The sequence below is a fragment of the Manis pentadactyla genome, chromosome 10 (genome assembly GCF_030020395.1).
Source record: "Manis pentadactyla isolate mManPen7 chromosome 10, mManPen7.hap1, whole genome shotgun sequence".
Taxonomy (NCBI): domain Eukaryota; kingdom Metazoa; phylum Chordata; class Mammalia; order Pholidota; family Manidae; genus Manis; species Manis pentadactyla.
This window is the reverse complement of record NC_080028.1, coordinates 67,145,498-67,258,625: the sequence shown is the minus strand read 5'-3', so window position 1 is coordinate 67,258,625 and position 113,128 is coordinate 67,145,498. Positions and strand designations below refer to the sequence as shown.

General features: G+C 35.2%; 2 protein-coding genes across 3 annotated transcripts; one reads left to right on the top strand and one right to left on the bottom strand.

The window, feature by feature from the left end:
• Window positions 1-18,044: 18,044 nt before the first annotated feature.
• Window positions 18,045-45,893, bottom strand: GLIPR1L1 (GLIPR1 like 1). The gene is made up of 5 exons (XM_057487952.1): window positions 45,717-45,893; window positions 26,520-26,765; window positions 22,912-23,012; window positions 18,592-18,680; window positions 18,045-18,115 (listed from the first exon to the last, which is right to left on the bottom strand). The coding sequence occupies exons 1-5, from the start codon at window positions 45,891-45,893 to the stop codon at window positions 18,045-18,047; spliced, it is 684 nt and encodes a 227-aa protein (XP_057343935.1).
• Window positions 45,894-70,790: 24,897 nt separating this feature from the next.
• CAPS2 (calcyphosine 2) lies at window positions 70,791-111,368 on the top strand. 2 transcript variants are annotated; one of them, XM_036930833.2, is made up of 18 exons: window positions 70,791-70,913; window positions 73,541-73,650; window positions 76,358-76,407; window positions 77,885-77,930; window positions 78,020-78,145; window positions 79,393-79,569; window positions 83,540-83,662; window positions 86,457-86,524; window positions 89,253-89,372; window positions 93,773-93,847; window positions 94,705-94,800; window positions 94,888-94,981; window positions 97,750-97,868; window positions 98,939-99,015; window positions 100,618-100,772; window positions 103,741-103,860; window positions 105,808-105,904; window positions 110,188-111,368. In XM_036930833.2, exons 2-18 carry the CDS (start codon window positions 73,570-73,572, stop codon window positions 110,361-110,363), a joined length of 1,800 nt encoding a protein of 599 aa, XP_036786728.2. In that variant the 5' UTR covers window positions 70,791-70,913; window positions 73,541-73,569; the 3' UTR covers window positions 110,364-111,368. The 2 variants fall into 2 exon arrangements, with proteins under 2 accessions (XP_036786728.2, XP_036786729.2); XM_036930834.2 differs by lacking the exon at window positions 70,791-70,913 and adding an exon at window positions 70,922-71,172.
• The last annotated feature ends 1,760 nt before the right edge of the window (window positions 111,369-113,128 follow it).

Sequence of the window (113,128 nt, the reverse complement as noted above, 5' to 3'; positions counted from 1 at the left end):
CTTGATGACTATAGTTGATCACACTGTATTATATAATTGAAAAAAAAAAACCTCAGTCTCTGTTTTCAACTATAACTTTATTTAAGGTTAAGCAAAGGAATTTTTAACTATCATAACTTATTTGCACACCATAATGGGAAGCAATGAAGTAAAATGATTAAGAATTTGAAGAGACTTCCTAGGTTTAAATTCAGGTTCCACAATTTACTGGCTGTAAGTAAACTACTTAACTTCTTCGTGGTATAGATATTCTTCCATTGTGAAACAGAAACAGTAATAATGAATATCTCATAGGGTTATTGTGAACATTCAGTGAAATAATGTATAAAAAAAAGACTTAGAAGAGTTATTGGCTCTAAATATGTAGTGTGTAAACAATGTGCGATATAAGGCAGTAGAAGGATGGTTCATGGAACATGTTTTGCAAATGGGAAACAATCTAAAAGGACATTAATAGTGAAATGATAACATTTATATATACTATCCATGCTATGGAATACTATATGGCATTTGTAAAAATTAGGTAGATCTAGTTGTGCTAATACATAACAATCTAAGTGAAAACTGCAAGTTACCATTAATAGTGTGTATGTTATGACTACATCACTGCAAAAAATATCACAAAATAACCATCTAAAACACCCAAATGTATGTCTTATATTTGAACGTGTGTATATGTGTATGTATACAGAGATAGAGAAATGTATACATAAGTAATTTTCTTAAATGATGATTACCTCTGGTTAGGGAAATAGTGTGTTGAATATTCTAAAGCATGATTTGTTTTCTGTAATATATATTCTATATTGTATTTATGTATAATCTGGGAACATCCATAGGACTTTGTATGTGCCTCTTTTATAACATTTACCAACTACCACTGTGTGTTGAAATAATATATGTATATATAATTTTATTATGATATATAAAAAATATAAATATAATATACTTTCTATATAAAAAGATATATATATATATATATATATATATATATATATATATATAATATCTATATAATATCCCTCATTGTTCTAACAATTTAAGCAAATACAGGATAAAATTTATGCCTGGTCTCATATATTACCCTTCACAATGCAGTAGTTTGCAGTAGTTTGCATATGATCAGTGCTCAATTAATAGTTCTTAGAGGAATATTTTAAATTATTGTATTACTATGTATAAAAGGCATGAGATTAAAAATATATATTCTGAAAAACTACATGGAAAAGTATAATCATTTGCATCATCCAGCAATCTGAATTTTTAAATTACATCATGAATACTCATTTGTCTCAAGAAATAGTCTTTCATTTAAGATTTTCAGCTCGGTGGAGCCAAGATGGCGGCGTAAGTAGAGCAGTGGAAATCTCCTCCCAAAACCACATATATCTATGAAAATATAACAAAGACAACTCTTCCTAGAAAAAAGACCAGAGGACACAGGACAACATCCAGACCACATCCACACCTGCGAGAACCCAGTGCCTCGTAAAGGGGGTAAGATACAAGCCCCTACCCGGCGGGACCCGAGCGCCCCTCCCCCCAGCTCCCGGCGGGAGAACAATAGGCAGAGCGGGAGGGAGACGGAGCCCAGGACTGCGGAACACCCAGCCCCCGCCATCCGGGCCAGAGCGCAGACACAGTACGTGCCCAGGGGGCCCTGGACACTAGGGAAACAGGGCAGCAAGAACGGTGAGAGGGTACCGGATGCCTGGCGCTGGAGGACATAAGAAAAGCGAGCGGCCATTTTTTTTGCTGTTTGGTTTGGCGAGCGCTTTTTGGAAGTCTTAAAGGGACAGGGAACCCAATATTAGGGAAATAGGGCAGCAAGACCAGCGAGTGGGTATCAGAGGCTGGCACCGGAGAAAAAAAGAAAAGTGAGCAGACAATTTTTATTTTTTTTTTGCTGTTCTGTTTTGGCGGGCACATTTGGAAGTCTTAAAGGCATAGGGACGCCAATACTAGGGAAACAGAGCAGCAAGACCAGTGAGCAGATGCCAGAGGCTGGTGCCAGAGAATAAAGAAAAACAAGAGGCCATTTTTAATTTTATTTATTATTTTCTTTAATTTTTTAAATTTTTTTTTTTTTTTTTGTGGTTGTTGTTTTCTTTTGGCAGGTGCTTTTTGGAAGTCTTAAAGGGGCAGGGCGGGACACTTAATCCAGAGGTAGGGAATCTGGGGATCTCTGGGCACCCTAATCCCTGGGCTGCAGGGAGCAGGGAGGCCCCTTACGGAGATAAATAGCCTCCCTGCCGCTCCCCCTCCAACGCGACTCCACCACTTTGGAGCAGCAGCCTGAGCCAGGCCACGCCCACAGCAAAAACGGAGATAAACTCCATAGCAGCCGGGCAGGAAGCAGAAGCCCTGTCTGCATGCAGCTACCCAGCACAAGCCACTAGAGGTCGCTGTTATCCCTGGAGAGGAAGGCCACAAACCAACAAGAAGGGAAGTTCTTCCAGCCATCACTCCTTTCAGCTCTGCAAACTATTCCTATCACCATGAAAAGGCAAAACTACAGGCAGACAAAGATCACAGAGACAACACCAGAGAAGGAGACAGACCTAACCAGTCTTCCTGACAAAGAATTCAAAATAAAAATCATAAACATGCTGACAGAGATGCAGAGAAATACACAAGAGATATGGGATGAAGTCCGGAGGGAGATCACAGATGCCAGAAAGGAGATTACAGAAATGAAACAAACTCTGGAAGGGTTTATAAGAAGAATGGATAGGATGCAAGAGGCCATTGATGGAATTGAAACCAGAGAACAGGAACACATAGAAGCTGACATAGAGAGAGATAAAAGGATCTACAGGAATGAAACAATATTAAGAGAACTGTGTGACCAATCCCAAAAGAACAATGTCCGTATTATAGGAGTTCCAGAAGAAGAAGAGAGAGGAAAAGGGATGGAAAGTATCATGGAAGAAATAATTGCTGAAAACTTTCCCAAAATGGGTGAGGAAATAATGGAACAGACCACGGAAATACACAGAACCCCCAACAGAAAGGATCCAAGGAGGACAACACCAAGACACATAATAATTAAAATGGCAAAGATACAAGAAAAGGACAAAGTATTAAAGGCAGCCAGAGAGAAAAAAAGGTTACCTACAAAGGAAAACCCATCGGGCTATCATCAGATTTCTCAACAGAAACCCTACAGGCCAGAAAAGAATGGCATGATATACTTAATGCAATGAAACAGAAGGGCCTCAAACCAAGACTACTGTATCCAGCACGAATATCATTTAAATATGAAGGAGGGATTAAACAATTCCCAGACAAGCAAAAGTTGATGGAGTTTGCCTCCCACAAACCACCTCTACAGGGCATCCTACAGGGACTGCTCTAGATGGGAGCACTCCTAAAAAGAGCACAGAACAAAACACCCAACATATGAAGAAGGGAGGAGAAGTAATAAGAAGGGAGAGAAATAAAGAATCATCAGACCATGTTTATAATAGCTCAATAAGCGAGTTCAGTTAGACAGTAAGATAGTAATGAAGTTAACCTTGAATGTTTTGTAACCACAAACTTAAAGCCTGCAATGGCAATAAGTACATACCTTTCAATAATCACCCTAAATGTAAATGGACTGAATGCACCAATCAAAAGACACAGAGTCATAGAATGGAGAAAAAAGCAAGACCCATTCATATGCTGCTTAAAAGAGACTCACCTCAAACACAAAGACATGCACAGACTTAAAGTCAAGGGATGGAAAAAGATATTTCATGCAAATAATAGGGAGAAAAATGCAGGTGTTGCAATACTACTATCAGACAAAATAGACTTCAAAATAAAGAAAGTAACAAAAGATAAAGAAGGACACTATATAATGATAAAGGGCTCAGTCCACCAAGAGGATATAACCATTCTAAATATATATGCACCCAATACAGGAGCACCAACATATCTGAAACAAATTATTAACAGAACTAAAGGAGGAAATAGAATGCAATGCATTCATTCTGGGAGACTTCAACACACCACTCACTCTAAAGGACAGATCCACCAGACAGAAAATAAGTAAGGACACAGAGGCACTGAACAACACACTAGAACAGATGGACCTAATAGACATCTACAGAACTCTACATCCAAAAGCAACAGGACACACATTCTTCTCAAGTGCACGTGGAACATTCTCCAGAATAGACCACATACTAGGCCACAAAAAGAGCCTCAGTAAATTCCAAAAGACTGAAATCCTACCAACCAACTTTTCAGACCACAAAGGCATAAAACTAGAAATAAACTGTACAAAGAAAGCAAAGAGGCTCACAAACACATGGAGGCTTAACAACACGCTCCTAAATAATCAATGGATCAATGACCAAATCAAAATGGAGATCCAGCAATATATGGAAACAAAAGACAACAACAACACTAAGCCCCAACTTCTGTGGGACACAGCAAAAGTAGTCTTAAGAGGAAAGTATATAGCAATCCAAGCATATTTAAAAAAGGAAGAACAATCCCAAATGAATGGTCTAATGTCACAATTATCAAAATTGGAAAAAGAAGAACAAATGAGGCCTAAGGTCAGCAGAAGGAGGGACATAATAAAGATCAGAGAAGAAATAAATAAAATTGAGAAGAATAAAACAATAGCAAAAATCAATGAAACCAAGAGCTGGTTCTTCGAGAAAATAAACAAAATAGATAAGCCTCAAGCCAGACTTATTAAGAGGAAAAGAGACGAAAAAGGAAAAATCACGACGGACGCCACAGAAATACAAAGAATTATTAGCGAATACTATGAAAACCTATATGCTAACAAGCTGGGAAAGCTAGGAGAAATGGACAACTTTCTAGAAAAATATAACCTTCCAAGACTGACACAGAAAGAAACAGAAAATCTAAACAGACAAATTACCAGCAACGAAATTGAAGCGGTAATCAAAAAACTACCAAAGAACAAAACCCCTTGGCCAGATGGATTTACCTCACAATTTTATCACACATTTGGAGAAGACATAATAAACATTCTCCTTAAAGTTTTCCAAAAAATAGAAGAGGAGGCAATACTCCCAAACTCATTCTATGAAGCCAACATCACCCTAATACCAAAACCAGGCAAAGACCCCACCAAAAAAGAAAACTACAGACCAATATCCCTGATAAACGTAGCTGCAAAAATACTCAACAAAATATTAGCAAACCGAATTCAAAAATACACAAAAGCATCGTACACCATGACCAAGTGGGATTCATCCCAGGGATGCAAGGATGGTACAACATTCGAAAATCCATCAACATCATCCACCACATCAACAAAAAGAAAGACAAAAACCAAATGATCATCTCCATAGATGCTGAAAAAGCATTTGACAAAATTCAACATCCATTCATGATAAGAACTCTCAGCAAATTGGGAATAGAGGGCAAGTACCTCAACATAATAAAGGCCATATATCATAAACCCAAAGCCAACTTTATACTGAACAGCGAGAAGCTGAAACTTTTCCTCTGAGATCGGGAACTAGACAGGGATGCCCACTGTCCCCACTGGTATTTAACATAGTACTGGAGGTCCTAGCCATGGCAATCAGACAAAACAAAGAAATACAAGGAATCCAGATTGGTAAAGAAGAAGTTAAACTGTCACTATTTGCAGATGACATGATATTGTACCTAAAAAACCCTAAAGACTCAGCCCCAAAAGTACTAGAACTGATATCAGAATACAGCAAAGTTGCAGGATTACAAAATTAACACACAGAAATCGGTACCTTTCCTATATACTAACAATGAGCCAATAGAAAGAGAAATCAGGAAAATAATTCCATTCACAATTGCATCAAAAAGAATAAAATACCTAGGATAAACCTAGCCAAAGAAGTGAAAGAACTATACTCTGAAAACTACAAGTCACTCTTAAGAGAAATTAAAGGGGACACTAACAAATGGAAACTCATCCCATGCTCGTGGCTAGGAAGAATTAATATCGTCAAAATGTCATTCCTGCCCAAAGTAATGTACAGATTTGATGCAATCCCTATCAAATAACCAGCAACATTCTTCAATGAACTGGAAAAAATAATTCAAAAATTCATATGGAAACACCAAAGACCCTGAATAGCCAAAGAAATCCTGAGAAAGAAGAATAAAGTAGGGGGGATCTCACACCCCAACTTCAAGCTCTACTATAAAGCCATAGTAATCAAGACAATTTGGTACTGGCACTAGAACAGAGCCACAAACCAATGGAACAGACTAGAGAATCCAGACATTAACCCAGACATATATGGTCAATTAATATTTGATAAAGGAGCCATGGACATACAATGGTGAAATGACAGTCTCTTCAACAGATGTTGCTGGCAAAACTGGACAGCTACATGTAGGAGAATGAAACTGGACCATTGTCTAACCCCATACACAAAAGTAAATTCAAAATGGATCAAAGACCTGAATGTAAGTCATGAAACCATTAAACTCTTGGAAAAAAACACAGGCAAAAACCTCTCAGACATAAACCTGAGTGACCTCTTCTTGAACATATTTCCCTGGGCAAGGAAAACAACAACAAAAATGAACAAGTGGGGCTATATCAAGCTGAAAAGCTTCTGTACAGCAAAAGACACCATCAATAGAACAGAAAGAAACCCTACAGTATGGGAGAATATATTTGAAAATGATAGATCCGATAAAGGCTTGACATCCAAAATATATAAAGAGCTCACACGCCTCAACAAACAAGAAACAAATAATCCAATTAAAAATGTTCAGAGGAACTGAACAGTTCTTCAAAAAAGAAATACAGATGGCCAACAGACACATGAAAAGATGCTCTACATTGCTAATTATCAGATAAATGCAAATTAAAACTACAATGAGGTATCACCTGACAGCAATACGGATGGCTACCATCCAAAAGACAAACAACAACAAATGTTCGCAAGGTTGTGGAGAAAGGGGAACCCTCCTACACTGCTGGTGGGAATGTAAATTAGTTCAACCATTGTGGAAAGCAGTATGGAGGTTCCTCATAATGCTCAAAACAGACTTACCATTTGACCCAGGAATTCCACTCCTAGGAATTTACCCTAAGAATGCAGCAATCAAGTTTGAGAAAGACCAATGCACCCCAATGTTTATTGCAGCACTATTTACAATAGCCAAGAATTGGAAACAACCTAAATGTCCATCGGTAGATGAATGGATAAAGAAGAGGTGGTACATATACACAATGGAATACTACTCAGCCATAAAAAGAGGGCAAATCCTACCATTTGCAGCAACATGGATGAAGCTGGAGGGTATTATGCTCAGTGAAAGAAGCCAAGTGGAGAAAGAGAAATACCAAATGATCTCACTTATCTGTGGAGTGTAGGAACAAAGGAAAAACTTAAGGAATGAAACAGCAGCAGAATCACAGAACCCAAGAATGGACTAACAGGTACCAAAGGGAAAGGGACTGGGGAGGATGGGTGGGTAGGGAGGGATAAGGGGGGTGGGAGGAAGAAGGGGGGTATTAATATCAGCATGCATGGGGGTTGGGAGAAAGGCGAGGGCTGTACAACACAGAGAAGACAAGTAGTGATTCTACATTTTCCTATGCTGATGGACAGTGACTGTAAAGGGATATATAGGGGGGACCTGGTATAGGAGAGAGCCTAGTAAACATAATATTCTTCATGAAAGTGTAGATTAATGATAACATAAAAAAAAAGAAAGAACAGGGGGATTACTTCCTGATAGGATAAAACTAACTGTAAATCAATGATTAATGCATGCTTTAAATAGCTTTAATTTTGATCATTTAAAGGGTGTCAGATGCTCAGCTATGGAGGTACATTTTTCTGATAATATTCCTTTCTCTTAAAAAAAAAAAAAGCAGTTCCTGTGTGGTGACCTCCAATGAGTTCTACACAGTGGTATAAAAGGCATATCAAAGTGTGGGCAAAGGGTCTTTTTGTGTTTATACAGAGGATCAAAGCCTAATTGGGCTACCCAGAAAATGAACTAAGATAGGATATGAAGAACTTCCAACATCAGCACTCTCTGGAAGAGTCAAACCAGAAGATGATGATCAAAAAACCTCAACAAAGATCCAGGTCCTGCTACAGTTGTAGCTGCATTCATCCTACCGGTTCCTGGACTTGCCATGGGAATGAAGAAGGAGATATCTAATCTCTCCTGTGCATACAGTAAAACAACAAATTTGACACGATCTATGCTGTCGGAACTCAACCAAGAATTAAGAGAAGTGCAAGTTGTAGTGCTCCAAAATCTTACAACTACAGACTATCTACTGTTAAAAGAACATATGGGATGTGAACAGTTCCCAGGAATGGGTTGTTTTAACTTGTCTGATTTCTCTCAGACTGTTTAAGTTCAGTTGGACAATATCCATCATATCATAGATAAATTTTTACAAATGCCTGGATGCCTAACTGGTTTTCTTGGTTTCACTGGAGATGGCTGGTAATTATAGGTCTGCTTTGGTTATGTAACTGTATTCCTATTATGTTAATGTGTGTGCACAATTTAATTAGTAGTTTAAAACCTATACATGCTGAAGTTACTCTACAAGAAGATATGTCAAAGAAATAATCAATCTTCCCATGTTTTCTTCCGTCTGCTACTTCTATAGCTTTTCTTCTTCCTTCCTAATTACAATGCTTAAATAGAATTCGTGCCTCATATCGAATTTACCGAGTATCATAATTCTTCCAAGTGGTAAAGATACCTCAAGAAAAATTCTGGGGCATAGAAGCCACAGGGCATAAATCTGCAAAGAAGTAAAAAGCTAACCTTTTCAAACAATATTGCTTCTCTCTCACTTACTAACTTTACATTTCCCTGTATGGCCCCAGAAGATGACTGGTTAGCCAGAGACGGGTAAGATTCCTCAAGGGAGGAACAACCTAAGACAGGCACAGTCGCAGGGGGGCCAGCTGGTGAGAAATTGGGGATCAACAGAGGTGAGGCTTAGAACCTCACTCCCCCTGTTTTGAGAGAAATCTTCTGCATCCGTGGATGTATTGTTGCCCTTGTCTAGCTTGGATTAACTCTTAGTCTACAGGCACACACGTGATCATCTACATTTGCTCTCTTACATCACTAAACTATGTTTTCTACTTTTATCTTGCATCTAACTACCATTTCAGCATTTTATTAAAAATAATAATTATAGGAAGAATAAGAATAATAAGGGAGAAATGTGGGATTCACATATAAATCAAGTATAAAAATCAAACGAATATTCATTTTTGACCTGATGGTTTATAGTTCATAATGCGTGATCAAAACCGAAAGTTTCTGTGATGACTGCCCTTGTACTGTTCACCATGTAAGAACTTATTCACTATGTAAGAATTTGTTCACCATGTAAGAACTTGTTTGTTATGCTTCAGAAGATTGGAGACTGATGAGAATTAGGCTTGGGGTGGATTAATGATTGTGCATTGAGCATTGAGTCCCATATACAGAATTTTAATGTTGTTAACAACCATTTGATCAATAAATATGAGAGATGCCCTCTCAAAAAAAAATCAGGTGATTTCAAGTAAAAAAAAAAGAAGAAAAAAATAATAAATATAAAGGAGGGATTAAATAATTCCCAGACAAGCAAAAGTTCAGGGAATTTGCCTCACACAAACCACCTCTACGGGATATTTTAAAGGGACTGCTCTGGATGCAAGCACTAAATAGATGTCCTAAGGCTAATTAGATGTCACCATAGAAAATAAAGTCAAAGCAAAAAAGTAGACCAACCAAATACTAAGTAAAGGCAAAAAAATAAAATAAATTACTCAGAAAATAGTCAAAGGAAACACAAAAGAGAACAGAATAAAACACCTAACATATAAAGAATGGAGGAGGAGGAATAAGAAGGGAGAGAAATAGAGAATCTTCCAACTGTGTTTATAATAGCTTAATAAGTGAGTTAAGTTAGACAGTAAGATACTAAAGAAGCTACCCTTGAACTTTTGGTAAGCACGAATCTAAAGCCTGCAATGGCAATAAGTACATATCTTTCAATAATCACCCTAAATGCAAATGGACTGAATGCACCAATCAAAAGACACAGAGTCATAGAATCGATAAAAAAGCAAGACCCATCCGTATGCTGCTTACAAGAGACTCACCTCAAACCCAAAGTCATGCACAGATTAAAACTTAAGGGATGGAAAAAGATATTTCATGCAAACATTAGGGAGAAAATAGCAGGTATTGCAGTACTTGTATCAGAAAAAATAGACCTCAAAACAAAGAAAGTAACAAGAGATAAAGAAGGACACTACATAATGATAAAGGGCTCAGTCCAACAAGAGGATATAACCATTATAAATATATATGCACCCAACACAGGAGCACCAGCATATGTGAAACAAATACTAACAGAATTTAAGGAGGAAATAGAATGCAATGCATTCATTTTAGGAGACTTCCACACACCACTCACTCAAAAGGTCAGATCCACCAGACAGAAAATAAGTAAGCACACAGAGGCACTGAACAACACACTAGAACAGATGGACTTAACAGACATCTACAGAACTCCACACCCAAAAGTAGCAGGATACACATTCTTCTCAAGTGCACATGGAACATTTTCCAGAATAGACCACATACTAGGCCACAAAAAGAGCCTCAGTAAATTCAAAAATACTGAAATTCTACCAACCAACTTCTCAGACCACAAAGGTATAAAACTAGAAATAAATTGTACAAAGAAAACAAAAAAGACTCACAAACACATGGAGGCTTAACAACATGCTCCTAAATAATCAATGGATTAATTACCACATTAAAATAGAGATCAAGCAATATATGGAGACAAATGATAACAACAGCACAAAGCCCCACCTTCTGTGGGACTCAGAGAAGGCAGTTCTAAGAGGAAAGTATATAGCAATCCAGGCCTACTTAAGGAAGGAAGAACAATCCCAAATGAATAAAGTCACAATTACTGAAATTGGAAAAAGAAGAACAAATGAAGCCCAAAGTCAGCGGAAGGAGGGACATAATAAAGATCAGAGAAGAAAGAAATAAAATTGAGAAGAATAAAACAATAGAAAAAAATCAATGAAACCAAAAGCCGCTATGTTGAGAAAATAAACAATATAGAGAAGCCGCTAGCCAGACTTATTAAGAGAAAAAGGGAATCTAAACATATCAACAGAAACCAGAAACGTGAAAGGAGAAATCACGATGGAACCTGCATAAATATAAAGAATCATTAGAGAATAATATGAGAATCTATATGCTAACAAGCTGGAAAACGAAGAAGAAATGGACAACTTCCTAGAAAAATACAACCTTCCAAGACTGACCAAGGAAGAAACAGGAAATCCAAACAGACCAATTACCAGCAATGAAATTGAATCAGTAATCAAAAATCTACCCAAGAGCAAAACCCCTGGGCTAGATGGATTTACCATGGAATCTTATCAGACATACAGAGAAGACATAATACCCATTCTCCTCAAAGTTTTCCAAAAAATAGAAGAGGAAATAATATCCCCAAACTCATTCTATGAAGCCAACATCAACCTAATACCAAAACCAGGCAAAGACACCACCAAAAAGAAAATTACAGACCAATATCCTTGATGAACATAGATGCAAAAATACTCAACAAAATATTAGAAAACCAAATTCAAAACTACATCAAGAGGATCATACACCATGACCAAGTGGGATTCATCTCAGGGATGCAAGGATGGTACAACTTTCAAAAATCCATCAACATCATCCACCACATCAACAAAAAGAAGAAGGAAAACCACACGATCATCTCCATTGACACTGAAAAAGCATTCGACAAAATTCAATATCTATTCATGATAAAAACTCTCAACAAAATAGATGTAGAGGGCAATTACTTCAACATAATAAAGGCCATATATGACAAACCTACAGCTTACATCATACTTAACCGTGAGAATCTGAAAGCTTTTCCTCTAAGATTGGGAACAAGACAGGGATGCCCACTCTCCCCACTGTTATTCAACATAGTACTGGAAGTCCTAGCCACGGCAATCAGACAAAACAAAGAAATACAAGGCATCCAGATTGGTAAAGAAGAAGTCAAACTGTCACTATTTGCAGATGACATGGTATTGTACATAAAGAACCCTAAAGACTCCACTCCAAACTACTAGAATTAATATCTGAATTCAGCAAAGTTGCAGGATACAAAATTAATATACAGAAATCTGTGGCTTTCCTATAAACTAATGATGAACCAGCAGAAAGAGAAATCAGGAAAAGAATTCCATTCACAATTGCATCAAAAAGAATAAAATACCTAGGAATAAACCTAACCAAGGAAGTGAAAGACCTATGCCCTGAAAACTACAAGACACTCTGAAGAGAAATTAAACAGGACACTAACAAATGGAAACTCATCCCATGCTCTTGGCTAGGAAGAATTAATATCATCAAAATGGCCATCCTGCCCAAAGCAATCTACAGATTCAATGCAATCCCTATCAATATACCAAGAGCATTCTTCAACAAACTGGAACAAATAATGTTAAAATTTATATGGAACCAGATCTACCAAAGACCCTGAATAGCCAAAGAAATCCTGAGAAGGAAGAATGAAGTGGGGGGTTCTTGCCTCCCAACTTCAATCTCTACTACAAAGCTACATTAATTAAGACATTTTGGTACTGGCACAAGAACAGACCCACAGACCAGTGGAACATAATAGAGAGTCCAGATATTAACCCAAACATATATGGTCAATTAATATATGATAAAGGAGCCATGGACATACAACGGGGAAATGGCAGCCTCTTCAACAGCTGGTGTTGGCAAAATTGGACAGCTACATGTAAGAAAGAAACTGGATCATTGTCTAACCCAATACACACACACACACACAAAAGTAAATTGGAAATGGATCAAAGACCTGAATGTAAGTCATGAAACCATAAAACTCTTAGAAAAAAACATAGGCAAAATTCTCTTGGACATAAACATAAGTGACTTCTTCATGAACATATCTCCCTGGGCAAGGGAAACAAAAGCAAAATGAACAAGTGGGACTATATCAAGCAGAAAAGCTTCTGTACAGCAAAGGACACCACCAAGAGAACAAAAATGCATCCTACAGTATGGGAGAATATATTCATAAATGACAGATCCGATAAAGGGTTGACATCCAAAATACATAAAGAGCTCACACACCGCAAAAAACAAAAGAAGAAATTTAGATGGCCAACGGACACATGAAAAGATGCTCCACATTGCTAGTCATCAGAGTAATGAAAATTAAAACCACAATGAGATATCACCTCACACCAGTAAGGATTTCCACCATGCAAAAGACAAACAACAACAAATGTTGTGGTTGTGGAGAAAGGGGAACCCTCCTACACTTCTGGTGGAAATGTAAACTGGTTCAACAATTGTGGAAAGCAGTATGACGGTTCCTCAAAAAGCTCAAAATAGAAATACCATTTGACCCAGGAATACCACTTCTAGGAATTTACCCTAAGATTGCGCCAGTCCAGTTTGAAAAAGACATATGCACCCCTGTGTTTATCACAGCACTATTTACAATAGCCAAGAAATGGAAGCAACCTAAGTGTCCAACAGTAGATGAATGGATAAAGAAGATGTGGTACATATTCACAATGGAATATTATTCAACCATAAGAAGAAAACAAATCCTACCATTTGCAACAACATGGATGGAGCTAGAGGGTATTATGCTCAGTGAAATACTCCAGGCAGAGAAAGACAAGTACCAAATGATTTCACTCATATGTGGAGTATAAGAACAAAGAAAAAACTTAAAAGGAACGAAACAGCAGCGGAATCACAGAACCCAAGAATGGACTAACAGTTACCAAAGGAAAAGGGACTGGGGAGGATATGTGGGAAGCAATGGATAAGGGGGGTGAGAAAGAAAGGGGGCATTATGCTTAGCACGTATAATGAGGGGGGATCACTGGGAGGTCTGTGCAACCCAGAGAAGACAAGTAGTGATTCTACAACATCTTACTATGATGATGGACAGTGACTGTAATGGGGTTTCTCGGGGGGACTTGGTGATGGGGGGAGTTTAGTAAACATAATGTTCCTCATGTAATTGTAGATTAATGATACCAAAAATAAATACAAGAGAATTTCCTTAACACTTGGATAAAACAAATTTGCTCATTTTTCTGCCAAAACCTGAATTTCACACATATTTAAAGAAATTAAATCAGTAATTTGAAATCTATGCAAACAGATCTACACACAGCCCACAGAACAAGAGTTTTCAGAAAACACTAAAAAAAATCAGAATCTTACACAAACTATAAGCAAAATATTAAAAGTATTAATGTTTCCCACTTTTAAATTTTTTAAGAGGCTACTATAATCTTGAAGTAAAAGACATATGAGAAGAAATGAATTCTAATATTAAATTGAAAAATTGTAAGTAAAATGTTAACAAAAATCTAGCCTTTTGTAGAAGTAACCTCATGACCAAGTAGGATTTATCATAAGAATGAAAGAGCAGTTTAAAATTGTGTTACTGGGCCATCACTTAACTTCTGGAACTCTATGAAAGTATAAATAACTTCACTGGTTAGGTTGTATACAGTAAATATGGGCTGCTTTTTGCATGTCCATCATACCTTAATGGAGTGGTTTAAAAAATAACAAGGGTAACAAACAAAATGGAAATAGAAATTAAAATATGATGAAAGATTTTAAAAATTAATAATCACCATGTACCTACCTCTTTATACTAAACTGAAAATATTAATGAAATTGGCAATTTTTTAGAAAATTGTATTTACTCTAAGAGTAATTTAAAGCACTGATTACTGACAATTAAAAAAAATTAAAGTTACAAAGTATCACTTCCAACACATTTATAAAAATAAAAAAAAAAAATCCTTTGATGTAGTTTGCAACATAGGATATTAAAGATAAAAACAGTTGGAATAACTTCAAGGGATGCAGAAGAAAATCTGGTAAAATCAAACATTCAGCCAAGATAAAAGCTTATAAACAAGGCAAAGAGAAAAGTTCCACAACCTGGCAATGAGGAATAGTTAAAAACAATCTAGAGCAAATATGCCCAAAATATTGTCTTTAATAAAGCACATTCCTGGATTATTTAATGGTGAAATCTTGTCTTTGAATTCAGGAATGAGAGAATGGAGTCTACTACTACAGCTTTATTGCACTGGAGGATTCATTGACTATAAAGATTAGAAGAAATAACAAAACTTGCTTATTTTTAACAGATAAAATGATCCTTATTATAGAAAATCCAAGAGAACCAACAAACTATTAGAAATAGTAAGAGAATTTAATAAAATTCTTTAGTACACTAATATGAAGAATAATTTATTTTCTGTAAATCAGCAAAAGTCAGGAAATAAATTCTGAAATACCATTTATAATAGCATAAGAGATACATGTTACTGAGGAATCTAATTTGATTAAAGTGCCAGACCTTAACAGAAAATTTCAAAACTTAAGAGAAAGATGTTTAAAAAGAGCCAAATGAGCCATCTTTATTAACAGAAACAGTCACTTCTGTGAAGATGTTAATTCTTCCCATATTTATAAATTCAATGTAGTTCCAAACGAAATTTCCAGGTTTCAGAATTTCAAAATTTCAAGGTCCCTGTGGAATTGATAAGCTTACCCTAATGTTAGTTTTCAAGAGCTAAGGGCCAAGAATAGCCAAATAGTATGTAAATAATTTGATAAAAGAATAAGCTGGGGGAACATCTCCTACCAGGTACCAAAGTTTTTTGAAGCCTTTGCAGTTTGTGGGGTACTTTTCTGGAGACTCGTCATCCCTAACCACTTAAATCTTTGTGATGGAGTATTTTATGACAGACAAAAAGCTCTCATCAAGCACAACTAGAAAATCCAAGTAAAATACAACAAAACAATGTTGAAGAGCATCACAGATTTGTGCTTTAGCACAAAGACGAGGGTTGAGATCCATTGAGAGGGTAGGCTGATGTTATGAAAGCTGCTTTTTTCATGGGGCCATTTGTTGGTTCTGGGCACAGGTCTGTGGCTGAAAATCTGGGCTTTACCCAAGCAGTGGCCAAATTGGCGGAAATGAGAAACGGCAGAGCTTTTAATGGCCTTGAAGAGCTAAAGAGACAAAACTGGAGAATTGAGTAGTTCAAGATCCATGTGAAAAGTAGAGGTGGAGGAAGTGAGCCTCAGAGATACCCATTTTATATTCAAGTTACTTAAGTTTGAAGCTGTGAAGTTCAGTAGGTTGAAAACCTTGTCTGAAAGCCTCTGGAAAGCAAAGTAGGTTTTTCTGTAATTTCAGAGTGCTACAGCAGTAAAGACTGGAGTTTAGCATCCACCTGGAAAAGGCAACAGTGAACATACCAGTCTTAGCCCTAGAAGTCTATACTCTTGGAACAGGGGCAAACAGAAATAGACCAAGCTTTATATAAATTTTAATCCAGCCTTGACTAAATCGTGTTTGATTAAGGTGGACAACCCTGGTTCTGTTTGCTCTGTAGTAGTGTAGAGGAAGGGGTAGAACTCCACATTTTTGTCTTACATACTAGATGTTTAATAAAAACTTATTCCACATACCAAGTGCTTCTGTAATCTGCTGTGAAATAAACTTTCAAAACTTAATGGCTTAATAACAATAATTATTTCTCACAATTATCTGGGTTGCCTGACTCTATTAGGCAATTTCTCTGCTATATGTAGAGTCAAGGTTCAGTGGCATGGCTGCCTTTAGCTAGAGCTCAGTTGGTATTGAAAAAGAAAGATGAGCTCACCTCAGTGTGACCTCTCCAGCAAGTAACATGCATTTCTTGATATGCTAGACGGCTTCCAACAGAGCAAGAGCCAAAGCTGCCAGGTCTCTTAAAGGATTGTCCAGAATTGCACAGTATTAAATCCTTATTCAGGGGTAGCAGGAATAGTCTTCATTTATTGATAGAAGGAGTGGCATGCATGTAAAGAAGGGGAGAAATTGGTGGCTGTCGGTAAAATTGCAATATTTTCAGAATCTCTCTCATCACCTTAGTGCATCTTCACATCAGTAGGTATTTCCAAGGGGTGGAGAGAAGTAGTTCATCTCCATATCAATAGGTGATTATAAGGGTGTGGGGAGTAAGGTTATATCTGGACCAGAGAGGTTTGGTGGGGTCTCTTTTGGCAGCTGGCTCACAAGAGACATGGGTGAACAGAAGTGGATGACTGCTTGTAAGCAATAAATGATTTTTCCCACTTTATTTCTCCCTTTGACTGATTTTGGCTTCAAAACGTTATTTGTCCTGGGGCTGGGAACATATTTTTCACCACCCCCACCCTCTCAGAGTAACAGTGGCCATTTAAAGACGATTATTTAGCCATGTCGAGAAAGAGAACATATTACCAAAACCAAGAGAAAACTATCTTGAAACTAGAAACAGACCAACAGGTGACCCAGATGCTGGAGTTTTTAAAAAGAGGTTAGAGTTTGAGGGTAGTGATAATGAAGCTTATGTGTCAAAGAAAGGATAACAAAAAGTATGGTAGAAGAGGCAAGAGCCAGATTGATCACACTTAGGCTTGTCAATCACACAGTAAAGAGTCATATTTTTCTTTAATTGTAAAACAGTTTGGAGTAGGAAGATAAGTAGAAGATGGTACCAGTTCAGGCAAGAAAATGGCAGTGGTTTGGATACTGGGAGGGGAGGCAAAGTGAAAAAAGTGTGTCATTGTTATCTTTATATCTCTTTGACTAGAAAACATCAGTTTGCAAATAGGAGATATACAATAAATTTGTTCTTTAAACCACTTTGAAATCTGAAGTTGGAGGGCTGACACTTCCAATTTATTCTCTATTTGAAGTATAAGTTGAATGTAGAAATATGCATACTGCATGAAAGATTGGTGAATTATACAAAGTGAACATGTCTAGGTAACCATAGCATAGATCCAGAAGGTCTTTTTGGTAACCTCTTCTAATTATTACTACTCCTCTTTCCTCTTCAAAGATAACCACTACCCTGAATCCAAACACAAATTAATTTGGACAGATTTTGGACTTTATATAAATACAATCATTTAATACACATTTTTTGTATTTGTCATCTTTTGTGGCACATCTTTTTTTTTCCAATTTTCAAATCATCTCTCTTCACCTGATTAGACACCTTCTCTGTCCACAATCAATAATTTATATACTTATCCTTAAAAAGTGTCTTTTTCTGTGAACCCAAAGGCTGATTATGGAAGGAAGCATATTAGATTTAAATCAAAATTAATTTGGACATCAATTAATGTATTACTTCTGAGTGAGTCACTATTTTAACAATAACAATAGAAAGAGGTAAATGGAAGCAAATACAAATAATAAACATTTCATACGATAGTTATTTTGAGTATAGCCACAAACTGGATCAGTTATACCTTATTTGTTTCTGTCCTTTAGTCTGAGAGGAAAAATAATCAGTGAAGAAGTGAGGGGATCAACCGAGTTTAAGTATGATTTATATCATCATATAGCAGCAATAAAAACGTCCATAAACTTGTCCCTATAAACTTGAGGAGCCAAAGTTTGAAATATAATACATTTATGGACACTTTGCTCTTCAAATAGAATTTTATGATTATTTGTTTTTCCTTTTTGCTTACCACAGAGCTTCTTTACACAAGTGTCTTCTTTTCCACACAAAGAGCAGGATTTTCCTTTAGTGTAAGGAGGCATATTTGGAAAATTTCCTCTGTACAAAAGAGAAACATTGACTAGCTAAATAGCTATTAATTTTCCTAATTTTGTTCAAGCATGTATGCAAGTTGTTTTGATCATTCACTAAGTTATGAATGTTGAAAAAATATGACTTTTGTCCCAATTTTATGCTCATTTCTTTTGTAGAGAAAAACTATTAAATCTGTTCCTTACTGGATGTCCCTAATCCATGTGGCAGTTATATATTCGAATATTCTATAGACCACAAATTAGATGTGAACCCAGTGTAATTATGCATGTGATAGCCACAAAGTTTTTGTTGTAAATACTATGATTATCTTTTGATTTTGTAAGTGGAATAATAAAAATTTAAATTTCAAATGGGAACATATGCTGTATGGTTTAATTCAAAAGTGCAATACCATAGTCCTTATCTAGTTGTATTTGATAATGTACCAGAAAGAATTGGCTATTATGCCTGCTTTTCAATACCCTCCATTTGTGGAAGACTTTTAAAAGTGTTTCTTACCTAGAGTACAAAAAAGAAAAACATTAATAACATGAGTATTCCCTTAAAGAATATACCACCATGTATTTATCCATCATCCAATGATGGACATTTGGGTTATTCCAGGTTTTCACTATTACAATCACAGTTACTATGCATATTTTGAACATACATATTATGTCTTATTTGGATATACATTTCTTTGGATAAATATCTAGAAGTGGAATGAATAGATCATACGGTAGGTGCATATTTAACTTTTTAAGAAACTGTCATACGGGTTTTACAAAGTGGTTATAATACTATGATCTTACTAGCAATGTGTGAGAATTCTAGTTCATTAACATCCTGATCAGGACTTAGAATAGCCAGTCTTCAGCCATTCTAATTGTTGTGTAGTGGTTATCATTTGTATTTTCTTAATGATTAATGATATTGGAAATTTTTTTCATATGTTTATTTTCCATCAGCATATCTTCTCTATTAATTTTTTTGTCCATTTCTTTCTGAGTTTTAAGTTTTCCTAATATTGAATTGTGAGAGTTCTTCCTATATTTGTCATATAAATCCTTTATAAGTAACTTTCTTTCAGCCTGTGGCTTGAATTTTTATTCTTTCATCAGTGTCTTTGAATAGCAGTAATATATTTTCTTATCTTTTTCTCTTTTATGGGTAATGCTTTTGCTGTGGTGGCTAAAAAAAAGTCTTCGGCTATTTTACCCCAAAGGTTTCATCTGTGTTTTCTTCTAAAAGTTTTACAGTTTCAGGTTTTATATTTAGGTCTGTGATCCATTTTGAATTAATATTTGTAGGTAGTACGTTGTGTAAGTCCATTTACTTCTGTTGTTTATATATGCGTGACTGCTCCAGCACTACTTGTTGAAAAATCTTTTTTCCATTGCATTGTCTTTGTGCATTTATGTAAAATCAGTTGAACATATGTAGTCAACCAGATGTGGATTTATTTCTGAGACTGCATTTTGTTCCACTGATTTATTTGTCTAAATTTACATCACAATCAGAGTGTGATCATCCTAACTTTAATAATTCTCAAAAACAATAGTGTTAGTCCTTCAAATCTGTTCTTTTTCATAGACTTATTTAACTCATCTCTCTGATTATTTGTGATTTTGTTAATTTCTCTCATGGATACTGTGTAGTTTTTGCTATCTAGATCTTCCATGTCTTTTGCCAGATTTATCCCTACATAATTTACATTTTTTGATGCTGTTATAAATGGTAGTTAATTTAATTCAACTTACAATTGTTCATCCTAGTATATGGACATGTAATTGAGTTTCATATATTGATCCTGTATCCTGAAAAATTGCTAAACTTAGTTATTAGTTTTAGAAGAGTTTTCATAGATTCCTTTGGATTTTCTATATGGACCTGTAGACCAGCGGTCAGCAAAGTATGGTCCATAGGCCAAATATGACCTGTGGTCTGTTTTGTAAATTCTGTGAGCTCAGAATTATTTTTTTTACATTTTCTTTAGAATGAAGATCAAATGAAACAGAATGTATTTGGCAAAGTCTGAAACACTGTCTGGTACTTTACAGAAAATTTTTTACTGTTGGTGTAATGTGACATACAGATTTTTCATAGATGCCCTTTATTGGGTTTAATAATATCCCTTCTATTTTTATTTTGCTGAGAGCTTTTATCAGGAATTAATGTTTGGATTTTCTCAATCTATTGAGATGATCATATGATCATTATTTTTAGTTTGATTACTATGGTGAATTACTTTGAATTTTAGAATGTTAAAGTATGAATTTAGAATGCTGTCTCTTGATTAATTAACCACATTATCATTTTGAAATAGACTTCTTTATCCCTGGTAATATTCTTTGTCCTAAAATTCAATTATCTGATATTAGTATAGACTCTGAAGCTTTCTTTTGACTAAATTTGCATCGTAAACTGTTTTCTATTCTTCTACTTTTAATCATTTGTGTCTTTATATTTAAAGTATGCTTCTCATAGGCAGCATATAGTTGTTTCTCAGTTTCTTTTCCAATCTTATACTCTCTGCCTTTTTATTTGGGTGTTTTTACCATTTACATTTGATATCATTATTGACATTAGTTTGAGGCTATCTTCTTCTTATTATTTTCTTTGTCTCATCTGTCCTTTATTCCCTTTTTCCCATTTTTCTGCTTCCCTTTGGATCAAAATATGTTTAAAAATTTAACTTCACCTGCTTTGTTGCCTTATTTGGTGTTACTCTTTGTTTTGTTATTTTAGTAGTTGCTTTAGTGTTAATGATTTGCATCTTTTACTTATTGCAGTCAAGTTAAATTATTACACTTAACATAGAGTAGAAGAACTTTAAGGTAATACACTTTCATTTTTCCCCCTCAGCCTTTATATTATAGTTATCACATATTTTAATTTTACATAGTTATAACCCTCACAATACACTATTATTTTTGATTAAACAATAATTTCTGAAAGAGAATTAATTAAAAAGGGAACATCCTATATATTTATCCAAGCACTTACCATTTCCAGTGGCCTGCAAACATCTTTTTTTTCACTTTTATTTTTGAAAGATTTTCACAGGATATAGAATTCAATTTTTCTTTCAGTATTTAAAGATATTGCTGTCTTCTCTCTTGCATTGTTTCTAATGAGAAATCTGCTGTCATCCTTATCTTTGTTACTCTGTATATAATGTATCTCTGCTCTCTGGCTGCTTAAGATTTTTTCTTTACCACTGATTTTGAAATTTTTTATTATAGGGTGAGTTGGTGTAGTTTTCTTCATGTTTCTTGTGATTGGGGCTTGTTATGCTTTTGGAGTTCATAATTTTCCATAAGCATGGAAAGTTTGGGGACCTATTTCTTCAAATATTTTTCTGTCCTTGTCTCTTTTAGGATATCAGTTCCTCCTAAAGTTGCCCCACAGTTTCTCTTTTTTACATTTTGTGGGTTATTTTCTCTCTGTGTATTCTATTTTGCATGCTAATGAGTAAGTATTCAGTAATTCTGCAGTTTCTTTAGTATTTCTAAAAATTCTACTCTGCCTCAAACTTTAGGCTATGAATTTGTCATTCTTGTTTTTCTTCTAACTGTTGGAGAATGGAAGAAAATACAGAAAGTGATATACATATTTATACCTCTCCATAACAATTTTGGAATGGCATATCTCAGTTCCTTTTTGCCAATCTTGTATATTTATTTTTTGCCTGTGTTTTCATCTTTCATACATTTTATTTTTTAATTTTTGTTTGTAAATGAGTTGGATTACTGTTTTAATTTCTTCCTTGTTCAAATCTATTGGGATTCCAGAATTTCAATTTTGGATACTCGCATTTTAGAGTTATATTTCCACTTGGAATGCAATAATCAGCAAGACAATTAAAAATCATGGTATTCTTTTCTTAGAAAATGTGTTTTTTACCATCATTCTCATTTACTCATTTCAGTTATATTAGAGAAGCATCTGATTTGTATTCCAGTAATATTTAGAAAATTACTGTGACAAAGTCTTTTAAATTATCTTTTTTAAACTTAATAATCTATGCCATTTTCACACTTAACTTTAAATATTTCATGACAGGTATAATTTTTTACACAAAGTAATATTCTCTCACCACTTTCTATTTTCCTCTGTTTCTTTTGATTAGTATTGTAGAGGAAACTTTACTTATCAAAACTATAACTTGTCTCTTTAGTATAACACCCTATTTTGGAAACAATTCTTAACATGCACTTCATTTAAAAATATTTTTAATAGCAAAATAACTTACACAGGTCCATAGTTGCATACAAATATTCCAGTATCAGCTCCCCCAAGGTTAGGACAAATTGCAATTGCACAACCAACTTTATATGAATTGGCCCAAACTACCTATAAGGAAAGGGATTTTAAAATAAAATACGTAAAATAATTATATGTAAGCAATGCATTATGGGAACAGGTATAATCTGTCATTCTACAAAAAATGAATATACATAAGTATTTGTTGGCTATTTCTTTAATTTCTATTATTTAGTTTAACCAATTATTTTGTTAAAGCTGCTTTCATAAGAACTACCTAACTAGTTTTTTCTCACTAATCATCATATAAAAGGAGAATATAATATATAGCCAAAATCATAATTTCTCCTAGATGATATATGAAATATATTTTCATTTTCTTCATAAGCTTATACAAATAATATTAAAATGAGACTATAAATGAAAACAATAATGAGCTTTAATTTTTTTGCAGAAAAATTCTACTTAGTTTATTATCGTATTTTAAGTTTTGTGGTCTTAACTATATTTTTACCTTTATCAAGGCACAGGAGACAGATAAGGATAGAAATTAAAAACATACTGAATTTATTTCAAAAAACAAGCCTGCCATATGGATGGTGAATATTTTTGTCTAATTGCAAAGAAAGCAAAGTTATTAAAAAGGAGAAAGATTCATATGGAAAACTAGCCATGAGGAGAGAAAGAAAGAAGTGAAGAACATTTCTATTCCTTTTGACAGTAAAAGAATGGAATTTTTCTCCATTTTCCTAATGAACAAATGGAAAAATACTGAGTTATTCAATTTGGAAAACAAAATTATTCAAGGAAAATTGATATAGATTTTCAGAACATAAATGAATTTTCTGAACTCATTTATTTTACAATTCAATTAAAAATGCATTAACATATTTTATAAACTTATGTGTTGGTCACTATTTCCTAAGGCCTGGGTGTAGCCACAATCAATAGTTTTGTGAAATATATGTTAATGGCCCTTTGTCTGAGAGGAAGCAAAATACAGTGCAAAGCACAATGAACTAAGAAGTAAGAGGTAAGTTTTGCTTCTAAGCATGTGTGTGGCTTTAGAGAGTGGCAGATCAGTTCTGCACTAGTTTCCCACTTAATAAGCTTAAACCAGATCTTTAAAATCTCCCTTTTTAATGTTTTAGAAGGTTAATAAATTATACAACTACAAGTATAAGTATTTTTTCCAGAGCATGTTTAAAAACTTGTTCATGAATAACTAACTGCACCATGAATATATCTAAACTGTGATACTTTTTTGGCTTTGAGAATCATAAAATATTGACTACTTATGGGTTTAAAATGTGTTGCTTTCATTAAAGAGACTAGATGTACCATTAATATAGACATTGGTTGTAACTTCAATACGAATAACTTCAGGTGGTAAATGCAAGAACTTTCCAGCTCATTTGTTCAGAACATCAAGCAAGATACAATTGCTGAGCTAACAGGAAGAATGCACCTATTCCTAATTATTGAAGCATTTGTGTAAATTAGCCAGGGAGGAGAGAGCTCCTGCTTCTGATATAGTAATGCTAAGGGAGAAGGGATATTTGAAAACAGGTTCCCTCTTCCCTGCAACACAACAGGAGACAAAAGAGGATGATATAAAGGCTGTGACTCAGCCTTGATGCCATATTGATGTTACATTCTCATTATTATTTAGAACAGCTCACATTTGATTTCATTCTTTCAGTTTTCCCCAGCAGTAGTCAAACCACATTCTTCACAAACAACATCTATCCTGTGTTTCCCTCCAGACTCAAAGAATGCTGTTTTTGGACAGAAAATGAATAGAAGGGGAGCATAGACACTGCTAATTTCTTTGCTAAGTGCCCTCTGATAATATGACTTGCTTTAAAACACTCTGTGTTAATTCAGCTAATACAGATGAGTAAGTTTGGAGAAGAAAGGTAGTTCTTTTTACTGTTTAAATGGGCCTTCCTAGGAGTTCATTGCCATTTCTAGGATTAGCTTAAAAAGTGACTTTCACTTCTCACCAAAAACTCTCACCTGACACAACCAAAAGATTGGATAAAATATAGGATATAATGTGCTTCAAGATACTGGGCATCATATATCAAGGATAATGCTCACTGAGAGTTAGTGGGGAAAGATGCAAGCTGTACAATTGTTCCAGCTTAATACTTTGAGAGTTTCTGGGCCATAACTGGGAGAGGGAGCTGAATGTGGAGAAATAAAGAACACCTGGATGGATTTACATAGTTGAGAGACAAAGCTGAGAGTCTGGGGAGACCAAGGAGGCAAGAGTTTAGAGAACGTAGTACCGGAAAGGTGAAAATCTTACAGTGGCACAACTGTGGAGATCTCCAAGGGGATCATCATAATTCAGCAGAGCTCTAATCAGAGCAAGTGAAGAAATCACTCTAGGCCTGCGAAAGAACAACCTATAAACACTAGAAGAATACTGAGGCTTACACAGGGCCAGGAACAGGGTCTGTTCCCACTAGCCAAATTGGAAAATACCACAATTTCTGGGGCATTGGGTAGAGTATGTAGAAAAATCTTGTGTCACTGGTGACAGATAATTAGCTGTAGACTAAACGTTTCTTTCGTTCCATCTAACATATAGAAGGAACAAAGAGCATCAATGAATTTCAAATAACTATCCCAGAAGACAGTTCAAAACTATTTATAAATATATAAATAAATCCACACCCGAGGCAAAATTAACAAAGTTGGAAATATAATAAAATGTACCTAGTATAAGAAGCAGGAAATTTTGACCCATAATGTGGAGGAAAAATCAGTTCATTGAAACTAACCCAGAACTAACATAAAAGCTAGAATTAGCAGGGAAAACATTTTAAAAATTATTATAATTGTATCCTATGGTTAAAAACCTAAATGAAAGAGTAAACATGCTAGATATAGTTACTGATGCAATGAAAAAGACAAAAATTAAACTTTTAGAGATGTAAACTTTAACATCTAAGATGGAAAATAAACTATCATTAACAATAGTTAAAACATTACAGAAGAAAGTATAATGAATTTGGAAATATAGCAGTAAGACTGAAGTTAATCACAGAGAAAAATAGAAGAAAAAAAGGAAAGAGATCATCTGTCAACAATGGGAAAACTTCAAGTGACCTTCTACATAGGAAATTGGACTCTGAGAAGAGAGGAGCAAGACAGAATGACAGAAATTTTCAAGAAACAATGGCCAACATTTTTCTAAATTTGACTTAAATTATAGACCTACAATTACAAAAGCTCAGCAGAAAAAAAAACAGAAAGAGAGCTACAGTACATTATGAAATTGCTTGAGACCTATAATAAAGGAAAAAATTTAAAGTTAGAGAAATGGCTAAATGAAATGACACAGTAGATTTCTTGTTGTAAACAGTGAAACTGAGATGACAGTGGAATAAGAATTTTTACTGTTCCAGAAAAAGTAAAAGAAAATCAATACATAGATTTCTATTACCAGTAAAAATATCTTACAAATGAAGGTGAGCTTTCCAGATACTCAAAAGAAACTCAAAAGAAAATACTAACAAAGAAGAGTTGTCTTCTGATTGAAATGCACATAAATAAGGACTAATAAATAAAATGTCAAATATTTACCTTGGTATAATGACCACAAACTCTGGAACATGATAGACTATTAGTATCATAAAAGTCTGTTTCATTATACCAAGCAAAGATAGCAGTTTTTGGTGTAAATATGTTTATTTCACCTAGCCACATATTTTCTCCAATATATTGAAAAGTTGGGTGGCATTCATATGATTTGGCCAAACAGGTGTTTTGTTGAAATTTGTACTTGTTTGACCATACTTTAGCAATCTTCACTAAACCTTCATCCCAAGTCTGAGAGAAAAAAATTTTAATTGATTATTTTAATAAAATATAGTTTTATTTGGTATTTATTATGTTCACAGTAATATTTTTTTAGTTCTGCTTCAGAAACACTTATTTAGTACCCACTTTATGACAGTTCATCTTTGTATTTCCAGTACACTAGCAGTTGGCCTGATACATTACAGAAACTCAACAAATATATTTGAATGTGATTTAAATTACATTCTAGTAATTCAGAAGATCACACAAATATATTATAAATGTAGGATGACTATATATTTATCACTGAAAAGGGAAAACCTCTCTTAGCATGCTAGGAATAGAATTTCCTTAATTTGAACAGGAGTATTTACCAAAAAAGCCTTACGCAAGCATCAATATACAATGATGAAATATTGAAAGCCTTTCTTCCAAGATTGGAAATGAAACAAGATCCCTCATTATTTCTACTTAAAGTTGTGCTAGAAGTTAGGTAGAATAAAAAAATGTGTGAGCTACATATATATATATCAGATAAAATATATAAAATGCATAATTATTGGAATCTATCATTATTCACAGGAATACATAAAAATTCAAATACACAAAATTATTAAAAATAAGCAAAATTGATATTAGAGGGGAGGAGCCAAGATGGCGGCACGAGTAGGGCAGTGGAAATCTCCTCCCAAAACCATATATATTTTTGAAAATACAACAAATACAACTATTCCTAAAAGAGAGACCAGTGGATACCATACAACAGCCAGGCTACATCGACATCTGCTAGAACTCAGCATAGCATGAAGGGGGTAAGATACAAGCTGCGGCCCGGCAGGACCCGAGCACTCCCCCAATCCCAGCTCCCTGGTGGGAGGAAAGGAGTTGGAGCAGGGAGGGAGTGGAAGCCCAGGACTGCTAATCAACCAGCTCTAGTAATCTGCACCCAGAGTGCAACCACACATTGCGTGGTGAGCTGGATATTAGAGAAACAGGAAAGCAAAATCTGTGAGCAGGTCCCCGCAACCGGCTCCCCTGGGACAAAAGAAAAGCGAGGGATTTTTGAAAGTCCTAAAGGGACAAGGGCCTCACAGCTGGACTGAAGCATCCCCACACGCTCAGCCCATCAGGCTGGGAATCCTGAGCAAATTCAGGTGACCAGCCCCCTGGGTGGCAATGCAGCCCTGAAGTACCTCACGGTGATAAGCAGCCTGTCAGTCATTCCCTGGGCCAGTGTGAACCCAGACACAGTGGCCCAGTAGCTGGAGAGTGGCCACGCGTGCACCTGCAGCAGCATCAGAGCAGCCTGGGAGTGGCCGCATGTGCCTGTGACAGCGGCAGAGCAGCCATTTGGCCAGGGAGTGGCCATGCCCCCAGTAGTCACCCAGAATCTCCTCCCAGTGTGCAGCCACCTGGGCCAGACCCAAAGGCTGCCACCAGTGCGCAGCTGCCTGGCGCAGGCAGAGTAAACCAGAGCAAGGTGCAAAGGGGCACTGCTCTCACAGGAGAGCACACCTGGGGTGCTGGCCACTCTCCACAGGGCTCCAGGCTAACCTGATGGTGACCCCGCCCATGGCAGCTTAGGGGATTAACTCAGAGGCTGTTCCAGGAGTGCAAGTAACTGACACAGGCAGCGGAGAATGGCAAGGGGACGAGCAAACAGGAAAGGACTTTGTTCTCCCAGCTGACACATGTGCTACCTGCCTACAGCTACCTTTATCACCATGAAAAGGCAGAAGAATTTGGTCCAGTCCAGAATTACCCAGACAATCCCTGAGACAGGGCCTGGGGAGATAGATTTAACCAATCTTCCTGAAAAAGAATTCAAAATAAAGGTCATAACCATGCTGATGGACCTGCAGAGAAAAATACAAGAGCTAAGGGAGAAAGTTAGGAGGGAGAAAACAGAAATAAAACAATCTCTGGAAGGACTTAAGAGCAGACTGGATGAGGTGCAAGAGGCCGTTAATGCAATAGAAATCAGAGAACAGGAATACAGAGGAGCTGTGGCAGAGAGAGAGAAAAGTATCTCCTGGAATGAAAGAATATTAAGGGAACTGTGTGACCAATCCAAATGGAACAATATTTGCATGATAGGAGTACCAGAAGAAGAAGAGAGAGAAACAGGGATAGAAAGTGTCTTTGAAGAAATAATTGCTGAAAACTACCCCAAACTGGGGGAGGAAATAGTCTCTCAGGCCCACAGAAACTCCCAACACAAGGAACCAAAGTAGGACAACACCAAGACATACAATAATTAAAATGGCAGAGATCAAACACAAGGACAGAGTATTAAAGGCAGCCAGAGAGAGAAAAAAGGTCACCTAAAAAGGAAAACCCATCAGGCTATCATCAGACTTCTCAACAGAAACCTTACAGGCCAGAAGAGAATGGCATGATATATTTAATGCAATGAAACAGAAGTGACTTGAAACAAGAATACTGTGTCCAGCACAATTATCATTTAAATATGCAGGAGGGATTAGACAATTCTGAGACAAGCAAAAGTTGAGGGAATTTGCCTTCCACAAACCACCTCTAAAGGGTATTTTAAAGGGACTGCTCTAGATGGAAGCACTCCTAAGGCTAAATAGATGTCACCAGAGAAAATAAAATCACACCAAAGAAAGCAGATAAACCAAATATGAAATAAAGGCAAAAAATGAAATCAGCTACTCACATAAGCAGTCAAAGGAAACACAAAAGAGTACAGAATAAAACACCTAACATATAAAAAATGGAGGAAGAGGAATAAGAAGGGAGAGAAATAAAGAATCATCAGACTGTGTTTATAATAGCTTAATAAGTGAGTTAAGTGAGACAGTCAGATAGTAAAGAAGCCACCCTTGAACCTTTGGTAACCACGAATCTAAAGCCTGCAATGGCAATAAGTACATATCTTTCAATAATCACCCTAAATGCAAATGGACTGAATGCACCAATCAAAAGACACAGAGTAATAGAATGGATAAAAAAGCAAGACCCATCTATATGCTGCCTACAAGAGACTCACCTCAAACCCAAAGACATTCACAGCCTAAAAGTCAAGGGATGGAAAAAGACATTTCATGCAAACAACAGGGAGAAAAGAGCATGTGTTGCAGTAATAGTATCAGACAAAAAAGACTTCAAAACAAAGAAAGTAACAAGAGATAAAGAAGGACATTACGTAATGATAAAGGGCTCAGTCCAACAAGAGAATATGACCATTACAAATATATATGCACCCAATACAGGAGCACCAGCAAATGTGAAACAAATACTAACAAAATTGAAGGAGGAAATAGAATGTAATGCGTTCATTTTAGGAGACTTCAACACACCACTCACTCCAAAGGACATATCCACCAGACAGAAAATAAGTAAGTACACAGAGGCACTAAACAACACACTAGAACAGATTGACTTAACTGATATCTACAGAATTCTACACCCAAAAGCAACAGGATACACATTCTTCTCAAGTGCACACGGAACATTTCCCAGAATAGACTACATACTAGGCCACAAAAAGAGCCTCAGTAAATTCAAAAGATTCAAATTCTACCAACCAACTTCTAAGACCACAAAGGTATAAAACTAGAAATAAATTTAACAAAGAAAACAAAAAGGCTCACAAACACATGGAGGCTTAACAACATGCTCCTAAATACTCAATGGATCAATGACCAAATTAAAACAGAGATCAAGCAATATATGGAGACAAATGAGAACAACAGCACAAGCCCCAACTTCTGTGGAACGTAGTGAAGGCAGGTCTAAGAGGAAAGTATATAGCAATCCAGGCCTATGTAAACAAGGAGAACAATCCCAAATGAATAGTCTAAAGTCACAATTATCAAAACTGGTAAAAGAAGAACAAATGCATACCAAAGTCAGCAGAAGGAGTGATATAATAAATATCAGAGAATAAATAAATAAAATTGATAAAAATAAAACAATAGAAAAAAATCAATGAAACCAAGAGCTGGTTCTTTGAGAAAATAAACAAAAGAGATAAGCCCCTAGGCAGACTCATTAAGACAAAAAGGGAATCTAAACACATCAACAGAATCAGAAATGAGAAAGGAAAAATCATGACGGACCCCAAAGAAATACAAAGAATCATTAGAAAATACTACGAGAATCTATATGCTAACAAGCTGAAAAACATAGAAGTAATGGACAACTTCCTAGAAAAATACAAACTTCCAAGACTGAGCAAAGAGGAAACAGAAATTCTAAACAGACCAAATACCCACAACAAAATTGAATCAGTAATCAAAAAAGTACCCAAGAACAAAACCGCTGGGACAGATGGATTCAACGCTGAATTTTATCAGACATATAGAGAAGACATAATACCCATTCTCCTTAAAGTTTTCCAAAAAATAGAAGATGAGGAAATACTTCCAAACTCATTATATGAACCCAGCAGCATGTTCATACCAAAAGCAGGCAAAGACCCCACCAAAAAAGAAAATTACAGACCAATACCCTTGATGAACATCGATGCAAAAATACTTAACAAAATATTAGCAAACCGAATTCAAAAATACATCAAGAGTATCATACACCATGAACAAGTGGGATTCATCTCAGGGAGGCAAGGATGGTACAACTTCTGAAAATCCATCAACATCATCCAGTACATCAACAAAAAGAAGGACAGAAACCACATGATCATTTCCATAGATGCTGAAAAAGCATTTGACAAAATTCAACATCCATTCATGATAAAATCTCTCAACAAAATGGGTATAGAGGGCAAGTACCTCAACATAATAAAGGCCATATATGACAAACCCACAGCCAACATCATACTTAATAGGGAGAAGCTGAAAGCTTTTTCTCTAAGATCAGTAATAAGACAGGGATGCCCACTTTCCCCACTGTTATTTAACACAGTACTGGAGGTCCTAGCCACAGCAATCATACCAAATAAAGAAATAAAAGGCATCCAGATTGATAAAGAAGTCGAACTGTCACTTTTGCAGATGACATGATATTGTACATAAAAAACCCTAAAGACTCCACACCAAAAGTACTAGAACTAATACCTGAATTGAGCAAAGTTGCAGGATACAAAATTAATGCACAGAAATCTGTTGCTTTCCTCTACACTAACGATGAACTAACAGAAAGGGAAATCAGGAAAACAATTCCATTCACAATAGCACCAAAAAGAATAAAATACCTAGGAAAAAACCTAACCAAGGAAGTGAAAGACTTACACCCTGAAAACTACAAGACACTCTTAAGAGAAATTAAAGAGGACACTAACAAATGGAAACTCATCCCATGCTCTTGGCTAGGAAGAATTAATATCGTAAAAATGGCCATCCTGCCTCAAACAATCTACAGATTCATTGCAATGCTTATCAAAATACCAACAGCATTCTTCAATGAACTGGAAAAGATAGTTTTAAAGTTCATATGGAACCACAAAAGTCCCCAATAGCCAAAGCAATCCTGAGAAGGAAGAATAAAGCAGGGGGGATCTTGCTACCCAACTTCAAGCTATACTACAAAGCCACAGTAATCAAGACAATTTGGTACTGGCACAAGAACAGATGCACAGAGCTGTGGAACAGAATAGAGAGTCATGATATTAACCCAAACATTTAGAGTCAATTAACATATAATAAAGGAGCCATGGACATGCAGTGGGGAAATGACAGCTTCTTCAACAGCTGTTGTTGGCAAAACTGGACAGCTGCAGGTAAGAAAATGAAACTATCATTGTCTAAACCCATACACAAAAGCAAATTAGAAATGGATCAAATACCTGAATTTAAGCCATGAAACCATAAAACACTTAGAAAAAAATATAGGCAAAAATCTCTTGGACATAGACATGAGCAACTTCTTCATGAACATATCTCCCTGGGCAAGGGAAACAAAAGCAAAAATGAACAACTGGGACTATATCAAGCTGAAAACCTTCTGTACAGCAAAGGACACCACCAACAGAACAAAAAGGCATCTTACAGTATGGGAGAATATATTCATAAATGACAGATCCGATAAAGGGTTGACATCCAAAATATATAAAGAGCTCATGGAGCTCAACAAACAGTGAATAATCCAATTTAAAAATGGGCGAAGGAGCTGAACAGACACTTCTCCAAAGAAGAAATTCAGATGGCCAATAGACACATGAAAATAGGCTCCACATCACTAGTCATCAGAGAAATGAAAATCAAAACCACAATGAGATATCACCTCACACCAGTAAGGATGGACACCATCCAAAAGACAAACAACAACAAATGTTGGCGAGGTTGTGGAGAAAAGAGAACCCTCCTACACTGCTGGTGGGAATGCAAATTAGTTCAACCATTGTGGAAAGCAGTATGGAGGTTCCTCAAAAAGCTCAAAATAGAAATACCATTTGATCCAGGAATTCCACTCCTAGGAATATACCCTAAGAATGCAGCACTCCAGTTTGAAAAAGACATATGCACCCCTATGTTTATCGCAGTACTATTTACAATAGCCAAGAAATGGAAGCAACCTAAGTGTCCATCCGTAGATGAATGGATAAAGATGTGGTACATATACACATTGGAATATTATTCAGCCATAAGAAGAGGGCAAATCCTACCATTTGCAACAATGTGGATGGAGCTAGAGGGTATTATGCTCAGTAAAATAAGCCAGGCTGAGAAAGCCAAGTATCAAATGATTTCACTCATCTGTGGAGTATAAGAACAAAGAAAAAACTGAAGGAGCAAAACAGTAGCAGACTCACAGAACCCAAGAATGGACTAACAGTTAGCAAAGGAAAAGGGACCGGGGAGTATGGGTGGGACGGGAGGTTTAAAGGGGGTGAGAAAGAAAGGTGGCATTATGATTAGCATGCATAATGTGAGTGGGGGGCACGGAGAGGGCTGTACAACATAGAGAAGACAAGTAGTGATTCTACATCTTTCTACGCTAACAGACAGTGACTGCAATGGGGTATGTGGGGGGAACTTGGTAATAGGGAGAGCTTGGTAAACATAATGTTCCTCATGTAATTGTAGATTAATGATACTAAAATAAAATAAATAAAAAGTAAATTCATCATTTTAAAGCATTAAAAATAAGTGAAATTATGAGAGTTTGCAAATACCAAGAAAATATAGAGAATTGTATTTCCATATATGCTCCAAAAACAAATAGCTTCAAAAAAATCCAGTATGTATAAATAAATCCAATTAATGATATCAAGATATCTCTGCACTGAAAATGAGAAAACATTACTAAGAGAAGTTCTAAAAGACTTAAATAAATGCACAGATGTAAAATGATTATGAGCTGGAAGATTAAATGTTGTAAAGAATATTGATATTTAATTCATTTCTAATGAAAATCCAAGTACCTTCTTTTTGGTAGAAGATGAGAACATTTATATAGAAATTCAAAGAGTGAACAATTACTAAGACAATCTTTAAAAAGTAAAAGATGACTTACTCTACCAGTATCATAAAGCTGCATTAAGACACTGTGGTACTGGTATAAGAGTAGACAAATAGTATAGTGGAATGGAATAGGCAAAAATGATTTTTAAGAAAAATGGAAATGTTTTATTGAAACTTTATTGGCAAGATTTTTTATTTTAAACTAATTGTAGAGTTACAAGAGGCTGCAAAAATAGTACACAGAGGTCATATGTAAACTTCACTTCATCTCCATTGGTAATATTTTATGTTAACAATAATACAATATCAAAATGAGAATTAGTAATTGGTACAAGCAACAGACCTTAAGACTTCAATAGATTCACATGCATTCATTTGTGTGTGTTTAGTTTAATGCAGTTTTACCATTTGTAAATTGAAGTCACCACCACCACAATCAAGATATGTAATTGTTCTATCATCATAATGATCCCTGAAGCTAACTTTTCAAAGTCATATTCACACCTCAACCCTATCCCTAACCCATGGCAATCACTGATGTGTTCTCATCTCTATAATTTTGTCATTTCAAGAACGTTATATAAAAAGAATCTCACAGTACTTAACAATTTTGAGATTGGCTTTTTTTCACTCAGCATAATTCCCTTGAGATCCATCCACACAGTTTAATGTATTGACAAACTTATAATTCTATAATGTTTGGTAGTATTCCATGGCATGGATGTACCACAGTTTTCACCCATTGATAGAAATTAGGTTGCTTACATGTTTGGGCTATTACAAATATAGCTGCAATGAACATGAGTGAACAAGATTTTGTGTACCAGTAAGTTTTCTTTTTGTAGAAAAGAGGAAAAGGAAAAAGTGCCCAAGAGTGTGATTGCTGGGTCATAATAGTAAGTGTGCATTTGGTTTATTAGAACAAAAGCATCAAACTGTTTTCCAGAGTCTGTGTACCATTTTACATTCCCACCAGCAAAGTATGACAGATGTAGTTTTTCCATATCATCAGTATTGGGTATTGTTACGGTTTGTTATTTTAGCTCTTATAATTGATATGTAGTGAAATCATATTGTGGCTTTAATTAGCATTTCCCTAATGCCTAAAATTTGTTGAACATATTTTCATGGGCTTATTTGCCATCTTTGTATATCTGTGGTAAAATGTTCATTAAGTCTTTTGTTAATTTTTCTAATTGTTTTATTGTTGAGTTTTGAGAGTTCTTTATATATTTTAGACATTAGCTCACTCTGAGATAAGTGGTTTATATATTTTCTCTTCTAGTCTGTAGCTTGTCTTTTCATTTTTTAACATATTTTAAAGAGTAGAAATTTTCAATTTTGACAAGGTTCAACTTACTGACTTTTCTTATAGATTGTGGTTTTGGTGTCATGTGTGATCAAAGTAATCCACCATATTAGGAGGCCTCATCTAGCTGCAGGTCCTGAGGGTTTTCTCCATTTTTTCTTCTAAAAGTTTTATAGCTTTTTGTTTTGAATTTGAACATGTCAATCATTTTGTGCTAATTTTTTACAAGGTGTAAAGTTTAGGTCAAATTTTTTAGGTTTTGTTTTTGTTTTTCTTTTTGCATATGAATGTCAAATACGAGTAGAATCTTTTAGAGTATATGTCTCCAGGGTCTGTAATAATGTTCCTGATATTGATAATTTATGCCATTATCTGTATTATTGATCTTTTCAAAGAGACAGCTTTTTTTATCCCATTGATTTTTGCTATCATTTTTTCGTTTGTAATTTCATTTATTTCTCCTCTTCAGTATTTTCCTCTGCATGTTTTTTTGCTCTTTTTCCCTCTTGTTTCTTTAGGTAATATTTAGATTATCCATTTTTAGAGATTTTTCTTTTCTAATGTACTATTTAGTGCTGTATATTTCCCCCTCAGCATTGCCTTAGCTTCATTCCATAGAGTTTGATATGTTGTATTTTCAGTATATATTTCAAATTTTTTCTTTGAGACCTCCTCTTTGACCCATGGATTATTTACAAATTTGGTTAATTTCCAAGCACTTGAAGAGTTTCTTATAATCTTTGTGCTGTAGATTTCTGATTAGGGTTTATTTCATACCACAGCCTAGCCTAGCCCAGCCTTTTACAAAATTTATTGCTGGAAGTAGGGTGCAGCCATAATAAAAATCTAAAATCATACTACCCTGTTACCTAGTTAGGAAGAATCCCTGCTCCCCAGACTCTATAGGACATCACATTATTACAAACACACATAAACACGCATACACAATTTATAATAAAAGGAAAGATTCTTCTCATTCTATCATGAGCACTGAGTCAGCATGACCCACAAGACCAAAGATCTGCATCTTTTGCTAAGTGTTTTCCAAAATAAAGGTGTCTATATCTTAGTGGCAAGTAGGTTTGTGAATATCATTGCTGATGACATTGGAGATTGATACTGTTTCAGAATTCAAGGAAGATTTGAACTATGGAAGCTCTTAGATAAGAGAAAAGATCAACATGTCAAATCTTTCAGCATGAAAGCAGTAGATTATTCAGTACTACTGAAGATCTATTCCCTAATTTTTCTCTTCATGGTCCCATTTTCAGAGTAAGGGAGACATTGTGCAATGGGAACAATTTTCATTACTGTTAAATAGGAATAAAGGTGGGTATGTATGTTACCTAAGTGAAGCATGACGTCACTTTATTACATTGGCCACTAGAGGGACATGAACACTAGAATGGTGAATAATTTTATATTTATAAAAATATATAAGAAGACAATTAAATATTCCAAAACAACAAAATATATATTCAAATATTTAAAATTTATCCCTTATAACTTCATCTTTTACTTTTAATAGACAATTTTGATTATTTTAGAAGAAATGAAAATTTAGTTACCGGTAACATCAATGAAAATGAGTGAAATTATTCTCATCAAATCCAAATCCAAATAGGTTAGATGAAATCCCTGAAATCACACATTCTTTATTAAATATTTAATTACTGAGAAAATAATGAGACTGTAAATGGGCTTCCATTTTTGTTCTTTCTCTGGCCTACAAATGTTAGTGGCAAGCTTACCAGAATCATGTAGGAGAGTGTAACAGGGAACAAGTAGTGAGTAAATCTATGTCAAGTCAGGTAAGATGGAAATCCATGTGATTAAGGGCCAAAATACCTGAAAAAAATGGGGTGTATGACTCAGGAGTCAGACCAAGAGTCTCCTGAATTTTGAAGCTTTATGAAGAGTTTGGGAAACAGATAGTGTTTGTTGGGTGGTTTAGGTTCAATAAAATGTTGTAAGAGTAAAATCCTGGCCAGTTTCAAAGGAGAGGTGAAAGATAGAATCAAGAAATGTGGGACTTTTGAGACATGGAAAAAACCTGATTCTATATAGCATGTAATAAGATATGAGATTGTGAAAAGGCTTTAAGAGACAAGTGTCACCAAACCTTTATGTGATTAAAAGCCTCAGGGCAAAGATGAGAGGAGGTATGTGACTCCAAGTATTTTTTTAATTTTGTTATCATTAATATACAATCACATGAACAACATTGTGGTTACTAGGTTCCCCCAATTTTCAAGTCCCCACCACATATCCATTACAGTCACGGTCACGGTCCATCAGCATAGTAAGATGCTACAGAGTCACTACTTGTCTTCTCTGTGCTATACTGCCTTCCCCATGCCTCCATCCCCCTACTACTCCAAGTATTTAAAAGTATATACCCTTAATTAAAAAGTGCCTCAGCAAATGGAACAGCTGAAGGGTGTCCTATTTCCTTGAAAGTGATGTTTCAAGATAACTGGCATTACGATGAAAAAGAAAAGTATCAGGGTAGGAAAACAAAGACTTGAAAATATCTCCAGTCTGTCCTTCACGTGTGGGTATTGGTGCTCAAAACTGGTTGGAGGTATATAGCTGAAAGACTTTTAGAGTTTTGAAGAGAGAGAAATTTCCAAAGATATAAAACTGTTTTAAGAAGCTCATGAATGCTGAATACTTTAAATAACCATTGGGCCTTAAACTTTTGTGAGCAGAAAGCAGCCTGAGGAGATGGTATATTTCCTAATGCCCAGTTCAAATTAAGACAAGGAGTATGATGACTAAGGAAGAACATTTTAGAGGGAGAAAATAAAGACTCTAGAAAACAATGGAAATGGAAATTCCAACCACTTTTTATCAAAGAACTTCTCCAACTCTCTGAAATAGCAGGTCTTCATAATATCTGTCCTAAAGATTTCAGAATTTCCCTGTACCAGCGATTACTTTGTGGCTCCCAATGTTTCACTTCCTGATGGGAGGTGCTTTTTAAAATTGTCTTGTCTTTGTGCTACCATTGAATATTGTTTATGTGGAGGACAGACACTGTCACTGGGCCAAGAGCATCCAGAACCAACTTTGTTGGAGAGATTATTGCATACCACTCAAGAGGTGTTAGTTAGACTCCGATTCAGTAATTGAATGAGATATTGGGTTTTATCCTTTGGGGGAGTCCGTGAACTTGTTCTATATATGGAAAGGAAAGGAATAAAAGAATATTTGATGACCTTAAAATCAGTCTATGGTAGAGACATTTAATGCAAGCATATTAGGGTCATCGGACTAATTCTGGCCAGAGGGATATGGTGGGAATGACAATATTACCTCCAGATTGGATCATAAAAACTCCTATGCAACACTCTATATTTCTCAGTGGTGTGAAGAACATGTGTTGGCATGATGGAAACAAGATATAAACAGCCCAAGGGACTACATAGAGCAGAGGGGATGTGGAGAGTGGTCCAACTTGTATTGGACTTTGTGTGAATGAGATGCTATAACTATACTGCTTAAAGTGAAATGAGTCAGTCAGTGAAAGGCAATACTATATGACCTCATTTATGTTTGAAATCTTAAAAACCAAACTCATAGAAACAGAGAACAGTTTGGTGGTGGTTGGAGGCTAGGGTAGGGGATAAGCAAAATTGGTGAAGTTGATAGGTACAAACTTCCAGTTATAACAAATAAGTTCTGGGGATATAAAGTACAGCATAGTAAATAGTTAACCATACTGTATTGTATATTTTAAAGTTCCTAAGAGATCTTAAAAGTTCCATCATAAGAAAATAAGTTGTAACTACATGAGTGATGTTAACTAAAATTACTGTGGTAATTATTTTGCAATATATACACACATCAAATCATGTATACTTTAATATAATGTTATATGACAATAAAAAAAGATGAAAAAAACCCATGAGTTTTCAGGGTTTGTTAACAAACATAATCTATCCTTTTTTGACAGATGGACACATTCATATGAAAAATGAGGTGCTGATTTTTCTTGGATGATTCAGTAGTGAAAGACAGGAGAAACTCCTATTGAAGACAGCCAACAGTTAGCACTTCTGCTTCTGGCTACGATGGAGTAACAGGATCAGATTCACCTCTCTGCTTAAAGCAACAGAAACAAAGTATGTAAAAAAGCAGTTGATAAGACACATAACATAAGGCAACAAAGACTAGTGATCCCCGAGAGGAAGGAAAGCAATAAGGCGAGACCTGTGATTGCCTTAGCTTACTTTTTTTTTAATATTCATTTTATTATCATTAATCTACAATTACATGAAGAACATTATGGTTACTAGACTCCCCCCTTCAACAAGTCCCCCCCAACAAACCCCATTACAGTCACTGTCCTTCAGCGTAGTAAGATGCTGTAGACTCACTACTTGTCTTCTCTGTGTTGCACATCCCTCCCTATGCCCCCCCGACACTATACATGCTAATCGTAATGCCCCCTTTCTTTTTCCCTGCCCTTATCCCTCACTTCCCACCCCTTCTGCCCAGTCCCTTTCCCTTTGGTAACCATTAGTCCATTCTTGGGTTCTGTGATTCTGCTGCTGTTTTGTTCCTTCAATTTTTTCTTTGTTCTTATACTCCACGTATGAGTGAAATCATTTGGTACATGTCTTTGCCTGGTTTTGGTATTAGGGTGATGTTGGCTTCATAGAATGAGTTTGGGAGTATTCCCTCCTCTTCTATTTTTTGGAAAACTTTAAGTAGAATGGGAATTATATCTTCTCTGTACGTCTGATAAAATTCCAAGGTAAATCCATCTGGCCCGGGGGTTTTGTTCTTGGGTAGTTTTTTGATTACCGTTTCAATTTCTTTGCTGGTAATTAGTTTGTTTAGATTTTGTGTTTCTTCTTTGGTCAGTCTTGGAAGGTTGTATTTTTCTAGGAAGTTGTCAAATTCTTCAAGGTTTTCCACCTTCTTAGCATATAGGTTTTCATAGTAGTCTCTAATAATTATTTGTATTTCTGTTGGGTCCGTTGTGACGTTTCCTTTCTCATTTCTGATTCTGTTGATGTGTGTTGATTCTCTTTTTCTCTTTATAAGTCTGGCTAGAGTCTTATCTATTTTGTTTATTTTCTCAAAGAACCAGCTCTTGATTTCATTGATTTTTTCTATTGTTTTATTCTTCTCAATTTTATTTATTTCTTCTCTGACCTTTATTATGTCCCTCCTTCTGCTGACCTTAGGCCTCATTTGTTCTTCTTTTTCCAATTTTGATAATTGTGATGTTAGACTATTCATTTAGGTTTGTTCTGCCTTCTTTAAATATGCCTGGATTGCTATATAGTTTCCTCTTAAGACTGCTTTCACTGCGTCCCACAGAAGTTGGTGCTTTGTGTTGTTGTTGTTGTCATTTATTTCCATACATTGCTGGATCTCCATTTTAATTCGGTCATTGATCCATTGACTATTTAGAAGAGTGTTGTTAAGCCTCCATGCGTTTGTGAGCCTTTTTGCTTTCTTTGTACAATTTATTTCTAGTTTTATACCTTTGTGGTCTGAAAAGTTGGTTGGTAGGATTTCAATCTTTTGGAATTTACTGAGGCTCTTTTTGTGGCCTAGTATGTGTGTTCTATTCTGGAGAATATTCCATGTGGACTTGAGAAGAATGTGTATCCTGTTGCTTTTGGGTCTAGAGTTCTATAGATGTCTATTAGGTCCATCTTTTCTAGTGTGTTGTTCAGTGCCTCTGTGTCCTTACTTATTTTCTGTCTGGTGGATCTGTCCTTTGGAGTGAATGGTGTGTTGAAGTCTCCTAAAATGAATGCATTGCATTCTATTTCCTCCTTTAGTTATATTAGTATTTCTTTCACATATGCTGGTGCTCCTGTGTTGGGTGCATATATATTTTTAATGGTTATATCCTCTTGTTGGACTGAGCCCTTTATCATTATGTAATGTCCTTCTGTATCTCTTGCTACTTTCTTTGTTTTGAAGTCTATTTTGTCCGATACTAGTACTGCAACACCTGCTTTTTCTCCCTATTGTTTGCATGAAATATCTTTTTCCATCCCTTGACTTTTAGTCTGTGCATGTCTTTGGGTTTGAGGTGAGTCTCTTGTTAGCAGCACATAGATGGGTCTTGTTTTTTTATCCATTCAGTGACTCTATGTCTTCTGATTGGTGCATTCAGTCCATTTACATTTAGGGTGATTATCGATAGGTATGTACTTATTGCCATTTCAGGCTTTAGATTCATGGTTACCAAAGATTCTGGGTTACTTTCCTTACTATCTAAGAGTCTAACTTAACTCACTTAGTGTGCTGTTACAAACACTATCTAAAGGTTCTTTTCTATTTCTCCTCCTTTTTCTTCCTCCTTCATTCTTTATAATTAGGTATCAAATTCTGTACTTTTTGTCTATCCTTTGCTTGACTTTGAGGATAGTTAATTTAATTTTGCATTTGCTTCGTAATTAGCTGTTCTACTTTCTTCACTGTGGTTTTATTACCTCTGGTGACAGCTATTCAACCTTAGGAACACTTCCATCTATAGCAGTCCCTCCAAAATAGACTGGAGAGATGGTTTGTGGGAGGTAAATTCTCTCAGCTTTTGCTTATCTGGAAATTGTTTAATTCCTCCTTCAAATTTAAATGCTAATCTTGCTGGATAAAGTAATCTTGATTCCAGGCCCTTCTGCTTCATGGCATTAAATACATCATGCCACTCCCTTCTGGCCTGTAAGGTTTCTGCTGAGAAGTCTGATGTTAGCCTGATGGGCTTTCCTTTGTATGTGATCTTATTTCTCTCTCTGGCTGCTTTTAACAGTCTGTCCTTATCCTTGATCTTTCCGATTTTAATTACTATGCGTCTTGGTGTTGTCTTCCTTGGGTCCCTTGTGTTGGGAGATCTGTGGATCTCCATGGCCTGAGAGACTATATCCTTCCCCAGATTGGGGAAGTTTTCAGCAACTACCTCCTCAAAGATACTTTCTATCCCTTTCTCTCTCTCTTCTTCTTCTGGTATCCCTATAATGCAAATATTGTTCTGTTTGGATTGGTCACACAGTTCTCTCAATATTCCACAAGCAGCCGGAATCCCTGTCTCCCCAGGAACTCTGCCTGTATTAACTTTCTAACCCAGTAGTCATGTGAGTCTCATGAAAGCACCATGAAATGTAGGTTTGTGCTCCCAGTGCAGATTTCAGGACCTAGGTATTCAGCAGTCCCAAGCCTTCCACTCCCTCCCTGCTCCGTTTCTCTTCCTTCTGCCAGTGAGCTGGGGTAGGGGAGGGGCTCAGGTCCCGTGGAGCCACAGCTCTGGTATGTCACCCCATTCAGTGAGGTCTGCTCTTTTCTCCAGGTGTGTGCAGTCTGACGCCATCTTTTTTTCCTGTTGCTCTCTTAGGATTAGTTGTGCCAATTAAATTTTCTAATTGTATCCAGTTTTAGGAGGAAGCCTCTGTCTCTCCTCTCATGCTGCCATCTTTAATCCAATCTGTAGCTTACTGTCTTGAGTAATTTTCAGGCCATAGATACTCCTAGATAGGAGACTTGCACAGAGAGAGAACTCCAAAGATGTTCAGAGGATCTTTCTTGAGTATTTAGCAGAATATTGATAAGTACATGCATGAGGAATGAATCATTCAAAAGGATAAGAGGGAATATTACCCAATGTTCACCTAGTACTGGGAATAGTGCCTCTTCCTAATAGCCAAGTTGGAAAACCTTACAATCTTGGGAATTGTGTAGAGTACTCAGAAGGAACTTGCCTTAATAGTGGGAAATAATTATCCCTGTCATAAAACAGTGCTCTGTGCTGACTAATCAATCTCAAAACCAAGACTCAAATGGATCAAAATGTGAAGAAATATAAATGTATGCCAGAAAAGAGTCAAGAATATTTATAGAAATGCAAAAACAGGCATCATCCAACAAGGTAAAATTTATAGTGGCATCAGATAAAAAATTAATCTGCATGCAGAAATACAAGAAAAGATGACCCAAAATGAGGAGAAAAATCAAACAATGGAAACTGAACCCAAATTGACACTGATGTTAAATTAGTAGACAAAGCAAGACTGAGAAAAAATATTTAATGAGAAGAGCATCAGTGAGCTATAGGATAACTTCAAATGATACAATATACATGCAATTGGAATCCCTAATATTTGAATATACGATAGTTAAAATTTTCCTATTTTGATCGAAATCTGCAGATCCAAGCAGCTCAGTGAATTCCAGGAATGAGAACTATACTTTACCAAGGCATATGATAATCAAATTGCTCAAAACCAAGGATAAAGAGAAATTCTTAAAAGCAGTCAGAGGAAAAATACGTACAATGTACACAGGAACAAAGAAAATGATCAAGCAGATTTATCCTCAAAATGTGTAAGAAGATAGAAGATAGTGGGACAGTATCTTTAAAGTTCAACTTAGAATACCCAGCAAAAATTAAGCAGATCAAAAGGTGGTCAAAATGTAAAGCTTTCCAGTTATAAGAATGAGGGATGTAATTTACAACAGGATGACTATTTATAGCATAGGAAAGAAAGCAAATTTAAGAGTTAAGAGAGTAAATCCTAAGAATTCTTATCACATGGAGAATTTTCCTTTGTTTTCTTTTTATTGTATCTATAATGTTAGCTGAACCTACTATAATCAGTTTCATGATGTATGTAAATCAAACAATAATGCTCTATGCCTTAAAGTTATACAGTGATGTATGTCAATTATTTCTAAATAAAACTAGGAAAAATATGCATATAGTAAAATTGTGTGATAGAAAACTTGAGAAATAAAGACTTTTATAGACATAAAAAGTGGGTAGATTAATTATCGACAGACCTACATTATAATAAGTATTAATAAATGTATTCAGAAGGAAAATACCAAATGAAAATATGGATCTGCAAAAAGAAATGAAGAGTAGCAGAAGAATGTAAAGGATAAAAATAACAGACTTTTCATGTTTACAAAGTCAATCTGTAAAACAAGGTAGATTCAAAGAAGGCTCATTTTCATTCAGGTCTCCTCTACCCTACTACTTATTTTTCTCTCTCCTGCAGGTAGCTATGTAAATCTAAATTAACTTTACACTTATCCTTGTTTCCTTTGGAAAATATAGCATATGTGTGTGTGTGTTTATATAAAATGTGTGTATATCTATATCTATATCTATATATATGAAAATATATACACACAAACTTAAGTAGCATTTTTATAAGATAGTTCTTAAAAATAGATACCCAAGTAAGTGTGGAATAAACACTGTATGGCAAATTCATGTCACTGACCACCTCAACCTACTGGAGATTACACATTGCATATTAAAATACTTTAGCAATTCTGCATTAAAGAGATGTGTATTTTTGTTTAATTCACTGTTTTCCAAACCTATTTGAAACCTCTTCCCCCCAAAAAAATCCTTTTCCCGAGTAGTAGAATAGGATGGTTTTGAACTTACTAATAGTTGTGATTTTAAAAAATATTTCCATTTTATTTTCTGTTGAATATAAAGGAAGAAAATGGGAATAGATGTAAGAGTTACAATGTTGCTACATCTGCATAGAACAGAAGCAAAACTGATAGTACCAACATTTATATTCATCATTTCATAATGATATTTCTACATGTAAGAAAAAGATATAAAACAAAGGAATTTTCCAGGAATAAAATTTGTAGTCAAATATTTGTTAAAAATTTGTAGGTCTTATTTTAATAATCCAATGTTTTTTGGATTACTGTTCATTCCTCACTATAGTACGCTCTTTTGCCTTATTGTCTAATGATGGAGGCCTACAAAAGATACAACCAGTTCAATTTTTGGGGGAGTTAATATACTTACTATTTTTTCAAGCACTGACTTTATTATTTACATCCTTGTAGAACGTTTTTTTCCCAAATGAATACTGCATATGTAGTGTTGTTTCAACCTTGAATTCCTAAGATACAGAAATAGGTAGGAGAAGAAGAGAATCTCCACTCGTGTGCTATTTCTTTTACATGTAGTGTCTTGATTGTGCTAACCAAAACTTGGGGGCAAAAACCTGTGGAAACTGTGGAAAATACACATAAGATTCTGTTAGGAAGAACCGAACAGTCCAACCACCGTCCTTCTGCACCGCTTCCACTCTGCCAAAGGGAGCTAAATCTAGGCAAGGAACAGATGCAAGTTTTCCTTTCTCATCTGCTAGCACTACCCTGGAGGAGACAGCACAGTTAAGGTATGATTTTCAACTGCATGTTGAAAGACGAGACTGATTTCTTATAAAGTGAGCCCCAGAGACTTTGGATGAACTAGAGAAGTTCCCAGCCCCAGTTCTTTCTCACCATGTGTTTCATGTTGGCTGCAGGTGGTGAGACTTTGCCACGCATTTCATTGTGAGCTTCAATGCAGTGGTCAATGAAAATCTGGTCTGTGTTGGTAGGGACTTTAGGAGACGGTTTACTAGCCACCAGACAGAGCCCTAAGGCCCACAAGCAACTCAGTTTCTTCCCCAGTACCATAATGGGATGCAGAGAGCCTCTGACTGCACAGACCAGTAACGGCTGGGCCAGCCTTCCCTGGTCCCTGGGGACCACGCACTGTCCTGGCTCCATCCTCCGGCACAGGCTTGAGCCCAGTGCAGGGACGTGCATCAGGACTGGCCCCAGATTGCAGCGCCGGAACGGAGGTGGGAAGGCAGCAAGATTAGCCTGCCATGAAGCCATGTGCTTCAAGAGACAGCCTTGAGTCGCCCCCTGATGCACTTTAAAATATTCAAGGCGCTTTCTACGGACCAATCCGGAGCCAGTTGCAAAGGGCATCTGTATTATAATCCTGGTTGCAACACGCAGACAACTCAGTGTTCTGTAAAAGACAACATCTATTAGATGCTGATAGTGGACCAGGCCTGTGCAAAACCGTGTATATTAGTTCTATAGACTGTGCTTACATGCAAAGCATTTTATTGTTTAAAATAAATTTCAGCATCATGTTGCCCATTTCTTCAGAAAATGGGAATAAAACAAGAAAAGGTATTTTGTATATTCAATGACAGTGTGATCCTAAATTATCACTTTCTCAAGCATTTAATGTAATAATTTGCTTTTTGTTTTCTCATCTGAAAAGGCTAATTGCCTAGAAAGATAAAGATAGACATGTTGAAAAGTGTAATCAAGTAATTCATCTCCACAAAATCTTCCCTTTTTGACACTTAAATTTGAAATTTGAAACAGACCTAACCTTCAGTAACTAGTAAACTTCAGATAAAGGGCTGCGTTAGTTGTTATACTAAGGCTAGGACCAAATACATTTGATTGCTTATTTTACCAGTATTGTAATATAAATCAACTTCATTTGGCTTAATATTTTAAATCCATTAATAGTTATATTGTTATTCAATAATAAACCAGAATTTTTTCTGTGACATTAAATGACATTTTTCAGTATTTCTGTGTTTCAAACAAGTATTTGATGATTTGAGGTTGTTTACAATGCCATTTAATTCAAGTGAACACACAATTTATATCTATCAAGTATTCTAGTCAACAAACCTTGCCACTAAAAAACAAACTTTGATGCAACTAGTAATTTTTTAAATAGAAAGCAGAAAATTACATTATAAAAAGGGGGAAAAATTCAAGGACCCTACTGGAAATTCTATTGAGCAAGAGAGAAAAAATTTCTAGTCTACTATCTTTGTATAGAGAATTGTGATATATGTAACTTTAGCATTACATACTGAGCTTCTGATATCCCACACCTCAATATTGATCCTCCTACAATCTTCTCTATCTCAGTGAATATCACTTCCATTCTTCTGATTGCTCACGCCCCACACTTTGGAGGCTTTAGTCCCCTAGTAAAGTCCATTGATTTTGTCTTTATATCTTTAGGCCTTGATCACTACTCACCGTTAGAAATGGCACCTCCTTAATTTCATGGATAGTTGCAGTGGCTTCCTAATGGATCTTCCTGCTCCCACTCTTAACCTCCTATGGTCTATCTTAAGAGAGCAGTCAGAGTGATCATATACAGTCGTTGGTATACTTAAATATTTTGATTATCTATTGCATATGAAGTTTTCCTTGATGTTTGGGATTACAACCACAAAAAATAAAGTAATCTGCTTTTCTGGAATTCTAGTAAAGGGATAAAACAGAAAATAATAAGCATAAACAAAAAGATAATGTTATCTATGAAAAAAGAAAACAGACTAAGGAGTTTGAGGGGTGTATGGAGATGGAGGTGGTAGGTTGTGATTTCAATTGCATGATCACTGTGGATGTCTTTCTGAAGGTGACTTTTGAGCAAATACTTGATAGGGATGCAAGCTTCTGGAAGAAGAGCTTTCAAGGAAGGAGTTTAAATAAAGGTGGAACATTTCCAAAAATCATGTGGAAGATGGGAAAGCTTAGTGATTTAAGTTGAAATATTCTGAGGTCTTTGTATTGCTGGGAGAAGAGTAGAGATACTGAGTAACTTTTGACTTTGTTAAGTGCTGCATACATGTTAAAAATTGAAGAATAACTAATAAAAGAAAGAAGAATATTTGTAGAGTGAAAATGACAAATGAAGGATATTTAATCATCCCAACAAGAATAAAAAATCAGAATTAAAAATTTTTTTTCTTTCTATGTATTTCCTTCTATATGTATTTAAGGTTATTAATGTTCCTTGAATTACAGCTTTGGCTGCAACTCATAAGGTTTGATAGCATATTGTTTGTATTGCTGTTCAGTTATAAATATTTCATAATTTCCATTATGCCTTATTCTTTGATCTATTTATTGAGTGTATTGTTAAATTTCTCCACATGAGTATTCTTGTAGATTTATTTTTATAAGTAATTAAACTTCATAACATTTATGGTCAGAGAATATAAACTACGTGATTATTGGGACAAAGATGAATAAATAGGTAAAATAAAGAGAATGAAAAGTCAAGATGTAGCTGCATATACATCCCAGAACTGGTATATAATAGAGATGGCATTTCCGATGAATTAGGCTAAATGGACTTTTTAAAAGTTCTCAAATAATTACTTAACCTAATAAAAAAATGTAAGATTTAATCTCTTCCTTTCCTTACACAAAAATAATTCCAGATTAAGACTTAAATGTGAAAAAAAATCTCTAGAGGAAAATAAGACTGTTACTGAGTATTTCTAGGACCTCATACTATTGTCTCTATGTATATTTATCTTCATAGTCAAATATTTAAATAGTATTCTCAACACAGCATCCAGAACGATACTATTAAATGTAAATCAGATCATGTCATTCCTCTGCTCAAAACCTTCCAGTTGATTACTTGCTATGACATTCAAAGAAATATGCCAAGTCCTCACAATACTCCTCAAGACCCTAAACAACATGGCCCCTTTCTGATTTCATCTTCTACTTGTCCCCCTTCCTCTTTTCTTCTCTAGACAGTCTGGCCCTTTGTGATCCTTGAAAGAGTCAAGGTACTCCCGCATCAGGATATTTGCTCTTCTTTCTTTTTTTTTCTATTGCCTAGAACACTTTCTGAAAGAAAAATACATGGGTTCATTCAAAACTCTTCAAAATATTTATCAAATTATACCTATTTAAAACACCTGACAGTGGTATTATAAATTATTACTTTTCATTGGCATTTTTTGGCTTTATATTTCTCTATAAACTTTATCATCACATCTTATGATGTAATTTAGTTACTTATACTGTTATCTCCCCTCTCACTTGAATGTAAGCTCCATGATGCAGGGATTAAATATATATATTCACACACACACACACACACACACACACACATATATATATATATATATATACACACACACCTATATATATATATATGTATACACACATATACATATATATACTTTTTACTGTATTCACAGCATTTCAACAGAGGATTTCAATATTTGATGAACAATTGAGTAAATGAGTCCTTTAAGACTCTGATCATATATTTGTTCCTTTTATGAAATCCTCCAAGTAGAAGGAATCTTCTGGCATTAAAACACTTCATGGGAATAGAAGGAAGGTAAGGCAGAAACTTCCTCCCATATATTCCCAAGGAAACAACTACAGCAAATAGAACTAACTGTGAAAAAAACCTGAGGACTAGAGAACAGGCCATATACACCTGGTGAAGAAGAGAAGACCACATGGAAAAGGGTAACATGTCAGAGCCATGATCAATCAGAATCCAAGCCCTTCCTCTAGCCCAGCCCACAAGTGGAGGGAAAGGAATAGAGTGGAGAGAGGGTAAGTGCACAGAAATCCTGTACATCTGGCCCTGGAGATCTGCTCTGGGAACACAAGTACACATTACATTGAGTTTTGGTGATTAATAGGGCTGGACACCAGGCAGAGTTGGAGCACTCTGGGAGGCTAAGATTCCTGACGTCTTTGGAGAACAGGCATACTCCATTGGCCCCACTGAATCCCAACACACAGGTGGTAGTTTGAAAGGTATACTAGCAGCAGGAAGTATGCCAGAGGAGTGGGGGTTGGAGGGATCTCTCTCTGGAGGATAAATGGCAGGTGGACATCATTTCCCCAGCCCTCCTTCAGTCCAACTGCTCTAGTGTTCATGGGAGCTAGCTCTAAACACTCCATCTCCTTCCCTAGCAGCTCAGCCCCACAGCATGCCTCCCTGCACACTTGCCTGCCCAGCGCACTCAGCCCATACAATAGTCAGACTTTGCTGACTAGTAGGTGGGGGGGACTTTGCTGACTGGCAGGTATAGAAAGGCTTTCCCAGCTTTCCCCGCTCTCCTTCAGCCCAACATGGGGGAGCCAGCTCCAAATGTTCCATCTTCCTTGCTGGTGGCTCAGCTCTTCACTGTGGTCCCCAGTACACCTGCCACATGAGATATACCCAGCCCAGCAGCAGTAGCTGGTAGGCAGAGGGCAACCCTGTCCACAACAGTCCTAGCAAAAGTGTCCCATAGCACACAGAGGGCATAGAGGGAGCTTTCAGCCTCTGCTGACAGAGATCAGCTACTTCCCACATGCAGGCAGAAAGGTAGCCTGGCCCACAGCCCACCAATAGCAACTGTGGCTACATTGCAAAGGAGAACCAGGTGCTGATAAGCACAAAGTCTTGAGCTCTGGGCACTACGGGATGCCTTCTTCATAAAGCCATTACTCTCTAGACCAGGCAGCATAGCAGATCTATCTAATGCAAAAGAATAAACACAAAAACTCAGTCAAATGAGGGGGCAGAGGAATATGTTCCAAATGAAAGAACAAGACAACACAGAAAGAGGACTAAATGAAATGGAGATTACCAATCTTCTTAATAAAGATTTCAAAGTAATAGTCACATAAACGCTCACTGACCTGTGAAAAAGAATTGATGATCCCAGTGAGATCTTCAACAAAGAGATAGAACATTTGAAAAAGAGCAAGTCAGAACTAAAGACTACAATATCTGAAATGAAAACTACAATGGAGGGAATGAATAGTAGACTGCTGGAAGTAGAGGAAAGAATCAATGATGTGAAAAATAGAGAACAGGAAAACAAACAAGCTGAGAAAAAAATTCTAAAAAATGAGAAGATGCTAAGAGAACTGTGTGACAATTCCAAATGAAACATTTGCATAATAGGGGTCCCAAAAGAAGGAGAGACACAGGAGTAGAGTCCCTTTGATGAAATAATAGCTGAAAACTTCCCCAACCTGGGAAAGGAAGTAGACATCATGTCCTGGAAGTGAAGAGAGCACCCAGGAAGACAATTTCAAGACATATATTAATTAAAATGGCAAAGATTAAAAAGAAAGAGAGAATCTTAAAAGCAGCAAGAGAGAAGCAGACAGATATCTATAAGGGAAACAGTAAGGCTATCAGCAGATTTCTGAGCAGAAACTTATAGGCCAGAAAGGAGTGCCATGAAATATTTAATGCACTGAGAGGGAAGAATCTAAAACCAAGAATCTTCTAACCATCAAGTTATCATTCAGAATTGAAGGAGAGATTAGAAGTTTCCCAGAAAAATGGAAGTTCACCACCACTAACCTGGCCTTACAGGATATGTTTAAATGGACTTCTGTTGTTTAAAGGGAAATATTCTTAAACCTAAGTATTTTTCATCAGTGAAAATAAACCTACAGTAAAAGTAGTAGACCAATTACTAAAGAAGTATGAAGTTAAAAATAAAGTAAAATCATCTATACACAAAATCAGTCAAAGGATACACAAAATATGTAGATTATGACATTTTATACATAAAGTATGGAAGAGGAAGAAGAAAAAGGTAGTACTTTTAGAATGTGTTTGAAATAGAGCAACCATGAAATTAATGTAGACTGTTAAATATTTAGGGGAGCTATCTATAAACCTTATGGTAACCGGAAAACTAAAGCCTGTAACAGATGCACAAAATTTTAAAAAATCCAAGAATAACACTAAAGAAAACCATCAAATAACAAGAGAAGAGCATAAGAGAGGATGAAAGGAACAGACAGGAACAAAAGCAACCAGAAAACAATTAATAAAATAACAATAAATGCTCACCTTTCAGTAGTTACCTTAAATGTAAATGGACTAAATGCACCATTCAAAAAACATAGGGTGGCAGAAGGATAAAGAAGCAAGACCAATCTATATGCTGCCTAAAGAGGCTCATTTCAGGCCTAAATATCTACACAGACTGAAAGTGAAGGGAATGGAAAAAAAGATATTCCATGCAATACAAGGGAGAAAAAAGCAGGAGTAGCAGTACTTATATTGGACAAAATAGATTTCAAAACAAAGAAAGTAGCAAGAGACAAGGAAGGACATTACATAATGATAAAGGGATCAGTCCAACAGGAGGATATAACAATTGTAAATATCTATACACCCAACATAGAAGCACCTAAATATATAAAGCAAATATTTACAGATATAAAGAGAGAAACTGACAGTAACATAGTAATAGTAGGGGTCTTTAACAGCCCACTTACATCAACAGATAAATTATCCAGACAGAAAATCAATAAGGAAGCAGGGCCTCTGAATGACACATTAAGCCAGAAGGACTTAACAGATATCTACAGAATGTTCCACCCGAAAGCAGCAGGATACACTTTTTTCTCAAGTGTACATGAATGTCCTCCAGAATAGATAAAATATTAGGCCACAAAAACAGCCTCAATCAATTCAAAAATATTGAAATTAAATTATATCAAGCATCTTTTTAGATCACAATGATATGAAACTAAAAATCAATTACATGAAGAAAACAAAAAATCACACAAACGCATGGAGGCTAAACAACATGCTTCTAAATAATCCATGGACCAATGAAAAAAATCAAATAGAAAATCAAAAAAAGGAGACAAATAAATATAAAACTATGAAACATCAAAATATGTGGGATGCTGTTAAGTGGTTCTAAGAGGGAAGTACATAGAAACAGAGGCATACCTCAAGAAACAAGAAAAATCCCAAATTAACAGTCTAAAGAAACTAGTAAGAGAACAAATGAAACCCCAAGTTAGTAGAAGAAGGGACATACTAAAGATCAGAGCATAAATAAATAAAATAGAGAAGAATAAAACATTAGAAAAAAATCAATAAAACCAAGAGCTGGTTATTTGAGAGGATAAACAAAATAGACAAATCCCTAGCCAGGTTTATCAAGAAAAAAGAGTATACAAGTAAACAAAATCAGAAACAATAAAGGAGAAGTTACAATTGACACTACAAAAATACAAAGAATTATCAGGGGATTCTATGAAAAGTTACATGCCAATAAATGCAACAACCTACATGAAATGAAAAAATTCCTAAAAAAGTACAACATTCCAAGACTGACCCAGGAAGAAAGAAAATCTGAGAAGACCAATTACTAGTAATGAAATTTAACTGGTAATCAAAAAGCTCCCAACAAGCAAAATTCCGGGACCAGATGGCTTCACAGTTGAACCCTACCAATCATTTTAAAAAGAACTAATATCTATCTTCTTGAAGTATTCCAAAAGTAGAAGGGGAGGGAATACTACCAAACTCATTCTAATACCAAAACCAAAGACACTACAAAAAAAAGAAAATTATAGACCAATATTCCCTGATGAACATAAATGCAAAAATCCTCAACAAAATATTAGCAAATTGAATAAAAAAATGCATCAAAAGGATCATCCATTATGACCAAGTGGGATTTATCCCAGGAATGCAAGAATGTATAATATTCATAAATCAATCAGTATGATACACCACATTAACAAAAACGGATGAAAACCACATGATTCATTCAATAGACAGTGAAAAAAAAATTAAAATACAACATCCATTCATGATAAAAACTTTCAACAAAATGTGCATAGAGGGAACATGTCTCAACATAATAAAGGCCACAGATGACAAACACACAGCCAACATCATACAGAATGGTGAAAAACTAAAAGCTTTTCTCTAAGATCAGGAGCAAGACAAAGATGCCCACTCTCACCAATTTTATTCAACGTATTACTGGAAATCCTAGTCATGGCAATCAGACAAGATAGATAAAAGGCATCCAAATTGGTAAGGAAGAGGTAAAATTGTCACTATTTGCAGATGACATGATACTTTAAACAGAAAACCCTAAAGACTCCACTAAAAACTATTAGAACTAATAACTGGATTCAGCAAAGTTTCAGGATACAAAATCAATATACAGAAATATGTTGCATTCCTATATGCTAACAACTAAACAGCAACAAGAGAAATCAGGAAACTAGATCCATTTACAATTGCATCAAAAAAATAAAAAACCTAGGAATAAACCTAACCAAGGATGTGAAAGAGCTGTACTCTGAAAACTATAAGGCGCTGATGAAAGAAATTAAAGATGATACAAATAAATGGATATCTATCCATGTTTATGGATAGGAATAATTAATATTATCAAAATGGCCATCCTGCCTGAAGCAATCTACAGATTCAATGCAATTCCTATCAAAATACCAATGGCATTTTTCAGTGAATTAGAGCAAACAACCCTAAAATTCATATGGAACAACAAAAGACCATGAATAGCCAAAAAAAAAATCCTTAAAAAGAATAAAGCTGAGGGTACTGCACGCCCTGACTTCAAGCCATACTACAACACTACAGTAAACAAAACAGTATGGTACTGGCACAAGGACAGACCCATAGATCAATGGAACAGAATAGGGAGCCCAGAAATAAACTCACACATATATGGTCAATTAATATATGACAAAAGATCCATGAATATATAATGGGGAAAAGACGGTCTCTTCAATAAATGGTGTTGGGAAAACTGGAGAGCTACATGCAAGAGAATGAAACTGAATTACTGTCTAACTCCATACACAAAACTAAATGCAAAATGGACTAAAAAACTAAATGTAAGACATGAAACTGTAAAACTCTCAGAAGAAAACATAGGCAAAAATCTCTTGAACATAAGCATGAGCAATTCTTTTCTGGACATATCTGGGGAGGGTGAGAGGAATAAAGAGGCGCAAAATCTCAATCATTATTATAAGTTGGTCATGGGAATGGAAGTACTTCATGAAGAATATAACCATTGGTTCTGTAACATCTTTCTATGTTGACATATAGTAACTACACTACTTGGGGTGAGAAATTAATAATGTGTGTAACTGTTGAATCTCTGTGTTGTATACTTGAAACCAATAAAATATTTTATATCAACTATAATTCATTATTTTTAAAAGCACTTCTTGGTCCTATTTCTTATTTATTTTTTCTTTTCCTTCTTATTAGAGTCAGGGTTATCCTGAGAAATGGAATCAATAGAACATATTTCCTCTTACACACACACACACACACACACACACACAGATTTTAAAGAAATTGGCTCATGCATTTGGCAGTGCTGATAAGTCCAGTCTGTAGAGAAACCTAACAGGCTGGATGTCTAGGCAAGAGCTAATGTAGTTTGAGTCTGAAGGCTAGAAACTCAGACAGAAATTCTATGATATGCTCTGGAGGCAGAATGTCTTCTTTGGGAAACTTCAGCTTTTGCTGTTAAGGTCTTCAGCTGATTGGATGAGGCATACCCACACTTTGGAGAGAATAATCTGCTGTACTCAAAGTCTATTGATTTAAATGTTAATCACATCCAAAAAGCTGTCCTCATGAAACATGTAGACTATTGTCTGACCAAACAACTTGTCACCATTGTCCAGCAAGTTTGACACATAAATTTAACCATCCTACCCTCTTACTCCTCCAAACACTTCATGTGCCTATCTTAATGCTTTCATTTTCTTCTTTACCCTCCTACAACACATTCAATTAATTTACAAATCCTTTTAGCTCTACTTCTAAAATAATCCTGAATCTAAACACTTCTTCCCATTCTGTGGACAAACACCCTTGTTAGAGTCACCAATAAATGAAAAATTTATTTTCCACAGAACAGCCAGATTATCTCTTTTAAAACACAAGCCCCTCTTTCTTCTGAGTTCCTGGTCTCAGTTCTAATGTGTGTGTTGAGGGTAACCCTCCACACCAGCAAACAATACTCAGACACCAAAAGGGTGCCTCAAGAATTCAACACAATTCTGACACTATCTGCATGGAAGTAGTGATTCCACAGGTTAAGGGTGTTACCTGTGCTCCTAGCCAACTGGCTATGAATCAGAAGTTCCCATGACCACTCCTTAGGTTTGATTAATTTGATAGAATGGCTCACATAACTCAGAGATATAATTTAATTACTAGGTCACTAGTTTATTATAAAAGGACATAACTCCAGAATAGCCAGATAGAAGAGATGCATATGGAAAGGTATGGGGGAAGGATGCACATCTTCTATGTTCTCTCAAGGTGCACCTCTGACCTTGAATCTTTATGTATTCACCAACCCAGAAACTTTCTGAACCCCATTATTTTAGTTTTCTAAGAAGTTTCAATTTATAGAATTGATTAAGTCATTGTCCGTTGGTGAGTAACTCAACCTCTAGTCCCTCACTCCTCTCCATACATCAGGAGATGGGACTGAAAGTTACAGCTCTGTAATCACAAGGTTGGCTCCATTGGCAGCCATCCCCCATCCTTAGGTGCTTTCTAAAGGTTACCTCATTAATATAGCAAAAGACTTTTTTTACTCTCAGTACACTTAGGAAATTCCAAGGGTTTTGGGAGCTCTGTCAGAAATGAGAGAAGACCAAATATTTACTTCTGTTACAAATCAGAAAAGCACAGTCCTCCTCTCTCAAAAACCTTCTATGATTTCCTATCACACTCATAAAATCTGAATTTCTATGTATGGCCTGTAAGGCACTACATACTTTGACGATGGCTAATCTCTGGGCTCTATTCTACATTCTTCCCTGGCTTCATATGCTTCAGCCATGTCCATCAACTTGACAAAGATGCTCCATCCTCAGGCCTTTTGCACTTGAGTTTCCTTTGCCTGCAGAATTTGCCTCAGTGAAGGAGGATTCAGTGTATATTAGGAAGGATCTCTCCTCTGATCGTACCACATCTCTCACTTGTCAGTGTCTATCATGTAAACTAATTATGTATTTCTTTATCACATTAATTGCTTCCTGACATTATACTATTAATGTTCTGCTTGTAGCCTCCATTACATTATAACCTTCACTAAATTCTTTACCTCATTGCTGTATCTGCAGCACCTACAGAAAATACTGAATGCTTATGCCCTCAATAAATATTTGTAGTATGACTTAATGAAACATTCTTTAACTTTTTAATAATGTTGCATAAAATTTGTTAGCTTCTTCAGAAACTACATCTCATTGGTCATATGCATACTATGTAATAAATACATATTTTATATTTATGCATACAAATATTTTAATAAGTAATATTTTAGATAAATAATAGCTCAATAAATATTTTAGAGTCAATTATTTAAATGCAGTACTGGGTTGGCTTATATATTTTACTTTTTTAAGATTGGATATATTTGCAGATAGGTGTGCAATGGATGTTTGTTGAGCTTCTAATGCAAATTATTTTGGAACTTCAAGTTATATAGGCTAATATTTGGCTAATACAGTTTCATTTTGTGTTCAAAGAAATTAATTGGCTGGATTAACAACAGAACTTTATTAATTAATTGTTTTTAAAATTGGCAAAAAAGTACAATTTATAGAACAACACAACCCAAAATTGTTGCTTTTGCAATATATATTTTAACACAATGTCTGGATTATATAAATGTGTTTTTAAAACCATGTTCCTAAATGGCTTCAAGATCTATATCCAGAAATACTGAAGGAATTTACATATATTAAGCTTAACTGCCAGGAATAGGTAAAAATATGCCCTAATGCTTTTTTATTGAATATCTATTTGTGGAATGGGAAAGGTTAGTTGGAACTAGGATTTTTTAAGTTCTTTGATAACTTTTGAAAAGTTGAAGTTTAGGATTCTCAAGATGGTGGCATGAGTAGGGTGGTGGAAATCTCCTCCTAAAACCATACATATTTTGAAAATACAGAAAACACAACTATTCCTAAAACAGTGACCAGAAGGTACAGTACACAAGCCAAGCAACATCTGCGAGAAACCAACATCTCATGGAAAAGGATAAGATACAAAGTCATGACCTGACAGGACCCAAGTACTCCCCCCACACCAGCTCACTTGTGGGAGGAAAAGAATCAGAATGGGGAGGGAGCAGAAGTGCAGGACTGCTAAATAACCAGCCCTAGTAATCTGCACTGGGAGCACAGACATACATTGCATGGTGCATTGGATATTAGAGAAATAGAAAAGGAAAATCCAAGATTAAGAATGTGAACAGGTTCCCACAGCCAGCTACCCTGGGAAAAAAGAAAAGCAGGCATTTTAAAAGTCTTAAAGGGACAAGGGTTTAACAGGTGGACAAAATCATCCTGGCACACTCAACCCAGCAGTCTTGGAACTTTAAGGAACTTCAGGCACCCTAGACCCCTGAGTGGCAGTGCAGCTCTGAAACCCCTCACAGCAATAAGCAACTTGCTGTTTCTTTCCCCCGCTGACAGCACTGCAAGCAAACCAGCTGACCCGCCATTGCTGCAGACTAACCGGGGAGCAGCCCCACCTACAGCAACCACACAGCTTAACACAGAGGCTTCTCCCTGTGCACAGTTGACTGGCACAGACAATGGAGACCATCACAGAGTCCAGGAAGCATGAACGGGCTCTGTTCTCACAGCAGAACAAGTGTCACTTGACTGTGATCCCTGCCAGTGCCCTAGGCCATTCCGAGGGCTGCCCCACCCATGGCAGCTCAGGGTATTAATGCAGAGGCTGCTTCCTGTGCATGGTTGACTAGCACAGACAGTAAAGATGGGCATAGACATGGGGAGGAACAAAAGGGCTTTGCTCTGGTGGCAGAATACACACTGCTGGCCTATGACCCTCTCCATTGTCCTAGGCCATCTTGAAGGCTGCTCCACCCATGGCAGTTTAGGGGATAACTCAGAGGCTGCTACCTATGTGCAGTTAACCAGAACAGACAGAGGAGACAGGCAAGGTGACCGGCAAGCAGGAAGGTACTTTGTTCTCCCAGGTGACACATGCACCACTTGCCAGTGACCACTCCCATTGCCATGAAAAGACAGAAGAAACTTGTTCAGTCCAAAAATCCCTCAAACACCAGAGAGAAGGCTTCGTAAGAGTGAAATCAATAACCTTCCTGGAAAAGAATTCAAAATAAAAGTCATAAGCATGCTGATGAGCTACAGAGAAATATTCAAGAGCTAAAGGATGAATTCAGGAGGGAGATAACAGAAACAAAACAAACAATGGAAGGATTTAAGAGCAGACAGGATGAGGTGAAAGAGACTGTTAATGGAATAGAAATCAGAGAACACAAATACAGAGAAGCTGAGGCAGAGAGATATAAAAGGATCTCTAGGAATGAAAAATATTAGGAGAACTGTGGAACCAATCCAAATGGAAGAATATTTGCATTATAGGAGTACTAGAAGAAGAATAAAGAGAAAAATGGATAGAAGTACTTTTGAACAAATAATAGACGAAAAATTCCCCAATCTGGGGGAGGAAATAGTCTCTCAGACCATGGAAGAGCACAGATATCCCAACACAAGGGACCCAAGGAGGACACCAAAACATATAATAATTAAAGTGGCAAAAATCAAAAACAAGGAAAGAGTATTCAAAGCAGCCAGAGAGAGAAAAAAGATCACAAGAAAGGCAAACCCATCAGGCTATCATCAGATTTCTCAGCAGAATCCTTACAGGCCAGAAGGGAATGGCATGATATATTTAATGCAATGAAACAGAAGGGCCTAGAACAAAGAGTACTGTATTGAGCAAGATTATCATTTAACTTTGGAGGAGGAATTAAACAATTCCAGATGCAAAAGTTGAGGGAATTTACCTCCCACAAACAATCTCTACAGTGTAATTTAAAGGGACTGCACTGGATGGCAATATGCCTAAGGCATAATACCTCTCACCAGAGAAAATGAAATCACAGCAAAGGAAGTAGACCAACCAAATACTAACTAAATGCAAAATAAAATCAGCTATCCACAAAATCAGTCAAGAGAAACACAAAGAGTACAGAATAAAACATTAAACATATAAAGAGTGGAGGTGGAAGATAAAGAAGAGAGAGAAGTAAAGAATCATCCAACTGTGTTTATGATGGCATAGAAAGTGAGTTAAGTTAGATGGTTAGATAGAAAAGTAGCTGCCATTGAACCAGTGGTAACCACAAATCCAAAGCCTGCAATGGCAATAAGTATATATCAATCAATCATCACCCTAAATGTAAATGGACTGAATGCACCAATCAAAAGACAGAGTTAAAAATGGATAAAAAATCAAGACCCATCTATATGCTGCCTACAAGAGACTCAATTCAAACCCAAAGACATACACAGGCTAAAAGTGAAGGGATGTAAAAATATATTTCATGAAAACAATAGGGAGCAAAAAGCAGGTGTTGCAGTACAACTATCAGACAAAATAGACTGCAAAACAAAGAAAGTAACAAGAGATAAAGAAAGACATTACATAATGATAAAGTGGTCAGTCCAACAAGAGGATATAACCATTATAAATATCTATGCACCCAACACAGGATCACCTACATATTTGAAACAAATACTAGCAGAACTAAAGGAGGAAATAGAATGCAATGCATTCATTTTAGGAGACTTACACACACCTCTCACTCCAAAGGACAGATCAACCAGACAGAAAATATGTAAGGACACAGAGGCACTGAACAATACATTAGAACAGATGGACCTAACAGACATCTATAGAACATTAAACCCCAAAGTAGCAGAATACACATTTTTCTCAAGTACACATGGAACATTTTCCAGAATAGATCATATGCTAGGCCACAAAAAGAGCCTCAGTAAATTCAAACAGACTGAAATTGTACCAACAACTTCTCATGTCACAAAGGTATAAAACTAGAAATAAATGGTACAAAGAAAATAAAAAAGGCTGACAAACACATGGAGGCTTAAAAACATGGTCCTAAATAATCAATGGATCAATGACCAAATTAAATCAGACATCAGGCAATATATAGAGACAAATGAAAACAACAACACAATGCCCCAACTTTGTAGGGACTCAGTGAATGCAGTTCTAAGAGGAAAGTATATAGCAATCCAGGCCTATTTAAAGAAAGAAGAATAATCCCAAAAGAAAAGTCTAAATTCACAATTATTGAAACTGGAAAAAGAAGAACAAATGAGGCTCTTAGTCAGCAGAAGGGGGGGTATAATAAAGATCATAGAAGAAATAAACAAAATTGACAAGAATAAAACAATAGAAAAAATTAATGAAACCAAGAGCTGCTCCTTTGAGAAAATAAACAAAATAGATAAACCCCTAGGCAGACTTATTAAGAAAAAAAGAGAATCTACAGACATAAGCAGAATCAGGAATGAGAAAGGAAAAATCATGATGGACACAACAAAATTACAAAGAATTATTAGAGAATACTATGAAAATCTATATGCTAACAAACTGGATAACCTAGAAGAAATGGACAACTTTCTAGAAAAATACAATTCTTCCAAGACTGACCCAGGAAGAAAAGAAAATCTAAACAGACCAATTACCACCAATGAAGTTGAATCGATAATCAAAAAATTACCAAAGAACAAAATCCCTGGACCAGAAGAATTCACCGCTGTATTTTATCAGACATTTGGAGAAGACATAATACCCATTCTCCTTAAAGTTTTCCAAAAAACAGAAGAGGAGGGAATAGGATTCATCCCAGGGATGCAAGGATGGTACAACATTCAAAAATCCATCAACATCATCCATCACATTAACAAAAAGAAGGACAAAAAAACACATGATCATCTCCATAGATGTTGAAAAGCAATTGACAAAATTCAACATCCATTTATGATAAAAACTCTCAACAAAATGGGTATACAGGGCAAGTACCTCAACATAATAAAGGCCAAATATGACAAATGCACAGCCAGCATCATACTTAGCAAGAAGCTGAAAGATTTTCACCTAAGGTCGGGAACAAGAAAAGGATGCCGACTCTCCCTGCTTTTATTCAACATAGTACTGGAAGTCCTATCTATGGCAATCAGACACCACAAAGAAATACAAAGCTTCCAGATTGGTAAGAAAGAAGCCAAACTGTCACTGTTTGCAGATGACCTGATATTGTACATAAGAAACCCTTCAGAATCCACTCCAAAACTACTAGATCTAATAATTGAATTGAGCAAAGTTGCAGGATACAAAATTAATATGCAGAAATCTGTTGCTTTCCTATATACTAATGATGAACTAGCAGAAAGAGAAATCAGGAAAGCAATACCATTCACAATTGCATCAAAAAGAGTAAAATACCTAGGAATAAAACTAACCAAGGAAGTGAAAGACTTATACCCTGAAAACTATACGAAACTCTTAAGAGAAATTAAAGATGATACTAATAAATAGAAATTCATCCCATGCTCATGGATAGGAAGAATTCATATTGTCAAAATGGTCATCTTGCCTAAAGCAATCTATAGATTCAATGCAATCCCTATCAAAATACCAACAGCATTCTTCAATGAACTGGCACAAATAGTTCTAAAATTTATATGGAATCACAAAAAAACCCAAATAGCCAAAACAATCCCGAGAAGGAATAATAAAGTTGGAGGGATCTCACTTCCCAACTTGAAGTTCTACTACCAAGCCCCAGTAATCAAGACATTTTGAAACTGGCACAAGAACAGACCCACAGACCAGTGGAACAGAATAGATAGTCCAGATATTAACCCATGCATAATGGTCAATTAATATATGACAAAGGATCCATGGACATATAATGGGGAAATGACAGCCTCTTCAACAGCTGGTGTTGGGAAAACTGGACAGCTACATGTAAGAGAATGAAACTGGATCATTGTCTAACCCCATACACCAAAGTAAATTCTAAATGGATCAAAGACCTTAATGTAAGCCATGAAACCATAAAACTCTTATAAAAAAAGATAGGCAAAAATCTCTTGGACATGAACATGAGCAACTTCTTCATGAACATATCTCCCCAGGCAAGGGAAACAAAAGCAAAAATTAACAAGTGGGACTATATCAAGCTGAAAAGCTTCTGTACAGCAAAGGACAACACCAATAGAACAAAAAAAGCATCCTACAGTATGGGAAAATATATTCGTAAATGACTGATCCGATAAAGGGTTGACTTCCAAAATATATAAAGAGCTCATGCACCTCAACAAACAAAAAGCAAATAATACAATTAAAAAATGGCCAGAGGGGAGATGGAGCCAAGATGGTGGCTTGAGTAGAGCAATGGAAATCTCCTCCCAAAATCATATATATTTTTAAAAATACAACTAATACAACTATTCCTAAAAGAGAGACCAGAAGACACAGGACAACAGCCAGACTACATCCACACCTGCGAGAAATCAGCACCTTTAAAAGGGGGTAAGACACAAGCAGCAGCCCGAGCATGCCTCACCCCAGCTCCTGGCCGGAGGAGAGGAGTCAGAGCGGGGAGGGAGAGGGAACCCAGGACTGCTAAATACCCAGCCCCAGCCATCGGCACCAGAGCACAGACATACAGTGTGTGGGGTGTTGGATACTAGGGAAACAGGACAGTAAGAACTGTAAGCAGTTCCATGCAGCTGGTGCCCCCGAGACAAAGAAAAGCGAGTGCTTTTTGAAAGTCTTAAAAGGACAGGGACCCCACAGCTGGACGGAAGTGTCCCAGGACACTTAGCCAAGCAGCTAGGAATCCCAGGGAACACTGGGCACACTAACCCCCTGGGCAGCAGCGCAGCTCAGAGACCCCTCACAGCAATAAACAGCCTCCAGCCTGTCTCCTCTCCAAAATGGCTCCACCATATTGGAGCAGGGGAGTGAGACCGGCCACTCCCATAGCAACCATGGAGCTTAACTCCACAGTGGCCAGGCAAGAATCAGAGGCCCCATCTGCGTGCCATTGCCCAACACAAGCTGCTAGAGGTCGCTATTCTCCCAAGAGAGGAAGCACACAAACCAGCAAGAAGGGACATTCTCCCAGCCAACACACAGCGCCAGCCACACACAACTACCTCTATTGCCATGAAAAGGCAAAAGAATGTGATACAGACCAAAATCACAGAGTCAACCCCAGAGAAGGAGACAGACCTAACCAATCTTCCTGAAAAAGAATTCAAAATGAAGTTCATAATCATGCTGATGGAGGTGCAGAGAAATATGCTACAGCTAAGGGATGACATCTGGAGGGAGATTACAGAAATGAAACAATCTCTGGAAGGATTTATAATCAGAATGGATCAGATGCAAGAGGCCATTGATGGAATAGAAACCAGAGAACAGGAACGCATAGAAACTGAAGCAGAGAGAGATAAAAGGATCTCCAGGAATGAAACAATATTAAGAGAACTGTGTAACCAATCCAAAAGGAACAATATCCACATTATAGGGGTACCAGAAGAAGAAGAAGAGAGAAAAAGGGATAGAAAGTGCATTTGAAGAAATAATTGCTGAAAACTTCCCCAAACTGGGGGAGGAAATAATCAATCAGACCACAGAAGTACACAGAACTCCCAACAGAAGGGACACAAGGAGGACAACACCAAGACACATAATAATTAAAATGGCAAAGATCAAGGACAAGGACAGAGTTTTAAAGGCAGCTAGAGAGAGGAAAAAAGGTCACCTACAAAGGAAAACCCACCAGGCTATCATCAGACTTCTCAACAGAAACCTTAAAGGCCAGAAGAGAATGGCATGATATATTTAATGCAATGAAACAGAAGGGACTTGAACCATGAAAACTCTATCCAGCAAGACTATCACTTAAATATGAAGGAGGGATTCAACAATTCCCAAACAAGCAAAACTTGAGGGAATTTGCCTCCCACAAACCACCAATCAACTATCCACAAAAGCAGTTAAAGGAAACACAAAAGAGCACAGAATAAAACAACCAACATATAAAGAATGGAGGAGGAGGAATAAGAAGGGAGAGAAATAAAGAATCACCAGACAGTATTTACAACAGCTCAATAAGAGAATTAAGTTAGACAGTAAGATACTAAAGAAGATTACCTGGAACCTTTGGTAACCACGAAACTAAAGCCTGCAATGGCAATAAGTACATATCTTTCAATAATCACCCTAAATGTAAGTGGAATGAATGCACCAATCAAAAGACACAGAGTAATAGAATGGATAAAAACGCAAGACCCATCTATATGCTGCTTACAAGAGAATCACCTCAAACCCAAAGACATGTACAGACTAAAAGTCAAGGGATGGAAAAAGATATTTCATGCAAACAACAGGGAGAAAAAAGTAGGTGTTGCAGTACTAGTATCAGACAATATAGACTTCAAAACAAAGTAACAAGAGATAAAGAAGCACATTACATAAGGATAAAGGGCTCAGTCCAACAAGAGGTTATAACCATTATAAACATATATGCACCCAACAAAAGAGCACCAGCATATGTGAAACAAATACTAACAGAAGTAAAGGACAAAATAGAATATAAAATGCATTCATTTTAGGAGACTTCAACACTCCATTCACTCCAAAGGATAGATCCAACAGACATAAAATTAGTAAGGACACGGAAGCACTGAACAACACACTAGAACAGATGGACCTAATAGACATCGACAGAACTCTACATGAAAAAGCAACAGGATACATATTCTTCTAAAGTGCACATGGAACATTCTCCAGAATGGACCAAATACTAGGCCACAAAAAGAGCCTCAGGAAATTCAAAAAGACTGAAATTCTACCAACCAACTTTTCAGACCACAAAGGCATAAAACTAGAAATAAATTGTACAAAGAAAACAAAAAGACTCACAAACACATGGAGGCTAAACAACATGCTCCTAAATAATCAATGGATCAATGAAATTAAAATAGAGATCAAGGAATATATGGAAACAAATGACAACAACAACACAAAGCCCCAACTTCTGTGGGACATAGCAAAAGCAATCTCAAGAGGAAAGTATATAGCAATTCAGGCATACATAAAGAAGGAAGAACAATCCCAAATGAATACTCTAACATCACAATTATTGAAATTGGAAAAAGAAGAACAAATGAAGCCTAAAGTTAGCAGAAGGAGGGACATAATAAAGATCAGAAAAGAAATAAATAAAATTGAGAAGAATAAAATAATAGAAGAAATCAACGAAACCAAGAGGTGGTTCTTTGAGAAAATAAACAAAATAGATAAGCCTCTAGCCAAACTTATAAAGAGAAAAAGAGAATCAACACACATCAACAGAATCAAAAACAAGAAAGGAAAAATCACAACAGACTTCACAGAAATACAAAGAATTATTAGAGAATACTATGAAAACCTGTATGCTAACAAGCTGGAAAAACTAGAAGAAATGGATAACTTCCTAGAAAAATACAACCTTCCAAGACTGAACAAGGAAGAAAGAGAAAATTTAAACAAACCAATTATGAGCAAAGAACAAAACCCCTGCGCCAGATGGATTTACCTCGGAATTTTATCAGACATTTGGATAAGACATAATACCCATTCTCCTTAAAGTTTTCCAAAAAATAGAAGAGGAGGGAATATTCCCAAACTCATTCTATGAAGCCAACATCACCCTAATACCAAAATCAGGCAAAGACCCCACCAAAAAAGAAAATTACAGACCAATATCCTTGATGAACGTAGATGCAAAAATACTCAATAAAATATTAGCAAACCGAATTCAAAAATATATCAAAAGGATCATACACCACGACCAAGTGGGATTCATCCCAGGGAAGCAAGGATGGTACAACATTCGAAAATCCACCAACATCATCCACCACATAAATAAAAACATGGACAAAAAATACATGATCATCTCCATAGATGCTAAAAAATCATTCAACAAAATTCAACATCCATTCATGATAAAAACTCTCAGCAAAATGGGTATAGAGGCCAAGCACCTCAACATAATAAAGGCCATATATCATAAACCCACAGCTAACATCATATTGAACAGAGAGAAGATGGAAGCTTTTCCTCTGAGATCGGGAACTAGACAGGGATGCCCACTCTCCCCACTGTTATTCAACATAGTACTGGAGGTCCTAGCCATGGCAATTAGACAAAACAAAGAAATACAAGGAATCCAGATTGGTAAAGAAGAAGTTGCACTGTCACTATTTGCAGATGACATGATATTGTACATAAAAAACCCTAAAGACTCCACTCCAAAACTACTGGAACTGATATTGGAATACAGCAAAGTTGCAGGATACAAAATTAACACACAGAAATCTGTGGCTTTCCTATACACTAACAATGAGCCAATAGAAAGAGAAATCAGGAAAACAATTCCGTTCACAACAGCATCAAAAAGAATTAAATACCTAGGAATAAATCTAACCAAAGAAGTGAAAGACCTATACCCTGAAAACTATAAGACACTTAAGAGAAATTAAAGAGGACACTAACAAATGGAAACTCATCCCACTCTCTTGGCTAGGAAGAATTAATATCGTCAAAATGGCCATCTGGCCCAAAGCAATATACAGATTTGATGCAATCCCTATCAAATTACCAACAACATTCTTCAACGAACTGGAACAAATAGTTCAAAAATTCATATGGAAACACCAAAGACCCCGAATAGCCAAAGCAATCCTGAGAAGGAAGAATGAAGTTGCGGGGATCTCACTCCCCAACTTCAAGCTCTACTACAAAGTCATAGAAATCAAGACAATTTGGTACTGGCAGAAGAATAGAGTGACAGACCAGTGGAACAGAATAGAGACTCCAGACATTAACCCAAACATATATGGTCAATTAATATATGATAAAGGAGCCATGGACATACAATGGGGAAATGACAGTCTCTTCAACAGATGGTGCTGGCAAAATTGGACAGCTACATGTAAGAGAATGAAACTGGATCACTGTCTAACCCCATGCACAAAGTAAATTCGAAATGGATCAAAGACCTGAATGTAAGTCATGAAACCATAAAACTCTTAGAGAAAAACATAGGCAAAAATCTCTTGGACATAAACTTGAGTGACTTCTTCATGAACATATCTCCCCAGGCAAGGAAAACAAAAGCAAAAATGAACAAGTGGGACTACATCAAGCTGAAAAGCTTCTTTACAGCAAAGGAAACCATCAATAGAACAAAAAGGTATGCTACAGTATGGAGAATATATTCATAAATGACTGATCCGATAAAGGCTTGACATCCAAAATTTATAAACAGCTCATGTACCTCAACAAACAAAAAGCAAATAATCCAATTAAATATGGGCAGAGGAGCTGAACAGACAGTTCTCCAAAGAAGAAATTCAGATGGCCAACAGACACATGAAAAGATGCTCCACATCACTAGTTATCAGAGAAATGCAAATTAAAACCACAATGAGATATCACCTCACACCAGTAAGGATGGCTACCATCCAAAAGACAAACAACAACAAATGTTGGTGAGGTTATGGAGAAAGGTGAAACCTCCTACACTGCTGGTGGGAATATAAATTAGTTCAACCATTGTGGAAAGCAGTATTTAGGTTCCTCAAAATGCTCCAAATAGACATACCATTTGACCCAGGAATTCCACTTCTAGGAATTTACCCTAAGAATTCAGCCACCCAGTTTGAAAAAGACATATGCACTCCTATGTTTATCGCAGCACTATTTACAATAGCCAAGAAATGGAAGCAACCTTAGTGTCCATCAGTAGATGAATGGATAAAGAAGATGTGGTACATACACACAATGGAATATTATTCAGCCATAAGAAGAAAACAAATCCTACCATTTGCAACAACATGGATGGAGCTAGCGGGTATTATGCTCAGTGGAATAAGCCAAGCGGAGAAAGACAAATACCAAATCATTTCATTCATATGTGAAGTATAAGAACAAAGAAAAACTGAAGGAACAAAACAGCAGCAGAATCACAGAACCCAGGAATGGACTAACAGTTACCAAAGAGAAAGGGACTGGGGAGAATGGGAGTGAAGGGAGGGATAAACGCCGGGAAGAAGAAAGGGGGTATTACGATTAGCATGTATAATGTGCAGGGGGAAAATGGGGAGGGCTGTACAACTCAGAGAAGACAAGTAATGATTCTACAACATCTTACTACGCTGATGGACAGTGTTGTAATGGGGTTTGTGGGGAGGACTTGGTGAAGTGGGGACCCTAGTAAAGATAATGTTCTTCATGTTAGTGTAGATTAATGATAACAACAAAAAGAATGGTCAGAGGAACTGTACAGACAGTTCTCCAAAGAAGAAATTCAGATGGCCAACAGGCACATGAAAAGATGCTCCACGTTGCTAATCGCCAGAGAAATACAAATTAAAACCACAATGAGATATCACCTCACACCAGTTAGGATGGCCACTGTCCAAAAGACAAACAACAACAAAGGTTGGTGATGATGTGGAGAAAGGGGAATCCTCCTATACTTTTGGGAGGCATGTAAATTATTTCAACCATTGTGTAAAGCAGTATGGAGGTTCTTCAAAAAACTCAAAATAGAAACCCCATTTGACCCAGGAATTCCACTCCTAGGATTTTATCCTAAGATTGCAGGAGCTCAGTGTGAAAAAGACAGATGCACCCCTATGTTTATTGCAGCACTATTTACAATTCCCAAGAAATGGAAGCAACCTAAGTGTCCATCAGTAGATGAATGGATAAAGAAGATGTGATACATACACACAATGGAATAGTATTCAGCCATAAGAAGAAAACAAATCCTACCACTTGCAACAACATGGATGGAGCTAGAGGGTATTGTGCTCAGTGAAATAAGCCTGATGGAAAAAGACAAGTACCAAATGATTTCACTCATATGTGGAGTATAAGAACAAAGAAAAAAACTGAAGGAACCAAACAGCAGCAGACTCACAAAACCCAAGAATGGACTAACAATTACCAAAGGGAAAGGGACTGGGGAGGAAGGGTTGGAAGAGCTGGATAAGGGGAAAAAGGGGCATTATGATTAGCACACATAATGTAGTGGGAGGGGGGCGCAGGGAAGGCGGTATAACAGAGAAGACGAGTAGTGACTCTATAGCATCTTACTATGCTGATGGACAGTGACTGTAATGGGTATGTGGTGGGGACTTGATAACTGGGGGAGTCTAGTAACCACAATGTTGCTCATGTAATTGTAGATTAATGATACCAAAAAAAAACCATTGAAGTTTAGTGTTTTGTTTCCTTTTTTTTTCAGTTTATTTTTGCTTTTCTTTCTGTGGGTGGGGTAATGGATGGGTGAATTTTATGAAATACAAGGAAGAAGTAGGAATGATTACCTTCTATCCACTGACTTCATCTTTTTTTATACTTTAAAAATGTGCTTGCTTTTTTGCTCCAAAACTGGCTCCAACCTGAAAGTTTAGATACATATATTTTAATAGAAGCTAATTCTGAGAAGACACATGATTCTGTGCGAAGAGAACTGGATTAGTCTTCAGAAGATCTTTTTTCTAACAGTCTTCTGATACTTAGCTCTGTAAATCAGGAAAGTTACAGCCTATTAGAGTGGCATGGAACTTAAGAAATGATCTCAAATCAGATATTTCCTTTTATTGATGAGTTGATGCCTAAAGACACTGTAAGGAATAAAATGAAGAAGAATAAAATGGACGTTTCCTTATTGATAGGCCTGTTTTTGTTTCACTAAATCAATATTTTAATTTATAATCTATGTCTAGCTATATATGTAATTATATGATCATATATATGTATATGTGTGTATGTGCACATTTAGAGTAATATCAATATCTCTGTATAATACTATGCTGCAATCTTTTAAAATAATTGTAAGTTCCTTGAGAACGGGCATTACAGCATATTCTTAAAATTTTTTCCACCTCAAAACATCAACCAGGAGCTGAATACCCAGTATACGCTGTATCAAATATTAAATGGAATTTACTTGATTGAAGAATTGCACAACCGCGCCGTGGATCCGCTCCCGGCTTTGGTTGTCTCCCTGCACAGAGCTCAGACGGGTGAGTCCGCTCCGACTCCCCGCCAGGATTCAGAAGCGCCGGAGCTGGTCCCCGGAGGAGGCTTGGAGACAGTTGCAAACATTCATCACCTCCGGTGTTCCGGTGAGTGCCTCCGCGGGGTGGCGGGGCGACCGCAGGGTGCGCTGGACAGGAGGAGGAACGGCCCACACAACCCAGGGGGACACGGGAGGAGCGAGGGCCTCCGGAGGACGACCGGGTCCCTGGAAGCGCGGGAGGGTCTGGAGGCCCGGCCCCTGGGCTCCTGTTGCCAGGCAACCTACGGAAGCGGCCGGGGCGGCGGAGCCTGGCCAGGGGCTGCGCCCCTCCCGCCCGTCCTGTCTGCAGGGGTCTCGGAAGGGCTGTGGGTGAGGTCGCTCCAGTTTATACCTTTTCCAGTCCTCCCGGGGGGACCTGGTCTTCACCCAGCTTGTCGGGTTAGGCAGCTTGGCTGAACCTTGTGCCCCACCTTAGTCCCTTAATCCCAGATAGGCAGAGCTCTAAAATAACTCTGAACTGATTGAATTCCCTTATTGAACAAATACTTACTAAATTTTTATTTATACTTTCTAAATGTTTATAAAGTTTATGAAATTTGATCCGCTTTATTGTGATGATTTATTGCAGTGGTCTGGAACCAATGCCCCAGTATCTTCACGGTATGCCTGTATCTGCTGTATTAAGAGCATGAGATACCAAACAAACTTTGTGGTCTTGACAGTTTATTAGGGAGTCACAAGTACGAGCTACTTGTAGTGAAAAGTGGTGACCCTCATGCCTGTACAGGGCTAGGAGGACCTGGAAATTTGAGGGTTTATTTGTGTTGTTTTTATTATGTGAGAAAGAATTACAGTGATCTATAGTGATTTGAAGTGGCTATCGTAGTTTTTAAGATATAAATAATTGTGTGAAGTATAAATTAGGCTAATGTGTGGAGAAAATCACTTAGCTGATTACTCAGCATCCCTGTCTCAGCTGGGGGTTCTTGCCCATTAATTGCCCCAGGAATACTACAGCTTCTGTGCTGTGATTAAAAGCAAACCACCCCCTTTCCCCACACCAAATCAATAACAACTTTTAAAAAATTGCTTCATGGCAAAAGATATCTCTGAAAAGAAAGCCATCTGCTGGCACTGTAGAAGCACTTCCAAATTAAACGATTTGTTAAGTTTTTCAGAATGTGTCTTCTGTTGGTTGGTAAAAAATGTACTTACTTGACTTTTATAGAATTCTAGACTTAGGATATAAAGCTTTTAGTGGTGGGGGAGTTTTGTAAATGGGGTGAAGGGAATCATATATGCAAATTAGTAAGGAACTGGGGTATCTCTAAAGAGGATTTCATTGGGCATAAAATAAAATTACATTTTAATAATAATGACGATGGCTACAGTGTATTGAGTGTTAACCATGTCTGACATGATAACAGAGGGGTGACAGGGGTGCTAACATTCACTCATTTTACATGTTAGAAATATTGGCTCAGAAATTAAGTTCTTAGCCATTATGGGGAGGTGTCTAAAATGAGAATTTTAGTATTAGTCTATTTGATTCCTATATGGTACTATGTCATGCTCTCTTTCCTTAAAAAGTACACTATTAAAATAAATGCAAGTCTAATAATAGAAAAAGAAAGTATTGTGATAACTATACTTAACTCTGGTGAGTATTTCATGGTGTACACAGTTGTTGAGTCACTATATGTCGCGTACACCTGAAACCAATATAATACTGTATATTCACTATACTTCAACAAAAAATAAGAAAAGGAAAGTATGAATTAATCATTTAAAACAGATGTACCCTTGCTAACAGAAGGTTGAAGAGTAAAATATACAAAATTTGGATGACTGAGATACCCCTCTGCTTTTTTATTTTTCTTTGCAAGTTATTTTCAACATTTTCTTGCAAGCATTTTTACCTATCACCTCATAATTACTAACTGAACCATTCATTCCATTTTATACTTTGTATTAGATAAAGGATACTATTTGCTAAAAATATTTTCATCAGCCTACTGTGGCAAAATCAAAACTCACAAAAGTTTAGGAAAAGAGTAAAAAAAATAAATTACTATCACTTCATGGTAGAGAAGTGTTACATGCACTCGCTTCCTATTGCTGCTGTAAAAAATTACCACAAACTTAGTGGTTTAAATAACAAATTCATTATTTTATGGCTCTAGAGGTTAGAAGTTCAAAATGATTCCTACAGGGCTAAAATCAGGATGTCAGTAGGGCTGGTTTCTTCTGAAGGCTCCAGGGATGAATCCACCTCGTGCCTCTTCCAGCTTCTGGAGTCTGCTCATTACCTTTTTCTCCATTTTCAAAGACAGCTGTGTAGCATCTTCGCCCCTCTCTGACCTGTGCTTCCATCCTTACATCTTTCTCCCTCTTAGCATCCTGCCTCCCTTGTATGAGGACGCTGGTGATTATACTGGACCCACCAGATAATCCAGGAAAATCTATCTCCAAATCTCAAGAACCTTAATTTAATTACATCTGAAAAGGCCTTTTTGTCCTGTAAGGTAACATGATTAGGATACAGAAACTTGTTGGAGCAGGGTGTGAGGGGTGGGAACACTATTCAGACTACTTTTTCCTCACAAAAAGTTGACTGTGGTGAAAAAAGTGATTAAACACATGATTTCTTTCTATATGGTAGTATTGTGCAATTTGTATGGCATATTTAAAATTAGAGTGAAAATTATCGTATTTATTTTATCTTTTTCAAAGTCTACAGCATGATAAATACATGAATTTGAATGGATTTAGAGGTTAAAGGAGTTTCTGCTTCTCCTGTGAGTCAAATTCAGCCATTCTCTGGAAGAAAGAACCCGCTACAGGTATGTATGCTATATAATTTTCCTCCTGTAGGATGACTCATTAAATAATTTGCTGGCTCCTTTCTTCATGTTTTTATGACTGCTTGTACTCATAAATGTTAAGGATCAATATTTCTTAGAGTTGAAGAACTGAATGACCAAAGTTGAAGATAATCACTACTTGAAAGTTGGTCACTGCTTGAATTTGTTTTATTTTTAAAACTTAACTTATTACTGTTTTCTTCTTACTACTTTAAAAATTACATATGTCCACAGAAGATGTAAAAAGAGTAGAAAGAAGAAGAAAACATCAATATATATTTTGTGTCAGATAGCAGGAGAATCTGGGCTCCTATTATTAGGACTTGTGTTCTTCTCAACCATTATAGTATCACTGTTGTACATGTCATTGATTAAGTTAAGTGTTAAGTTTAAAGCTACCATGTCCCTGTATTACTACAGAATTGGGTAAATATAAATTTTAGTTTAGAAATACATAAAAGTGATGTATATTCCCTTGCTATTCTTATTATTCCAAATATTGAATGGCTACTGTTGGTCAGTCACCATGATAAATGTTTCAATAGTTTATATCACTTAATTCTTCCAACTGACCTTCGCAGTAAGTATAATATTAACCTGCTTTAGACAGAGAAAAACTGAGGCTCCTAGAGATTAAGTGACTTGCCAGGATTTTGAACTCCAGTTCTGACTTCAAGATCTGTACTCTTACTCTGCTTTCAGTGATGTCCCTTATGTGAATGAGTTAGTGATTTGAGGTTCTTATGGTTCACAATAAATCTGAATTATGTGATAATTTGGATCAGAGCAGCCTTCTGCCTAGTCAAAATGCCAAATACAGTATTATAGCTTTTCCCAGTGATTGTTTGGTTATATTATGGAGGCTTCAACTGTTGCCATGATTGTTAGGAAAGATTCAAGGTTTAAGTTTTTTAAAACAGGATTTCTGTAATTACCTCTTTCTGCCCAAATATCTTCCTTTAAAATCATAATGCCTTAGGTGTTCTATCAGGAAGATCCAGCTAGTGGTGGAGTCTGGGAGCAAGTTTATGTTTGTCTTAGAACTCTTCTTCCCTAATTAAAATTCTTCCTAGATATCTAGGTTATTGTCTCTTAAAGTTTGTCAGCAAAATATCAATATTGTAGTTATCACCTACCATTTCTGGAGTGTTCTAAAAGCTAGAATTAGAAGTGAGAAATGATACATAACTCTTTTTTTAAAAATAATGGTATTTAATAGTTCAATTATTACAAATACCAACAACTGATAAGTATGTTTAGGAGATAAGACTATAAAAAGTTGTTCAACCCTGCTGGTAATCACTGGAATGAAAATTAACGTAATGATATATCTTTATGCCTCTATTAGATGCAAAACATAATATTGAGAATACTCAGAACTAGAGTTGGTGCATAGTAAACTGGTACCACATATTTGGAAATGAGATTGGCAACGTTTTTTGAGCTACAAAAATTTGTAAAGGATTTGATGCAAATAGTTCCATTACTAGAAATCTGTTCTAAGAAAATAATCCAAAATATGGAAAAAGCCAAATGAAAAAACAGTATTTCTTTAAGTACTTTTTTTAAATAGTAAAAAAAAAATTACTGAAACATATGTAGCAATTGAGAAATATTAGATAAATTATGATACAACCTTTAGATGGAACATTAGGTAGACATAAAAATAATTTTAAGAAGTAACATAGAAATACCTTATAATAAAAAGTAAGAAAGATAATATACATATAATTAAAAATTTGCCTAAATCTATAGTGTATGACACCAAGAGTGAACTCTGATGTAATTTATGAATTTTAGGTGATAATGATGTAAGAAGTTAGGTTCATCCATTGTAATGTACCACTTTGGTGTGGGATGCTGATAATGGGAAGGCAATGCCTCTGTGGGGTCAGGGCCTCTTTTCACATTCTGAAAACCCAACTGCAGTGTGGGAAGGGGATTTTCACCCATCTTCAACAAGAATGCTCTGACACCAGCTGGGTGTCCTTCCTTCAATTCAACTCAGTTCAACTGAATTCTGACACCGTCGACCCAGAGAAAGCATCAGGTTCCACAGGTTAAGGGTTCTGTCCTAAAAGACTGCAGCCACCGACCCCACACTTCATATGTCAGGTACAAGCCCAGGTTGTTTACCTGCGCTTCTGACTGACTGGCTACACCTTAGAGGTTCCCACAACCCTCTCCAATCTGAGATGCCAATCTCAAGTCCAAGCTAATACCAGTACCTGTGATCCACTGGCTCTTACCCGTGGGCCGGTGCAGCACACACTTCTCCTGGCTGGAACAGTTTGGTCCCTTCTCTCTTCATCTGGCCAACTCCTACCTGTTCTTCAGAGTTCAACTTAAAGTGACTTTTTTGTTTTGAGAAACTTCCTCATTTCCCTTGACTAGGTTGGGTACACATGCTATGTGTAGCTGCTCTGTTATAGCACATGTTTTTTCACACTATTCCATGTTTGAGTGCATGTCTTCCCCAGAAGACGGAGTGCTATGCGGACAAGGATTATCTATGTTGTTTATCATCCTATTTCTGTGTTTCAAGCACAGTAGGGAGGGGCTAAACAAATATTTCTTACATGAAGTTTACTGAGAAAAATTATAACTGGCTTTATTGCATTGACTCATTGCTTATCTTTTAAAGTATAAAAGATATATGCATAATAATTTTATTTTTTAATTAAAGCAAGGGTGGACCTCCAAATCATGGACAATCCAGAATCCTTGCCTACCTGTGTAAGTCACAATCCTTCACATTTGAGCTGTTTAATGGGCAAATATTTATAATACATTGACAAGTAAAAAAAGAAAGCAAAATTACATATATAGCTATGGCTGTAAATCACAGAAAAATTTATATGCATATGGATGGCCTGAAAATTACTATGCCAGAGGTAGTCAAAATGAGTTTAATGGAAGTTGTATCTGTGCTTTAATTTTATCTTGAGGAGTATGACAATTTTATCAATCTTATTAAAATTGTGTTATTTTTAGAATAGAATACATTAATTTATGTTTTATATTTTATATTTCTACCTTTTAAGATTTGGAAGGATATAATTTTTATTCTTTCAAATATTTTAGACTTGAAAGAAATGTAAAATTTAGTAATTTATTAGGCTGAACCTATAAAACTGACATTTTCATAGATTAAAAATGGGAAAGTGTCAGTAATTTCTTGTAATTCTAACCGTCGATACCTGTATGGGCATCTAGACAGATTAGAATGAAGTGCAAGCATCAAATATAAGATATTGAGTGTGTAACAGCAGTCAATTGTATGCTGGTAGATGTTTAATAATTGGGTTTCTGAAAGTCTATGAGTTTATTAAAAATTCTACTTGTTAATTATAAATAAGTATATTTTAACTTGATTATCAACTTTAGTGATAGAAAGGCTGCAATATTTAGCAAGCAATTTACTAATAGTAAAATACATATAAACTTTTTATTCCAAGTTCATTAGTGCCAATTGGCTTTTACAGAATGCATCCTATGTTTTTGCCAAACTTATGTCTTTAGCTAACTTATGGTTTCAAATGACAAACCAGTGCAGCTCCAATATGAATGCTCGTTGATACTTTCATTTATTGTTGAGTGACATGAGTGATTTCTTTGCTGAATCAAGTACTAGTTTTGAATACTAAAACATATTTCTTCAGGTTTTTTTGTTATTTACAATGTAACAGCTACAGACATGATATACTTTTAAGTTTAATCTGCACTATTAATATTTTCTCCATCACTCTTATAAATCTCAAAAAATCAACAAAATAACAAAGTAGCATTTGCCAGTTTCTATGGAAATAATTCCACCATGACTAATTTTAGGCTATGTAACATCACTGAACATAGAGCTGGAGAGAGATGTTCACCATTGTATTACCACACAGATAACCATAGATAATAATAACCTCTAGAACACAGATAACCGTGAAGTACAGTAAAATTATTAAGAAGTGATGACCTTAAGTACTTATTACTTTTGTTTTTAATATAACCTAATTATGTTTATGTAATTTTATTTTTTAATAATGCTGTGTTAACAATCAGTTCAAAAATTATTGAACATTTAACAAAAGCCTGTCATCATGAGTAGATGGCAGTATACCATTGGCTTCAGTGTATCTTTGTATATAAGATGTAACATATATGATTTGCAACTATAGTCTCTCTTTTAAAAGTTATGGGATGTGTGGATTATTTTTTTCAGGGTCCCACGACTTGATTTGGGAAGCCTTGTTGATTCTGATGATGAGGTAATTTTTACTTGGTATTTAATAAAATAAACATTTGAACACAATATAACATATAGCATATAATGAGTATTCCTTAATTTTATTTTTAGGATAAATTTTCAAATATTCCACTTAGCACAGCGCATATTCATTTTAACCCACCAAAGTCATCTTCTGCTCTTCATTGGATCACATCACGTCAAAAACCATCTTCTCAGCATCATCTAAGTGAACTGGTTAGTATTTATTTCTTATTACCAACTTTTAGAATTATAGTGTCCATTTAGCACTATAATTAATCCAAAAATTTCATTATATTCAGTCTTTATCTTGTCTGGTTTTAAAAATTTTATATTTTAACATTCCAAACAATAATATTGGTGAAGTAATTTTACTTTGCTTTACCTTTTTTTTTTTCCTCACATAGGCGTGGTATTTTTTAAATGTCTTATAAAATTGATTAAGTGCAGGTTTATCCTAGTAGGGAATTCAGGAATTTTAAAAATAAGGCAGAATATTAGATCATATCTTGCAAATTTAACAATGTAAGATTGATCTCTTAGAAACTGGCTCAAACTCTAGACTACTAGGATACTGTGGAGTAGTAAGTAACTAAACTTGTTCCATGGTTCTCCTCAGGACATAGTTATACTTCAAACAACATTTAGTGCTGTATTTCATGTAATGAACACAAGTTTTGACCAGTATTCTAAAGTATTTTTTTCTGTCTTTGTCTTTCTTCTGTAGCTGACTCTATTCATAATATTCTCCTCAATATCCTTCTGGATAAGTGCACCAATAGTATCCTAGTATATGTATCATGCTATAGTTGCCATCCTAAAGCTTTGCCTCACCCTTCTCCTCTGGCTTAGTCTTGGATGTTACCAATACTTTTCAAGGGCTATACTGGTTTTATTCTCCTTTTGGAGTGGCTATCCCTTGTATTTGCTTGGTACTCTTTTTAGGTTTCTATTATGCACTGACTCTGTTATCTGTCACTCCCATGGAACTGTGGCAGGGAACCAAATATTACTAGAAGGTAGAATCATAATATTCTAGAAATGCCAACCACACTTCTCAGTACTAGTAATCTCTAATTCCTAAGACTATTCTGAAAGAAATGGTTGACAATGGAGTTTTTCTGGGGCAGGAATAAAAGGCCTTAATAAAACTCCTAAGAAGAAGAAAGTCATTTTTTGTCTCTTCAAAATATTTTATAACCAGAACTGATCTTCAGCTGGGAAACAAGGTACATTCAAGCTTACTGTTGTTTAAAGCTCTTGCCCTTTCTGAGCAATTCTGTCTGCTCATTGCTCATCGATGCTATACCTGTTAAATGTGTTAAATATCATCTCTGTTTAGAACATAGATTGTTCGACTGTAATGGTCTGTTTCTTAGGTATAAACAGTAAGGCAAATGATACGCCTAAGCCTGTGAATGTCAATAAGGAAAATTAATAATAATTATTTTTTTTACCTCTAGGAGGAGGATATAATACCTGAAAATTTGCCAGAACCAACAAACAAATATAAGCTAAAATATCAGCAATACAAAACTGAAATGAAAGAGGGATATAAAGAGTATAGCCAGAGAAATGCAGAAAAGACAAAATCAAATATCACACATCAACAGTCTCCAAGAAACAAGATAGATGACAAGGTAGTGTTTAAGGCTTTATAAAATTCTAATAAAATAAAAAAGAATACCTGTATTGCAGAAACTTTTTTGTCTTATATATCTTGCTGTTAGTCACCATAAGTATAATTGCTTATATTTATTTCTGTGTTCAAGGGACTATTTTAAGAATTTTACTTTAACTAACTAATTTATCCTTCATAATGATGCTAAAGGGGTATTATCACCATTTTCAGATGTGAAAACTCTAGCCACATGACCTAGTTATCTTTTCTCTGTTAGAAGCTATTAATTTGCCTCGGTATTGGTAATAAGACAACATTATATAGCAGTTTTGACAAAACTTGAACTCTGTTGTTCTTACAGTCTAAATTTTAAAGTTGAAAGTGATTTCAGACTTTATAGTGACCCTGTTTTATTCTAAAACTGTCACTACTCCATCATTATCTTCTGCCTTATTTTGGGAGATGTTTTTAAACATTATGAATTGCTAAAATTGTTATGCTTTCATTTAATATTAATTACATGTAAATTAATTCGTGAACATAAAAGCAAAGTAAACATAATAAATTTAATGGCTTTCCATCAGCACACAGGAAAGGTCAATCTTGGATTTTGGAAAGAAATGTTTGTGAAGTGGCCATAAAGAAAAGAACAGTGGGTACAATTCTTAATTTAGTTAACTTTTTATAAGAATAATGTATTTTCAGGAAAGTTTGATGATTGTATTCGCTTAGCATTTTCCTGTATGTAAAAAAAAATGATTAATTTGTAAGTAGGTGTGGCATATCAGCTATTTTTTCTAATCAATGTAGGAATTATCTAGAACTAATTTAATCATGTGGTGCTTAGTTGAAAGGGTAATAGAAGTTAGGAGATTATTTGGTCTCATTTATCTTAAAACAAATATTGCAGATCTAAACATATGCACACAAATATAATAATCTAGTATCTATAATAGTAGGCAGAATAATTTCATAACCCTTTAGCATCTGGCCATGTATTATGTGTAGGATCTGCCATCTGATATTTATATCACTGCAATAATGTTTGAAAAAAGAATGAAGGCTTCAGTAACACATGCTTTATTTGCTGCATAAAAATAGTTCAAAATACCTTAAAGCAAAACTTTGATTGCCTTAAAGACAAGTTCAAATGAGGACTTTTAATTTAAGAGAGGAACAAATTTTGTTTGCATCTTCCCATATGATTGGTAAATATTTACATAGAATAAAGAAATATTTTATATAAAACAATATGTACATATATATATCTTCGTCAGGAAAAGATGCAGTTTTTATTTTTTTTATTTTTTAACCCACATTTAAATGTATAAAATTATTAATATGTTCTTCGTAGTCACAAAAAAGCACTGGTTTTACATGTAATCTTATACTTAAGGGTTCAAGCACCTTATTGGATGTCTTTTTAATGTATACCATTATGAGAATCAACACTGCTGTATAAATGGCCTGTTAGTAAGTCTTATTACAATTATATTAATTAATACTAGAGAAGCAATTTTGGGGAGTAAAGGAGATCCTAATATTGGAAATGTGAGCCCTTCTTTAAAGAAGGGAACAACATGTAAATTTATTCTCTTTATTTATAAAGAAAAGCTAAAGATAGATATATATATAGGATCTAGGACAGTAAGTCAAACAGTAACTGGTAATAAATCAAACAGTAAAATAAAAGTTCCATTCTGCTTGATTCTAATAGCAAATTTCCTTTGCTGAGTTTTCCTTCCATTAATATGAAAAGGTGATGAATCTCCTACCAAATTGTTTTACTACCAAAGATGTAAAATTATATATACAAATATATATAATACAAGATCTTTAATAAAGCATGGAGATCATTAAACTTCAATTTTACAGAAAATAATCTTAATACCCTAATTGTACTTATTAATTATTCCAGATACATTTTTTTTCACCAACTCTATAAATAGGAAAAACACCTTTTTGTTTTAGAAATGTCCACCCTAATCATTTAGAAATAATCATTTGGAAATGATCAATTCATTGTTTATTCTTCCAACAAATACTTGTTGAATATTTAACTATATGCAAGGTACTAGGGGTAGTCAGTGAGTAAAATAGGCAAAAATTTCTGTCCTTACAGAGCCCATATTATAATGGAAGGAGTTAGCAAGAAAAAGAATCAGTGAATGAATCATCAATCAACCCATCTAGTATGACAGATGGTGATAAAGGCTGTGTCTGGAAGGGAGCTGGGAAGGCCAGGGGTTGAGGTTGGGTTGCCGTTTGTACAGGATTACCAGGGAAGATCTTCCCCATGAGGTAGCATTTTAGCACACAAACATCTGAAAGGGGTTGAGAAGCAAGTCAGTTAGGGTAAACTCAAAGGGTCATAAAGTAAGAATAGGCATGAAGTGTTTAAAAAATTCCAAGGACAGTGTGGTTGAGGGAGGAAGAGCACAGGAGAGAGAGAGGAGATTGGTCAGAGTTCATGGGTGGGGAGGCAGGTCAGGAAGGCCTTGTAGACCACATAAGGACTTTGCCTTTTACTCCGAGGCAGAAAGCTACATTGTTCTGTTGAGAGGCTTTTATTGAGAATAGGATGAGGATGGAAGCAGGAGTTTTGAGGAAGCTATTGCAGCAGTCCAGACAAGTGATAAGGTGGTAACAGCAGATTTGGATAAGAGTGGTCCTGATGGACAGCCAGACTCTAGATCGTTTTGTGGGGCAGGACTGGGAATGTTTGCTGCTGGATTGGTTGTAGACTTGAGAGATAGGGAAGATGACGAATGACTAAGGTTTTTGGCCTGAGCAATTGGAAGGGTGGAGAACATCAGGAAGTCTGGTTTGAGGAGGTTAAATTTGAGATACCAAGTGGATATGTTACTCTTTCCCTTTTGTAAAAGATTATAAACAAGCCAAAACGAATAAAATGCTTTTGAAAGTTTCTTCCAACATAAACATAATACTTTGCTTATACTCAAACACATCTGTTCATTTGGTCTGCTTAATTTGCATAATGTAATGCTAAATGTCTTTTGGTGCCTGTTAAAATAAATCATTATATAAGTAAAACAAATATATTATTGGGTAAATAAATTATAAACTATCTTCATAAATTGATTTTCCAATAATTAATACTAAAACAAGATTCATTATTCATTGAGTAAATATTTATCAAGTGCTCTCTATGTGTCGTCCTGGTCTGGCACCAGGGACATTGCAATAAAAATGACAAAGTTTTTGCCTGATGGAACTTGTAGCAGGAGAAGCAGGAACAAATCATGAATGTATAATAAAAAATTTTGTGTAGCAATCAAAGGTCATGAAGACAGAGTAGAGTTTGAAAATGGAGTGTAATCTTTCAAGGAAGATCTAAAGTAAGAACAAACTGCAGGAAAAACCTTTTAACTCTTACAATTTTGACAGTTGCTATCCTACTGGGACAGTTGTGTTGTTGTTAAGGTAATATAACTCATTTTATATTCAGAGAAAAATCTAGTTTTCTCTCTTTAGGATCCCAAAAGATCCTTTACCTCAAAAGGTACACCCGTATTTTAGTACTTTACTTCCAAATTTAATTTTAAAAGGAGTGGACGTGCTCACATTTATTAACTTTACAAAGACTCTAATGGACAATAATAGTTATAATAATTGCCACCTTTTATTTAATGCTTACTGTATGTCAGATACTTTTAGAAGTGTTTGACATGTGTCATCTCATTTAATCTTTGTGTGTGTGTGTACAAATGTATGTGTGTGTGTGTGTGTGTGTGTGTGTGTGTGTGTGTAGCTACTCTTATTAATAAGAATAAATGAAAGCACAGAGGTCATCTAGCTAGAAATTTAGAAGAGCTGGATTCAAACATACAATCGATTGTCAGACCCTATACTATTAACCCTTACACAAATAACCACTAATGTGTTAGTGGTTATTTCAGACTTTATTTCATTTAAAACAAATATTCTGAGTAAACATATGAGAATTCATTTATTGCTTTCATGTATAGTGTGTACAAGGTGAAGAAGCCATCATGGATGAACTTACAACTCTGGATAGAAAAGCCCTCTTACAGCAGGGTTATGCAGACAATACTTACAGGGCACCATGGAGAACAAGAAAATCTGAAGCTGTAAGTTTTCAGTAGTTTTGAAAGCTTTTAAGATAATCTGCCCTCCAGCATTTTACAGACTTGTAATTGAAAAAATAATTGCAACCACTGAAGTTGGTCTGAGGTGAATATTCATTAATATGCAATTGAGTCCTCATTTTAACAATGACTGATGTTTGGTATATTTACTTTGGAAAAATTGTCTTGAATCTTTGAGAGTTTGTAAAAATTTAGTTTATACTTTTTAAAATGTTAATTGGCTGCTGTTTATATCGGTGGGTATATTTGACATTGCTCTTCCCTCCACAGTAAATAGCCCGGTTATTTTTTTGAAAAATCATAAGTTAACAAAACTATAGAAATTCAGGCCAATTAAGGAAAAGGGCAGGTATAAAGTAATTTTATTTTATTTTTTTAAGAAAAGGAAGCAAAACTCTAAACTTTCAATATTAACTTTAAATTATATCTTTTACAAAATCAATTAAATTGTTGATGAGTATAGATAGCTTAGATCGGTTTTGGTACATATAGATAATAATAACATTTCTTTGATGTTGTTGGGTAAGACCACACTGCTTGAAGTTGGAGTCCACTGGCCATACCAGACACTCCCCGGTGACTAATATCTTAGGCACCCCTCTACTGGATTGATGGAGTACCAGTGTATGGGGCTCAAAAATTGGGAAAACTCTGGTTTAGATAGCCTACATAATAATAAAACAACATGGGTTTAGCTAGTTAGGTTATCGTTATCTCATTGAGGAGAAACTCAGTATATATTTTATTTGGATGTCAGTCATCCATTATCAGGACATTCTCAATTGACAGCAGTGTGTAACCAGTCTCTGGACCAGGTGGACTAAATGTTCTGTGGATGTCCCAAGTTGGTAACTTGTTACAGTTCTTTTACTAAAATCACATATACATTGTTTTCCATGCCTATTATTGTTTAGATATTTATGTTTATAGAATAAGGAGTATCACCAGGATTATCCTAAAAATCAAAAAGCTACTTTATAAGGCAAAAGTCCCCCTTAATAAGGCTCATTTTGATAAAGTCCTGAACTTGTATTTGAAATAAATGTTACCAATACTTATGGCCCACTGAGTAATAATGATCTTAATATAATTCAAAGTCATCTGGGTGTAGTAGATTTTTTTCTTTATATTTATTTTCTTAGTGGCAATATATCACATTCACCATCAAGAACATTTTATGTTACTGTGTTAACACTCATTTATCTTGTTTTTTCCCAAGGAAATGGTTATGGGAGTAAACTTAGAATGCATTTGAAATTAGTAACAATTTATTTTTTAAATGTACGTAGAATTGTTTTAATTTTTAACAACTTAACTGAATAACAGAAGCAGTGAACCTATGTTTTTTATGTTCATCTTTTCTGGTTTGCTTATGATTTTCAGTGTTACAAGCTCCTTTGCAGCAGTGTGACTTCTGCTTCTAATTTGCTTTATGTTTATACAGTCTTCTAAATTAATATGCCTGAGAGTGGTTATAACCTTTCCTACAAAGTATAAGCCATCATAAATGTCAGCGCTCAAGGTGGGGTTTCTGCCTGGGATCTCTGATGCTTATCACACCTCTTTTGCTTGCTTATGTGTTTTACATTTGTGTTCTGGCTGATGTAGATCTTTTCTCTTTATAATTTCATGTTTTAGTCAGTGTCCACTTTCTAAATCATTCTTAAGCTAACAAATATACTTACTTTACTTGTAAGTCATACAATTTTTCTGGCTTTTTAATTGCTGTTTTAATTTATTACTAAATAAAAATCATTATACGATTGCAGGAGCTTAGAGAACACAAGATGAAGTTATGTATTCAATGATATGAACTTTATATGGGGCATATTTGGGTGTGTAAACTATATATCTTAAATTTCTACCAAACAAAGCAACTAAATTCATTTATAGACTAATATTTAATTAAGTGTACCTAACTTTTCCAGGTTTCTTTGAGTTTCTGCTTTTTGTTTCTGTGATACGCTCTTTGTCATTCTTATTTGAATTTTGTGTCAGTTTCAAACAGAGCACTCTCCTAAGGTTACAAACCCCTGTCAAGCTATATTACCTTACTTGATTTCAGTGGGGATGACAGGAATTTTCATTCCAAAAATAGAACAAGCTTTATTTTCACTTCTTAATTTTTTATTTACTCTTCAAAAAAGAAACATTTTAGTGATTATAATTGTATGACTATCTCAGTGGAATTGAGTGCACATCTTCCAATTCGATATGACCTAAAATGTAGTAAAAATACTTTCAGATGGGTTGGAAGAGTGAAAAATAGTGTGAAGACAGTTCAGTCAAACCAGTTACTAAGAAAAGCTGATCAAGTATTATTACTGAAGCATATGCACAAAAAACATTATTGTAATTTTAATGACAGGAGGCATTTTTGTTTTGATTTCTGATATATGTCTGAATGATTCAAATTCCGTTTCTGCCTCATCTACTGTGAATAGCTGTAGATCAAACTGTGTGCTTGTTGATATTCATTCTGGAGCAGGCTAAGAATGCCTTTTGCTGTGCATCTCTCAAGGGGATAAATGTTATAGTCTCTTCCTCCTTTATTCTGACTCCGTAAAATGCAAAGGTAGCTTGTGGAAATCTGTGATGATTTCTACTGAAATTTAAGTGCATTACTTTTTAGAAAACAAATGGTGCTTTTACATTACGTAGTTGGAATTTAAATGTAGTAATGATGGATATAAGAAATGTTTATGTTTTAGGGCTCATGTGTTCACTATTGTATTATTCTGCCTTATGAACAATGACATACTCTCTATTTTCTCAGGAAATTGTGACTGCACAGAAGAAGAAACAGACTGTTGAAGAACAAGTGATGATAGACAACTTATCTAGGTGAGAATAACTGGTAATAGAAATCAGTTCAGAAAATTTTCATTAAATTTCTTTTTTATGAATGACACCCATATCCTTGGTCAGTCAGCAAGCAGCTAACTCAGAGGTTCCCAAACTTTCTCTATTTACTGCACTCACAGTGTTTTAGTGATTTTCCTAGGTCAATAGGAGTATTTTTTAGTAATATTTATTAAGCATTTTTGTCTAAACAACTTAATAAGTATTTGCTTCCCAAAAATTTAATGACCATTTGAAAAGATAATACACACAAATGGAAAGAAAAAATATTTTTATTTAATTCTTAAATAGTCACAATTACTAACAAGATATATGTACCTCTTAGGAGCTGCAGAATCTGTGAAACCTCAGAATCACCTAGAATGCTGCCACCCTCACTTCCTATTCCACATGGCACTTACTTTTTATCATAACAACTGTAGAAAACCCAGCTCTGCAAAGATGTGACATTACTGAACACATGTAGTGATTCTTATTGAAACTGTGAATTACCTTGAGCTAGTAGTTTGTATGGTATCCAACAAATATTGAGTATCACTGTTTTCCTCAAAAATTAAAACATCCTGCAGTGTCCCTGTGTGTTCCCTGTGGTTCCAGAGCGACTTCGTATACAGTTTGAGAAGTGTGGGACTAATTGTCAAGAATTTTAAAACCTTATATAAAGTTTCATAAATCTTAGAAAACTATATAAAGTTTTAATATTTAATATATAAAGCTTTGCTAAATTACATGACAAATGTAAATACTGTAGGATTTCAGAAGAGGTTAGAATAGTCTAGGAAGTCTTCAAGGAAGAAGTAAGACAAGTTTAACTTTGCAAAAAATACTGTTAGGTGGCAGAGAGAGAGAATGATATGCATGATTTTCTGTAAATTTTTTGGAATAATTATACTTACAGTCATCAGTGTATCCCACTTTATCTTTTCACCCCCACCATGCCCTCACAACTTCTCTTCAGCTAATGGTGATTTTTCAGTTTGTGTTTACTTGACGCATCAGCAGCCCTGTCTCCATTGAAAACTTTCTTTTATTTTTCCACTTGTCTTCCTCCCCAGCATATTTGCTGGCTCCCCTCCTCCTTTCTACTCCTTAGTCTCTTTTCCTGGTTCCTCTTAATTTCCCCAGTCTTTATACGTGGAAGTATACAGTGTTCAATTAGACTGTCTACATTTACTTCATAAGTGATTTCATTCAGCATCATGCCTTTAAAAACCATCTATACACTAATGTTTCCCTAGTCTAAGATTCCAGTGTAACATTTTACAATCTGGGATCCTGAAACTTCTTCCCTTCCTTCCCCTCATGACAAAATCGTCTTTAATTTTCCTCCAGGGCAACTCCATTCCCCTTCAATTTAATTTAAGCCTAAAATCTTGGTGATGACTCTCCTTCTCTTTGATCTGCCTCTTTCTCTCAAATCCTATATCCAGTTTATCGGCATAGGATAAGTTGTACCATCAAGATACTTCTTCTGCCACCATCCTTGTTCACACTATTATCTTCTGTCTCCTGGATTATTTCAGTCACTTTCTAATTTAACTCATTGTGTCTTTGTTTGCTCCTCATTGGTTAATTTATCAACCTGGAAGCCAGAGCAAGTCTATTAAAAAGCAAGCCAGCTCAAACCCTCTAGTAATTTCCCAACTCAGAGTAAAAGCTGAAAGACCTATGTATTAGTTATATATCACCACAAACCTAAACAATCATTAATTAGAGCTCATGTGTCTTCAGGCCAGCTGTCCAGGCGAGGCTTGGCTGAGTGGTTCTTATTTTTTACTTACTTTGGCAGGTTATATATTAGCAAAAGCAATGATCTCAGTTGTGAGTTTAGGCCTTAAGAAACCTCCTGTGTTTTGTTCTGCCTTTTTGTGCTTCTGCCATCTTTGTGAGAATAACACAGCTTGGACAACCCACTGGTCTCAAGAAGAAGATACCTCTACAAATGCAGCAGAGCCACTCAGACTAGATCATCCTAGATGAGCAGATTCCCAGCCAACCTACACTTGCGAGAGTTAGTTCAGTTGAGATCAGCAGAGGCCCAGTGATTCGTAATTGGCCAAGGCAAGTCAGATAGCTAAGCTCAAAGCCAAAGGGTGAAGAGTAGACTACACCTATTAATGAGGTCAGGCAGGGATGTGGACCAGGTGTGCTGAAAAATTGGTGCCAATAATACAGTCTTCCCAAGCCCTACATGATCCTGCCCACCATTAGACCTTGGACACCTTTTCCTACTTATTTCTTTCATCTTCTCTCCTCCAGCCATTCAACTTTCCTCTCACTCTGAAACATGCCAGGCTCACTCCTGAGTCAGGTACTTTGCACTTATTTTCCCCTCTGCTTGGAATGCTTTTCCCCAGAAATCTGTAAGGCTGCTTGCTTACTTTGATTCTTATCTTTATTCAGAAGTTACTAGCACAGTGTCTGTTTGTTTAAAGAATAGTAAGAGGAAGACATGAGGCTCTGAGTTCTTTCAGAAATTTCAATTTATGTTTAGATTGCACTTATGTAAAAAGAGATAGGCAAGCACATTACTTTATTATGATATTTTTTAATTACTGAATTTTTTCATCTAATACCTCTAAAAATATAATTCTGACAATAGTGTAAATTTTCATTTATATATGAGCTTTTCCAGCTGCTTATAAATATGTTAATACTAGAGCTATGCATTATCACATTTAATTGTCAGGCTTTGTATTTTCCTGTATAGGGCTGTAATCAGTGATCCAGAACAAAATTTAATCATTGAGAAACAAGAAAGTGCTCATATCCGTCCAGATTCAAAGATGGCATCTCTTCGATTTAGGAAAAGAACACTACATGAAACAAAGTATGGTTTTAATTATATAAAGTGAAGTTGTAGTATATTGTAAATTTATTTTTTTTAATGTACTTTATTTTGAACTGAATGTTTTTGTTGTTTTTTGCTTGTTTTTGCCTTTTTTTAGATAACAGGATGTGGAATTTTTGGAGTTCAGCCCCTAGTTCTGCCAATTTAGGGTAATGGGGCATTACCTTGCTCTCTTTGCCCTTCGCATTTTCTATTTGTGATTTAGGAATAATAGCCACAACCCGAGGAGATAATACATGTAAATATGAATATAATAGTAACTGAAACATTTGTATGTGCACAGTATTGATATACGCAATTGATATACTCATTGATATACTCAAAATTAGTATTGTTTAAAAGTTATTATTGTTGTTGTTTTGCACTTAATTTGTAGCTTACAAAAGCTAGGGGCCGGCATATGCTTCACGGTTTTTTTGTGCAGTCCCCTCGGATCTCTCAACAACTTCCCTGGCAGCTGACCTCTAGCCTCACCTCTAACAGATGAAGAAAATCCACGAGTTCCTGCAGCAGTTCTTTTATGTTTTCAGGCTACTGTAGACTGTACTTAGAACTTTTATCTCGCAGTCTCATTCCTATTTTCTGGAAGCCTTTGTTTTCGTATCTTTAAGCATTTGCAGATACCTTGTGTTAATTTCCTACTGCTGCTGTAACAAATTGCCACCAACAAATTAAAACAACATAAATTTATTCTTTTCCAGTTTTGGAGGCCAGAAGTCTAAAATCGGGGTGTTGACAGGGCTACATTCTTTCTGGAGGATTCAGGGGAGGGTCCATCTCCTGGCCTTTTGCATCTTTTAAGCCAGCAATGGCTGGTCAAGTCTTTCTGTTATATTACTCTGACACTCCAACGGTCACATAACCCTTTGCTTTTTATGAAGACACTTATGATTGTACTGAACCTACCTGGATAATCCCAGATAACCTCCTTATCTCAAGTCCCTCAGTTTCATTATATATGCCAAGTCCCTTTTATGGTATCACACAGGTGAACGTATTTACATGTTCTGAGCTTTAGGGCGTGAACATCCTTGGAGGGCCATCATACAGCTACCTCTCTTTTTTAAAGTAAACTTTCATTGAAATAAAATGTACATTCACGAAGTGTAATGTACACAGTGTAAGTATATAGTATAGGGATTTTCACAAACTAACCAATACTCATGTACCAAGTTTCTAGGTCAAAAAATAGAACATTACCAGTACCCCAGAAGCCCCCTTGGTGTTGCCTCCCAGTTACTACTCACTTTCTTTGCCATGCCAGGTTAACCTCTCTATCATGAACTGCCTGATTATAACCTTATATGAAATCACAAAATTTAAAATCTGTATCTGACTTCTTAACATTATGTTTGTGAATTTTATCTATGTTGTTACTTGTAGTCACCCTTTATTCTCATTGCTGTTCAGTATTGTATAGATACACCACAATGTATTCATTCCCAGATGTCAGTGGACATTTGGCTGTTTATGAGTAGTGCTGCCATGAACTTTTGTGTGTGTCTTTTGGTGAACCTTTGTACTCACTTCTGCTCACTACATACTTAAAAGTGGAATCACTAGACTATGTAGTGTGCATATGTTTAACTTTAAAAAAGACTGCCAAGTAGTTTTCCAAAGTGGTTGTTGTAAATAACACTCCTGCCAGTAGCAGTAAGAGTTGCACCATATCTTTGCCAGGGCTTGTTGTTGTCTGTATTTTTCATTTTAGTTCTTATTTTTCATTTAGCTCTCATTTTGTACTGGTGATTTTAATTTACATTTCAGTGGAGACTGATGGTGTTTAGCAATTTTATATATGTATGCGGCCATCTAGAAATACTCTTATACCAAATTTCTGTTCAAGTCTGTTGAGTTATCTTTTTCATACTGATTTGTGAAACTTGTATTTTCTAGTTACAAGTCCTCTTTCACTGATATTTGTTAGATATATCATTTCCTACTGTGTAGTCACTTTTTAATTCTCTTGATTATGCTTTTTGATAAACAGGAGTTCCTAATTTTCATACAAACCTATTTATTAATCTTTCATTTATTGTTAGTGTCCTCTGTATCATCTTTAAGAAATCTCTGCCTACCACAGACTCATTATCCCTCTGACCTGTAATGCCATTTATGTCGTATACCAAGTTATCTACATGCCTGGTTGGTTTCTAGGCTTTTTCTTCAGGCTCTTCTACCTGTTGTGTATACCTACACCAATTTTATCCTGTCTTAATTAGTATTGTTTATATTAAATACCTATGGCTTGTTTATCTTCCACATTATCTTGGCATACTAGGCCCTTTCCTCTTCAATAAAAATTTTATATTTAGTTAGTCTAGTTCCATGAAAAACTCCCATGATTTTTAAATTATGATTAGAATGATTAAATGTATGGACTTCACCCCTCCTAGTCATTCTTCCCAGAGGAGGAGGAGCGGATTCTGCTCCACAGAGTCAGGAGCAGGAATTGGCACACAGAATACAGCCCTTCCTCTCTCTCCCTGGGGAGTCAGCCTCCTGTAGAAGTACACATTCTGCCCTATGCATTAAGTTTTATGGGGTCACTCCCCAGTGGGAATGAGTGGGTTAGGCTATTTAATTCTAGTTTTAAGGACTTAGCTTATTGTTTCTGTGTTCCTGAGCCATAGTTTCCAACAGCTTTATCAATAATAAAATTCATATTTTGGTCTTCCCTTTGCCTGATGCCTTTATTTCTATATTGGTTGAGAACTTGAATAGAGAGAAGTATTGGTGCTACTTATTTGATACCTAAAACCCCAACATGGAACTTTCCATTTTATGATTTAAATGCCTATTTACTTCTTTTATCTTTCCAAGAAGACTCTAGACTCCTTGAAGCTATTATTTCAACCTTTCACTGTTAAACTGAGTTCTATTCACCTTTGAGAGGAATATAATGTAATGGTTATGAGCAAGGTTTTTTCTGGTTTTGCTGTGCACTATCTGTATGTCCTTAGGCCATTAACTTAACCTCTCTCTGGGACTCTGTAAAATTTATTTGTAAAATGGGGATAATAGTACTTATTTCATAGAGTTATTGCAAGCATTAAATGAACCAGCACACATTAAAGTGATCTTTAACAATGACTAGTGTCTAAGAAGTTCTCAATAAATAGTCGCTGTTATTGCTGCTATTTTCTCAGCATTTACAATAGTTTCAGGCACATAGTGGGCATTCAGTAAACACATTAAATCCATTAATACTAGTGGATTAAACTGAATTGAGATCACTAAGCTTTCAGGGCTCCACTCTGTATTCACTAACTCTTATTTGGTCTGCAGGCTTTCGTTTGCTGTATCCTGCTTCCCTTTGATAGAGACCATAGCTTTTATAGAGATGTAACTTTTCAAGATCTCAGTGTCCCACACATTTACTTACTATTTATACAGTACTGCAATTTCATTGTACCTGAAGTTTTATGGGAATCTCATAAAATTATTTAGGAAAGGAACTAAAGTATGTCGCTGACACTTCAGATTTAATATAAAGGAAATTAGTAGTGAAAGAGTGCCAAAGTGTGCATATTTGGGTCTTGCTTCATATTATGAAGTGGAATTTTTGGACTGGCAGTCTTTATAAAGTTATTATCTGAAGACTCTAAAGATGAAGTGATTTGAGGTCTCATAGCTAGACTGATACCAAGGCTATTACCAGCATTCTTTCCCGCTGTTCTGTTTTGCATAAGCAATGCTTCAGCTACCCGTAACTGAACACCGGACTAATAATGGCTTAAACAACTCAGGATTTATTTTTCTTATTTAACCAGCTGCCTGCAGGTGAGCAGCTGTTGTGTTTAGCCCAGTGGCTCGGTGACGGCACAGCTCTGGGCTGGTTTCCTGGAGATCTCGCTGGTCTCCCGGACACAGCCGCCTGCTGACTGCGGCGGCTGCTCTCCCAGCAACACACCCCTGCTCTGGCCACGCACAGCGACTCTCCCATACCACCCTGTCAGGACAAAAGACAGTTTTTCCTGTATGCTTATTGGCAGGACTGGGTCCCTTAGCCACCTTTAATGGAAAGAGGCTAAGAAAGCAAATTGTGGTGGTCCAGGAAGAAGAGGGTGGTCAAAGGAGAAGAGGGCTGGCCTCGGCTGTTGGGCAGCACTGCAGCACTGCGGGACGTGTTATCTCTGTTCAACGTTTACCTTCATGGCACTTGATACTCTATGTTCTAACATATATTATGTACTGTATCTCAGGGTTATTTCTTCTGTGTCTGCTACAATTAGCGATCTGAAAGAAAAAGGTTTATAACTTCATCTTTATTCATCCTGAGCATTTTAAAACAATTAACAATTTTTTTTATATTGTCATCATTTACATCAAATGTAGGTAACTTTAAAATAATTATTGACAAATGTATTTCTTAACAGGATAAGAACCCATTCAACATTAACTGAAAATATGCTTTCTTATAAAGTACAATTTGATGGTAGGATCATATCAAGGTAATTGTCTTTATATTAAACTTCTTAAACTTGTGATTCTAAGAAGGTATTCCCTCTTCAAATAGAAATAGCAATACTGAGATTAGTTAAATTTATCACATTTAAGTGAAAAATGTTAATTTAGAATGAATTTGTTGATTCATTACAAAAATGATGGGAAGTATGCACCTATAAGAAAAAATTTTCAATTAGAAGTCATTTAAAAAGTGAATTTAAGACATCTTTCAAAACTAAACAAAGAAGTGAATCTTTTAAAGAGATGTATTACTCCTAGAAAATTGTAAACCAATTAAAAATCAACCTTTGGGTAAGCTGCTTTTTTAAATTTTACTTTAATGGCTTAAATTAACAGTAGATTGTTGATAAATGCAGTAAAGCAATGAGGGTGATTCTTAAATCTGTTATCTCAGTCTTATAAACTTTCAGTAATACATAATGCTGATGTTCTTTGTGCATATTAAAGGTAAAGCAAGTTTTTAAAAATTACCATGTTTGTTCAGTGATTTGAAACTTTCTATGACAAACGTAATTACTGTATATCTTTGAGTGCCTTCTTGCAAGCTCAACATTTTTAAAGACCTGCCTTTTATCTTAAAAGACTATGCATAATTAGTAAGATGCATTGTAATATATTCATATCACTGTAAGATAAAGCTTTTTTCTGCATCCAAATCTTACTTAAATTGGCACTTGAGCAAGCTGTGCCATGTTTTCCCTGTGGCTTCCTATAGCCCTTGCTCATTGCCATACATTCAAGGGATTTATGCCATCCCTCTCTGACATGCACAATTGTAGTTTATTATTTAATTTGAAAATTTTCCCATTTGAAAGTCTGTGACATTAATCTATTTTTCTAGAAATGGACGTGATGCTTGCAGAGAACTGATTGGGTTCTTTTTTATTCATGACCAGTCCCTTACAGTTTATGAATACCGGCAGTTTGGGAAAAACAGGTATGCTATAAGACATTGTTATAACTTTCAAGATCATTACTTCTGAGAGAAGCTAATAACTTCATATTTTTGTCATTCTACTTCTAGAACAACTGTGCTTCCTTTTATTCAAAAACATGTTTATAGTCATCAGCATGGACGAAGAAAAGGAAAACAATACCAGCTTGGTGATTTTTATATTGTAAGTTATGTGTGTATGTGGGCAAATATTTTAATACCAGATGTTGGATTTTGTTGGGACCCTGTGGGACTGGAGATGCAGGGTTTCAAGCTGCCAGTATATTTTCTGTCTTCCTTCCTGAGCAGGGGCATTTGTATGAAGGGCTAATGGTTGATATGTCCCAGGAGGTTCTGCCTCTCAGGCCCAGATCCTGAGAGTCTAAATCTAAGTATAGCATTCATTTCCTGTAACACTGCCTCTCCCCACCCTCCCACCTGCAGTTTGCACCATAAGACCAAGAGAGCTTGTCTCTTTGGTACTTTTAAAGGCTCTGCAAGTCCACCACTGGGTAAGTGGTACCATGAGTAACACCCCCTAATGCAGTCTTATCTCCTGAGGATGCACATTTTTCTCCATACAGAGGGGCATTAGGACTGTGGAGCTATCATATATCTGATAGTTTATCTTCCTTGTGATTTCCCCACCTTGCACAACTCCTGACATATGTTATATCACAAGGATTCCCTAGACTGGGTAGATCACAGGTGATGTTATAATTTGTTTAATGCTCTTAAATTTTAAATTAATACGTTGACGTTATCTCAAAATTAAAATGCAGCATTATTCACAGTGATCATTCAAGTAACAAACATACTCATAGGCTAAGCATTGGAGAGTGAACTGTGAGCAAGTTAAATCCACTCCCTGCTTTTGTGGAGTTTACATTCTAATGGGAGACACAGACAGGACTGATTTGGGGAAGGAAAGGGAGTTCAGTCTGTCTTAACTCTAGTTCAAGGTGGGGGTTGGCAAGAGATGACTCAGAGTTTATTAAAAGCAGCCTTATGTTAAAGAGTTATCTAAAACATATTAGGGAGTCACTGAAAGATAAGAGGTGGATAGAATGAGGGGAGATGACATCAGATTTGTGATTGAGAAAAATCTGTCTAGTTACAATGCAAGGAATGGACTGAAGACCAGTAAAATGGAACTGATGGAATTGTATTAATCTAGGAAGGAGGTTATGGCAATCTGAATTAGGCAAGTGTCTGTGGCTCTGAAGCTAATTAGAAAAAAAATCATCAGGGGATAGACTCTAAAAAGATGAAGTGACTAGTTAGCTGAGGAGTTGGGAGTAGGGGAAAGCATTACATATTAAACTGTCATTTGATACACAATACATAAGTCACTTCAGGCTGCCTCTTGAGAGCTAGAGAAAATCAGCTCTAGCTCCTGTTTCACAACAGGATAAGATACCTGTAGCTCTGAGCTGCTGTCTCCAATAATGCAGTATAGTTTATGATTTATTCTCACTATCCCTGTTCCTTATTGAACCAGATGTGGAACTCTATTCCCTTTTATGATTTCTGAGAAAGAAAGATAAAGGTAGGGGGAGAAACAGGAAGGAAAGAAGTAAGGAAGGAATGAAACAAAGGGGGAAGGAGGAAGGTAGGCACTTAGGCAAGCCACACATAAACCATATATGTGATGCTTCCGTGGCAGACATTTTGAAGAGGATATGGAGAAAGCCTTATATTGCAGCAGTATAAGCAACTTACAGTTTATTATTATCTATTCTTATTCTTAAAAATATGTCCGTTAAACATTTTTAGTTGTAAAGGCCCACCTCTCTATTTTCTGGCTCTTTCTACTTCTTGCTTCTCCCCATAATCTTCCATTTCTTTATGCAGAAATATTCAACCTTACCCTTCTTTTTGTGTGTGTGTGTGAGAGAGGAGGTGGGTCCCTCTTCTGCTTTCGAGATGTTACTGGAATTTATCTTTTCATTTCTATATGTCCCACTAAGGATATTTCCTAAATACTCCATAAAAGAAATTTTAGTGCCAGCTGTTAAGATATACTTATATAAATGTGCACATGTGCCCATAGACACACATACACGAAAGTGTGCCCACATATCTTCATTCATACATATGCATATGTTGATCCAGATGCACTGGCAGACTGTGTAGATAAACCCTTATGCAGACGCATATGTATATACACTGTACATGCCTATGTGCATATCCCTGCACACATATCATATAGTGTCTATAATAGCTTAATAAAACAATTTCAAGAGAATTTATATACATTTCAAAGAATGGAGAACTTCTTATACTTAAGTACAAGTATTCTAAAGTAAATGCTCTAGGAAAAAAGGAAAGAGGAATCTCTTCCCTTATTTTCAAGAGAGATAATTAAGCCTCTTATTTTAATCCTGCATTTGTCCATATTTGACCATATTTATTTAAGCAACTCAGAAATTAAAATAATAACAATTTTCTAAGTTTGGATTAAGGATTTTTATAGGAATTTTTTCATGCTCTAATTAGTTTAAAATTAGTTTAACATTAATATAGTGTTTGTCAACAAAAGACCAAATGAAAGAGAGTGTGATCAATCTATCAGAGTTCATCAATTTGCAGTACATCATTTCGTGAATCAATAGCTCTATTTCTGTATTCAGGGATGTCATAATTTTGATTGAAATAACATCATTTCTTCCTCTGATTCTTATTAAAAAATTGGGTTTATTTTTTCACATGAATTGTTAAATCTATGATTGTTCTAATTGAGAGGTTGATTGGGAAGTCAGTTCCTTAATTTCCCTGTGTTCTTTACTCAAGTGTGTGTGGTTTCTAAATATTTTCTAAATATACATTTTTATCAGTATAAAAGTACCATGTTACATATAATTAAAATTAAATATTTAATATTATTATTAGTTGTATTTTACTTCTTATATATTTTCTAACTCTAAATAATTCATTTGTTAATTGCTTTAGGGTGCAAACTTGACATTTTTGAGTGCTGATCATCCCAGACTTCCAGAAAGCATAAAAGAAAACACATTACTTACACTTCGAATCACAAATATTGACCAGGTAGCTCTGAATTCTCTCAAGTAAGTCAAACATGCATTTGTCATTTTGAAAGTATGGGAAAACACTATTTTTTAAAATTATCTTAACATGAGATTCTATCCCAAAGCACTTTGACTTTAGTCAAAGCTTATATTTAAAAAAAAATAAAGCATAACTATATTTGTCTATTTTATGTGTTATCTTGTACTCAAATACACTCCATGTGAGGGAACAGTTAATATCAGGAAAAGATAAAATAAGTCCCATTTTATGTTGGTTAAAAGTACTTTATTAATTTGCCTGTGCCATAACACTTTTTTTAACCATATGCTACCAAAGTAATACATTTTAAAAGATGAGATATAATACAATACTGTAACAACTTTTCCCACATTTTCACTGTTATTTTCTTTTTAGCACAAAAATAATATCTTGGTCCTACATGCTTATAGCATTCATCAAAAAATTCATGAAAGCTATAAGCATTCATGGATTGATAATAGGAATAATAAAAAAAGCTACAAATCAAAAAATATTTTAATGAATTTTGAGTTTTATAAATCACAGAATATATATATGCTATTCTTCCTGAGTGTTTCTTGATGCTAAATAAAATTCTAATGACAATAATTGGTTTACTAATGTGCCATATGTACATTAGTATACCAATGTACATAGAGGCCATATTCTATAAATTGGCTATAAGGAAGTCAGTGTTTCTTTGTCATTTATTGTATTGCTCAAAGTAAGTGCAACTATTTTGGCTTTTCCAAATAACATTTTTACATTTTGTAGTTTGAAAGTTAAAGCTGCTTTTAAGTTTAATAGTCTTAATTAAATATTTTAAAAGAACATTGCAAAAGCTACAAAAATGAATATAATGTCTAAAGATAGTTCTTGAAAGGTGAAAGTCATTTTGCTCTTGATTTAGAATATTTAACCTTCCTGGGAGGGGGGTAAAGCAACAAACACAGGAGGGACTTGATTAATCTCTAGGCACTCTTCCAAATATGTTTGAGAGTTTGAGTCTAGATCAGGGAAGAGTTTAGAGTTTCCATGTTCAAGATTGCAAAACAATATATTTTTATCACTGTCAACATGCAAATTGCAGAACTGATTCTGTGGAACATGAGGATGATACAACTAATCAAGAAGCCAATGATAAGCTGGTCTTAAAGGCCATTCAAGGTATGTATCATTATTATGTGCTCAGTTTTAATTTTCAACCATTTTCTTTGTAAGCAATAAAGCAGTATTTTCCAGACATTTCTTAGTTTTATGGTACTTGATTTATATTTCCTGCCTATCTTTTTATAAGTTAATATATATATTATATCATTGTATGTATATACATATATATAGTATACATATACATAAATTATATATATATGTGTACATATTTTTAAATATTTTTAGGATTTCTCTTACTTTAATGATGCTATCTGATTGAATAACAAGTATTGTATGATTTATGAATTAAGGAATTTCAGAAAGTGCTTGATGTATGGGTTTTATCCATGAAATGAGTAAAATATAAGTGATATTTGTAATATAATAATTATCTTGTGCATTAGATGATATCCTCAAGAGATTTATGGTGGCCTGGTATAAAAAAAATGTTCCAACTGGCAACTGAAATCAGGTTTGGACTCTGCCATTCAGTAGATATATGACACAGTGTAAATCTCTTGTACCTCTTTTTTTCATTCTAAAATGGGATGATTATTGTTTTATAGAGTTGTTGTGGATAATAAATGAAATATATGCAAACTTTGGACACTAAAACATTTTACTAATTTTGTTTCCAGAATTCAATTTTGTTGCCACTAGTAGGCTCAAATAGAGTTCTTTTGTTGAATCTCATATTCAAGAAGGGAGGAAGGCATTAAACAATCACAGAAATTAACATATAATATCAAAATATAACATATTTTGATAAATTCTGATTTATCATTTAGAGATGATATGTGAATAAGAAGGTGAGAAACAGATTTAAAAGTTGTTGGGACTGGTATTTGAACTCTCAAATATTCTTGATGCCATTGTTAATAAATGGTTTTCTCCATTCTCTCATGTCTAATATATTTTTTGTCCTATGACATTTTTTTTTCTTATAATGTATTATATTGGATAACTGCTTTAGTAAACTTACCTATATTGCCTTAAGTGAAGGTGACACAACTGCCAACCGGAATCACTGTGGCAGGGGGAGAATGCCAGGGGCCTGAGGACATGACTTCTCATAGAGCCCTAGGAGGAAGGTTACTCTAAGTAACCCAAGGATAGGATAGCACTCCAAAGCCTTGATGGTATTTAACACATAAGTTGCAATTTGAAGATTTCAAACTATTTTAGATATTTTGAACTGACAATTTTTGAGTGACTTCCTGGCATCAGTTTTGTAATTCACTTGGTAACAGCAAAGAAAGAGGAAAGAGATTAAAGATGTGGGGTTGATAGATGAAGAGGAAGTCTGAAAAATTAAAGCTAAGATTTTGTCACATTTTTTTTCATGTTGATGAAGATAACCATGATTTTTCTCTATTTAAAATATATAACACTTTCCACCACACAGGGGTGCTATAGGTCTGGTATATTTATATGTGATTTTTATATCTAACTACTAAAAGCACAGTTTTCTCAAGTCTTGTCAGTCATACATATAATCTGGTTGCATATTCATATACTTTATATTAGGTACAACAACTTTAATTTTCTTATAAGGCAATTGCAATTTTGATACATTTGTACGTAGGAACAATTATTTTTCATCTCTCTTCTCCTAAACAGATGTGCTAAAAGAACAGCTGTGTAATAGAGGTGTTCGTATTTTGACTGGATTTGGAAAATACCTTCAACAAATGGACAAAGAAGGAAATGGACTTTTAGATAAAGCAGATTTTAAGCAAGCTCTAAAAGTATTTCACTTAGAAGTGTCTGAAAATGTATGTGCCACAGACAATTCTCTGCAGTGAATGATATTCTTAAGTAGTATTCTTCACATTTCTACTGAAATTTTAGTAGTTTGTCTCCTTCTTTTTGTCTCTTTATCAGTGTTAAGCTATCAGGCAACAAGTCCTGTTGATTTTTTGTTTCAGTGTTCATTATTTTTCCCATCTGTTTATTAAGAGCTTAATAGCCAGCATCATTCTAAGCTCCTAGAAGATATACTCTTTACTCTTAAGACCTTCATACCCAAGGGAAAGAAAGATATAAAAGATTACAACACAATAAGTTTTTAATGGAGAATGCTTTCAGAACACTTGGGAACACAATCCAGGTTATGAGAGAGAACATAGGATTTCTGGAGAAGGATATATCCCATCTGAGTTTAGTAGGATGAGGAGGAATTAAGCAGATAAGAGGGAAGGAGGAGTGTGAGTCAGACAATTAATACTTCACAAAAGGGAGAAGCAAATGTGTAGACATGAAGGGGAGAGGGAGGCCTGGTGCAGTTATTGCAAAATGTTCAACCCTTGCCCAAAGCTTTCACACATGCTGTTCCCTCCACCGGGAGTAATCTGCCACCAGACCTTTGCATGGCTGGATTTTCTCATCATTCAGGCTTTCTCTACTGAGAGCACTGCCCTGACACCTGCCTAAAGGAGCACCCCATCTGAACCCTGGTCCTCTGTCTACCACTTACCCATTTTATTTTCTTCATGTCACTTTGTATTTTCTGGTTCTGCCTTCAAGGAGAATGTAAGTCCCATCAGCAGGGACCAAGGTACTTCTGGTTCCCTGCTCTATTTATGATGCTTTGAATAGAGACCTAAATACAGCAAGGGCTGAATAAATAGATGATGCCTTAGTTTAAATGGATAGATAAATGGAAGGAAAAAAAAAGAATGGGGAAAAATATGCCTAGCAGGGTCCATTATATTAAAGCTTTGTATGCCACACTGAGAAGTTGGTATTTTCTTCTAAAGGTACATGAATTTGAAACACAGCTACCTTAGAGATTTCAGGTAAAGGATTCTCCTGCATTGATTTTCTTCCATCTTTTCAATTGGTCTTGTCATAAGATATGGTTAATTTTGTAGAAGAAACACTGTAAATTGAATTTATGAGATATAGGTTCAAGTTCTATTGAACTGTGTGATCTTAAATAGGTCTTTTAATGTTTCCGATTGACAGGCTCTGCCTGGGCAATCCAGACATAATACTGGTAGTCAGAATTGCTTTGAAGCTTAAATGAGAAAATTACACAGGAATTTGCCTTATTAACTGTACAATTCTGTGCCAGCACGATGTTGCTTGTCATTGTAGTGGTGTATCTGCCTTTTGTGTTTTGTACACATTTAACCTTATGGCTCACATAGTGACACACACTAGGGATCATCTAACCTTCATCTCCTCCTTGTATAAAAATTTAAAAAGCAACAATAGAAAACTAGAAAGACTTGATGTCTTTATCCACAATCACACAGGTAATTAATAACTGAGATAGAACTAGAACCCGGGTAATGTGAGCCAGTCTGGTACTCATTGTGCATCACCACAAAAATTCTCTTTTTGATTTGCTACATTTTTATAATTAGATTCAGGAATAAAATCTAAAATAATTATATAAGACTTGTAACCTAAGTAGAACATATATTATGAAAATATGAGTAAGCTTCCCTTTTTCTCAGTTAAAAAATAATATTCCCAGCTTTACTGTCATGGGAGACTGCCAACACAATGTTTGGCAAAAACAAGAACATAAAAGTCACCAGACTGGGTCTAACTGTGGAATGAGTTTTTCGGAAGGCATAGTCATTCTCCTTGATTTGAAATTAAAAAAATATTGATATATACACAGCCTAATTTATATAAACATTTGATCATGAATTTTGATCATTTTTTTATCTGAATTATTTTTCATCCTCTACTGTATCTTAGAAAGAAAGAATTGTATAAATTTGTTGCCACTTTTGGTAAATTATTCAACTCTTGAAAATTATTTAAGCTTCAAGCAATGTCTTTTAATTTTAGTCTTCCATGAGTTGGATGAGCAAATTCATCTTCTTTGATTCATATTATGATTTTATAATTCATATTATGATTACTTATCTTATAGACACTTGAAGTCTGTATCTTGTACAAGGCATTATGACAGACAAAAAAAGTATATGGGTTGTTGAGAATCAGGGAGAGCCAGAGCATCTTAAGATTAAGTTTTTCTTATTAAACTTTTAATTGAAAAAATTAGGACGAAGTAGAAAAATTTTTTTGAGCATCCATCATTTGTCATTATTCAACTTACTAGATATTTTTTCTACATTCTCAACTTGAAACTATCAACTTGCCTGAAACGTTGAAAATATATTTACCTGAGTTTAAGGAAATCTCATGCTATAATTTCTGTTATTAGGAATTCTCTGGGTAGAACATTCTAATAAATAATGCATTTGCTAAAGAAGTAGTGGCAATGATAGAATGAAAAAGCTGGCATAAGGAATTCACTCAATATAACAGTTTTCAGAGCAAATTATAAAATAATACTAAACTCGTTCAAATCTTATATACTTCCAAGCATGAAGACTGACAGAAATACAATTAGTGGTGTTAATTCTATTGGAGGCATTCCAGAACCTGAAGCAACTTTCTAATTGTCACAGATATAATACATTAAAAATAGTTCAGTGTTCAATTTCAAGTAAATGGTAAGCCTCTTTCTTTTTGTATAGAGAGGAATTGAACTTGAAAAGATAAAAGTTCTTAACTTTACAGAAATGTCCATCACAGAGTTCTTTTAAACAGCTTTTTTGATGTCTTTGCTTGGACTTACATGTAACTTTGAAATTGTCTTACTATGTACACTACCTTGTATAGGGCTATGAAAGATGTAATAAAATGCTATTATGATGATTAGTGTTGTGGCCATATATGACAAAGGTGTAACAATGATCTCTGTGTGATTATTTCTAGGATTTTGAGTCTGCATGGCTAGTTCTGAATGGCAACGACAGTGGCAAGGTTGATTATGGGGAATTCAAGCGTGCCATTATTGGTGAAATGAATGAATACAGGAAAGCATTCGTTCAAAAGGTAACTTTGTTAAATATCTTTCAAATAGGTTAATTTATTTAATAGGTTGGTTTATTACTTTAAAACTTTAGTAAATTGCCATTGAAAATGTTTTAAATCCCTTTACCTGTAATGTATTTTGTGTTCACTAAATCACAAAAACACATACACATAAAACTATCCAGGATAAAACAAGATAACTTATGCACACATTTTGGGAAAGTATTATAAAAGGAAAATAAAATCTGAAATCAAATTTTGGTTCACAAATTGCTAGTTCTCTAAATTGTTGGCTCCATAAATTATCATCTATATAAATGTTATTAAATATCTCTGAGCCTCAGTTTCTTATCTCATAAAACTGGTGTAAGGATTGAATGAGATTATACATGTAAAATTAGCATTGTGGCTGTTCAAGTGTTAAAGCTCAAACATGTGCTATCTAAGAATGATGACTAAAAGATGTTTTTCTGGTTTTTATAATATGCATGCTAAATGTTCAAATCAAGATTAAAATCACCATGCTAAATTGGAATTAAAAACAGTAATCTCTGATTTTTATAGAAAAGTGCATATTACTCAGGTTGTGGGAGCCTTTTAAATAATACAGTTTTAGAGCTTTATAAGTAATATAGGTTTCTTTTTCTTTTGTAAATGTATATAATATAAAACATACATTTATCTAATATTGAAACAAAGCTGTTTATAGAGTAATAGAAATAATTAGGTTAGATATACATCTCAAACAGAAAATATAAAAATCTTTATTGGCCAAAGACATGATAAAAACCTTAGGTTAAACAAATTCATCATATAATATTTATAAATTTGCATTTATTTATACTTTACATGCCCTGGTGACAGTTTGAGTATCAGGAGTAGAACTGGAAGGTTATCTCCTTCCTAAGTATTTGTGCTGAGAATAGAGACCCATCTAGAATTATGAAGTACTGTAGTAGTTTGCTGGGGCTGCCTAGCAAATACCACAGACTGGTGACCTAGCGGACATTTATTGCCTCACAGTTCTGGAGTCAGGAAGTCCAAGGTCAAGGTACAGGGAGGTTTGGCTTCTCCTAAGGCTTCTCTCCTTGTAATTAATTGACTGTCTTCCTTCTGGGTCTTCACATGCTTTCAGTCTGTGTGCCCATGTCCGAAACCCCTTACAAGGAAACTGGTCACTTTGGATTAGGACCCGCCCTAGTGATTCCATTTTAACTTAATTACTTCTTTGAAGGTTCTATCTCCAAACACAGTCACATAATGAAGTAGTAGGGGTGAGGGTTGAAACAAGTGAATTTGGGGGGGTACAGTTCATTCAATAGTGGGTGTCATATTTCTGTGAACACTTTTTGAACAAACTTGATTCTAGTTTGGACACTTCTGCAAATGTGGGCCCTTCCTGTGTAGTGGCCATGTGTTTCTATGTACTCACTCCCCTTCCCAATACAATATTTTATACTTTATGATACTCAAAATGGAATTGAATTAGAGGAGCAATAAAACAACTAGCATTTCAAAAAGAAGTGTTGCGTTTCAGGAAATAGAGTAACAAAAGCCATTTAAAAAATATTTCACTTCCTCATTTATTTTAGTGATGAAATATTTGCAAGTTCACTTTTTGAGTCACAGTAGTCCAGGCAATTTGTCTTGGCCATGTATCAGTTTCCTGTGACTCCTTGAGCTGGAAGTCACCTGAGAGGTCTTTGACTTCACTCTTCAGTGTGCAGAGGAAGAAAGCCAGGTTAGGTTACTTCCTCAAGGTCAGGAAGTAGAACTAACACTCCAGAGCAGGTTATCTAATAGTATGCTCCCAAATCTTTCTCCCTGTATTCCTTATGCTTCCTTCATGTAACAGTTCAGTACTTTTACACTGTAAAAGCTCAATAATAACCAACTACAGAGTAGAAAATTTGGTTCTCATGTCTAATGATTTCATAGAAAAAAGTTAACATTTCTTTCTTTATTTAGGCCTTTATGAAACTGGATTTCAACAAAACTGGCAGTATACCTATTATAGACATAAGAAAATGTTATTGTGCAAAACAACATCCTCAAGTAATTTCAGGTAATTATTATGCCAAATGCATTAGATTTTTTAAGTTTTAGTAAATAAAAGTAGTATCTTTAAGTTATACTACTTTATAGTGTGGACTTGAGGCCAGTAAGGGAGGAAATTAACAATTATTTTTTAAACAGAAATGTGAGAGAGATTTGACCTCCTTCATTTAAAAATTCTTAGGTCTACTGTCTATACTTAATTTTTTCTTTGATGTTTATAACTGAGCTTGAACTTTTATTTCCTATTGAGGAGATAGTAACAATTTGAGTTAGAAAGAACCGAATAGATTTAGAGAACGGGTAATTATATGTGCAACTTCTCTGAGTTAGTTTTACTGTATCTGCTTATACTTGGAGACTAAAGGCAGAATGAGAGAATATCTTTCTTTAGAGATGGAGGTATACACACAATGAACATACATATGTCTATCAAAATTTGAGGATATAAAAAAATATCTCAAAGTACAGATATATATATATATATATATTTTGGCATGTTGCAAAGTGCTGGACATATATCACATTATTTACTCTTCATCTCAACCTAAGAGGTATGCATTATTATGCTCTTCTTGCAGATGAAAATGCAGATGTACTCTTCCTTCCCTTCCCTGCCCCCTGTAATCTGTCCCACCCAAAAGGATCAGTGTCAATCTGCTCTGGGGTCTGGGCAGGGTTTTCTCCTTCCATGACACTGTCCACTTCTCTTCTGACCATGGGCTCAAGGACATTGACTTTAGCAGCCTTCACTAGCTTTGGTCTACTTAAGGATAGTGGGAATCACATGTCTATCCATGATTTGCTTCAGTGCAGGATGACACAATGTATAAAGTAAATGCTTCCTTGATCAGAGTATTAAAGGGAATCTTAACTGTGTTACTCTTCTCTTGAAAGTTCGATGCTTCAATTTTTTTCAGCTTACGATGTGTTTATCAGGACATAAGCCCATTTTAAGTCCAGGAAGTCCTATAATTCTAGAGCTTCATTACCTACTAAATTAATTGTTTCTACTGACTTTAATCTTTACATAACTGAGTTATAAACAAATTATTATAGAGAAAGCATTTGGTCACAGTAACTCCTTTTTTCATTACATTTTCCTCTATAGAGGTAACAATTATCATTTAATATATATTTCAGTCCTAACTTATGAATTTTCATATCTGTATAGGTACTATAAAAATCTAATACTTTTCCAAGGTTTTATTTTTGGACATGAAAGGTACACTAAATATATTGCTATGTAGCTTGCTTTTTACACTCAACAATATGTTTTAGAGCACTTGCCATGTTAATCTACATTGATCCACGTTTTTCTTATATGCTGCGTATTATTCCTTTTTACAGTCAGTATACTACAATTTACCTAGCTAGTCTCCTAGTAGTAGACTTTTTAATTTTTAATTATTAATGTGCAACCAATGAAGCAATGAATATGATTATTTGTGACTCCTTAGGCCCATTTTTTGCCTTTTCATTGGGGTAATAGCAAGATGAAGAATATCTACATTTCAAAATTTTAATTGATACTTCCAAATTATTTCCCCTACCACTTTTCTAACACTTAGATTTTTGCCAATCTGATAAGCTAACAAATGTTTTGTGCGCATTTCCCTGGCTATTGGAGAGGTTAAACATATTTTTGTATATCTTTTGACCAGTTGTAATTTATATTACATGACTGTTTTCTTTCTAAATTATAATTTTGGTTATGTACTGTTAAATACTGTAGAATATATATTATTAAAATTCTAGAATTTCCTTTTTAATATAAAAAGGAGATACAATATAATTACTTTGCTTTATCATCATTAACCCTTGTAAATGGTTTATTTATTACTTATAACTGTGAAGTAAAAAAAATCAACAGGATTTGTTATGAAGGTTAAAGCTAATCATCACTGGCTTCTCAATTTCTGATGTCAGAGCTTAATTTACATACCAATGACTTTAAATGAACTACAATTGCCATACAAAATTTTTAGTTATTATTTAAATGTATTTAGCATATATTTCCCTTTAAACCCATGTCATTCTCTGCACTTCCTTTACTTAGTCTTACTAAATATAGGAACAAAATAGTTTACTTATTTCAAAATTAGGTAACTCACCACTCTATTTTTTTCTCTTTGACTTCTCCCCTCTAATAATCTTAATTAAGTTTCTTAAGTAGCGCTAGTTTTATTATGTGTCATTGAATCATTGGTGAGGGTTTTATTTTTGCTGTTGTTAGATAAGCCTTTGCTAGTTTAAGAAATTCCATACTTTGTCTTTGCATTCACACTAAGGAAGGTAAGCAAGGAAGCTAAACAACCTTAAAAAGTGAAAACCTATTACTGCTTTTGAAAAAGGAAAAAAAATCCTTTATTGCTATCATTTCAAATTATAATCTATTCACATGCCCATCTCTGGGTTATAGATTGCTTAGAATTTACAACTAACTTCAAATTAAGAATCTTATATCACACATAATTAATTAAACTATAGAAAATATTTTCCTAAAAAAAAATTCAGCTTTAATAGAAATATGGCTTCCTAAATGTATTTCTGTGTAATTGTATTAGAAATTTAATATTATTTATTAAAATACTTTTAGGTCTCTAAAAGGATGAAAGAAGGGTTAGTTACATATGATACAAGGTAGGAATTTCCTGGGTGCAGATACAAGAAAGCTAAAAAATTCTTCAGTATTCAGAACATAAATTTAAACAAAAAAATGTTTTTATTATTAAAAAATAGCATTAAAACTCATCTGTTCAAAAATATGGATGGGAAATGGGAAAATTTCTTCTGCGACCACGTGTATATTTTTACATTGATTCCATCTTGATTAATTTTATCCTTGACTAACAATCACAAATTCACTTTGTTTTATATTATCCTCTCTGCATAGCACAATTATTCAGTCCTTGTTTATTCAACCTGGCATTTCTTTTATGAAATAATAGCTTGTTCTGTTTTTCTCATGTATATTTTTAAAAGACAGCAATTATTTGCTATTCAAAGCAGATTTCATTCTTTTATTTGGAAGATACTTTACAATGAATTATTCTCTAAGTCCATTAGAGAACCTCTGGTTTTTGAGAAAGATCCAACTCTTATCCTAATTCTTTCCACCTTGTTAGACAATTAAAGTGGTCTTCCCATTTAAATCTGTCATTTTAAAATTCAACCTGACTTTAAAATGACTTAAAGAGTCACATAGATTTTTCCAACACTTATTCTGCCTTTATATATGGGCCTCTGTTTATTTTCATTGTGTACTGTCTGACATCTTCTATAGCTTTTTTTCATATTTTAATTCTTTGTTTCTTAGTAAAAAGTTATTAAATGTCTTTTTCCCTGTTCTCTGCCAAGATCCTGGGAGTAGATCGAGCAAGGAGGGTGGGGGTAGAGGGTTTGGCAAGGTAATGAGGTGAATTCTGTGGTGGTATGCCTTTGGTAGCGGTGGTCAGTGAAAGCTTCCTAGAGAAATGTATTTAAGCTGAGAGTCCTCCTTCCCTTTAACTGTCTATAATATGATCAAAGCTACTTACTTAAATAGCTTATTGTTCTCTTTCTAAATTAAAAATCATATGAATTTTTTAAAAAGGATGAATCAGATTTTTATGTTCTCTCTTTTAACAAACTAAAGAATTACATTTTTTTTACATATGCAGTTCTCAATAGCATCTTCCTTTAGTATAAAATTAATCATATTCAATATGACCCAGTGGAAATAGCCTACTTAAAATGAGAAATTAAAAGAGAATGATTTAATCAAGTGGAAGTTCTTCTAGCAAAACTTTTCAAAGGCCTCTGAATCCTGTGTTTGCAGTAATATTTTCTAGCTGCAGTGATGAGTAACTGATACATAAAATAATGAAAGCCTGAATTTATGGATGCTTTTCATACACTGCATTACTGTGTTAGCCTATAAATCTTTGAAATTTTTACTTGTTTTCTTCTTTCCTTATTTTGAACGTTTATGAAGTTCAGTCCTCTAGAATATTAGGAAATATAAGAATATCTATAGTAGTAACTATTATTTTGCCTATACATATAGGATATACCCTATCAGAAGCTTTAAAGATGTCTCAAATATGTATAAAGTCATCACTATTAAATTCCAGTTCATGCAAGAAAATGTTTAAATAAATTAGAAGGTAGTTTGACATAAGATTTCAAATTGTTGAAAAGATTTTATGAGGCAAGATTTTCATTAATATTTTATTAAGTATTCCTTTGTCATCATCAGTCATTTTAGTAGACTTATAAGAATATTGTTTCATAGTCAGTACTATTTTACAGGCCATTCCACAGAGGAAGAAATCAAATCATCTTTTTTAGAAACATTAAAAGATGCTTGCAGCAAGTCTGATGAAGTATCATATGGCGAATTTGAAGATTACTATGAAGGCCTAAGTATAGGGATAGTAGATGATGAAGATTTTGTTAGTATCTTACGTACTCCATGGGGGATTTAGTTTTTTTAACATAACTAGGGCATCAACACAAAGCATTTTAAAGGAGAGATGAATGTAGGTATGATCAAACACTGGAATATATTTCTCTTGCGCTCCTTTTCTGTTTCTCACTTCTCCTTGGAAATGCAGAGAGAACTTTATGGGTTTGTTTCCAAGTTCATAATTTTAAAATATGTGTGTTAAGATGACATAAATTAGAAAAGAAACAGTGTAAAAGACTGGTTTTTTTTTGTCCTCAAAAAGTTTAGTCTGGAAAGAGAAATGTTCAGAAAGATAGATGAAGAAGGATGTGTATGTTCACATGAATGTCCATATGTTTGTAAAGAACTTTTTGATTTATTATTTACCTTGAATATATGTTAAAGGTTATATATTATAACATATATTATAGCATAATATATGTTAAAGGTTATTTATTAACCTTTATAGGAAAGATGCTCTATATCAGTCTATATGAGAGACCTATGTGGTAACCAAGTTTCTTGTTCATTGCTTTTCTGCTACCCATTCTCTGAAATATAATTGGCATCATTCTCAATTTAATAAATTTGGCCCAAAGCCTATGAGATTGAAATAGCTTAACTTGTTTTCAAACATATGAAAATGGTAAAGCATGTAAAAGATATACAGGAAAAATTTTCCATTCAGTGTGATTATAGACGTTTTCTTTTGTAACAGAAATATTTAGAATGATGGAGTCTTATCCCTAAAATGCTAAATTATATGCTGTGTTTGTTTAATAAAGTACAATGTAATTATTCTAGTGATGAGTTCTATTCATTCATTTATTCTATTTTTGTAACTGCAATTATTATTACCTTCACAGAAACAACACAAAATTCAGGGTGGGGGTGGGATGGGAGGAGGAATGTTTTCTTAGATTTTTAACTAAAGATCTCAAAAAGTGCATTATCACATATATGGAATAAGGGATAGTTAGTAATTCTTAACCAAAATGCAAACAGATACTTTGTGTCCTAAAATCAATATATGCTATTCTAAACATCTCTTCTTGGTATATTACAAAATAGAAGTATTTTCTTCAAAACAGGTAATTATTTAATGTAATATGTTGTAAACTTTTTTTTTTGAAATTTTTTTCTCTGTTTCTCACTTCTCCTTGGAAATGCAGAGAGAACTTTATGGGTTTGTTTCCAAGTTCATAATTTTAAAATATGTGTGTTAAGATGACATAAATTAGAAAAGAAATAGTGTTGAGCAAAATATAAAGTGGTTCAAAATGAAACTGAAAACTTTGTAGAATATGACTTTTGGTATATAACTTTATTTACCTATACCCTTGATAATATTACCAGAAATGTATGTGAATCCAATAAATTCAAAGCACTACTTTTTCAAGATTTGAGAGGGTACTAAAACTCACTGTGAAAATGTCAGAAAGAAAGTATGTATGAACAGTTTGGTGCTATTTCCATTAGCTAAACTCTTTATTTCTCGGACTTTGTTTCAATTAGGCTATTTTAATTAAAACAATATGCTGAAAGACATTTGGTAGAAATAAGTCTGTAACACTATTTCTGAGTCATATCTTTTTCTTGGAAAAATGTATCCAACTACAGTCATCTTAACCCTACAAATTGCCCTCATGTTAAAATGACTAATACTGTGAACATTCAGTATGCATGCAGTATTTTTCATTCAGGAATTTTTATTTAATTTTCCTCAGCAAATTTGTTCTTAATATTGTTATGTCATATTTTCCTGTGCATATAATCAGAAAATGTATAGGCTGTCATGTTGTAAAATAAAGAGGAAATTCTTCTGGGATTTAACATATTAACATGATAGCATACTGTTAACTAAACCTCCAGCCTCTTAATATAACTATTCATAAGAGGTTACTTGTAGATTTCTCTATTTAGGAGATATTTTTTGTACTTAGTTTCTTATCATTATACACTGTTATTTCCATGTAGAGTTAGAAAAACAATATTCAGTATGTTTTTTTTGGAGCATTTTGTTAAATGATAGTTGGTGATGCAATAAATCATTCTGCTTTTGCCTCACTGTCTACATTCTTTTTTGACTTTGGTTTAGTTTTCAGTTTAATAGAAATTTTATTTTCAAACATCCACAACATAATTGACCTTTGAAATACTATTCTTAATAGTCTCTAAGGTTCTAAAATATCTCTTGATGGACTTTAAAATATTAAATTATATGTTGTAATGATGTTACATGAATTTTATAGTTAAGTGGATGTCATCATTCTCTAGATTTTTAAGTTAGTTACTTGTTTGTGGTATGGAATTGCTTTTCCAGTTAACAATACTGTTTACTGAATTCTATGTATTTATTTTAATGTTTCTCTTCTTATGAATAAGGTTTTACAGAATTTTCAGGAAAATCTCCCATTTTATTATAAAATGGGATCTTAGCTAGGGATTTTTAGCTGTATTTTAATTAGGAAAGAATAAATATTTTTATGATAGAGCAACTAGAATGTAGTACAGGTAAAAGTGTATTTTCCTGTTTTAAATTTTATAGTATATGAATATATGTGCTTAATGAACCAGTAACTTTTCATAGAATAATTCACGATTTTGATAAAGCTAAAACACACTTTATTAATTGCTTTGACCTACCAGTCAGTCTAAATTGTTGTTACTTCTGGAGTGAATTATGCATAATAGGCTATATTGACTATAGATTATTTAACATGGATTTGTGAGATTATAGTTAATAGTGCATGTATAAATTAAATATGTTCTGTGATGATTTATAATCATGAAGAGATTGACCAT

Bases quoted from the DNA above. Each gene is read 5' to 3' on its own strand.
- GLIPR1L1 (XM_057487952.1), bottom strand. From the start codon at position 45,893: ATGGTACTGGGGAAGAAACTGAGTTGCTTGTGGGCCTTAGGGCTCTGT. The intron at 18,681-22,911 runs GTAAGTTATTTT...TCTTTTGTACAG, and splicing joins GTATGCAACTATGGACCTGT to AGGAAATTTTCCAAATATGC. The intron at 18,116-18,591 runs GTAAGCAAAAAG...GATTGTGGACAG, and splicing joins TTGTGTAAAGAAGCTCTGTG to AGAAGGTGTCTAATCAGGTG.
- CAPS2 (XM_036930833.2), top strand. From the start codon at position 73,570: ATGGATTTAGAGGTTAAAGGAGTTTCTGCTTCTCCTGTGAGTCAAATT. The intron at 94,982-97,749 runs GTAAGTTATGTG...TAATTGCTTTAG, and splicing joins AGCTTGGTGATTTTTATATT to GGTGCAAACTTGACATTTTT. The intron at 105,905-110,187 runs GTAATTATTATG...ACTATTTTACAG, and splicing joins ACATCCTCAAGTAATTTCAG to GCCATTCCACAGAGGAAGAA.